The 144,179-nt window shown below is 31.9% G+C and overlaps 3 protein-coding genes and 1 long non-coding RNA gene across 5 annotated transcripts; all 4 read left to right on the plus strand.

Moving 5' to 3' along the window:
- Nucleotides 1-32,289: 32,289 nt before the first annotated feature.
- On the plus strand, nucleotides 32,290-80,027 carry LOC132737251 (peripheral plasma membrane protein CASK-like; the record flags this gene model as incomplete). The annotated part of the gene is made up of 13 exons (XM_060724507.1): nucleotides 32,290-32,403; nucleotides 35,287-35,364; nucleotides 54,441-54,632; nucleotides 56,526-56,690; nucleotides 60,955-61,044; nucleotides 61,805-61,873; nucleotides 65,146-65,244; nucleotides 66,425-66,572; nucleotides 67,421-67,561; nucleotides 68,882-68,962; nucleotides 69,519-69,721; nucleotides 72,769-72,870; nucleotides 75,234-80,027. Coding segments are annotated over 13 exons (1,659 nt in total), but the record flags the coding sequence as incomplete, so codon positions are not given.
- A 1,479-nt stretch (nucleotides 80,028-81,506) lies between these two features.
- On the plus strand, nucleotides 81,507-83,510 carry LOC132737248 (uncharacterized). Of its 2 annotated transcripts, none has more exons than XR_009626708.1 (2): nucleotides 81,507-82,389; nucleotides 82,514-83,510. It is a non-coding gene; the product is annotated as an uncharacterized LOC132737248 (long non-coding RNA). The 2 variants fall into 2 exon arrangements; XR_009626709.1 differs by having other exon boundaries at nucleotides 82,545-83,510.
- A 13,887-nt stretch (nucleotides 83,511-97,397) lies between these two features.
- Nucleotides 97,398-105,067, plus strand: LOC132737249 (peroxidasin homolog). The gene is made up of 9 exons (XM_060724506.1): nucleotides 97,398-97,476; nucleotides 98,682-99,008; nucleotides 99,740-100,051; nucleotides 100,555-100,827; nucleotides 101,046-101,333; nucleotides 101,767-102,069; nucleotides 102,386-102,568; nucleotides 102,728-102,761; nucleotides 103,344-105,067. Exons 1-9 carry the CDS (start codon nucleotides 97,434-97,436, stop codon nucleotides 103,495-103,497), a joined length of 1,917 nt encoding a protein of 638 aa, XP_060580489.1. The 5' UTR covers nucleotides 97,398-97,433; the 3' UTR covers nucleotides 103,498-105,067.
- Nucleotides 105,068-117,228: 12,161 nt separating this feature from the next.
- Nucleotides 117,229-130,639, plus strand: LOC132737247 (CD166 antigen-like; the record flags this gene model as incomplete). The annotated part of the gene is made up of 9 exons (XM_060724505.1): nucleotides 117,229-117,352; nucleotides 122,267-122,593; nucleotides 123,268-123,579; nucleotides 124,159-124,431; nucleotides 124,694-124,981; nucleotides 125,411-125,713; nucleotides 126,339-126,521; nucleotides 127,482-127,526; nucleotides 130,547-130,639. Coding segments are annotated over exons 1-9 (1,867 nt in total), but the record flags the coding sequence as incomplete, so codon positions are not given.
- Nucleotides 130,640-144,179: the final 13,540 nt, after the last annotated feature.

Consider the following 144,179-nt stretch of genomic DNA (forward strand, 5'->3'; position numbering starts at 1 on the left):
AAAATTCTATTCAAATACTCATATGGGAAAAGAAAATGGAACAAGCAAAAAGGCAACAATATGCCTGTAACAATATTAAAATAGTATAATATTAAATCCTGGGATTAAGTATGCAAAATGGGCAGTGATATTTTCTGACAATCAGTGTTTATGAAAGCATGCAGTTTTTATAGAAAGGTTCTTTCCAGTCTGACTAAAGTTTAGATCTGATTGTCTCCGTATTTTTTTAATTTTCATTGTAATTTGGATTTCCCAGGAAAGCTATTTTTAGCAATGAAATCAAACCGTCCTTTACAGATAGGAATAAGACAAAGTATCAAAATATCATTTTCTGTTTAGCATCGATATAAATAAACATATTGTGATTTTTGATAGAAAAAAAAATTGTTTGAAGTAATGTGAAATACACTGGAAATTAATGACTACATTTTTAATGGGCATTGTTGTTTTGCCAGTTTAATTACCTGCCGCCTATATGGACAACACCATGTTTGTCCTCGAAATTGTGAAAATGACCTACTCAGTAATGGTTTTTCCAGCCGTTTAAATTAGAAACCATTTGGGTTTTAAAATTGTGTAAGCTCATCGATAATTGGCTGTTTGAAAGGTTATGAGAAAGTGACAACCTATTGGTGGTCGTAAGATCCTAATGCGTAGTGTAATTAGGAGCTGATTTTAATCATATTGGAGCCCATTCTTACATTTGCATGCAATTTATGTGCAACTTTTTTGTTTTTCATAGTGAATTTATATTGCCTCCTATTTGTTAAAGAAATTTATAATTTGTTTGGTAGTTGGGTAAGAAAAGGGATGAAAAATCAGAAGAAACTCTTATAGCAGTTTGTCTCTTACCAGTACTCCTTTAAAAGGTTCTTATTATTCCAGTTCAAATAACATGATTTAAGTTTTCAAGCCTGTACATAATTGTTTCTTTCTTTGTATTTAGAAAAGTATACTTAATAATACTTAAGATATTTATCTAGAAATACAATTTAATCAGAGTTATGTGTTTATTAATTTTGAATTTTTGAAAAAATTTTATTTTAAAAACTTCCAGAACTTTCACTGAATTTATGTATCTTCAGCAACCTTTATTGCTTACAGTAAAAATTATTTTGTTTTGTATAATTTATTTCTTAAAATAAGGATTGTTTTTACCAAAACAGCAACATTCTTTTACATTATGACAAATAAGTAATACTATGTAATATTATGACATTTAATTACTACTAAAATATATCTTCTAAAGTTCTAAAGAGTTTCATTTAATTTTGTGTTAAGTATATTAATACACTTTTAAAATGTCAGTTTCTAAAAAATTGTAAATTTTGATTGGGGAACTAATTGTAAAATTCAAAAAGTGTTTTCCTGGTGCATAATTGTCAATTTTATTATGTTTCAATAGTGTCTATCATGCATTTATTGAACTTATATACATATTAGTTACTGGTACAAATGTTAAAAGAATAAAATGTTTCCTTAGATAAAATATTTCAGTTATTTTAAAGTGGGGTTTAGTATATTATAAGATTGAAATATATTTCATAAAATGAACACCTGATGCGATATTTTGACACAGCCACAAGTGATAAAATAACACCATTATAACATTAAATGAAATATAATTTGATCTACCAATTGCAAAATATTTATTTCATCTATTTTTAAAGGTTTATAGGCACTTTGATTTTTGTCTGTGTATCATCATAATATATATTACTTTATCACATTATGTTTATATTCAAAAAATAATTCTGTAGTATTTCATGAATTCTGTTTGATTTTTAACTTATGTGCAAATATTTAAGTGCTTAATTCTCATCATTATATCACATTATACTAATGACTAAGTGTATTTCTCACAATATGTCCATTTATTACATGCTTTTCAGTGGACAGTAAAATTATAAAATATAATTATCACAGTAGCCAGACTATATCTAAATGCGGATGAAAAGAATATAACTTAAATACATAGAAATACTGTCCGATTGCTAATACACACCATAATATGAGTAAAATGTGCTTGAATACGAAAAACACATAAATATCTAGTTATCTACACAGTCATATCATTTTAAAAATGTAACATTATTTCGTAAAAGTTTACAGGATTATTTCTTAACAAGAACTATGTGACATGATGATTTTATGACATCATTAATGAGAGCGCATGTCTTTATTTGGCAAAAGTCAGGAAAAAATATTAAAACCGATAAAAAGCATGGAATCAGGGGTGTGGAAATATGAAATTTTGCCACTTGCCCACGGACAAGTTTTCCAGAAATTTTTACTTGTCCGCAGCTTAATGTACTTGCCCATATAAAACTACAAAACATTGGCCATGTGTTAAAACAAAAGTTAATTGGAGGTAACAGTGTCCTTTCATATAGTAAGATGTGAACGGATTTGCTGAGTATAGACCAGACATCATTTCTGTAGTTTGAGGAAACAATCTACAACTTTTATAAATGATGTCCAAACAATTATCCTTTTGAAAATTTTTTAACCAAAACAACTTTACAATTTTTACCAAATGTGCATTTTTAAATTTACTTTACATAGTGGTTGCCTCCATATGGCCTGCATGTATCAAGGAGCCTGCTTTCCTACAAGAGTTCTTCCATGGGTTGGAATGATTGATATAAAAAAGTGTATTTCCTCATAGTTAACCAAGAATCATTACTTTACTTACTACAATAAATGTTCCCCATTGATAAGCGACAAAAATACAGTATTTTGTTTTTCCTACTGGCTCAGATTTTCACTTGTCCACGGACAAGTTCTATGGAAAAATCTACTTGTCCGCAGGCATAAAGTCCCGAGTCGGACAAGTCGGGCATGGGAATTCCACACCCCTGCGGAATAAATAGCAAATTTGTTTTTTATATGCAAGATCATATTATATTTGTAAAATTATAGTCACAAAACAATTTTTTTATAAATTGAATTAATGATATTATGATATATCTTTTAAATTTGCAAAATGTCTAATGTGTTAGTAAGTAATTTCTCAATAACATAAAGTATTTTTTACCAGTACCTATTTGAATAAATAATAATAAGAGGCTTAAAGCTTCATGCCTCCAAAATATTTCAATAAAACCAAACTTGGAACAAAAGTATTAAGATTTTAAGAAAAGTAAAAAGATGTAAGATAAAGGTATTAATTTCCATGATATATGCGATACATGGCCGATTTTGCAGTATTATTCAACCTTAGTTCTATTGCATTACTAACACAGGGCTATTTTAGCATATTTTGACCTATTTTTTGGTAATTTACATGGTTTGTAAGTGCTGTTTGCAATGTGAAAGTTATTTTCTTTTTTCACTTCACAATATTTTACTTTATAATACATTTTCAAATTTTTCATGAAAATCAGCATGAATCTGGAGGTGTGCTGCTTTAAAGGATTGTAAAATTCCTACAATGGAGGGTTAAAGCAGTCCTTTAATGTGCATCAACAAGGATGCATTCACAGCCCAAGCATGCATGCAATGCTTTCTAGCACAAAGTACCATATGTTCATCATTTCATTATTTTGTGTCATTGTAGTCAGTTTTTTTTACATGGGAATGTGTATAAAAACAAATGATATGACTAGAATGAAAATTATTATCCTATTCTTGTGTTTGATGAGATAATAAGTCAAGGTTGCCATCACTTGTACCTGCTATATATTTTAGTAGGGTATAAATTACTGATAATTATGCAAATATGTAACAATATCAAATTATACTATATAATATGGTCTTAAAACAGCCCCAAACCATAATATGCCTTCAAAAAATATTATTTAAGAAAATCAAATTTATTTTCAAAAATTAATCATATATTCTAACTTGATAGATAAAAGACATTCTTAACTTTCAAGTTATTGCAAAAGTAATCTATCTTAAGATAGAATAGTTTTGCACAAGATTTAGGAATCAAAGGGACATATTTATAGTGTTAAAGTATTCTAACTCAAGATAGAATAGTTTTGCACAATAAATATTCAGGAAAAAGTAGCTTTTCTAGTGCAATACTAGGCTATGTTAACATGTAGGCAATAAAATGCATATTTTACACTTTTCTTGAAAAAATGAACATGTACACAACTTATTTCTATTTTTTGATAAGATTGGTTGTAATTTTTTTTTCAAAAAATGAAATCACAATAAAATAACATATTTTTTCCATTTCCTGAAAACTTTTCAAAATACAAGTTAGAATAGTCTTGCGCCGAGCCCTCGAGTTGGTCAAATCCATTGTACAAAATTCAGCTGGTTAAATGACTGAGTTATAATCAAAAATACATTTTGTATAAAGTCACAAAATCATATAAATTGGCATTTGTGAACTGTTTAATTAAGACATAAAACTACAAGGCCTGGTTCTAAGTCTTGCAAAATAACATTGAGAATTTTAAAAAATTGTTCTGTGGGGAAATTTTTTAAAAAAAATGAAAGATTACATGACTGGTTAATGAATGAAAGAAATGCATACTCACACTGGTACTTGAGCACTGTTCTCAGTTTAAATTGGCTTTAATTGATAGAAGATTGCATGATTGCTTTAAAGATAATGATTATGATTGTGATTGGTCATTAGGAACAAAATCTTGGTAATGAGAGAGTCTAGTTATAAAGCATTTTTCTTGTGATGGCGTTTTGTGTGATTGTTTTGTGCATGAAAAATAAGCTTTGATAATATATAATTTTGTAGTTGAGAGACCTTCATTTGAGATTAAATCTACTCTAAATCTAGTCTTGTTCTGGTTAGTATATTGGTAATGCTTCTGTCATGGTATTATGCTTAAAGGAATGGTGATTAAGTTTTAACCCTGACCAAACCATTAACATTATATTGTTAAAAGTTAAAATGGCATAATTGAAATTTCTATGTATAGTGTTAATTGGAAAGGGAGTCCATCAAGTTCAATAAGAATAATGGACTACAGTTAATAACTTTCTGTAGAAGTATTGTATTATTGATAATAATTCATTTGTAATAAAAGAATGATATATATACATGTACTGGTTGCTTTATTGGTTTGTGGGATGAGAGGGGGGGGGGGGGGTGTAAAGACACTGATGCTTTTATATTTTGTTGTATCATCTAGTGGTGTAGGAAATATCAATACCTAATTCATCATTATAACCCAAGTTGTTCTTTATTGTACAGTAATTGATATAAATATGTTGGAAGTATATATCCAATTACCAGCTACTTATCTACTGTACTTAGCTAAAACGTTCAGAGGTTAATCAATTATTTATATACTATGTATTTTCATCTTGCCCCAGTGGAATTAGACATATAATGAAATAATATGTATGCTTAATGTATTTGAAGAATTTAATATAGATTATAGTTTTATTTGTTTATAGATTATCTGATGTAAAGCAACAGAATTATGTAATATTACCACATATATATTTTCTAGAATGTCTTTGATGGTTAATTTTAAACCTCAAGCTTCAGTGTTAGTTTTCCATACAAAGCAGCCTACACTTTTGATCAACCTAGTTATATATTGTGAAAAATAGACTTGGTCATCTTGTAAAAAATACTCATTTATTATATGAAAGCACACTGTTATCTTGTAAAAAATACTCATTTATTATATGAAAGCACACTGTTATCTTGTAAAAATTACTCATTTATTATATGAAAGCACACTGTTATCTTGTAAAAAATACTCATTTATTATATGAAAGCACACTGTTATCTTGTAAAAATTACTCATTTATTATATGAAAGCTAGCACACTGTTATCTTGTAAAAAATACTCGTTTATTATATGAAAGCACACTGTTATCTTGTAAAAATTACTCATTTATAAATGAAAGCTAGCACACTGTAAATATCTTGTAAAAATTACTCATTTATTATATGAAAGCACACTGTTATCTTGTAAAAATTACTCATTTATTGTATGAAAGCACACTGTTATCTTGTAAAAAATACTCATTTATTATATGAAAGCACACTGTTATCTTGTAAAAATTACTCATTTATTATATGAAAGCTTATTCAGCACACTGTTATCTTGTAAAAAATACTCATTTATTTTGTGAAAGTACACTGTTATCTTGTGAAAAATACTCTGTTTGCAAAAAAAAGAAAAACATGCTTTTTATTTGTTTGGGTCGTCAGACCAAACAAATAATGGTAGCGAAATTTCAGAGTCTAATGTTGCTAATTGCAAATGCCGAAAGTAGTCCAATTTTTTGGAGCGGTTACTTCCCTTTTGTATGTACACTAAAGCCGAAAAATTCAGGGGAGATCACTGCGTAAAGATGGTCAAAGACAGGCGCATCAATTTTCAAGCAAAGTAATTCCCGAATGGTCAAAGATTTCTAATATTGTTTTATTGTATTTTCTGATCGAAAATAACTAAATACAAAGCGGACATTCAATCTCTGACACAGAAGTTTACTACAAACCTAACAACAAGTAGTTCTCAAAACAGCTAAAAACTAGCGATTTAAAAGAAAGAAATATTTTATTTTGTTACAAGTATCCAACAAATTACAACGCATTTAAAGTTAAACAATAGCGTTGGCTTATAGAATTGTCATTAAATGCACAATCACAAATTACGCGGATGAATATGATTTTATCAATGAAAATACTATTTTTAGCCATGTTGATTACCGAATACTACACAAACCGAGTAGTTGAATATATAGATTCTACATGCCGGACCGTTTGGGCGAGAGGATTTTTGCTAAAATATCTACTTCAATTATAAACAACAGGTTTAGCCTAAACAAAATACCTCGAAATTAATAAGGATTACAAACCCGAAACTGCAATGGAAAGTTCCAAATTTAGAATGATTTGATATTATTCAGACACACTGTGTATAACTTTTCCGTGGTACAAGGGTAACGCGCTCGCCTCGTGAGTGAGAGGTCTCGAGTTCGTATCCAAGTCGAGAAAACTTTTTTTTTGTTAAATTCTTTTTTTTAAGTGTTTTTGTTAAGGAAGTAGCCATGATATACAAAGATAAAGTGTGGCTGTCGTAAAAAAAGGACATAAATGATTTTTTGATGCAACTGTAGTTATGCAGAATTACGGATGTATCAAACTCTGGTGCCTTACAAAAGGAATTATAATACATAAAAATAAACTTATACAGGAAAATGCATACAGATATACAGTACGATTGCAAAGATCAGAAAATACCACAGAACTTGCAGCCGTTTGATTCTTTATAAATATACATGCTTATAGTAAGCTCCAGGATTATTTACATCTGTGTTAAACAACAGTTTAAAGTCATTACAAGCCCTAATTTAGAATAATATGGTTTTCTTCAGGCCGTTCACATATAAATTCACCGTGGCTGAAGGGTTTTCGGGCTCGCTTAGGAAGCGAGAGGTCTGGAGTTCAAATCCCAGTAAAGGTTACTCATTTTTTTAAATTGTTAAAGTCAAATAAACATTAGATTGAATATCAGTGTTGCAATTAGTCTAATAGCCAATTTACTACAATTAAAAAGCTGGAAAGCATTGGTGGCACTAAACATGTAATCTCACAACCTGCACCTTTCTTACATTCTGAGACCCAAACAAATTCAGCGCCTTCTGTGCTTTGATTTTGTATTACAGTCACTGCAGGTAGGGAATCTTATACTTACAGTCACTACTGCAGTTATTGAAACTGTCATGTGGCATTAATTCCTGTCTAAAATATTACTTTAATTCCCAGTAGAGTATCACTGTATCATATTGTTCTGACAATAATGGCTTTTGCCAACTTTTTTTGTCACTATTTTATCATTTAAGTATTTACAAATCAAATGGGTGAATGATCATATCTCTAAACTTAGTACAGAACATGTCAAACTAGAATCTTGGTTAATAGAAATTAGAATAATAATTCAGAATTAAACACACAGTCTCTCACATATAACACAGTGACTTAAAACAAGACTATTACTGGCATTTGTTGTTCAGGGAGCTTGTAACTCAATTTGTTGTTGAATTCTACTGTATAAAATAACAATTAATTTTCAAATGTACAAACAAAATTGCTTGCAAATTTAGAAATTTAAATGTGTTTATAAAACAGTAACTCCAAATCATTTTAGTTACATTTATTTTAAGATACAGCTTTAAGCTTTCATGTAAATTGGGCTATTCATAGGATCCCTTAAACGCCCATAATGTTGCATACTTTAATATATAAGTTTCTTAAATGTTACTCATGGGCCTGGCAACTACTCCATGGCACCATCTTTTCCTTCTGTTGCTTTTTGACAGTTTATACAGTTTATAGGGATTAAGTATGGAAGTCAAAATACTACTTTGTTTACATTTTGCTATTTTTATTTGGCAATCAGCATTACTTCAGCATCTGTCATATTCTAAAACCATTGTTTAAAAGTTATAAAATTCATGTTTGCCCTTTCAAAAGAAGTGAAAATGTATTTGTATCTGAGGCATAATTTGCCTTTAATTTCAGAATTATTCGAGAACCACTCCTTGTTATGTAGGTATATACAGTATATCACTGTAATTTGAACACTGAAATTAAAATTTACCAGAAGTCTAGGATTTGAAATGACTGACATCTTGTAAATTACTCTCATTAATTTGAGGAAAATTCGTGAAAAATTGACTTTACCATTCATTAAAGGTAAATTCTGTGTGTGATTTTTTGTACCAAATGACTTGATTGGTATGAAGAGAAGGAATGTTTTGTTTTTGTTTAGGAGTAATTTAAATCGCTAGTTGTCAGCTGATTTGGTAGAAACAGTACATTTAGACATGTCTAATGATATCAATTTATAAACAACTTGTCCTTACATGATCAGGAGGTATTGTGTCAATTATTGTAGTTAAAGTCAGTTTGGCTCTTAGTCCAAGGTGTTGTGGGTTTACTCTAGTCAAAGGAGTTCTGGGTGGTCTCTGGACAAGGGTTTGTGGCTTGTCTCTGATCCAAGGGTTTATGGGTGGTCCCTAGACAAAGGTTGTGGCTTCCTAGGTGGTCCCTGAACGAGGTTTTGTGGCTTGTCTCTGATCCAAGGGTTTATGGGTGGTCCCTAGACAAGGGTTATGGCTTTCCTAGGTGCGTCCCTGGACCAAGTGTTTGTGGCTGTCTCTGATCCCAAAGGTTTATGGGTGGTCCCTAGACAAGGGTTGTGGCTTCCCAGGTGGTCCCTGGACAAGTGTTGTGGCTTGTCTCTGATCCAAAGGTTTATGGGTGGTCCCTAGACAAGGGTTATGGCTTCCTAGGTGGTCCCTGGACAAGTGTTTGTGGCTTGTCTCTGATCCAAAGGTTTATGGGTAGTCCCTAGACAAGGGTTGTGTCTTCCCAGGTGGTCCCTCGACAAGGGTTTGTGGAAATGTCTCTAATTCAAAGGTTTATGGGTGGTCCCTAGACAAGGGTTGTGGCTTCCCAGGTGGTCCCTGGACAAGTGTTTGTGGCTTGTCTCTGATCCAAAGGTTTATGGGTGGTCCCTAGACAAGGGTTGTGGCTTCCCAGGTGGTCCCTGGACAAGTGTTTGTGGCTTGTCTCTGATCCAAAGGTTTATGGGTGGTCCCTAGACAAGGGTTGTGGCTTCCCAGGTGGTCCCTGGACAAGGGTTTGTGGCTTGTCTCTAATCCAACATGTTTAAGTGTAAGAGAGAAATGACAATTTACCCCTCAAATATTACCCATTTTCTTTCAGGCTTGTCCAGGAATAACAACTTGCAAAAATTTACATACATTAAAGCTGAAAGATCAGTTAAATATTGAAACTTGGTTGATTATAGTCATGCTGTAATTATATTTGTGAAAAATACTGCAAAATCGATCATTAATTACATTTCACATGTAAATGATCTCTTGAATTGTGAATAAACTACTTTTATTTTTCCTATTATGTAAGTACATTTTTCACAAGGTTGATTTTCTTGAAATATTTTGGCTCATCTGGAGGCATGATCATTAATTGTTCCAGGAACTGAATTATTCTTGCACTGTCATTGTTATATCTGTTTTTGTATCCTGGACAAAAAACAAGTGTTGAATTTTGAAGACACTGTGTCTACATGTTCTGTCTTAATAATATTTGATGAGAACAAGTGTTAACTAATAGAAGTTCTCTGATGCTGTTTATTCTGTTTAAGACTCTATATAATGGCTAAACATTTCTCTTAAATAGCTTGAAGAACAATAAAGAGAACAATAGGATAGCCATTTAAGTATAGAAATTAAGCGAAAAAAGTAACTCTACAAGATTTTGTATATAAAATCAGACATAGCACAGTTTCATTCCCTGCAGCCTCATTACTCTCACTCTCAAGTCCAGATTTTTAAACTTAATTCCTAGTAAAACAACTCCATGGCCCAGTGGTTAAGGTTGTTGACTTCAAACCACTTGCCAACCAAAGTGTCTCCAGCCAGGTTACAGAATGTTGGTACTTAAATGCTGGTTTCTACCTGAAATAGTACAGAGGGGCACCTGAGGTCGTCGTTCACCAGTAAAGCTGGAAAGTCACCTTGTGACCTGTACTGTGTTGGTGCTTAGTTACCTAAAACCCAACCATAGAATTAAAAAAAAAAACTAACAAAAGAACTTTTCTGCTTTTCATGGTAAAAATTCTTTTTAAACATTGGTACTTATTTTTTCTCTCCTATAACTCTTTGAAATATGTAATATGATTTTGCTGACACAGGGATTATTTCTCTTGGGTATATTGTATTTTATCATAGTGAACTTACGGTGTTCAAAATGATGTAACATTAAACTTAAGGATAGTCAATATAAGTGTCCAGACTTTTTTCTGTAATCTACATTTAAAGACCTACCATGGCTTAATATTTTCATTTTCCATCTTTCTTTTTGTAATATTAATTTACAGTTATATCATGAATCATGATGTGCCATAAAATCTAATAATATTTTCCCTTTCCTGATTGGTAAATTAAAGCATATATTATTGGTAAATCAAAGCATGTTATTGGTAAATTAAAGCAATAATACTTCGTCATTGGGTAAATTAAAGCAAAATTATGTCATTGGACAATAATGTGTCAGTATTGGTCTTTAAAGATGAGATGTCAGATTTTCCTATAGACAGTTAAATCATTGTATATATTTCATCTTTTATATCCCTGTAATTGGTTTCTGGTGGTAGTTCATTGCTGGAAGTTTATCAAATGATTTCAGTATTGTCCACAGTAGTGAGGTGATCAGTATATTTATTGAAGGAATGAATGAAACTTGTTAGAATTCTCTATGGTGTAATGGTAGATATAAAGTTTGGTTACAGTAAATGCATGGCAAATATCAATATATCTAATCTATATCTGTATCAATGGCTATAGTTGTTGGCTTTAAAGCAACTAAATGTCTGATAATGAAACTTGTTACATTTAACATCTTAGCTGGAGTCAAATTATTGAATGATTTCCCAAGTTATATTAAACAATTAACAGAAGAATGAAATAAGTTTGTTGTTTTATGGAAAGCAATGTTAATGATTAAGCCATAATGCTGGAACCAAAATATAATTAGGGTTTGCCACCAGGTATAGAGCCAGTGCAGCCTGTACATATGTGTCCCGAACTTCAAATCACTCACCTCTCATAGTTGTAGGTTTGAAACCTGTTATATAGGGACTTTGTATTCTTGCATGCATGGAAGCTATATGGCTAGCTTAAGGAAGGTCTGTGGTTCTACACCTGCAATGCTAGATTGTGCCTGAAATAATGCACAAATTGGCTCCTGAGGTTTTCCTCCAACAATAAAGCTTGAAAGTCATCATAATGACCTTCATAGTGTCGGTGTGACTTAGATAAAATTCAAACAGACTGTCTGCAAAACTGAACATAAATCACAAGTAAAACAATATTGTCTTTTAAAACTTTACCACATAAAAGGATAACTAATTTACTTCAAACTGCTTTATATTTTTTTACATTTTGCAAATATGAGCCTACACTAGTGGCATCAGATAGATTAAATTGCAGTCACATCATGCAAGAGGTTCCTTCTCGGAGAAATGATATTATATATATTAATTCCAATGGGAACAAAGTTATTTGATCTTTTCAGACACTGATGGATTTAACAGACAATTTTTATCACTGTTTGATAGTTTAGGTATAGGTATATGATTGAAAGAGGGCATCGAATACAGCTAGATACAGCTAGATATTAGTCATATAGTCTGAATATTCTCATGATTCACTCACTGTTCTTTCATTATGGTGATTCTGACTTATTATTGTACAATAAATTTTTTATCATAGATTTTTATAGCATGATAAGTATTGTTGTATTATCACGCTTCCCCCCCCCCCCCCCCCCCCCCCAAAATCCCTTCCTCCAAAAAAGAATTTCAGGGAGCATAATTATGGTCGCCACTTTCAGCCCTTCCATAGTTCTCTCATGTTCCTGCCGGGTCTGTCATAGCAACTTCATTTATTGACTTATATTTTTTATGTTTAGCTGATAAATATATAGTCACATTACTGTAGCTATGCTAAATATCTTAAAAGGTCTTACGTCCATTTTTTTTCAATCTGGACAAAACCATTCATCGTTTTAGGGAAATACAAAATAAAAGCCAACAGTAAAGACTGTTATTTGATGGCATGATTTTGCCAGCTAATCTTGGTCGGCGCAGGTTGGTTGCCATTTAAGAGGCTTACTAGAGTCAATGACTGATAACCACTAGCAGTCTTTAAGTAGTGGTAAAAAACAGAATGGTCTTGTTGCTTTTGGCCATGAAAACAACAATTACATTACAATACTATATGAAGAATAGTACCAGTCAATTATAACAGAATGGTTCTTTGACAAATTAGCAGACGGTCGGAAAAGACATGTCATGAATAAACTTCTACTTTACTTACAACATAAGATAACCTATGTGACAGTATTCGTTTCCTGTTTAATCATTTAGTTTTACTAGTAATTCCTCTAAGTTATATAGAAAAGGACAGATTTCTACAGTTATATAGGGTAAGTGCCAGTCATTGTAAGAATGTACTTTTACAAAATTGTCATCTGTGTCAATTTCTGTATTGTGTTTAATTAAGAAGATAATGCAAATTTGGCTGTTAATATAAAAGGCTTGCTTTTGTTTATACAAATTTATTTTAGTTTGATTGTGTAGAAAGCTATATGCTTATTGAAACACTCTCGAATCTGTTCCTGGAACCAACCGGGGAGTACTAAGCAATGAGTGTGAAGTCTCTTGCTCAAGGAAACATTTTTACGGCTTGCCGCTGACAGGGTTTGAAACAACGCTGCAGTGAGTCAGCAATCCTTAGATTACTAAGTCTGACATATTAACCATTCGGCCATGCTGCCTGACTCAGCTTTCTTTGTTAAATTCATGAATTCAACATCGGTGTCATATTAAATATTTTATAATGACATTAATGCAACATTGGTTTAGGACAGTTTCTTTGCTTTTCAGCTATTTAAAACTGTATGAGACCTCAATTTCTTGCCTTTATTATATGAATAAAAACAACATTGAATAAGATCTCTGTTGTTTATACTTTAGTTGAAATCATAGCAACTTTTAATTTTCCGAGATCAAGTTATTAAAATTAGGCAAAGTTCCCCTATGGATATTATGTATTTCATTCTATTCAAACTCTCAAGCAATGCTAAACTAATTTATTTATTTTTATGCTTTTTATTTGGGTTAATTTATACTATGTGATTTGGTTTGTGTTATTTCTTTGACTTAATTTAAACTTTAATGCTGTTTTCTGGCTTTTTAAAGAGGGTTTAGAATAGATTATTCAATTTCATTTTGTAATTAGATTTTCTGGATAATTTACAGACTCCTGGGTATGCAGCGAAATGCTGCAACAAGAATATCAGATTTCTATGCCCTTATCTGTATGAATTGCAAATTTAAAATTCTAACCCTGCACGGTATAATTGGACATTTTATAAAGAAGAAAAAATATAAGATATAATTGTTTTGAGATGATTTATTGTATGTGTACATACAAATATTCGTTAAGCATAACATACTTTTTTAGAAATTTAATGTCACAGTGAAAAACTTGCATATGAATTATAAGTATGTAATATTTTCAATGATGATTCACCATTATAGTATAACTACATTTCATTTTTGTCACTTGGTTGTTGTATGAAAGGGGGGCAACCATGTCATATATTTGCTATCAACATTATGGTTGATGTATGAAAGGGGGGCAACCATGTCATATTATATTTGCTATTGACAAAGGGGGGCAACCATGTCAATTGTATGTGCTATCAACATTATGGTTGATGTATGAAAGGGGGACAACCATGTCATATTATATTTGCTATTGACAAAGGGGGGCAACCATGTCAATATATTTGCTATCAACATTATGGTTGATGTATGAAAGGGGGGCAACCATGTCATGTATTTGCTATTGACAAAGGGGGGCAACCATGTCAATTGTATGTGCTATCAAATTATGGTTGATGTATGAAAGGGAGGCAACCATGTCAATTGTATGTGCTATCAACATTATGGTTGATGTATGAAAGGGGGGCAACCATGTCAATTGTATGTGCTATCAACATTATGGTTGATGTATGAAAGGGGGGCAACCATGTCAATTGTATGTGCTATCAACATTATGGTTGAAGTATGAAAGGGGGGCAACCATGTCATAATTATTTGCTATTGACAAAGACAAAGGGGGGGGGGGCAAACCATGTCATCAACATTAATGGTTGATGTATGAATGAAAGGGGGGCAACCATGTCATATATTTGCTATTGACAAAGGGGGGGGCATTCATGTCATCAACATTATGGTTGATGTATGAAAGGGGGGCAACCATGTCAATTGTATGTGCTATCAACATTATGGTTGATGTATGAAAGGGGGGCAACCATGTCAATTGTATGTGCTATCAACATTATGGTTGATGTATGAAAGGGAGGCAACCATGTCAATTGTATGTGCTATCAACATTATGGTTGATGTATGAAAGGGAGGGCAAACCATGTCAATTGTATGTGCTATCAACATTATGGTTGATGTATGAAAGGGGGCAAACCAATGTCAATTGTATGTGCTATCAACATTATGGTTGATGTATGAAAGGGAGGGCAACCATGTCAATTGTATGTGCTATCAACATTATGGTTGATGTATGAAAGGGAGGCAACCATGTCAATTGTATGTGCTATCAACATTATGGTTGATGTATGAAAGGGGGGGGCAACCATGTCAATTGTATGTGCTAATCAACATTATGGTTGATGTATGAAAGGGAGGCAACCATGTCAATTGTATGTGCCTATCACATTATGGTTGATGTATGAAAGGGAGGCAACCATGTCAATTGTATGTGCTATCAACATTATGGTTGATGTATGAAAGGGGGGCAACCATGTCAATTGTATGTGCTATCAACATTACTGGTTGATGTATGAAAGGGGGACAACCATGTCAATTGTATGTGCTATCAACATTATGGTTGATGTATGAAAGGGGGACAACCATGTCATGTATTGTGTTATTGACAAAGGGGGGGTACCATATCAATTGTATGTGCTATCAACATTATGGTTGATGTATGAAAGGGGGGCAACCATGTCAATTGTATGTGCTATCAACGGATTATGGTTTGAAGTATGAAAGGGGGGCAAACCATGTCATATATTTGCTATTGACAAAGCAAAGGGGGGGGGGGGGGGCAACCATGTCATCAAACATTATGGTTGATGTATGAATGAAAGGGGGGGCAACCATGTCATATATTTGCTATCAACATTATGGTTGATGTATGAAAGGGGGACAACCATGTCATGTATTGTGTTATTGACAATGTACTTTTGATTTTATGATAAAGACAGACTTTTCCAATACAATTATGTTATATAAGTTTTGTTGAACATATAAGTTTTGTTGAACATAAATGCTATTTTGTACAACAGTTGTTTTTTCTGCCATTCCTGTCAGCACAAAGTGACACTGAGTTATTTATGACAATAGTTTACTTAAAACATCTACAGTAAATATTGAAGATTCAGTCATATCAAGACATTTTTATTCTTCACATTGTTAAAATATTTCTCGTCCATTCCTGACAATACAGGCTTTTATATTCATTCCTATTATAGCAATATTTTACATGTACTTGTATAATATAGAAAATTGATTTTGGGATTTTCTTTAAGATGCCATTGTATCATATAAATGTCAGTAATTCTTGTTTATAACTTTCAGTTGACAGCTATGGTGATTATTTCCATCTGTTTTTTTTTTTTTCAACACTAATAAAAGTGTGAATCCTAGTGTCATTATTATTAAAGTTTCTTAATTTCATAGGAAGTCATACTGATTATAATGGCCACCCCACCATTCTCCTGTATATGACAATAAATCATATCAATGCCCCGTATTAGAACAAAAAACAAAGTTATTAAGATTTGAAACACTGGGAAAGAAAGTGGAAAGAAATAATGAACCTTAAAGTTTTCTTAGATTTGAAGTTATAAGCATATTTTACAAAGATTATAAACTCTAAACTTGTAAACAGCATGTATGCTAGAAAACTCTGTGAAAAGATTGGCCAAAGATATTAATTATGCATATTGTGATACTTTAATTCTCCTAATGACAAATGAGAACAAGTTTTATTGCCGCAGAAATATAAAGAACAAGCTACTCGTATACACATTGCAAGAAGCCATATTCATCCTGATTGGTTATTGTGTCGCCTCTACGGAGTAGTGGCGACATATAGGGATCACTTCTCCGTCGTCCGTCTGTCTGTCTGTCCGTCCGTCCGTCACAAATCTTGTCCGGACTACTCCTCATAAACTACTGGTGCAATTTCATCCAAACTTTACAGGAATGATCAGTACCAAGTCTAGTTGTGCATATTGTCAGGATTTTCCGGTTCAATGATTTTTGTCAGAGTTATGGCCCTTTAATAATTTTTAATTTTAAAGTTTGTCCGGACTACTTCTCTTATACCACTAATGCAATTTCAATGAAACTTTACAGGATTGATCTGTAGCTCAAGTCCTTGCGCATATTGCACGGGTTTTCCGGTTGAATGATTTTTGGCCGAGTTATGGCCCTTTGATAAAAAGGTTTCTTTTTCTGTGTGTTGCCAGATACACAAAAGCCTGTCTGGACTACTCCTCATAAACTACTGGTGCAATTTCATCCAAACTTTACAGGAATGATTAGTACCAAGTCTAGTTGTGCATATTGTCAGCATTTTCAGGTTCAATGATTTCTGTTTGAGTTATGGCCCTTAATAATTTTTATTTTTAAAGTTTGTCCAGACTACTTCTCTTATACCACTAATGCAATTTCAATGAAACTTTACAGGATTGATCTGTAGCTCAAGTCCTTGCGCATATTGCACGGGTTTTCTGGTTGAATGATTTTTGGCCGAGTTATGGTCCTTTGATAAAAAGGTGTTTTTTTCTGTGTGTTGCCAGATACGCAAAAGCTTGTCCGGACTACTCCTCATAAACTACTGGTGCAATTTTATCCAAACTTTACAGGAATGATCAGTACAAAGTCTAGTTGTGCACTGTCCGTCTGTCTGTCTGTCAGTCACAAAATTTGTCCCAACATGAAATTGGCCATCATGAGGCGACACATGTGATTACTGATCGCTCTTGTTTACTAATACTAGCACTGCTGGGGCATCCATGACCAAGTGGTTACGGTCGTTGACTTTGAATAACATGCCCGTCACAGCTGTGGGATCAAAGCTTGACAGGGGCATTGGATTCTTTCATGTGAGAATCGAAGCTATCCAGCTAGCTTACAGAAAGCCGGTGGTTCTACTTAGATGCGCCCATTTGTGCCTGAAATAATCTACGGAGGGGCACTTAAGGTTTACCTCCACCAGTAAATCTAAAAAGTTGCCATATGGCCTTTATTGTGTTGGTGTGATGTAAACCCCCCTCCAAAAACAAAAAAATCTGAAAATCTTGTGCATCAGCTAGAGACAATATGGTAGTTATACTAAAATACAGGAAAAGATATCAATAAGAATAAAAGTAGATTATGATATTTGTATGTCTGGATTTGGCTATGTTCTTATGGAGCCATTGTTATATTAAGAAATAATCCCTATGGTTATCTTTTTCAATGCTAAAAGATCGTTTTGTAAAGGAAAGACAAAAAAGTTTCTCATTTAATGTAATAAAACCTTGAAGATGGTTATCTATAGGTCAGTCTTTTGTGCAGGATACTTTGTATTAAATTCTACCAAAAATGATTTGTGGTATTTCTGGGAGAAATCTATTTCAAAGCTAAAAATGTTTTGAAATAGGTCTTTTCAAGTCTTTTAGCAATAGCCATGTTTATGAAATTTAATATTAAATAATGGTGCTGATATTATTTAGGTAGACATATCTATATTATCGTGTCAAAAATTAATATAGAAGAATGGTTATTTTTGGCAAAATTGTGATATAAAGAAATTATCTAATAATTGAATTTTTAAAATATTGATTTAAGTCATGAGTTTTTATTATGACAGAAATTAAGTCATTTAGCAGAGCTAAATTTTAACCTTGACCTTTACTAAGATGACCTTTATGACCTTGATTTTTATTAAGATGACCTTGACCTTTACTAAGATATCCTTTATGACCTTGATTTTTATTAAGATGACCTGGACCTTTACTAAGATGCAAGCCTTAAAACAATATTTAAACATTAACTTGATTTCTATGTCTTGATGTCTATTTCATACTTCACCATAAAAGCTGTAAATTATAGCTATATATAAAATGACTGCCATAAAACCCACAAGACGAGAAAAGCAAGCAAACTTCATGTGTATGTCTAGCCAGCCCCAGTTGTGTAAACTTCTCAAACAAGACATTTAATGTAATGTTAATAGGGTATTGTTGAAGATGAAGTGTTGTATACAAACACTAACTATTGCCACGTATTAATTTGATTGTCTGCAGCCATTAATGTAATTGCAAAGCACTGATTTATAGGAATGTATTGATTTTACTTTACTTTAGAAAATGTCAGTGATTATTGTTTGTGCGGAGAAATCACAATAAATAATTGTAGGTTTGATTAACTCCATCAGAAGTTTATTTACACAGGAAACATAAGATTACTACCCTTGGTAAAATTTACCAAGAGTAACTGTATTTTCTTTATTATTCATGCTATAAAATTCAGTTGTTTTATTGAGCAAGACACTGTCTTATTATGAGTTATTGCCCTTGTTTTTTGGGGAAAAAAAGTTGAAATTTGTTTTTCATTAAACTAGAATACCCTAACACTGATCACTTTTATAAATTTATTACAAATACATGCATTTACAAACATACATTTTTAGTTTGCAAAATTATACAGTTTTTGTGCAAATATAAAAAAATCAAAAAAAAATCAGGGGCAATAACTCAAACGATGTAGGACAATAGAAAATTTTGTATTGTATTGATAGGAAAATTAAATTATATTATGTTGAGGTTTATAATTAATATATAATTGTTGAATTGATTTATTGTTAATTTACTGATTTGTAACTTTATTTCATAATTTTTGTTGTTGATTATTTTTGTTGTTGATTTAATGTTGCTTTGATGATTCATAGAATGCTGTTTTGTTTGTTTGAAAAAAAAAATTGACCTCAATCCATGATATATATTTTGCCAAAAAAAGGAGAAAATTATTCAAACATAGATTGATGCGTTGAGGGAATATGATCATAAATTTCATTTCAAGGGAAATCAAGATTGGCAGACGGTGCCATGTGTGGTAGTTAACATGTCTTGTTCCATTGAACATATATTGGCAGGAACATTCATTTTACCAGTCTAAAACATGTCTTTTCTCCATCCATGCCAGTCAAATACAAGGTCTATTTCCATTAAAAAATGCTGGCTCAATACAAAAAAAACAACTTCTAAAGGCAAATTTTTTATGTCTGAGGTTTGAAAATTATTGGGAGGTTGGATTTTATTGGAGATCAGTTTTTTATGGGAATGTACTCTAGGATTACGCAGTCATTTGAATTCAATTTATGGTTAAAATATCCATGCTTCAGACTTTGATTGTGGTCTGTAAATATTTAACAACTGTTTCTGTAACAGTAATCAAAGCTAGATGCCTGAGAGTAATTGTAGAATGATTAATTAAACATTTTACACTTTAGATGTGACAAAATTAGCTTTAGATGTGACAAAATTAGTAAGTTCAGAAATATAAAGTTGGCTTTGTTGATCAAAGTGAGATCAGCCTTCAATATTTTATCCTACATTTCTCAAGGGATTCCAACCAAAACTTTTTAGGATGATTGTCATCTGCAAGTTCACAGTCACATATTTTTGTTTGTCATCAAGTGCTTGGGCCTATAGAGTTGTTGTTCTAGTAATGTACATGAACACATTTGTCATCAAGTGCTTGGGCCAATATAGTTGTTGTTATCGTTATGTACATGGACACATTTCTCATCAAGTGCTTGGGCCAACACTTTGAGTTGTTGCTATCGTAATGTACATGAACACATTTGTCAACAAGTGCCTGTGCACATATTCTTGTTGTGGGGCATGTTTCTTGTTGTCATCAAGTGTCTGGGCACATATTCTTGTTGTCAGCAAGTGCTTGGGCACATATTCTTGTTCTCAGCAAGTGCCTAATGGCACATAATTATTCTTGTTGTCAGCAAGTACCTGGGAATATATTATTGTTGTCACCAAGTACCTGGGAACATATTCTTGTTGTCAGCAAGTGCTTGGGCACATATTCTTGTTGTCAGCAAGTGCTTGGGCACATATTCTTGTTGTCAGCAAGTGCTTGGACACATATTCTTGTTGTCAGCAAGTGCTTTGGCACATATTCTTGTTGTCAGCCAGTGTATAAAAAATGCACAAATTCTTGTTGTTAGCAAGTGCTTGGGCACATATTCTTGTTGTCAATAAGTGCTTGGACACATATTCTTGTTGTCAGCAAGTGCTTTGGCACATATTCTTGTTGTCAGCCAGTGTATAAAAAATGCACATATTTTTGTTGTTAGCAAGTGCTTGGACACATATTCTTGTTGTCAGCAAGTGCTTGGACACAAATTCTTGTTGTCAGCAAGTGCTTGGGCACATATTCTTGTTGTCAATAAGTGCTTGGACACATATTCTTGTTGTCAGCAAGTGCTTTGGCACATATTCTTGTTGTCAATAAGTGCTTGGACACAAATTCTTGTTGTCAGCAAGTGCTTGGGCACATATTCTTGTTGTCAATAAGTGCTTGGACACATATTCTTGTTGTCAGCAAGTGCTTTGGCACATATTCTTGTTGTCAGCCAGTGTATAAAAAATGCACATATTTTTGTTGTTAGCAAGTGCTTGGACACATATTCTTGTTGTCAGCAAGTGCTTGGACACATATTCTTGTTGTCAGCAAGTGCTTTGGCACATATTCTTGTTGTCAGCCAGTGTATAAAAAATGCACAAATTCTTGTTGTCAGCAAGTGCTTGGGCACATATTCTTGTTGTCAGCAAGTGCTTGGACACATATTCTTGTTGTCAGCAAGTGCTTTGGCACATATTCTTGTTGTCAGCCAGTGTATAAAAAATGCACATATTTTTGTTGTTAGCAAGTGCTTGGGCACATATTCTTGTTGTCAGCCAGTGTATAAAAAATGCACATATTTTTGTTGTTAGCAAGTGCTTTGGCACATATTCTTGTTGTCAGCCAGTGTATAAAAAATGCACATATTTTTGTTGTCAGCAAGTACCTTGAAACATAATTATTATTGTTGTCAGCAAGTGCATTGGCACATTTTCTTTTGATGAGTTGGAGTTGTATCTGTTAGAAAATAATGATTAGCAAACAAGTTATTTATGATCAACACTTCGAGATTTCTCACATTTCAGAAAAAGAAAACATAAAACTGCTGGTGGGTTTAATTAATTCTACTTAGTTGTTTGTTGAATTCTCAGAAAATCCAATGAAATTATTCATTTGATTCAACTTTATTAAAGGGAAGTAAATATTGTCAACTTTTAATGCATGTTGTGTTTCAGTAGTCTCCCTTTAAATATATAATATTTGATATAAAATTGAGATATGTTAATCAATATATGCTTGAAATCTCAGACTAAGACTCACCTAAACTTAAAGTATATGGAATTGGTTTTTGATAGAGGGTTAATTTTGTCTCCTAGCTAAATGCAGGATTTATAACATTTGATACCAGCAAGGGACTTGCCATTCTTTTATGTAAGGAAGCTATCAAGCTAGTTTTCAGAAGGATGGTGGTTCTACTCAGGTGCTGTCTTGTATCTAAAGTAATGCATGGAGAAACTTTTAATGCCTTGACCTCCTCTTGTAAAGCTGGAAAGACACTATAATTATGATAATGCACCTCAGGTGATCTTAAATCATTTTATGGACATCTAGATAGTGGACTTGCATTTATTGAAGATACAGTAAAAACCCGCTTTACGACCACCCCGTTTTCGAGACCAACCCGCTAATACGAACGATTTTTCAAAGACCCGATTTTTTTATTCTTTATTTTAATGGTCGCTAACCCCGATTTTGAGACCACCCCGTTATTCCGTAATACGACCAGTAAATTCAGTCCCATTTCGTAAATTCTGTACATTTGGAAACCCATAAATACGACCGCGGGCACTTTCTCACCTTGATATTGACATGCATGTATATTGCTGAAATCTTTTTGACAGGTAGTGTAAACAACAGTTGTCCTAGTTTTACGACATTTAACGACATCCAATTTACGGCAGAGGTCAAGGTTACTTTGTATCAAACCAGGAAATGAATACTCTTGTCGATAATTTCTTAATTTCACACCTTTAATGTCATAACTGGAGGATTAAAAGTACAAAATATTGAACAGAAAACTTTCAATAAGTTTTTTAGAGGTGTTGCTGCTATCATTATCTCTTTGAACAAACGTAAACATGATACGATTAGGTTTTTGAAGTTGTTATCGGCGATGAAAACTGTGAAAATAATTAAAGGTTAATTGGTCGATGTGCTTTGTAGTAAAATGGTGATTTAATTGAGTAAGTCATGTCATTCTTTTAACAAGAATGTAAAAGTATGTTTGTGTTTAAAGACATTCATAATACATTTTGAACCTCTAAAAAAGTTTAAAAAATTTATAATGTTAAAAAGTAAAAGAAAATAAATGAAAATAAAAAAATAATAGTGTATGCTTAATATCTTCTCATTTGAAATAGGTTAGCCCAGAATTAAACATGTGTACAGTACATGGTATCCCTTTATATATTGCCTGGTTTTCTGTTTGACCAAACTCATTAATGAGACCAACCCGCTATTAAGACCAGATTTGTAAAGTCCCTTCACTGGTCTCATTAGCGAGTTTTTACTGTACTGTATATCGATAAGCAAGCTCCTCAGATTGTAAGAATAAGATAAGTAATCTCCCTTCCAAAAAGATAGGTACTGATCTCCCAAAATGGATTTATTTCACTACAGTGTTGGAGCAGTACCTATAGACGCTTGCAGAAATCATCACGTTTTTGGGCAATTCTTACATTTTTCATTCATTATCCTACATAAATTGGTGTAAATAGATGAATTAGACGTTTAAAGTTCATTTCCTTGGGTGAAAAGGCGAGATTTTAGCAATTAATCATTCAAGCGCCTTTTTCGGTATGTACCGGAATACGATATTTTTTTACTCTCACTCAATATATATTTTATATTTTAATAAGTTAGCTCCCTTGTAAGAATAAGCTTTGTTAGCTCCCTTGCTAGAAGGTATGTAATTAATATGAGACTTGAAGGTTTCACTTCCCTTTCCATTTCTTGATTCTGTCATAATATAAATTTGTATTGATAGGTTGGCTCCCTTGTAAGAATAAGCTAGGTTAGAAGGTACTTAATAACCTCCCTTGTAAGAAGATAGGAATTTGTATTGATAGGTTAACTCCCTTGTAAGAAGGTAGGTAATTGTATTGCTAAGTTAACTCCCTTGTAAGAAGGTAGGTAATTGTATTGCTAAGTTAACTCCCTTGTAAGAAGGTAGGTAATTGTATTGCTAAGTTAACTCCCTTGTAAGAAGGTAGGTAATTGCATTGCTAAGTTAACTCCCTTGTAAGAAGGTAGGTAATTGTATTGCTAAGTTAACTCCCTTGTTAGAAGGTAGGTAATTGTATTGCTAAGTTAACTCCCTTGTAAGAAGGTAGGTAATTGTATTGCTAAGTTAACTCCCTTGTAAGAAGATAGGAATTTGTATTGCTAGGTTACCTCCCTTGTAAGAAGCTTCATTATTTATATTGATATATTTATATATTGGCTAGCTGATATCAGTTATTAGCACACAGACATAGTTTATTGATTTGAGAATCATCAGTCATGACAAGGCAACAGGAAGGAGACTTAGTGTCAAACTGTGTATAAAACATTGAATTTGTATGCAAATGAGACTTGAAGGTTTCTCTTCCCAGTTTCCAATTCTAGATTCTGTCATATTTTGGCAGTTCAGTTAAACCATTTCTATATAAAAATATGCTTATTTGTTACATGTCAGATTTTTACATAAGGAAATGAGATTTCTGGTATCATGGGTTGATATAATTTTTTAAGACAACAACAACAAATGTTGGGGAAAGGGTTTTGAATATAAGAATCCGAATTTAATAATATGTTACTTTAACCCTTAACCTGCTGATCAGACTTTGCCACCAGCATAGAGCCAGGCCAGACTTCACTTGGCAGCTCTGAATTTCTGTATTTAAATCCCACAACTGTTACCCATTGTGATATAATCTAAGTAAAATTACAATTGAACAAATTTGACAATGAGTTGAGCTGATTTTATATGAAGGTATATTGATAGATCTTATCTGATTGTAATCCACATAATAAGACAGGTTAGGGATATATGCATTGTAACCATCTAAATTTTGGGATTGATCCTTACCTGGATCAGCTTTACTTAGAATTGTCATTATATGAAAGCAGCACTTAATTAAGTAAGATTTTTTAAAATAGATGTTACCCGGAACTATCCACGAATGTGGGTTTTTTTCAAACAAACAAACTTCATGGTGCATTTCCCGTCTGTGTGCTTATTTTCGAAGCAGTAATTGTAAAAGTTAGTTTGTAGCTACGAAAGTTTGGAAAAACCCAAAATATTCTTTATTCGTGTCAGTAAGTCTATTGAATTATTCTTTACTGATTTGGTTCTGCTCTGTGTTAGTTTAAATAGCTACAATTTCATAAGGGATAAGATAAAGTAACCAACAGAGTATATTAAGTCGCAGATAAGATTTGATATTGCACAGACATTACGGATCTGGTGGCTTATGTTTACATGATTTGTGATATATCCTATTTTGGCAAATATTTCTGATTGTTTTGATTGAATGCCAGTAGTCTGATAAATCAGCTGATGTAAATATGGACATGTGTGGTGGTCTGGTCAAGAAAAAACAAACTTGTTCCATCTGTGATACAGCTCTGACTCAGATTTTTGACTTGCATAAAGCTGCAAGCCTCCAGTTGAGCACAAATATTTCAAGGAAATCTAACTTATGAAAAAAGTACTGAGATATTAAGGAGTGTAAAAAGACTTAAGATAAAATAATGATATTTATACCATGTGTGATTTATGATTTTTCAGTATTTTTCACCATATTTCTATTGTGTTACTAAAAAGTAATGCAGTATTGGCATTTTTGCATATTTTGACCTTGTTTGGGTAATTAATATAAGTTTTAAGTACTTTTGACAATTTTAAAATTATTTTTTTTTATTCACTTCTCAATATTTTACAAATTGATTTATTTACATGCTATTTTACAATGCTTTTATGATTTAAGCAAGTCTCAGGTCCATTCTTGATACTTTTATCAATGAAAATAAAAGATTTTATATAAATAAGATAGGACTGAGTCACAAAATCTGGTATTACTTTTCCCTAGGTATAAAGTATGATTTTATAGAAACAATGAGATAGGACTGAGTAACAAATATCTGGTATTACTTTGGCCTCAAGGTATAAAGTATGATTACTATAGACAATCAAATAGGACTGAGTAACAAATATCTGGTATTACTTTTGCCTAAGTATAAAGTATCATTTCTATAGACAATCAAATAGGACTGAGTAACAAATATCTGGTATTACTTTGGCCTAGGTATAAAGTATGATTTCTATAGACATGATCAAATAGGACTGAGTAACATATATCTGGTATTACTTTGGCCTAGGTATAAAGTATGATTTCAATAGACAATCAAATAGGACTGCGTAACAAAATATCTGGAATTACTTTGGCCTAGGTATAAAGTGTGATTTCTATAGACAATCAAATAGGACTGAGTAACAAAATATCTTGAATTACTTTTGCCAAGGTATAAAGTATGATTTCTATAGACAATCAAATAGGACTGAGTAACAAATATCTGGAATTACTTTGGCCTAGGTATAAAGTATGATTTTATAGAAACAATGAGATAGGACTGAGTAACAAATATCTTGTATTACTTTAGCCTAGGTATAAAGTATGATTTTATAGAAACAATAAGATCATAGGACTGAGTAACAAATATCTGGTATTACTTTGGCCTAGGTATAAAGTATGATTACTATAGACAATCAAATAGGACTGAGTAACAAATATCTGGTATTACTTTTGCCTAGGTATAAAGTATGATTTCTATAGACAATCAAATAGGACTGAGTTACAAATATCTGGTATTACTTTGCCTAGGTATAAAGTATCATTTCTATAGACAATCAAATAGGACTGAGTAACAAATATCTGGTATTACTTTGGCCAAGGTATAAAGTATGATTTATGTAGACAATCAAATAGGACTGAGTAACAAAATATCTGGAATTACTTTGGCCTAGGTATAAAGTATGATTTCTATGGACAATCAAATAGGACTGAGTAACAAAATATCTGGAATTACTTTGGCCTAGGTATAAAGTATGATTTCTATGGACAATCAAATAGGACTGAGTAACAAAATATCTGAAATTACTTTGGCCTAGGTATAAAGTATGATTTCTATGGACAATCAAATAGGACTGAGTAACAAAATATCTGGAATTACTTTGGCCAAGGTATAAAGACAATCAAGTAGGACACAAAATCTGGAATTAGTTTGGCCTACTTATAAAGTATGATTTTATAAAAATAATGAGATGGGACTGAGGAACAAATATCCTGGAATTCTTTGGCCTAGATATCAATAATGATTTCAGCAGATACAGACTATTTTTGGGGGGATGTTTACATGTGACACTCCAGTTAAGTCAAGGCATAATATAACAATAAATCTCTACTACAGTTTTCCCTGTTAACTTAATTCTTTCAGTAACTGAACCTTGGCAACACAGAAAAATTTCTTTCATTTACTCACATACTCTGTATGCATATGACATGATGTTAATGGCAAGGCAAAAAGACTTAAGTCAAGAGAAAAGTTCGCTAGAATAAAATATCATTCCGAGAATCAATATACTACGCTTAAATTAGCCCGAAGTTTTACGAAAAATGTGATTTTTTCCCCCTCATATCTTGTTGCTATTGCCTAGAAACTGGTGTTTTAGTGTTACATTACAAAACAATCATTAGATTTTTATTACAGAATAAAGGGAAGTTTTACAATTATTTTGCGATATTGCTTGGCAGAAATTTAGAAATTTGCTATTGGATGTTATGTCTGTTGATCATACATTTATATCAATATGGTTTACGATTAAGATTTACTGTGACGACGCACTTCTGCTGAGAAAATTGCTTAAAACATTTTTTAATCAAAGGAAACGTGTTTTCTGGATATAATTTTTTCATTTTGTTGGATGACTGGATTCACATGGGAACTGGAGTATACACAAAAGATATAAAGCAAATTGATTGGTTGATAATTCTTTTGGTGGAATTTATTCGCTACAAGGCATTTAGTGTTGAGTTGTTGTTGTTGTTGTGAAATAGAAAATAGGTCATTTTTAAATCAAAAATGAAATACAGACTACTATATCATTTCAGTGATATAAAGAAACTCTTCCTATGGGAGTTAGGAAAGATCTGCCTCCAGTTGTGAAGATTGTGTGATAAATGTTTATACGGAAACACTAAATGGCATAAACAGACTGATATTTTTTTAACAGGAGGTGAAAACATAGTTGTCTCCCTTGTGTTATGTAATGATAAAGGAAGAAAATGTTTATCTGTACCTTTTTGTCTTAGTATATTCCCTATAGGATGATAGTTAATAGCTAGTATGTAGCTTCTTAAGTAACCCAGCTTAAAATAAATACATGTATACATGTATTGTATTTGTTTAACCTCAGCTGCTGTTAACACTGTTTCTTGATATTAATTTAAAAAAGGATCAGAAATTTAACGTTGACTTATAAAATTAAATTCAACATTGAAAAATACTACACCAGTCATTGTGATTGCCTGAAAAAGAAAAAACAACAGTTTTTTAACAGTGTTACGGTTTTAAACATTTGAAAGATAATTGAGTCAAAAATGAAAAAAAAAAAGGGTTTGTATTTAAAAAATTGGGCACCCGTATGACCGGGAATTTTTTTGCGACTTTTTAAGAAATGTCCCCTTTAAAGGGAGAGTTTCCCATGTTAAAAAAGGGGAAATATGGAAATGGGTTTTTGGATTTACAATGTTTTTTTAATGGTTAAACATAAAGGTTGTGGTGGTAATGGAGAACGGTGCAGCCCATTCTTACCCCGGCCCGTAATGACGATCAATGCTACCCCCTCTGTCCCTTATTGTGGATTTTTAAAAATACAGGGGATGTTTTACACTAGAGTAAAATTTGGATTCTAAAAACAGCGGCCCGCATAAAAATGTGATAGTGTACTCGATACTCCCAAAGGGATAAAGGTTTTGGGGTTACCATAATACAATATGAGGTAATTTATGGGTTACATGATACTAAACTAGAGGTAATTTATGGGTTACATGATGCTAAACTTGAAGTAATTCATAGTGTACTCGATACTGCAAATGATGAAATTTGTGGGTTACATGATACTAAAACTGATGAGATGTGTGAGTTACATGATACTAAATATGAGGTAATTTATGGGTTAAATGATACTAAAAGTGAGGTATTTCACAGGATGCATGATACTAAAAATGATGAATTGTGTGGGTTACATGATACTACAAATGAGGTAATTTATGGGTTACAAGTTTCTAGTTTATATAAGACCTAAGCCTCTAAGGAAATATATGAACTCTAAGCCTCAAAGTGGTTTGTGAGCACTAAGCCTCTAGGTAAATTGTTAGCTATAAGCCTCTAAGGTTATCTATGAACTCTAGGTAAGCTGTACATGGCCTTTAAACCTCTATGTTATCTCTCAGACCCTAGGCTCTAGGTTATTTGTGGCCTCAATGATATCTGTGAGCTTTCAGCCTCTATGTTATATGTGAGCTCTAAGGATCTAGGTTATCTGTGACCTCTTAGCATCTTGGTTATCTGTGAGCTCTAGGCTATCTATGAGCTCCAACCTTCTAGGTTATTTGTGACATCTAAGCATCTTGGTTATCTGTGAGCTCTAGGCTATCTCTTCTAGGTTATCTGTGACCTCTAAGCATCTAGGTTATCTTTGAGCTATGAAGCCTCGATCTAAGATTAACTCAAAACCTGTAGGTTATTTGTGAGTGTTATGATACTATAAATAGTGAACTGACAATATGTAAGGTGTTAGTGCAATGCTTTGCTTTGATGTTCTGGCAGACATCTGTATTAGAAGCAAGTTTGTATTTCTTTATGGAAAATTTGCATATTGCTATAGAAACAAAGCTCTTACCATGAAAATAAATTATGATACCAATAATAGGATAAAGGGATGCTAATAATTGTGTTCTTCTAAATAGTCATTAGCATTCTCATAAAAATAGAGAATATTTTGTTGAGCTACAGAAATTGATCAGATTTAATGACAGGTCAATGACCAGTAGGGCAATTTTTTATTTGGCCAAAATCATAAATAGTTAAAAATTGCAACAAAGGCAATTTTATAGGCAAAACATGCTTAGAACAGGTGTTTCCACTGAACTTTTCTTGGCTTCTTGATACCATGTTGTCTCTAATTTGGAAGTGATCTAACATTATTTTGATTTGCAAATTTGAAAATAGTGTAGCTTTTTAACTGTTTGACAGCTGTTTTGAATTTTGATTAAAGATATAATCAGATCAATAACAAATTCAACAATCTTAACAAGTTTTGTCAGATCTTGAAGTTTTCACCATGATATTTTATATCATATCATTTATAACCTTAATAAATCAAGTCTGTATCTCATGCATCTGATTGGCTAAATTTGAAAAATTCGGATTTGAAATTAACTAATGGTATAGCTCCATTTCAAGACTGGTCTTAATGATTTGAAAATTGCTAATTTATTGATTCTTCAGTATGTTTAAGGAAGCAATTTTTTGTAATCTTTGTCAGGCAAATTTGATTGGGTGTAATCTAGATAAATTTTTTTAATGATATCTGGTCATAGAGGTTTCAGTCTTAGTTAATTCCTGTCAATTAACATCTTCTTCAGTTATATGGAAGTATCATGGCAGAGTTTTTTCTGTATTCCTTATACATGAAGAATTTACATATTTTTCTTACATTTTGATTTAGCTTGTAGCCACATACACAGTATTGTTATACTCCATTTATACTAGAGGCAGGAGAGCCTAAGCAGGGTTTGGGTTAAAGATTTTCTTGTTTTTAGTGAACAAATTGTTTATTGTATTTAAGTACAATGTATATAAATTGTTCACAATTTTCTAAACTACTAAGCTATCAGGGTACTTACACATTATCTCCCGTAAATAGTGAACAGTTCTAACTATTGACACATTACAATGCTTTAATAGTTTTGTGATAATCATCCTACACATTGCTGTGCTTGCAAAAACAAATTTCTTAGGAGTATGAACATCAATCGATCTGTAGATTTGATTTAAATTCATGTATATGTATTCTCAATTTCTGTTACATTTAGACAGAACATCAGTTCCAGTATTGACCTATATTGTATAAGAGAATGTCCTATATTGTATAAGAGAATGTAGCTATATTGTATAACAGAATGTAGCTGTATTTAAAGAGAGAATGTTAACTGACAGGAATCGTCATAGAGACTTGTAGGCCAGTCACTTGTTATAATAGAAAATCTATATTTCATCTTTACATATTGAATTCTTTCATGTTCCTATGACAGATTGTATGGCTTTCAAATAATTCTCCCGTCTGATATAAATGATATAAGAGAATATCACAAAATATTGGATTGTAATTGTTGTTTCCCTTATATTTAATAAACTTTGAGATGTATTTAAGTTGTTTCCCTTGTTTTGTATTATCAGAGGGAGTTGGATTGTTTCCTTGTATTTAATAAATGAGATGTTTTAAGTTGTTTCCCTTGTTTTGTGAGTCAGGGGGATTTTGTTTAAGTTGTTTCCCTTGTAGTGGGGTGTTGTATAAGTTGTTTCCATTGTAGTGGGGTGTTGTATAAGTTGTTTCCCTTGCAGTGGGGTGTTGTTTAAGTTGTTTCCCTTGTAGTGGGGTGTTGTATAAGTTGTTTCCCTTGTAGTGGGGTGTTGTATAAGTTGTTTCCCTTGCAGTGGGGTGTTGTATAAGTTGTTTCCCTTGTAGTGGGGTGTTGTATAAGTTGTTTCCCTTGCAGTGGGGTGTTGTATAAGTTGTTTCCCTTGTAGTGGGGTGTTGTATAAGTTGTTTCCCTTGTAGTGGGGTGTTGTATAAGTTGTTTCCCTTGTAGTCGGGTGTTGTATAAGTTGTTTCCTTTGTATTGTATTAAGAGAAGGATTTTGATCAATTGTATAAACATAGGAATATCATCACAGTTCTTTCTCTTGTATTGAATGAAGTAAAGGCATATAGTAAAAGTTGGTTCTCTTGTATTGAATAAAGTAGAGATCCTTTGTAAAAGTTTATTCCCTTGTATTGATAAAAGGAATTGTGTAAAAGGTTTTTTTCCCTTGCATTGCATAAATAAAGGGGTAATGTTAAAGTTCTTTCCCATGTAAAATAAACACAGGGATATTTTGAAGTTGTTTCTCTTGCATTGATTGTATCAAACAAAGTTCATGATGCAAGAAGTATTAGCCAGGAGAACATAAATAAATTAGTTACTCAAGTGATAGCCTGATTTAACTTCAAACCATTTTATATTGAAAGGATGTACATGGTAAGTTTTCCTTTTCAGCAAATGCTGGAGATTTGCCATGTTACCAATGGGTTGACCAGGAATATAAAGACACATACAATTCTATAATACTATTGACAAAACATTTTCTATATTTTGGTATATTATTTTATTTTCAGTTGTATGACAAGATAAATTCTCATCCAGTTGCTCCAACACGATCACCACCTGCTGATGCTGTCAATAAAGTTCTAGAGGTAAGATTTTCTGATGCTGTCAATAAAGTTCTAGAGGTAAGATTTGCTGATGCTGTCAATAAAGTTATTGAGGTAAGATTTGCTGATGCTGTCAATAAAGTTCTTGAGGTAAGATTTCAATAAAGTTAAGGTAAGATTTGCTAATGCTGTCAATAAAGTTCTGGAGATAAGATTTACTGATGCTGTCAATAAAGTACTAGAGGTACAATTTGCTGATGCTGTCAATAAAGTGCTAGAGGTAAGATTTTAATTTAAGATGACTGGGTTTTGAAAATACTGCAGTCAATCATATTGTAATCATATAGCAGTCACCATGCTCAGGATTTAGAGCAGTAAATTTAATGTTAAGACATATTGCTTACCTATAATACTTAGATATTGAATAGAATAGAATTTAGATTTGATATAAAATAAAGCTGCATTGTTGACCATTTGACTTTAAATCAAATCCAAAATTTTAAGTACATTGATATATTGCCTATGTAAAAACATGCTAATTGTAAAATCACCAATCTATGGTGTAAGATTTTTCTACAAAACATGATTACATCAGAAACCAATTAGTCAATGTAAGAAGATGTTTATGGAGACCAATGTTTGTAAAATGTTGGTAAATTATGGAGATGTTATGCAGTGTTATTTACCATATTAATATAATTTATGTATATCACTATATGCTAATATTGTCTGGAGGTTGTCACAGACAGCAGTTGTGTTAATGTTAACTTTACCACTTGTACTCCAAGTTATATTGATTCTGAAGGACCTTAACAAAATAATGTATCAAAATGGAATTGATTTGAAAGTCCAGTAACTGATTTAAGGTTAGGGGTCTGTAGCTTAGTTATTAAGATGGCCCTTAACCCAGAGATTTTAGCTTCAAGCCTTACTCAGTAACTAAGGTCACAACTCTGTTTCCTCATGTGACAGTGGTATGGGTTATTATACCCCCACCACATGATGTAGACGGGCTATACTGGAATCACTGTGTTGTCTCAGTCAGTCAATTTGTCAGTCTGTCCATGTTCATCATGTTTTCTGTCTTAATCCTATTCCCCTTTTAAAGGATTTTCTGGAAATGTTCACCTTGACAAGGTTAAATGTGCAGAACTCAATGTATTTATCTGCCGGCTCAAGGTTAAGGTCACCTTCAAAGATCAATTTGCAGACAATTTTGTATTAGCTATACAGGAGATTGAAGGATTTTCTTTAAATTTGGCTCAAATCTTAAGCTCAACAATGCATTGTGCAAAACCCATGCTGGCAGTGTGTAGGCTCAAGGTGAAGGTCACCCTTGATGGTCAAATTAAGCATTTTCTGTCAGCGCAGTAAATTTTATACTTTTCAAACAGAACTCAAAAATAATTTCTTTCAAAAATAATGATAAATTTCACTCCATGATATCCTTTATTATAGAAATCTTAAAAAACATCAGCTATATGTTTACATCAGGTATACGTCTATTCGCTGACGATTGTGTGTTATATCGGCCGATAAGTAACCAAAGTGACAACTTAGCTCTCCAGGAAGATCTTAGTAAACTTGAAAATTGGTCGGACATTTGGCAAATGGAATTCAATGTTAAAAAATGCGCCATTATGCAATTTTCATCTTCTCCACACAGAAAGAAATATGACTACAAAATGAAAGGCGAAAGCTTGGAAATAGTCAACCGGCATCCATATTTAGGGGTTGAATTCAGTGATAATTTGAAATTCAACGACCATATTAACAACATCACAAAAAAGGCAGCAAGTACACTTGGTTTTCTAAAGAGGAACTTAAGATACTGTCCTCCCAAAGTAAAAGAAAAGGCTTACATTAGCTTGGTCAGACCTAAACTGGAATACGCTTCTCCAATATGGAATCCTTTACAAAAGACTCAAGTTAAGCAGATAGAACAGATACAAAGAAACGCAGCAAGATGGGTATTGAATAGACCGTATAACCCACACAATCCTTCTAGTGTAACTGAACTAATAAAATAAATTACAATGGCCCAGTCTTCAACAACGTAGAGTTTGGGCAGATGTGACTCTCATGTATAAAGTAGTTAACTACTTAATAGCTGTACCAGTATCGTACCACCCCACTTTTGCCACCAGTTCGTTCAACCCGAAGAAGTCATAGTATGAAATTCATCCCAATCCAATCTAGAATCAACGTTTATCAACACTCATTTTTCCCAAGAACTGTTAATACCTGGAATATTATACCGGATTCTTGTGTTACTTCTGAGAGCCTGGAGGCGTTTAAATCTTCCATCCAGCTCGTTCCAGTCGTACCATCATATGTTTAAATGGTCAACATCTTGTAAAGTGTAAATACATGTTGGTCAAATGACCTTTTAAGGGTGTAGTGTGGAACATCAGTTTGTCAATGGGACAGTTGTGATACAATTGTGTAAAATAGTTTTAAAATTTATGTTGGAACACGCCACTCTACACCGATGTACAGTCTTCACCTCCTCGACGTCGATGTCTACTTCGTGGATTTTGTCGAGAAAACCCGTTGAAATTGAAATTGAAATATAGCCAATACAGTCAGTTTATCTTGATATCTGAAGTCTGGAAATGACCTGTAGACTATGTTCTTCCAGTTCTTCTTTTTTTATGAAAGAATGTTTGTATCCGTTTAGTTTACAGATTTCAGTTATCAAGTGAGATGTGACAGTGTTTCTATCACATTGTTATTGAGATAATGCTAAGAAGGACACTTGAAATCCTGTATTACAGACTTTAAGCTCCATATAACAGTTAAGGCGATGTGTGATTATGAATTAAACAAGATGAAAATATAAATTTAAGTTTGATTAAAACCTAATTTATATTAGGCTGGACAATTAATGATATTAAGATAGGAACTAAGGCTAAAAGTCACATATATATTTGCAGACATTTTGATAATTTCTATTTTCAGGTGTTAGGTTTAGTGGAGAGTCAGGATGGAACAGTTGTTCAAGAATTACATACACTTTTCAACAAGCCTCATTTCAAGGTGAGTAACTCTTGCTCTATCTGAAATTTTCTTCTTACAAAGTTGTCTTTCTTGCATTGATGTCATCTAAAAGTTCTATGCCATGTTGTGGTAGGCTGTGGTGATAACAGTGTTAAGTGAGATATCATTTGAATTAATCTATTGCAAGTTATTGTTACCATTGATCATAATAAAACACTTTATTATTTAAAATCAACTATCAACCTACAGTACTGGACACGCGAAACCCGCAAAAGTCGCGTTATGCCGCGAGTGTAGTCTATGTCGCGACGGGACACTTCGCGGTAAAACATCGCCGCGTGCAAGTTCGCCGAATTTCGTGGCGGGTCACGAAAAATCGCCGCGATGTATCGCCGTAATTTACGGCGAATCTTCAGCAATAATTGTATTAGAAAGTACAGTACTGGACACGCGAAACCCGCAAAAGTCGCGTTATGCCGCGAGTGTAGTCTATGTCGCGACGGGACACTTCGCGGTAAAACATCGCCGCGTGCAAGTTCGCCGAATTTCGTGACGGGTCACGAAAAAATCGCCGCGATGTATCGCCAAATTTACGGCGAATCTTCAGCAATAATTGTATTAGAAAGTACTACTTGGTCCATTCCCGTGATCTTTAATTTTGAAAACTTTAAAAAAATCTTGTAAACGTCTTGTATATTTATAAATATTTAGCATTTGAACATGTACAGCGTATACATTTTGTATATTAAAACAAAGCAATCAGGTGCTGGTGAAAATTAGTTAACAATAAAACGAGATTGAAATTACAAAAGGTAATTGGTACTACATCAAAGAACGCACGATAACAAATTGTCCAAATTGTGTAATCATTCCTTGACAAAAAGAAATGACAGTTTTTTTCTGATATATAAAAAAGAGGTGGAAGTCAATCGAGTGTCGGCATTTCTTTGATGATTCGGCAACAACTACAGGTGTGTAAACATCAAAGATTCACAGATTCTTCAGAAGAGCCGACCAGTCATTTGTCAGAGGTCATTTCGTGTGTAAATTTTGTATTTATTATTTAACAATGGAAACATTATATTCCTTTTATTTATGGATGCTTCTTTTTGCGCGAGTGTTTTTGTGTCTTTTAGCGCTATGGAATTTCAACAATCGGCGATAATTTTCGGTAACTAACAATTAAATATTTTAACATTTTTAAAACAGGGGTGCAAATATCCGCCATTCAGAAATTATAGGAGACAAATCTTGCGTGTGTTATTTTTTACAGACGTGTAATAAATTGAGTAATGATCACCCGAGAGAACGAAATGTCCCGGCGGTGATCCACTACATTTAGAAATGAACAAGTTAATGTCGTATCAATTATGTATCTTTTTTATGTAACTAAATATCTTTTTACACATATATATTATATTTAATATCTCTACTTTTTAAACTCAATATGTACCCCCCCCCCCCCAAAAAAATAGTTTTTACACGTGTACATGCACACTAGTTACCTGCAGATGGAGCCGCATACTTGTACTGCGTCGCATTTATACATTGCGGTCATGATTCCGCCATTCACGGAAAGTTTTTAACGGTGTTATTTGATTTCGCCGTGGTTATTTATATTTGCTGTTGGCATCAAAGATAAATAGAGAAAGGGCATTTTTAGCAAATTACAAGATTTTCTTGATACAACTTCATGTAGATCTACTAATTAATTTTCGTACTTGTACATGTATATCTGGTTTCAAGTTCACAGACTACACTTATAAATAGATCTACATTTATTATACAAATGAACATGTATTATTTCCCCGCGAATCGCGGCAAAATGTTCACGGCAAAATCGCCGCGAGTTGAATTCGCGGCGATGTCTCAAGTTGCCGCGAATTCGCTCGCGTTATAAAGCATGAGAGTTCGCCGCGAATACGCGAAATTGTGCGGGTTTCGCGTGTCCAGTACTTGTACTACTTGGTCCTTAATTCCCGTGGTCTTTATTTTGAAAACTTTAAAAAATCTTGTAAACGTCTTGTATATTTATAAATATTTAGCATTTGAACATGTACAGCGTATACATTTTGTATATTAAAAACAAATTCAATCAGGTGCTGGTGAAAATGAGGGTTAACAATAAAACGAGATTGAAATTACAAAAGGTAAAATTGGTACTTACATCAAAGGGAACCGCACGATAACAAATTGTCCAATTGTTATTTGATAATAATACAAATGTAATTAAAAATCCATATGTTTACTTTCGCCAACATATTCTATTTTTAGAACAATGCAAAGCTTAACATTTTAGCACCGATTCACAGGTGTAACTAATTTTATTACGTCTTATACGCTAATTATGATTGTTGAAAAATTTTAAAAGTTTTATCACTTAAATTGGACATTCTTTACCTTCAATTTTCACGAGTAAAAAAATGCCAGTGCGATGGATAGGTGATGAGTAGCAAGATGCCAAATCAGATTTTTTTTTATTCCCGCCAAATCAGCCAGGGCATTTGACCCAAAAAAATTTCCCTCGAAAAACAAAAATAAAATCGGGAGTTTAAATCACACATTTAATATGTAAGTAACGGAGTGATCATTCATTTAGGGCATTCTTGGGCTAAAAAATTAGGGTGTTACTATTTAAAGTATTTACATAAATACGACCAACCAGGGAAGGATATTTTCCTTACGTCACGCAGTACTGCATCGCGCCGGCAATTAAGTTTAATTAAACTAATAATAGCATTATCAAATTAAGGTGTGGAAAAAAAAAAAAAAAAAAAAAAAAAAAAAAAAAAAAAAAAAAAAAAAAAAAAAACGGTGGGAATTTAAAAATTTTTTTTCAAATTAATGAATATTTGTAAAGCATTTATATGGTCACTTAGTTTACCATGTGCTAAAATTTTAATGTGCTTTGGGGTACATGTTCGTTTGTTTATGACTGACGACACTGATTAAATACTAAGCCCATGCAATAAAAACATTTTCTGGGTAGAAGCTGGTCATAAAAATTGACCGAAAAAAATATCCTTTTCATATGCATTATTGTTTGATAGCAGACACAAGTATTTGCACAATATCTTCAAGATCATTAAAATGTAAATAAAAATATCACAATCCCAAAATGCACTTACGATTAATAATATGTCAATAATGTGACCAATCAATATCCAACATTTTTTTTACTTGAGCAATAATTAAACATGTGTAATCATTCCTTGACATAAAAAGAAATGACAGTTTTTTTCTGATATATAAAAAAGAGGTGAAAGTCAATCGAGTGTCAGGCATTTCTTTGATGATTCGGCAACAACTACAGCCTGTGTGTAACACATCAAAATTCACAGATTCTTCAGAAGAGCCGACCAGTCATTTGTCAGAGGTCATTTCGTGTGTAAATTTTTATTTATTATTTAACAATGGAAACATTTATATCCTTTTATTTATGGATGCTTCTTTTTGCGCGAGTGTTTTTGTGTCTTTTAGCGCTATGGAATTCAACAATCGGGCGATAATTTTCGTAACTAACAATTAAATATTTTAACATTTTTAAAACAGGGGTGCAAATATCCGCCATTCAGAAATTATAGCAGACAAATATGCGTGTGTTATTTTTTTACAAACGTGTAATAAATTGAGTAATGATCACCCGAGAGAACGAAATGTCCCCGGTGATCCACTACATTTAGAAATGAACAAGTTAATGTCGTAATCAATTATGTATTCTTTTTATGTAACTAAATATCTTTTTACACATATATTATATTTATATCTCTACTTTAAACTCAATATGTACCCCCCCCCCCCTAAAATAGTTTTACACGTGTACATGCACACTATTTACCTGCAGATGGAGCCGCATACTTGTACTGCGTCGCATTTATACACTGAGAGTCATGATTCCGCATTCACGGAAAGTTTTTAACAGGTGTTATTTGATTTTCGCCGTGGTTATTTATATTTGCTGTTGGCATCAAAGATAAATAGAGAAAGGGCATTTTAGCAAATTACAAGATTTTCTTGAATACAACTTCATGTAGATCTACTAATTAATTTTCGTACTTGTACATGTATATCTGGTTTTCAAGTTCACAGACTACACTTATAAATAGATCTACATTTATTATACAAATGAACATGTATTATTCCCCGCGAATCGCGCAAATGTTTCACGGGAAAAATCACCGCGATTGAATTCGCGGCGATTGTCTCAAGTTGCCGCGAATTCGCTCGCGTTATAAAGCATGAGAGTTCGCCGCGAATACGCGAATTGTGCGGGTTTCGCGTGTCCAGTACTGTACTTTGGAGTTTGTTATTTGTTTTGCATGGAATGTAGCCAGATCGTTTGAACTACCTTTTAAGCATGTGCTATATTCCATTAAAATTGTAAATCTGTAAAATATTTGGTTTATACAGAATTTATTTTAGTTCGATTGTGTAGGAAGCTATATCCTTATAGACACACTTTCGAATCCGTTCCTGGGACTAAACCAGTACTGAGCAATGAGTGTAAAGTTCTTGCTCAAGGAAACAACGACTTCCCCTACGGGGTTGAACCATGCGGCTAGCGATCATGAGATTACTAGTCGACGCGTAACCATTCGGCCATTGTTCGCCACATATGTAAAATATTTAAGCTAACTTAAACTGCAAAAGTGGTACCATATCATACATGTGACCTCTCCCACTTAGTGGTGAGACTCCCTTTCTGCAGCCATATTTTCAAAGATTTTTCTTAAAATAAGGCGGGGAATTCACAAATTAAAGAAATCTTCCTCTTTTTGATGTCAGAACTTCCTTCTTGTTTATTGCAATTCTAAAATCTCCCTTTTTGAGAAAATCTCCCACTAGACTCATGGAAAAGTTCACATGTTGCCATATTGTAATCACATTGTTAGGACTGTATAATATAAAAATGAGCTTTTCATATGCAAAAACTAAAGTGTGAATTAAAAAAATTTATATGGGAAAGTACCCAGTTATAAGGGAAAAACCCATTTCCGTTTTGAGTATTTCCCCACGGGTTTGTGCATGTCCCTTAAAATTTTAAAAATATTGAACCTTAGTTTAGCTACAGTTGAGTGGCTCACCCGACCATATTCAGTATGCCCAATTAAATCTTTTTGGCGTTACTTTTATTTTTATTTAAATTTCCTAGTATTTAAGAACTTTCCCAAAACATGGCTTGGGACGAGTCTTTTTAAAAAAGGGTTTAAAAGTTTATATCATGTGCTATGACCCCCTTATTAAATTTTAATTTAAAAGTTTTTGTTTTGAAATTTGAGAGCATTTGCTGAAATCATTTTTTATAAAAAAACTCGTAAATGTCATACAACTTATACATGTACTGAGGTTTGGAACATTAAAGTTTAAACCTTTCCCTGTTTTCCAACAAATCTGAAAATAAGCTGTTTTCCATGCAATGATGATAAATTCTTTCTTGTGCTCCAAAAAAACGTTAAAGATTTTTTTCTATAGAAAAATGATTTTTTTTTATATGGTTTACATACATTGAGCAATGTCAATATTTTTTTGCACACTGATTCTTTTTTCCTCGGCAATTGATTTATCCAATGGAAGATTCATTCTTTATGTAAAAACGTGCCCTGTTGTAGTAGTAAAAAAATATATATATATGTCTTGGAGCAGAATATTTGATAAGAGTTTGTGTTTAAATCAATACGCTTCAAGAGAGCTTCACGAGAGAGCGCTATGATCCGAGTATTCTGCTTCATCAAAACCGTTTTTCCCTCCAATTTGAAGATCAGGATGGCAGAAATGCTTGTTACAGACATCGGTAAAGTTAAAGACTGTTCCATGTTTATAGAGAATCAATAAGTTAGCAGTAAGATTGTCTATGATTAGTTTTAGAGAATAGTAGGAAATACTGTGTTATAGAGATTATTTAATGTGAACTGTTTATTCTGTTTAACTCATGACATCCTTGCAAATTTCTTAAACTATAGTTTTTAGTACGTTTTTTTAAACATTTTGTTTTTTTCAGGATTTAAAAAATTTTTGTGTTAAATAGCCTTAGCTCATTAGGGATCCCAAGGGTCCCTGGGTTCAAGCCTCTTGTGAGCGGTAAAATTCTCTGTGAAAATGTATCTTGGAATTGAATCTAAGGGTCAGTCACTTTTATTCATAAAATAAAATGGGTTAAGTAGTTGGTCACCTTTGGAAAAATTAGAAACTACTGTACTTGTTAGTTTTCCATGAAGGCCTGTTAGGCAGATCTACTGCCAAAATGACCAAAAACATTAGTTAAAATTGGTGTAAAAAACAGAAAAACAGCCATTGAACACTCTTGAATCTTGAAACCAAGTGCAACTTTAACTTGTAGATCTAGTTCAGGTACAGGATAGAAGTTTGGTAATTTAAAAGTTAATTTTGTCAAAAACTACATTCAAAGTTTTTTTGTTTTTTTTCGACAGCTCTTCTTGTAACTTTAAACTGTATGCTGTTTTTACTGGGACCCATTTTGGTTCCTGGTACCACAATGTTTTAATCCAGGATGATGAAGGTTTTACTTAAAAAACAACAACAGGAAACCGTCCGTTGTGCAGCAACAGTCCCGCATGTGTAGACTCAAAGGACAAACCACTAGACTGTCTACGTTATAATTGTTGACACTAATGCTATTCTTAAAATTAATATGCATGAAACAATTTCTTAATTGGTTATTTATTGCTCATTTGTTTGCTACAAAGTATTGTGATACAAAACTTAAAGATATGACAGTTAAAGAGAATTTGAAGTATTAAGTTACTTTTGTATGTGTCAGGTGAGCGACCCTGGTTCTGCTTGCTTAATATTTCTTTTACAGTGAAAGAATACTGTAAAATACAATCATTTTGCTTCCAGAAATCCCATTAGATTTGCTGAATTATCAGATAGTTTTCCCAATAGGGGGAACAACCTGACTGGGATCAATTCTTTATCATTACTGAGTAACAAGTGATCATTCTCTAACACAAGTTAACATGATGTCTGGGGGGAGTTTGAGACAGGCTTGAGACAGTCTCGATTATCCCATGTAGTAACCAGACCAAAAACTTTTCTGGCTTCTAGAAATGAAATTATATTCTTTGTATAGGAGCATGTTGCTTACTGGCTTTGAAATTGTTTATTTATATTATGCAATAATATTATATGGTGATAAAAGCAATAGACTCAAAGTGACATATTAGATCTTTAAAGGGGGTCAAATAGTTAAGGGGAAAGTTGGCTTAGTGGTTTAAGGTAGTTGACTTCAAACCACTTGCACCTAAAAGCTGTGGGTTTGAATTTGCCAGAGAGTTTGGATTCTTTCATGTGAGGAAGCTATTCAGCTAGCTTAAGAGACACCAGTGGTTCTACGAAGGTGCAAGTTTTCACCTGAAATATTGCATCCACCAGTAAAGCTAGAAAGTCGTCATATGACCTTTACTTTTGAACAATGTTTAAACCCTACCAAAATAAAAAAAAAATAGATCTTCAGTTTTAATACAAGAACAAAATTTTATAACAAATACCATTTTATTTAAATGTAAGGATTCAATGATTTTATGATTATAAGATATTTATGAATTATGCTGTTTCAGGATGTCAGAATTGACCAAAAGAAATGGTGAATTGTCCATACTAAATATAAACCTTCTGTTATTATGTGACTGATTGAATTTTTTTACCCTAATTATTATAAAAATGATTGATAAACTGCTGATTATTTTTGACCATTTGTCTTTTTTGAGTTTTCATAATATTTGCAAGCTGTAAATATCAGTAAACTAGGTGGCATGCCAGTATGTAAATTTTAGAAACAATTTCCTCGCTGATCTCTATGAACTCCTATGAAATTGTCATGGAAAGCGTTATAAAAGTTATTGCATGTATTAAATAGCTTAAGCAATTGATGTTAAGGATGGGAACATGCAGTCATCTTTAAAATCGATATATCTTACTGAAAAAAACAACAACAAAAAAAACATCTTATGAATGAGTTGTGTGCTGAACATGACGTCATAATCTGCTGTTATGAATGAAATTGTAAATTCTTACATGACTCAAAAGAAAAAAAATATCAGTTTTTTCAAATTTCTTTTTGTGCTATTATATTATGTTATAATGAATGCAAGAAAAAAAGTCAAACACTTGCTGACAACACATGACTGCATGGAAGTACTGGCTAGCCGGGGTCTTTACTACTGGCAAAGGTTTATCACTTTAAGTTCCAGCTCGGGGTTTAACTATCTACTGTCATACATACAACCAGTCCTCTTAAAACATATTCTTCAATTAAATACCAGTCTAGTGTGCTTATATACTGCGCTAACCACAGACTTGGGCTTGGCTCTGTACTGGTAGCAAAAGTTAATTTAATCGTTGACTTAGATAGTCTTAAATAAGCCCCCCTCTATATATCCTGTGTATTACAAGGACAGTATTATATCAATTAGGAAGTAGAGAAAATTTATGTTTTGGAATAGTTTATTTTTTGCATATTAAGCGACTAATTATTAAAGGATATGATATATTAAGTATTTGCTATATAGGAAATTAATTAAGATATGGGAAAAACAGGCAGGTGTTTGCAAAATATTCTACAAGTTATGTCCGTGTTATTGCCGTAAATTTCCTTCAAGGAAGTTCTGACAAAACTACTGGATTTTATACAGTTAAATAATTCTCAGCTATAATTTCTGGTATTTAGGTAGATGAGATTATAAATGAGCCACGTCACGAGAAAACCAACATAAAGCGTTTGCGACCAGCATGGATCCAGACCAGCCTGCGCATCCGCGCAGTCTGAGCAGGATCCATGCTGTTCGCTGTGAGTTTCTTCACTTGTAATAGAGTTGGTAAGCGAACAGCATGGATCCTGATCAGACTGCGCGGATGCGTAGACTGGTCTGGATCCATGCTGGTCGCAAAGGCTTTATGTTGGTTTTGTCGTGACGTGGCTCAAATGTTTTAATGCAAGGCCACTTACGGAGTCAGACTAATATAACTCTGTTTATGAGACTCGAGACTGACAAAACAGTGGAATGTTGGGGCATCCTATGGACATATTTCTAGTTTTTAAGCTGTATTTTTACATTATGTTAAATATCATTGGTGATTTAATTTGATGCAGTGCTTGATTTTTTATTGAATTTCAGCCAATGTTGCATACATTGAAATAAACAATGATTCCTGTAGCTACTGATTCATTTAATGAAATATTTCTTTTAGAACAGAAGCCATATATTAAACATAGCACAGAGAAAATTAATGAAGTATTTGAGAGATGTTATTTTTATTGACATGCAATCATAACTGCCTTGTTTTTGTGTTTATTCTGACCAAACATAGAACTCTATACAGCACTGAGCATGTTACATCGATTATAAACACAGTGTGATGTAGTTAATGCCATTATTATACCATCATTATACAATGCTAATAGTTGATTAATATAATAATTGATTTATACTTCATTATACAGGGAGGAAATAGTAAATATAATCATTGATTAACTGAGTCAGTGTGTTTGAGGTCACCTAGACTAGAAATGGCGCTTATGTGAGGTCATGTCAAGCTTGGTCGGGATATGAACCTGTCTGTGTATGGAAAGAGTTATGTACCTTTAATTTATAAATTAAGTCATCAGCATGACACTACTTGAGTAAATTATCAGTTTTTAAGTACTCCTTCTTTTGTACAAATTGTTCAAGTCCTTGAAGTAACTAGTTCGAGTCCTTGAATTAACAAGTCCTCTGATTAACAAGTTGTTCAAGTCCTTGAATTAACAAGTCCTCTGATTAACAAGTTGTTCAAGTCCTTGAATTAACAAGTCCTCAGATTAACAAGTTGTTCAAGTCCTTGAATTAACAAGTCCTCAGATTAACAAGTTAAGTTAAGTTTTTAAGTACTCCTTTCATGTACAAATTGTTCAAGTCCTTGAAGTAACTAGTTGGAGTAATTGAATTAACAAGTTGTTCAAGTCCTTGAATTAACAAGTCCTCAGATTAACAAGTTGTTCAAGTCCTTGAATTAACAAATTGTCCAAGTCCTTGAAGTAACAAGTTCAAGTAATTGAATTAACATTGTCAAGTTGTTCAATTCCTCAAATTAACAAGTTGTTCAATTGCAAGTCCTTGAATTAACAAGTTCAAGTCCTTGAATTAGAAAATTGTTCAAGTCCTTGAATTAACAAATCAACAAATTAACAAGTTGTTCAAGTCCTTGAAATAACAAGTTCTAGTCCTCAAGTTAACATGTTCAAGTCATTAAGTTAACAAGCTCAAGTTCTTAACTATAAGTTTACCATTCATTTACAAAAAATGTACACTTTTCCCTATGAAAAATGTTTTGGAAAGTTTAAAGTACATGTATAATTATATTGTGTATTTACAATGTAATAAAAGATATTTTGAAAACAATTTTGGCTGTTAAATGTTATAGATCAGACAGGACTCTAGAGACTGTTACACAATACAGAAGTATTGATGACCATGTTATGTTATATTATTTGTTGGCTATGTACAGGGAATTGTCTCAGTTATGTCTTACTTTATATAGATGACTGGGAATCATTCAGGTTTATAGACATTTATACACTTGTCCAATCAAGTTAGTTTCCTCTAGATATCATATCTTCTCTGTAATAGAGTTGTTCTGAGCGTATAAAATGATTTCTTATATTGCTTTAAAGAAGTTGACTGACTAAATGGAAGGGCCATAAAAATGTAGAAAACCAATCTCAACCTTCCGTAATAAATGGGACCGGACAAAATGATGTCATTTACGGAAATGCCATTACACATAATGAAAGACATTTTTCATGAGTTCCAGATCACCAACTCTTAACCAATAAAAGCTGGGCAACAGAAAAACTGTTTCCTTTTTTTTTCTCAGTTTCTTTGATATTTTTTTCATGATTGTAGTTTGCTTTTGAAGTTGTTTTTTTTTCTCCCTAGACATGTAATAGCTGACTATTGGACTATGTATTGAGGCAGATGTACATATAGTATTTGTTGAATAGGCTTCAATATTTGTTTGCAGATAAGATTGCTTATAGTTTATTGGTAAATTCTCATGACAGGAAATCGGCTCAATTTCGAGTAGATATTTTTTATAATTGGAGGGAATTAAGTATTTTTTCAGTGTAAGTAGTTTACTTCATGTTTTCTTTTCTTTTTTTCTGATAAAACCCCCGGTGTTAGGTTTTACATTATATTATAAAGAAGATAAATATCGTGTGTGAACAAGGAAGTTAAAATCAGTAATTTTTAGATTTGATCTTTTTTTAGTTTTGTAAATCATAGTAAAGGCTAAATTATTAGTAAGTTGCAAACAGGGGAAGTAGTAATGTTTTAATTTTTACAATGTTATCGATTGATCAGATCAGTGATTGATTGGAATTGGCTCTAGTAACAGGTATACATAAAATTCTGTATTAACTATATTATTGACAATCAATTTATTTGGCTGGCTTAAGTTACAAAAAATAATGTTTGAACATGTTAGATACAAAAATATATTTAAGCAAATTGATTAAGAAAAAATTTCTAATGGAAGTTAAAAATGTATATTATTCAGTCTCTGAATATTCTAATTACCTCCCTTTATTTATGTCAGAATAGAAAGGTATTTCAAGAGAGACATGTGATTTCACTTGAGTTTTAGAAGTTAAAACTTTTTTTTGAATGAATTTAACAGAATCTATCCCAGAAAAGCATTGCTAGAAAAGAAAATGAGAGTGAGATTCTGAAAAACTTATGCAAGAAAATTCTTTATAAAGGGAAGTAATTCAGTAAAATAGCATGCTCTTGGAAGTTGAGGAAAATATCTCATTTTTGTCAAATTTAAAACAATATCATAGCCTAAGATGTTGAATTAAGAGATGATTTCAGCTTATTTTAGACAGATAATAAATGCTAGATTATAATTAGCATTGTAAACAATAAAAATAAAGAAATATGGTTTAACATTTTATTTATATTGCTGTTAATTTTCTTTACTTCATAAAGAAAATGATTTACACAGTCCTGTAATGGTATATTTCCTAGACATACAGTATTATAATGATAATGGTTTAAAGCAACTGTTAATTCTGTCTGGAAAAATATCCTTCATTGATTGATGTGTAATACATAGAGAAACAAACTTGTTTTGTATTTTTTCTTGTTTTAAGGCTATATTTACAAATAAATACCTTGAGAATATCTTTGCTGCGCAATCACATTAAAACTTTGTTTAAACTGTTTTCTGCTAGTTTATGTTACATACTTATCCTGCTTTAAAGTTTGAAAATAATTATAATTGTTTATTTTAGAGGGGTTTGTATGAATAAGGGGTGCAACAATATGTATGTATGTAGTCTTTGTTTACTAGAGTTCGTGGCACATTAAGGCTCTTTTACTGAGAAGTATGGACCCCAGACATGTCACCAGTCATGCCATTCAAGGGTTAATTTTGAAGCACAAAGTGGTTTTTATTTACCTTCATGCAAGTTCCCAAAGCCATTAGCCAAAGATATTAATTTTGAGCCGAAAATAGGTCACTGTACAGAAGTCGAAAGAACCAAAATGTACAGTAACCTGAATCTTGTGCGCCCAAGTACCCTTTTTCGTTGCCTCTTTGTACTTTGTAGGACCACTGCCCTTTGCTTCAGTCAGGACATCTGCATCTGGTCTGCAGGTACAAGTTCTGGTCTCTATTTATTTTTCATCATGTGAAGCTCTTCAAGTCTTCTGCTGATGCTTTGTCTTTGTCAAATATTAGAAAATTAAAAACAGTTTCTGCATTTATAAGGTTGCAGTGCTTGAAATAGTTGAAGACTACGTGACTGAATGTATTGATGAAATATTAAAGAAAATACCAGGTACAAAGGTTCTGTAACCAGGTTGTCACCGAATTTCAGTACACTGGAATAATACTGGTGTACTGTGTTGTAACTGTTAAAAACTTAAAATACAAGAATGAAAACATCTTACAGTACAGGATCTAGACAACCTGTAAGCTGATGCTTGTTGCATGCCGGCTGTATTATAATTGTGAAAGGGACTCCACTGAGGTTTTTTAGACATGACAGGACGGGAAATATTTTTTTGAGATTATTACTCCATTTGATGTGGATCTATACTAATTACTTATGTGATCATTTGCTCGCTCCGTTTTTCCAGAATAATTATTATAATAGTTAAAACGCTTTTCACTCAAATTGGACTGAGAATAGCACAAACATATGATTTTCAATGTATTTCTTGTGTATTTCCTAGTTATATTTTATATTTATATTTCTGTTTAAAGTGCTCATGTTTATCGATGTGAAAATTAAAATGTTATGTTGTAGGCCTATAAACCTCAGTGGAGTTCCTTTAACATAAGTCATCACTTTAACAGGCGGGGCATAAAAAGTTATGATTTATATAACTAGGTAATGAGATCAATTCTGTAAACTGTGCATGAATCACAATGTTATTATCTGATATTAATTATTATTATATTTTTACGCCTCCATATTATTATATAGTTGAGAGTATAATTTTATTGTCTTTTTCATGGACTGTTTGACCATGCATTAAATGACCATTGATTGTTACTATATAATGGTCAACATTTTTATTGAATATTTAATACCTGTTTCGTGGTGGCAAGGGTAAACAAACTTAAACACACACACTCACAAGACATACTTCTAGACAAGAACTTTATTTTTACATATTGAATAATGACTTTCACATCTGTCAATTCACAAGGTACAAATATGTCACATTGAACTACCTTTGATGTCCACTCTGTTTAATGGAGACAAAAAAGTTATGTACGTTTTATTTGTCATGTTAGAATTTCCTGTTTATTTTACAGGCAGAAATATGATCTCCCCTCTTAATGTATTAGTGGCAGCATTAATGGCAAGTAAACATACTAGCTGATCATTTTTTGCTGTGACATTAAAAACACCCATTTATGTTACCATAGCAACGGAGAAAACATTCACTTAAATCCCATCAATAAAGCCATCAGTTGACTGTCATTTTGGAATGTTAAATAACTGAGAGCTATCTGTTTATGTAAGGATATAATTTCATATTGATTGATGGGGCATGATTATCATATCCTAGCTTGTCAGACTGCTGCTGCCACGTTATTACCCTCCAGAAAACAATGAACTTGTCCAATTTCCAGTATTTGGAACAGTCCAATATGGATTTATGGGGATATTAGGATAAAAATAGTCGGTCATATAGTCTGTGATGAGCACTGAGCCACACTTTGGATGCGTTTCAACGTACTTAAGTTATAGTAACTCGAGTTTGAATGTAACTTTTTGCATAAGCAGAACTTAGGTATTTATTTGCGTTTCACTCAACTTTCTTAGTTACGCATTTCATATGTTTGTTTGATTGGGTTTTACGTCACACCGACACAGTATAGGTCATATGGCGACGTTCCAGCTTTACTGGTGGAGGAAGACCTCAGGTGCCCTAATCTGTGCATTAATTCACGGGCACCTGAGTAGAACCACCGACGTTCCGTAAGCCAGCTGGATAGCTTCCTCACATGAAATAATCCAAAGTCCCTGCCAGGATTCGAACCCACAGCGGTCAGGGGTTGCGTATGTCAAAAGTAAAGTTACCCTCACTTATTGCTGGCGTAAATTGCACGTTCTGTTAGTGAAACAGTAATTTTACATGTTGCGTAAGTCCAAATTTACGTAAAAAGATATGCTAAACTTAAGGAATATAAGTGAAACGTTCGGCTGGGTCTGTTCTTGGGTGGTATAAAGACTGGTCACTTTTGGTTCCAGCAGAGTAAGAGTTGGTAATGAACTATTTTTGAATACTTTATTGTTACTCAAATATTGTATATAAGGAAGTAATTTACCATGATATTGTTACATAAATTGTTCCATTTCCCTGATGTTATGTATGGTAATAAGTATTTGATAGGTTTAGATTGAGATTGATATAATGTATGGAAGAAGTTATAAATTTCCTCATAGATCTAGATAGAAATACAAATGACAAGTGTATTAGAATGGAATATAATTATGGTATGTCATGGAAAGTTAAAGAAAACTCTCTGCACACTTCTTTAAATTTTCATTCTTTGTGAATTAATGTGAAAAATGCAATACTCCCTGAAACTACTTTAATTGTGTTTAAAACTTGATTAAATGCAAGTTGTATTTATGATAAGAAGTGAAAGTAAACATTTCTTTGCCTCAATAGTAAATGAAATTTTCATATTTACTATTAAAACTATGCTATGAGAACTGGCTTCTCTGGGCTGGATATTTAGCATAATTGATTGATGTGTCTTTTTCAAATTTTAAAAATTATAGGCTCTAGTCATAATGTAGCCATTTTAAATTTGAAAACAATATTCTGAAGAGAATTTTTGCCAAATATTTTCTGGCATGCAATTTCTTTTTGTCTCCCAAAAAACAAGATGTATATCTTATTTAATACAGTATTAATTGTTGCCAGACAGCCATTGACCAAATATTGCACATAAGAAGAAAAATGGCATGAAACTTATCCAAAATTTGATGTAAATTTTTCTCATTACCTATGTTGCCAAAATGAAAACATAAAAAATGTCTGCTACAGAATCTGCAATTTAATAAATATTTAGACAAATAAATGTTTTGAACCATTAACATTGAAATAGAGCATGGTTTGACATGTTGGCCTTACTCTTTACTTGTGACAAAGGGTTATTGAGTTGCGGCATGGCTGAGTTGTTAACGCGTCAGACTCATAATCTTAGGATTGCTGACTCTATGTGTTCAAACCTCGCAATGGAGTCATTAGCCGTTGTTTCTATGAGCAAGAAACTTTACACTCATTGCTTATAGTACTAGTTGGTTCCAGGAACAGATTTGAGAGTGTTTCAATAAGCTTATAGCTTTTAGCACAATTTAATTGAAATAAATTGGTAAAAACTAAAGGCTTATCATGTTTGGTTTCAGCTGGTGGAGGGATTTAATAATACAAACCCTGGTGCTGTAACTTTAAATTAATGCTTTCATGTTTAATTTATTTTCTGTCCAGCTTTTTTGTGCTCAAAATATAAAAAGTGAGCTACCATTTACTGCATAGGGCCTGACCAGATTTCCTGGATGTGGCAAAATCGGGATCAAGCAGGTAAAAGAATAATGGCAAAAAGAAAAAATCTAGATTTGCAATCAATTACATGAAAATCTATATGGTTTGTCCATATATATCAAGGGTCTACTGCAAAACTGCAATAACTTAGAGAAGGACTTACAACAGTTTTTGCGGTCAACCTTCCATATATCAATCTTTGAACAAGTGTGACACCATGTGATAAAAATGTTGGTCAGCTCAGTAATTGACCACTATGATACCTAATGTACAATTTTTTCTGTGATTTTCCTTGAAACACAGGATTATTTAAAGCCATGTGTTTCCTAGGGAGAAAAACCTCTTTCTTACCCTGTGATTGACATTTATGGATTTTGTGTAGAAGTAATGTTGTTTCTTTAATAAAATAAGAGGGGATATATGGTGTCTACTGTTCCGTGCTATGCTTGTAGATGGCTTTTTTGTTTATGGCGATACAGGCATAATAAGGAGAGCGGTGCTGGTGGGGGGGGGTCGTACATTATACACGTTTGGGAAGATAGACTGAAATATAAAATGTTTTAATATTGTTTCAGTATTTTCTGAAGATTTCTTTTTCTTTTTGGACAGAATATGTTAAAAAAAACTCTGATATGTTTTGACTGTGATGGAAGTTGACTAATTTTAATCTTTTATTATTTTGTGTGTTGTGTTTGCAAGTTTTATTTCAAGATCTCTTGAGGAATCTGTACAAGACTTTTGTCTGATTCAGTTTAATGAGACCCATTGAATTTCCTTGCAAGTTTTGATATGAGCTTATTCTGTCTATTTCTAGAAAATGCAACTTGTTGGTGTTCTTGTTGTAAGCTCTTTGTGCTTGGCAAGTGAGTTAAAGCCGAATTAATTTAGATTTATATCTCCTTATATACTAAATAGGAAAATAAATTTGAATTTATAAAATCTTCTTGTGAGAAACGACAAGATCTTAAGCCTGAATCATATGGTAATTTTGTAACATAATTTTTCCAAATTGGCCTCTGCAAAGCATAAAATACATGGACATGGGTTTCAAAAATTGCCCTGCTCTTTAGAACTTTTCTCCATTTCATCAGGTGAGCGATATAGATTCATTTGGAGTTCTTGGTTTGTTTGGGGGTTTTCTTTAATCTTTTTTTTTTCAACAATACAATTAAGGTGCAGCAACTTTGGATTAATTTCTTCTGGTTTTTGTTTAAACATTGTTATGATTTTCTTGCTGCAGCAATTGTGTACAAAGTTTCATTTCTCGAAAACTTGTCCATAATTTTGTCAAGTATCTATTTTCATTAATCACTTATGATTGAATTCTCGCAACAATTGAGCTGTGGTAATTATATTCTAGATGGATTATTGATGACCGTTGATTTGATTTTCGGGATTAATTTAAGAGAGAGAATAAATTTAATTGAAGTGTTTGCAATAGATTTTCTCGGCAGGTCTTTTTTTTCCATTGATTTTAGTATTTTAAAGAATGGAAAGAAGGAACGGGATTTAGTGAGAATTTTATTCATGAAAACTAATTGTTGATGTTTTTTCTGTGTTAGGGTAAGTGTCGTATTGTGAATATATACTTTATTTATGAAAAGGGAGGTAATTTTTTATTTATATAGATTTGGGAATTGTGTTTAATTGAAGAGTATAAGTGTGACAAGTTTAGTATTTGTGGACTTTATTTTTATTAGTAAACCTCAGGTAAACAATGATGTCTTGTGAACAATGCAGACTTTATTTTTATTAGTAAACCTCAGGTAAACAATGATGCCTTGTGCCAAACATTTATTTCTCAAAGGAGTTCTGTGATCATCTGACTAATTTTAACAGAATTATGGCCCATTATGTATTTTTATTTAGAAATGTAATATTTGCAGAAAACCATTTTTGTGCCCTTTGTGGCTCAGGGGTTGCCTTTAATGAATGAGGCATTCATCCCTCGTGATTATAGTAAGAGGCGACTTAAATGGGTTCAAATAACTGGAGTCTATGCATCTCTTAGCTCCAGCAGGTCACAGAGGTGGTTTTGATCTCTGGTGTTGCTTTGATATTTATGACACCCGAGGTTAGCCAAAATCATCTTTCCTGTTTCGGTGCTTCATGACCTAAATTGTGTTGGTGCGCCATAAAACCAAACAAATAGAAAAAAAAAAACGTTTAATTAATTGAAGTCCAAGTGAGATCTTTTTTTTTTTTTTTTTTCAAAATTAATTAACAATATTTTATATGGTATCTCTCTAGTATAATAATTCTTTTATATTTTGTATTTATTGGTGTGATGTGATATCAAGTAGGTTTCTCTAACAATTTGTCTCTATATATTGACAACTTTCAGGGATATATTTTCCCATTTAGTATATTATCAATTACATTAGAGCTGTAGTTAAGTTTGATATCCAATTTATTATTGTATTAGAAATATACAACATGGTCGATTGTGGATGTTTCTTTCATACAGCCTCACAGGATATTCCCTATGACATGTTGTACATTGTGAAAAGATGTCATAATTTTGGCTATCATTTGGTCATAATATAAATACATGAAATATGCATATAACATGTTATATTGAAATAGCATCCACAGTTAGAATATATAAAATCTATATGAAATTCAATGAAATTGATAGGTTGCCAAAATTGAGGAAAATTAAATTGATTGAATATGGTAATGGAGAGGCTGTACTGGTTTTTAGTCATTTTAACTCTGATTTGGTACAAATTTAAAGTGAATTGGTCTAGTAATGCAAGGTCTGTAATACAGTATATAATTATGTTGATAGTATTTTAAGTGTCAGGCATAACAAACAAACGAGGAAAGAATTATATATGGAGGCTGCTGGCAAGTGTTAGATACATGATACAATATTACATATACTTATACTGTATTTATATAGCAAATAATAAGAATAAAGTTTAGTGCAAGCCAAATCCTAAACACACGTTTTTTTAAAAAAAAATAAAAAATAATATTTTAAAAATTCTTTAAAAATGATATAAAAAATAACCAAATTTTTTGTGTGTGTATTTTCAGGCTTTACTACAAGCGCACGATGTTGTGGCCCATGAAGTGTACAGTGACGAGGCTGTGAGAGTCACGCCCACAGCTCCAGTCTCTCCGTTCCTTAATGGTAACGTTGAGCCGGACTCACCAGAAACGTCGGAAATGGAGAATGTCACTAGAGTTCGACTAGTGCAGTTCCAGAAAAATTCTGATGAGCCAATGGTTTGTTCTAAATATGTTCAGTTTTATTATGTTCATTATTTAAGGAGAAAAATTATTCATATATACACTGTAACCTCATTATAACGATCATGTTTATATACAAGGTCTCAAAACGGCATAATAATGAGGTTCTTATATATCATGCTCATGGCGAAATTACCACATTACCCCATCCACCCTTAATGTACTATCCTAACAGGTGACTTAGATTTTATTTCCTCAGATTCAACACCAATTTTGGTCATCATCATCAGTCTAAAAAGAACTAGTAATAATTGTTCATAATATCATAGTCTCTATATATTGATAAATTCTCTGTCAACATGAAGGTTGAACAAGCGGAAATATTCTAGTGTATGTTAAAGATAACTTTGGTATCAAATCATCATGTCAGGAGTTACTCCTTGTAGCTGATGGGTTGAGGCATAGAATTGCAGCCACCATTTATTCCTTCATGACCGTAAGAGGCGACAAAATGGGTTCAAATTTTATGCATCTCTTAGCTCCTGCAGATGAGGTGGTAACTGATTCTCAAAGTTAGTAACACCCAAAGTTAGCCAAAATCATCTTTTCTGTTTTGGCACCATATGACCTAAATTGTGTTGGTGTGCCGTAAAACCGAACAAACAGACATCATCTTAGGAGAGTTACATGCTTGTTTAATGTATAATTATATAAAAACACTTTGACAAACTGTTGCTTAATGATAAATTGCCTTAAATTATCCCATTAATTCAGCATGTTTAATGAATTCATTATAAAAAGATATTTAAATTTATACCCTGCAGTAGGCAATTATGCAGATGTTGTGCCTAGAAATGATATTAAAATATGAATTTACTTGGAAACATGTTTTGATAATTTGACAAAACTCTGAAACTTAAGACAGTTCTGATGAATTTGTAATTTTATTACCCTCGTACAGATCTGCAGAAAACTGCATAAATTTAGTTGTAGACATAGTTAGGAACATGGTATTTTGATTGTTTGGAGTTAAAATAAAAGAATTTAGAGAAAAGGTCAAGGTCAAATGAAGTCCTACTTCTTATAACATAGATGCATGTATCTTGTTATCTTGGCTGTAATATTATACAAATTGAAGTTTCAAATTATACTGTCATTATAATCTAAATTGATTCTGTCTATTTAGACATTTCAAATGTTTTAAGTTTTTTCTTTGACATCAATGAATTTTTAGATTGTGATAGCTACTAATTGTAGCAAATTCAAAAATAATTTTCATTCATGAACAATGAAAATATATATAGGACATGGGCAAATCCAGGAAAAAATCTTTTCTAAATTTTTCTTGAGTAGAAAGTTCCAAATTAAAATTTTAAATTGTTTACATAAATATAGCACTCCAAGATAATGAATGGTACATTATCAATATGGCAGTTGAAAAATAATTGACAAGTATAGATCATTAAATTGTAACAAATTTTGGGAAAAAAAATATTGAATTGTTGTTGTTATAATGGATATACTATTATATAAGGATATTCAAGTTTTTTCTATAAATATAGAATCTATTTTTGTCGAGTGGTATGAAAATAAATATTAGTAGCCACAAGTGAAATATGATAATTTTCATACCACAAGATGAAAATAAATCCTGTATAAATAGAAAAAACTTGAATTTTCTGTTTATTATATACATTTTTCTCTTTTTTGACATCACAATTTGAAAGACTTTCCCTTAAATTTTGTATATTGGCTGAATTTAGCAGAAAGTAGTCCGGCAAGACACCAGTGAAAATATGGAAAATATGTTTCACTGCAGTGAAAAATAATTTTTTTTACAGTGAAAATACGGAAAATGAAAATACGCATTTTATTTCATCAATATTTCTCAATATATAATAAACTGAGATATTTGGTTGATTTATTTAGGGTATAACATTGAAGATAAATGATGAAGGTCGATGTTTGGTAGCTAGAATAATGCACGGTGGTATGATACATCGTCAAGGTACGTTACACGTCGGTGACGAGATTAGAGAGATCAACGGTAACAGCGTTCTCAATCAAAGTGTCGAAAGTCTCCAAAAAATGTTGGTAAGTATTTCATTAACAAGAGTATGACTGTCTTCAAATAAAAAAAATGATTATATATTTAAGGTGTTTGCCTACTAAGTTGTTTGCAAATTATGGTGTTTGCATATCTATGATTTACCGTAATATGAATTTCTACAAAATTTATCAAATGATTTTAAATTGTTACTCAAAACTGTTAATAATATAAATCTGGATGCTTTTTCATCTCAAAGAATCATTTGAAACGTTTGGTTCTTTTCATAACTGAACAAACTAAGTTTTGGAGCATATAATGGACAAGTCCGACTTCCTGTCTGTTTCATGGTTTGCTCTAGAAATAGATGACAAATTTTTAAAGGTTTTGTACATTTGTGTTAAAATTAAATCAAATCAAGACCATTATCAGCTTAAGCTTCAGATAACTTATTATTGGCAGAGTTATTGCCCCTGTTCAGTTTTTAATATACCTAAAATAGTTAACAGACGAAAACACCAAAATAAATGACTGATAATGTTAAAAATATTAGTCATTGATTGAACATTAAAAAATACTGTTTGGCAACAATTAAATAATTTTAACAGAGTTATTTCCCCTACACATATTAGTTTTTTGAGCATAAATAAAAATTCTGAAGTTTTCAAATGAAATCTCCTAAAAAAGTGACAGGTTAAAACATTTTGAAATTTTATTATAAAAAAAATTGCCTTCTCCTTTGTAAAACTCTTAACAGTCTGATTCAGGAATTTCTTCATGTCGAAGAAAAACCAGTCTAATGCAAATAATTTGAATGAAATCATTAAAGCTATTTCATCTTAAACTTTTTTTGCAGTCAGCCAGGTTTTTTTGGAATTGGTTCATCTGCATAATGGACCGAAAGGATAAAATTTTATGAGTCATTCCTATGCAAATCTAAATTAATAAGTAGATATACAGTAGAAATTTGTCTCTGAAGTATTCAAATATTACCTTATATTGCATGCCAGACTGTGTTTAAATTTGATCGGAATGAAGGCTCTGTGTGGAATAATAACATAGAACCATTCCATGTGTGTGATCTAAATAGACATCCACATAACAATCATTTGGGTATAATAAAATAAACATATATTTTATGGTATGTTTTCCTGAACACATGCAATCTTTACTTACTTTTTTTCTGCTTTTGAATGTGGTTTTATTATGAGAAAGTCTTGAGAAAAAGCAATTTATCACAATATCAATGATCGAAAATTCCACAGGTCTGCTTGTATTTTCTTGAAAAATCAACAGTCGGACAAGTAGTATGAAGGTAGTCTGTTGGTCCTAAAAGTCGAGTGGAGTATTTGACAGAGTAGAACACTGCTGGAATGAACATTATTTAATACTTACATGAGTTATGAAGGAAAACCAATATTCAAACCAATATTATGGGGTTATATAAAATGTAAACTATTTAAACTGATGGGCGCAATTGACTCATGCTGCCATAATCACTTTACACTGTGTCAATTTTACACTTTTATCAGTGTCTATTCTAGGAATTGAAAAATAGGGGTGATTTTCCCCCCTCTATTTCAAAAAAGGGGGCGATTTTCAAAATCAAAGGGTGCCAATATAAACTGCCAATGTTAAATCGTCTGCATTAAGTTTACACTGAGGCGTTCAACCAATGAAATAATTAAAAGATAATATTTATTTAAGGCAGCAGAAGTTGTCCCCCCTTAATTTTTAAACGAAAACAAATTATTACAGAACTGCCGCGATTGATTATAAAGGGATTGGCAATACAAATAATCGAACTATCTTTCACGTCTAGATCGTAGCCAAGCTAGGAATTGCCTCATTTTTCTTGATTATTTACTACACTAAAATGGCGCCCAACTGTCAGACCTAGCACACTAGTTCCGGTCGATACGGAACATTCCGTTAATTTCCGTCAACTCACGTAACCAGTACCATACGGTACTAAATTATTATAATTAGCTTACAGTTACCTCCCTTCGGTTTTCCGTGTAAATGTAAACAAAACAACCAAATATAATGCGGGATGGAAGTTTTACGGTTTTATTACTTTTTTTTATAGATGCGCGATTTTCACGCACATCATTTTGAATTGTGCGCGATCTGTGAAATACTAGCGTGAATCGCGCAATTGCGTGTCCTAGAATAGACACTGCTTTTATACCCCTAAATATCAACTTGATTTCTAGGCTCATAAAAAACATTAATTCCAACAGTCTTAAAGTTACAAGCATCCAACCAATTTATAAGTATATTCATTATTCATTTAATAAGTTACGACTTTTACAAACGCCTTTGACTGGCACAGTTAATCTTGAAAATCAAGAATGAAATACAGGACATGTTGTGTTACATGCAGGACAAGAAAATTTAGCAGTCACTTGTCCTGCAGGACCAATTCCTCTGGGGAAAAAAAATGTGATACCAGAGAATACTTTCATAGTGTTTATTTTTTGGTAAAGCCAAATGACCAATATCCAAATACTTAAAAGCAAAGGTAGATTATACAGACTTTTTGATAACTTGATATAGAGGATATTTGTTTAGTGGCAGTGTAAGATCGGAATATATTTCACCGAGTGAGCACCAAAAGGTATATTTCACGAGTGGCGCAGCCACGAGTGAAATATGAACTTTTGGTGTTCACAAGGTGAAATATATTTCAATCTTACACTAAACTAAACAAATTTTCTTTTAATTATATGCAAAGAAACGTTTTAAAAAGACATTTAACCTAATACTGAATGAAAAGCGCGCCAAATAATAATATAATGTGACGTCATTTACGACGTCACGTCATTAAGTTGGTTCCCAGTACTGTGCACGCTGGTATTTCACTGAAATAACGTAAGGGGCTTAAATTCAAAACAGTGAAATTATCAAAGTGGTAATTTCACTGTTTCAAACAGTGAGATTACCATTTTTATATCACTGATATTTTTCTATAAACCACCGAAAAGCATGTAATAAATGTATGTAAACTTGTATTGATGATCATCTTGGCTTTATCGGGGTTGTATTTAACTGACTGGCAAAAATCGTGTATGCAATAAAAAGATTGCTTCCATTGTGAAGTAGCTTTCAAGATATTTTTAATGAAACATTGATTAAAATTTTGTTTAAATGCTGGGAGTATTTCTAGTTGCTATTGATACATCCTAGAAAGAAGGAGATTTCTTTAAGTTTGGAAAGTGATTGATTTAAATGCTGTTTTGCTGAAATATTGGCATTCATGCACAAGAATTATTATCCTAAAATGCTACTGGAAGATTAGATGGAATATTACTGGAAGGTTTGATGGAAAATTACATGTAATAGGAGATAAAGAGAATAATTTTAAAAGAATTGGCTTTCATAGTTCAATTCAATACCTTAGTGCAATAACTGGTTAACTCGTATTAAATTTAGAATGATTTAACCCATTACTGCACTAAGGTGACAAATTATTGTTGTGGTAATTATTATCAAGGCTCATGACTGAGAGACATTTGTTTAACATGTGTATTTATCTTGTGCAATTTTATATGATTGTAAATAGTCAATTTCCTATGATTGAAAATGATCACTTCCCTGCTAAACAAGCAAAGCCCAACCTTTAACCTCCTAAATTTATGTAATGGATTTGCCCAATATTAAAGTTGGAACAGTCCATTTATAGAGGGATTTTGTTTATAAGGAATTTCATCAATACAAAATACAAAAAGTATAGAGCCTAGAGTGCATGATGTGCATACTGGCCAAACTTTTTATTAGTGGCAAAACTAATATCCTTTAGTTATGGGCACAAAATCCTGGTACATGTAATTGTTTTTAATAGTTGATTAATTTTGAAGGAAATATCACTATCTTAAGTGTTCCATCTTTTATTCTTGCATGCATGTATACATTTAAAGCGAAAAAATGCAATAACTGATACAATCCTGCAAGTGTGTGCTGTTCTTTAACATAATATGTGTGACTCGGGGCGCCATGTAAAAAAGCTTACTGCTATTATTGACCCAGTAGTTTCATTATCAACTCTGAATTACTGAAAGATATTTTTATGCAAGATTTTAATGCACCTTATGTTCATTCATAAATATTATACATCAATAAAGGGTTAACACACATTTTTTTCAAGCAATAACATCTGCAGAAGCCCTCAGACTTATGCCCTTAGGGCTCAGGCTTTAAATGCATACTCATGCTTCTGATGATGTAAATGCATGAAAAAAATGTGTGTTAACCCTTTATTGATGTATAATATTTATGAATGAACACAAATAATGACCTGGTTATTTGTAGAGAGTACAGGGAACTATAAGTTTCAAGGTGATACCGAGCGCACATGGCCTGGTTTCTCGGGAACGATACGAGAATAACAACCATAAAGAGGTGGGTAATATGTTTACACTGACCAATACAAGTCAGTGGTGTTGATGATGATTTTGATGATTATATTATTATTATTATGCTTACAAAATCATGATGTTGAAACATACCCCTAAACCCCGCCCACCATTAAAATGAATCCCGCCTACCATGATAATGAGCCCAGCCCACGATTAAAGTGAAGGTAAGAAATCACAGATGGAATGAATTAATTTTAAAAAAGTAGTATTCTTTTTTTTGTCAAAATTAAAAAAAAATTGGCTTGCCGCCTTCTTAAAGGGAGATGAATAAAGTAGTTTCAACATCATAATTTTGGTCATAATATTGTCAGTCTAAAAATTGTTACACTTCATCGTTATGGTAATATAATAAAACTGTGGGGGAAAAAATGGATTTATTTTCTTAGATGGATTTTTGAAAAAACAAAAAAAAACAGCGAAATAATATGTTTAGGGAAAGTGAAGCTGCTTTAAGGAAAGGACTTGAAGTGTAACATTTATTTGACTATTTCACCTTTTATATCTATACTGCCAGCAAGAGTAGGTTTGTTTAAAAAGGCTATTTTATTTCTTTACTAAACAAATACTTAAATTATAAGTCAATTATTTATCAAATAGTTTTTGACTTTTAAGACTTGAAAAATTTGAAATAGCTAGAATAATAGTGCATACATACTTCTGTTGGGCAGTATAGGTGGAAAAAAAATGTTTTGAAAATCACCGTTCTATGTTTAGAATATTGTATATACACAAATTGATTACAGAGATCCGCTAATGGAAATGTATGCTTGAAGATAGTCCCTAGTTATCAGGGTCCAGTCCCACATTGTGAGGTAAACAAAAAATAGCAGACCCATTGTGTCTTAACCCCACCCACTGTAGTCAGACTGACCTTGAACTTGCAGCAGACGGCATGCTTGTAATGCATGCTGGTATACATGTAAATTAACCTTTAACCTGCTGAATTTGTGTAATGGATTGATCCTGCTTTGAATTTGGAACAGTTCATTTACAATTTAAGGGATTTCAATATCAAAATACAAAAAATTGAGCTTCCAGCAGTATAGAGCTTTAGTCAGACTTCACTAATGTGTAGGGCTAGACTACACTGATATGTAGGTCAGACTATACTATTGGTAGGGTCAGACTACTCTATTGTGTAGGTCAGACTACACTAATGTGTTAGGTCAGACTATACTATTGGTAGGGTCAGACTACACTAATATGTAGAATGGGGAAGACTCTAGACTAATCACATGGTTTCAGCAGGATAAGGGTTTTTATATTAAGCATTTAATGATAAATGGTAAAAACTGAAATGGTTGCATGATTGTTGGAAAATATTTTTATAAACTTCATTCCATTACAAAATAGTAATTTTTGAGTTGAATATTTCTAATTATTTGAATTAATTTTTTTCCATTATTTATGTTGGTAATTTGCATTAACAAAGTTTAATTTTAAGTACTGTGCCATTTTCTGCGCCAAAGCTTTCTATAAACTGATTGTCTCTTACTTCTGTTGGTATATGGACTTAATTTTGTAAAATAATGTTCTTCAATCTGCTATTGATTAAAAGCTTGTCAGTAGTAATAGCTCACTGCTCAATTAATTCTAAAAATGTAGAAACTATACTTATTTTGACATTTTTGAAAGGATATCGTTTGTTTTGTTTTGACCATTATTTATTAGTTTAATGATTTATTATTATGACTTTATGTTATTGTGTGCATTATCATCTACCATAAAATGCCAGAAATAAGTTAAGCATTACCTGGGCATGTATGTGTCTATCTGGCAAATTCTTCTACAGTAAAAATTTTTCAACTGTAAGTGGAAATGATTTGATATTATTAAAAAGTGGAATTGTTAAATGGTTTGTGTATAATTGAATTAGATCTGTCAATCTTTGCCAATTTGATAAGTAAATCTACTATAACCAGAGTTATTGCCCCTTATATGCTTAAAGCCGGCCTAATGCTTCCCTTTGTTTGTAAGAGAGCTATTTTGGTACACACATTTAATAACATGGTTACAATCTTTATCTTTAAATAATCTAAGGGAAACTACTTAACTACTTATGTATACTGTCATCTAAGGGAAACTACTCTGCCTGATGTATATTGTCATCTAAGGGAAATTACTCTGCCTAGTAGCAGTTTTTCTGTTGGGATATGATAGTTCATTGTTAAGTTGATTTGTTTACAATTTTGATAGATAAATTTTGTATAATATAATATAATCAAATTTATATTAAATCGTTTTGTTTTTGGATGTTATTATGTGTATAAATTTTATTTATTTTCAATGTGTTATTATTATTGTGTGTATTATGCTTGGAAGTTCATTTTGTTTTAGTATCTTGATATTAAAATTAGAATGTTGATTGATTATTTGGGTTCTCTTAAGCTGTTATATGATATTTAATAAAAGATAAATACTCACTTGGTTACACACATGACAGGACTTTCCAGAATTACTACCCTTGTCTGTCAGTTTATGCTGAACATGGTGATAATTTAGACTTCAGTCATCTATTAAATGAGAACAGTACAATAATTTCACTTTTTTTCTGGCACAGATAAAAACATGTGATGATTATTATTTATAATGTTAGATAAACAACCAACAATTAATTTGCATAAGGCCCTATTCAATTTAAAAAAAAGATAAGTTTCATTAATGTTAGAACTGTTTCTTCTTGTTTGTGAAAGAGGGCAAACATTTGCCCTAGACGTTCATTACTAAATATTACAATATTTAAGTCCATATTGGTTACAATTAAATGAGTCAGGTGATTTAATTTATAAAAAAAAAAGTCCAAGATGATTTTGACCTAATTTTAACTTTAAGCTTTATGTATAGTAGGGATTAAACGATGATCGAGTATAATCGAAAATTGATCGTTTATAGAACCGATCAGCGATGATCGATTACAAAGTTTAATAATCGATTATCGGTAATTCATTTTCTTGCCGTTACTTAAGTCAGACTCACTGTATTATAACAACACTAAATTAAAGCCAGTTTTGGTTGAAACAATAATTTTTATTCAATTGAATATGAAAGTACATGTATACTGGTGACCATGGAGTTAATAGTTGACTGTGAGGCATGCTAGTTTAAAGGTATACTATGCTCAAATTTGACATTAGAGAATATTGAAATTGCTACACAGTCTATTTGTAAATATAAAAATGTTTTGACTTCACACAAAGAAGATATGTTATGTATAAAATTATTCTACACACTAAAGGTGGTTGCAATATCAATATATAGTGTCATTATAAAAAAAAATGGCAGTTTTGTTAAGAAAGGACCAACTTAACTTGTTCCCATACATAGTTTGTTCATTGCTTTTTGGAAGTGAGACATAATAATTTCATAGATTTTAACGAATTTATTTGATAAAAATATTTTACTCAAGGATGAGCATAGTATATCTTTATTAATAAACTAATTTATTTCAGTTGATAAAGTGGTGGTTACATGGAAATGGAATTCTTATAAATATTAAAGCATGATATGAACATTGTACATATTTACTTTGTTATAGTAAATGTTTCGATTATATAATCGATGATTGATCGAAAAGGGTGGTTCGATTATTTTCGATGATCGATTATGAGTTTTGTCCGATTATGAAACCCTAATGTATAGACAGCATGGTTTGGTTTTAATCCTAAGAACTTGATGAGTAACAGCATGTCATGGAACATGTTATGCCAACACAATCTAATTAAAGGCACTGAAACAAAAACATCTTTTTATCCTCATTACTGACAGAATAAATAGAAGGTTCTGTCTTGATTATCATGTATGTATACTGTAACAGCACCTTGTAACTATTTATATAATGCACATCATTTTGTATGATTTAAATGTAAACAATTATCATAAATTCCTCAGTATGAATCACTTCATTTTATTATATGTTACTCAAGATTAGTTGATTTATATAAGAGTCCAATTATTCTTTTTTCTTTTCAACCACATATGGTTATATATTTGTATAAAACAAGTTCTAGCAGTGTGAAACTTTAGCCTCAAAATATATATAAGTGTATATATACATAATGTTCATTGCTCTGTCCATCTGTTTCAGATCTTTGTTCGCGCCTTATTTGACTATGATCCACAAGAGGATGACCTAATACCATGTTCACAAGCTGGTATACCGTTCCAAATGGGTGACGTTCTCAGGGTATATACTATTTTACTATCTTTATTATTGCACTAGTCGTAACCATACATCTAAAATAATAACATATTGAAATTATTGTATTTGTGAAAATCACACCTTACATGGGATTTAAACCTGTTACCACCAGCTTGCAAGGAAGAAAACAACAATACTATAGTCCACCAAGCCAAAGAATGAATTTCCTTGATGCAGTTGTCAGAAATTGTTTATCTAGGAAATGAGGTGTACTAGTATATAACACCTAGTATAATTATATTTATTTAAGCCTGATTGTGGTAAAAATGTTATTTGTAGCACTTTCAAGTGTGCTTCCTTGAACTTCTCAAGCTGTTCATGATGAAACACGAAGGTGACTCGAGTATGTCTTGAACCAATTATTCCTGGGTTTAGAGGAAGAATTCATAAACAAGAACATAATTAATACCTTGCTGGTACTTGATTGTATTTGACAACTTGGTGGTTCTCTTTAGGACCCTTGTAACACCCCCTCATAACACCAAAATTTGTTACAATGGTCAGAATTTACATCCACTTATCATTTACAGGTTTGAGTTAGAATCCTGCAAGGGACTTTGGATTCTTTCATGTGAATAATCTTTCTAGCTAGCTAATTGAACATTTGTGGTTCTACTCAGGTGCTTGATTGTGCCTGAAATAATTTACAGGGGGACGCCCAAGTTCTTTCTCCACCAGTAAAGCTTGGAAAGTCACCATATGGTCATAAGAATTTTACAGTCTTGATGCAACATAAAACCCTACCAAAAAAATGACAGAGCAGAAAGTGTTAGTGTTTTGATTCCTGTCCTCACACTCATGTCCTCACACTCCTGTCCTCAGTGTGACATTTAAGATTATTTGAATCAATAAGCTATAAACACTACTACATATACTTTTTCTTCTGAACACCCATGGGATAGAAAATCTGTGCATTTGTTCTATTGTGAATATATCCTGAAGCATTAAACAAAATTAATGCTCATATTTTTTTGTTGGGAGAAGACAAATCATTAAAATTCATTTGAATTACCAGTATGATGAAGATTTAATTCAATATTTGGAAGGATTTTAGGTGATCACAACTTAATTGTTAATAATACTGCAGTATCTACAATTTACACACATTTACATTCTATGTTATAGTAGTGACTAGTTATAATTTTATGATATTATATACATGTAGGTAATAAGTAAAGAAGATTCAAGTTGGTGGCAGGCGAGGAAAGTTGATGCCTTACCTAGTGAGCCAGCAGGATTGATCCCCTCACCAGAGTTACAGGAGTGGCGGGCCACAACAACGGCACAGGAGCGAGCCAAACAAGAACATTCTGGTAGGGTTAGGCTGTATTTTTTTTTACCTTACTGACATATGTTCTCCAGTTTTTGCCCGATAATTTGTATTTTCTGCTTATTTCCTTACTGACTTATTTTCAGGAGTTTTCGTATTCTAATAACATGCCAAGTTTAAAGAAATTCTATTGAACTGTTTAAATTTTGCCTATTATTATGTCTATATGAAAACTCCCGAAAACGCCTTTAAATTTTCTATTTATTGTCTAATTAACTTGCTGTAAAATAAATTGATATATTATCTATCTACAGTATAAAGTCTATAATTATCTATCTACAGTATAAAGTCTATAATTATCTATCTACAGTATAAAGTCTATAATTATCTATCTACAGTATAAAGTCTATATTAATTATTCTTTAATGGTTAATAAAACGTTGTTTTCCTTTTATTAGGCAATCAACATTTAAAATATATTGATTATAGGGGATTGTGGCTGTACTTTACTTTGTGGATATAAAATGTTTGTCAACTTTATGTGAGAACAAGGTAGATGTGACATGAAATGATTGTAAGCTATATCTAACTTCCATGGCTGAGTGGTAAAGGTTGCACTTCTGTTGGTTTAAATCCCTCAGGGGACTTGAACCTTTCTAGTTGGGAAACTATCTTAGTAACCTTGAATAAGTAGGATTCTGTTTGCTTGGGACTAGAACAATTTATTGAGGGACAGGACAGCAGAGGTTTATTTACCATTAGCTAAGCTGGAAAGTCAACATACCACCTGAACACCTAACAAAATTTTATAGAAAAGAATATAAAATAATTATGTTTTAAACCAAAGCTGACAATAAGATTTATGATTGAGGTTTTATCCTCTAATTACAGTGCACTGTTCATGGTTTGGGAAGAAGAAGAAAGATAAATATTTAGCAAAACACAACGCCATATTTGACCAACTGGAAATCAACACATACGAGGAAGTGGTGCGACTTCCAGCATTTGTTAGAAAAACTTTAGTCTTACTAGGTAAGTTAAGAAGTTTCAAATTTTAAGTTACGGGAGGTATTGAAAGGACTTACAATCTTTGGACCTCAGTTGATGCGCATTGAGATAGTTGGTTTTTACTCTGGTATTTACTCGTTTTCCTCAAGAGACTTAGAATGATTTTATGTGAGGAAGCTATCCAGCTAGCTTATGATGGAAAGTTGCTGGTTCTACTTGGGTTCCTATTGTTGCCTGAAATTATTCACAGAGGGGCACCTGAGTCACCGACAATTTGACTTGGAAAGTTGGCATAATACTTCTACCGTATTTGGGTGATGTAAAACCAAAGATGTGGAGCAACAACCTTTGGGACTCAAAGATTTTGCTTTCTGCTGAGACGTATTGCTCTTCAGAGGTTGAATTTTTTGTGAAGATGTTGTAAAGAGATGATTGCACTACAGAAGGCAGTCCTTCAGAGTTTTTCTTTAGTATTTAAGGCAATTTCTTCCCTTTATCCTACAGTTGTAAGGTTAAGTGTTATTTTGTTATATTATTTCAGGGGCTCATGTTGTTGTGTTATATTATTTCAGGTGCTCATGGTGTTGTGTTGTATTATTTCAGGTGCTCATGTTGTTGTGTTATATTATTTCAGGTGCTCATTGTGTTGTGTTATATTATTTCAGGTGCTCATGTTGTTGTGTTGTATTATTTCAGGTGCTCATGGTGTTGTGTTGTATAATTTCAGATGCTCATGGTGTTGTGTTATATTATTTCAGGTGCTCATGTTGTTGTGTTGTATTATTTCAGGTGGTCATGGTGTTGTGTTGTATTATTTCAGGTGCTCATGGTGTTGTGTTGTATTATTTCAGGTGATCATGTTGTTGTGTTGTATTATTTCAGGTGCCCATGGGTGTTGTGTTGTATTATTTCAGGTGATCATGGTGTTGTGTTGTATTATTTCAGGTGCTCATGGTGTTGTGTTATATTATTTTCAGGTGCTCATGATGTTGTGTTGTATTATTCCAGGTGATCATGGTGTTGTGTTGTATTATTTCAGGTGCTCATGTTGTTGTGTTGTATTATTTCAGGTGATCATGATGTTGTGTTGTATTATTTCAGATGCTCATGGTGTTGTGTTGTATTATTTCAGGTGCTCATGGTGTTGTGTTGTATTATTTCAGGTGCTCATGGTGTTGTGTTGTATTATTTCAGGTGCTCATGGTGTTGTGTTGTATTATTTCAGGTGCTCATGTTGTTGTGTTGTATTATTTCAGGTGCTCATGGTGTTGTGTTATATTATTTCAGGTGCTCATGGTGTTGTGTTATTTCAGGTGCTCATGGTGTTGTGTTGTATTATTTCAGGTGCTCATGGTGTTGGTAGAAGACACATTAAAAACACATTAATCACGACACATCCTGACAGATATGCATACCCCATTCCACGTATGTACCTTTCTTACACATCATTAATGTGAAAACAGTTTTCCTTAATTACTTGGTAAATCTGAAATTGTGACTTTAATTTGTACTTAAAAAGTACAGTTTTAAGCCTTGTTCTTCCCTGACAGTTCAATTTACAGTAGAGGTCTAATTTGCTAATTGATTTTGACATAGTGACCTAATTCACGTTGTCACCCATTGGTTAGGTTTAAATCTGTCTCTTTCACTGGGAAACTATCCAGGCAGTGGGTCTGTCTAGGTATCCTCTTGCACCTAAAAGAGTAGAAGTTCAGATGTTCTAATTATTAATAAAATACAAAGTCACTTGACCTCAAGTTGTACTATACCAAAGCAAAGAAGAAAACATTTGTAGATTAATTTCATCAACACATTGGAATCACATTCATTTTGTATTTACTTCTTTAAATATCTTTTTAAAATTTCTCTTATTACTACTTGATTATATGCTGTACATTATGATTGAACACTTTTATCATAAGTTATATATAAATGATAATACTGTTGTAATAATTTATTAGCATATATATGATATTTTTAGATACGACCCGTCCACCAAAGCCTACTGAGGAAGATGGAAAGAATTATTATTTTGTGACGCATGAAAAGATGATGGAAGACATATCATCGAATAAATATTTAGAGTATGGCACTCACGAGGACGCCATGTACGGCACAAAACTAGAAACTATAAAACAGATTCATACTCTCAGTCTAATGGCAATATTAGATGTTGAGCCACAGGTACACCCAATTAATGTCTTGTTACTGTAAAATCATTGGTATTCATTGGGAACTAATTTTCATGGTTTTCATGAATAGGTAGATCCACAAATTTAAGACCCAACGAAATTTTCTGTTTGTCTGCTGTAAGATTATTTTGCATCGCATTTTTTACGTTTTACCTTTCGGAAAAGTAAACAATCCACAACTTTAAGAACCCATAAAAATGTTCTTTGTGACAAAACCACGAAATTTCATACCCACAAAATTAAGCTCATTAACATTATGTAGCTTAAGGAGTGTACGGATTAATGTGTCCTATTTGGCTGAGCATTTGCTATGGTATTTGACCTGTAATGTTTATGTTCTTGTAGTGAGAACAATTAGTTTAATAGTTCTTTAAGGTTTTTTAAAAAAAAATACAATTCAACTTTAAATGAGTAATGAATATCTGAGCTTTAAACAGGTATACATAGTTGCTTTTGAAGATTAAAAGTTCTACTTTTACTTATATGTCTAAAATAGAGGTCAGATACATTACAATACCTATGTGTGCACATTACAATAGCTTTAACTTCAATGGAAGCATAAGTTCAATGAAAACACAAATATTTTTTATAAAATCAATTGTTTTTAAGTTGTTTTCTAAATAGTCTACTTTAACTGTTATTATATATTTGGTATAAATAAATGTGTTTTCTTTCAGGCTCTAAAAATCTTACGGACACGAGAGTTTTGTCCGTTTGTAGTGTTTATTGCAGCACCGACTATACGACCCACACAGGAGGTAATGTTACCAGGATAGCTGCGCTGATCATATTGACCCCCGCCCCTCTATGTCTCCCCATCTTACAACCCTCATGAATACTGTACTGTGATGTACTGTTGATGTACTGTCTATGGCTGATGTAGTGATATGGCTGTATAGAAAATTTATTTTTATTTTATTAACTAACTAGTTTTATATTTTTTCTTTTCAGCATTGTACATTAATAATTAATTTGTCATAAAATTCTCAAGATACATTGAAGACCAGAAATTCACATTTACACCTTCAATTTAAAAAGATTAACAACTTGTTTTATTGGCAGGAGGATAATGTCTGTGAAAAAATTCTTGTTTTTACATGATTGTGAATTTTGGCCATACTGTCTACTGTGTTTGTGTATCCACCACAGATACATGTGGAGAAGATGTCAGGTCACTGTCATCAGATCAATTGAATACTGGTTCACAATCCAGATTCCTGTCACCTATCAAAAATTTGTGCTGAATTCAAAATAGCACCTGTCCCCTATCAAAAATTTGTGCTGAATTCAAAACAGCACCTGTCCCCTATCAAAAATTTGTGCTGAATTCGAAACAGCGCCTGTCCGCTATAAAAAAAATTGTGCTGAATTCAAAACAGTGCCTGTCCCCTATCAAAAACTTGTGCTGAATTCAAAACAGCGCCTGTTGCATTCAAAAATTTGTGCTGAATTCAAAACAATCTCAAGAGTTTAAGCAAAAAATCATGACAGTTTTGTTAATGACACTATATTGGTGAAAAACCAAGCATGCAGCATAATCTCAATTTTGTCGTTTTGGGCGTACTTTAGGGATTCAGTTTTTCTTTATTTTTTGATAGAAAATAGGAGATTTTACCAAGAAATAAAAAAGGAAAAACATTTGGATGGCAATTTATAGTATTAAAATCAAATTATACTAACAGCATGTTTTTATTATTATGTATTATTACATGTTTATATAGGAGGCTTGGATGCTCAAATTTACAACTTGCTGACAATCATTTCTTTTATAACATAATAAGGAAGTGGCAGCATGGCTGAGGGGTTAAAGGGTAATTTAATGATCACTAGTAGCAAGTCATTGTTTATTTGAGGAAGAAATTTTATACTCATGGCTCAGTACTTGTTTTTTTCCAGAAATGGATTCTATTGTGTCTATAAGCTTATAGCTTCCCACACAGTTGAACTAAAACTAACAATATGTCTATTTGAAGTAAGTTTGTTGCAAAAGAGATATTTAAACCTCCAAACCTCTATAGTACAGTCAAACTTACAAGAAATAGTCAAATGAAGGAATTGAAAATAAAGGTGGTTGCTTAATGCAGGTTATAATACAATGCATACAGTCAAAGAAAAGCAGCATTTTAAAAAAAAACAAAAAAAATGAGAGTACAAGTTAATCAGCCTCTTCATATTTATTAAATGCATAATTTATTAAGTGCATAATTTATTAAGTGTGTATTTTATTAAGTGCTGCATTATTTATTAAGTGCATAATTTATTAAGTCCGTAATTTATTAAGTCCATCATTTATAAATGACATCCTAAGTTTGATTGTATTTAAATTGACAATGACAATATATTTGTAGATTAATTGCATGAATTTATTTTCGTTTCCAGGTAACGTCTTGTATGCTGATGACATTTTATTTTTTATGTTTTTATTTTTATTTATGGTCCAGTCTAATATGATATAAATATATATAACTTTTATTTATGTGTTACAAGTTACTAATGCTCTCCTCAGGTTTGACAATTATTCATGTCCGTTCCTTTATGTTTTGATCGTACACTCCTCATGTTCTTGTGGAGAAGTTGGCTGGTACTTGTGGAGGGTTAGTTTAAGTACTGTTGAAGAATGAAAGCATAAAATTGGATATTTGCACTGAAGTCAGAATTTCATTTATTAGTCTTCTGTCCATTTCTGCAGAAAGATCATATATTTCAGACTGATTGATCAAATTGTACTCTTGACAAAAATGCATATTTTCTTGATGAAAAAAAAAACATTTTGCAAAAGACAATTCATGCCTATGACTATTTCCTTTCTATGTTTGCGTGATCAGTTTCCATATTTGGCTTGGACATTGGTTGATGTTGGCCAATCAAATTTATAAACTATTAGACTGGACCTGTGTAACTAACAACCCTTATTCTTTTTTATTTATTTTGCAGAGATATGAATCGCTTTTTTATCTTTTTATTTTCCTAGCCTACTATATATTAAGATAACTGCATGTTTTTGTAAGTGTAGCGTATTTTTTTGTGTGTCATTTACAGGCCCTAAAAGTGTTACGTTCAGCAGAGTATGCTCCCTTTGTTGTATTTATAGCCGCACCTAGTGCCCTGGATCTACAGTTAGCTAAAACTGCCGGCATTGATGTAAGTTATCTACTGCAAAATCATTATTATTCGTCGGGAACTAATTTTCGTAGTTCATATGGATAGGTCAATCCATGAATTTAAGAGCCAGTGAAATATTGTTTCATCTGCTGTAAGATTATTTTGCATCACATTATTTACATTTTACCTTTTGGAAAAATAAACAGTCCACAAATTTAAGTACCCATGAAAATGTTCTTTGTGACAAAACCAGGAAATTTCATCAACTTCTTTGAGCTGGTTTAATTTATTCTATAAACTTCTAGAAGAGAAAATGATAAATGCCTTTGCCACAAGTATATAGAGACAGACCATACAGCAGTCTGACAAGACTCTATGCTGTTTAGCTGTTAATTATCAGTTTTCATATTCATTTACATATTGTGAAGCATCCAAAAGGTCAAGTAGACTGGCCTAAACTTTTTTCAAGAAAGTGAAAAAATTATTATCTGCAATTTCTAATTATCCTCTATACATATTTATTATACAAAATCTTGTTCCAAAACACACCTGGCAATTCATAGCAAATCAAATTTTCCTCTGGGTGCATGCACCTTAGAAGCAGGGCTACACATAAATTTATACCAAGCTACATGTGTGCCTATGACATGACTGTATATCCTATTATTTATATTGGACAGTGCAAAAAGTTAGAGCTGGTTAAGTCTATTTAAGAAATTCAGAAGGTTAGTGGTTAAATGAATTGGCAGATTACTTCTTGCTCTGACGAACCATGGGATAAAGAAAAGTTTAACTGATGTTAGCTTATTTTCCATTTTGAAAGTGAACAATATTTAATGATGATTAATGAAGTTATACCAGAAATAACATAATTAGGTTTTGGAAGGTTTGATTGTTTTACTTAGTTTCCCACAAGTGCCTGATACTAATACAAAGGGACACCAGTGGACCATACTAAATCAGAAATGCTAAAAAGTACCAATGTGTAAATGACATTTGAAAACTATGGGAGGGAGTTTTATGATTGAAATGATTTGTAAAAATTGATAGTAGCATGCTCAATATCTATAGAATTAATGATAATATGCAAATTTATGAAAACTGAATGAGAAGTCTAAGAATTCACCTTGCACTGTGAAATTGTATGATGAAAAATTCTGAGAAAGTTATTATCATAATAAAGACTATGTTTTTTTGTTGATACCCCTTCTGATTAATACAGATTAAAGTGCATGAACATGTTAACAGTTATTTTCTGTATTCTTGTCAAATGTTAACAGAATATTAAAATTTAAGCATTTTAAAATGTATAATTGATAATTCTCAGCCTAGAAATCATGGATTATGATAACTGAGCTTGTTATTTAGAAAAAAGGTATCAATTTTGAGTACATTGTTGTAGAATAATGCATTGTTCAGGTTCAAATTCACAGGAATATAATCACAAAGGACGATAGACTTGAGTGATTAACTACAAAGCATTTGAATGATAGCCATGCATTGTATCATAGTTTGGGGACCTTTTTGTTGAAAATGTGTCAGAGTTAAATCGTATACATATACATGCACGGTGCGTTAACTGGAGTGCAGGTATTAGTTACCCGCACTGCAGAGCATGCCCATTGATTGGTTCATTTTGTCTGGGGTTTTCATATTGTGACGACGGGGAAAGGAAAAGCGATAGAAATATCATATTCAGATGCTCGTTCATTAGTTCCTTTTTCCTGGGGTTTCATATTGTAACATCAGGGAAGGTGCTTTTATTTATGACTATGATACAAAAGAGAAAGAACATCAAAACACTCGGCAATCTGATTAATACTCGGGGGCTATGCCCCCTCGTACAAATCAGATAGCCTTGTATTTCGATGCTCTTTCTATTACTTATTTTACTACAATGCAAGAAAAATTGATATCTTTACCATTTGAACATGCTAATAAAAAAAATGTTGAACTACATTGAGCATAGAAATAATTTTTTCCTGACGTTATTTGGTTTATTGACGTCATATGACATGTAAGCATTCCTTTTAAGTGCTGTGCATATATCATTTAAAAATACACTTGATTGCCGTATCTGTTTTATGAGGGAATAATGTGAAACCTGTTAAAAATGTTCATTAACCATATTCCCCATAATGGGACATATTAATCAATTTGAAGTCTCAAATAAATATAGTTTAATGCTTGTGACCTTGAATGTGAAAACAATTTCTTAATATCTGATGTATTATTTGATTAATAGAGGAAGAAAAACATGGCTTTTGTTCTAGGGATGGTAATTTCTGTTTAATTTTCATAAGTAAAATTGATATTTTAATTAAAAAATTTTATGTCAGCTACTATAAAAATTCTTTATTATTTTTCATTGTGTAGTAAATAATAAGATATTTCTTTTTCAGGATGGTAGTTTAGAGCGACTTGCCAAAGAAAGTGAACTTTTAGAAAAAGCCTACGGACATTACTTTGATTTTAAGATAGTTAACAATGATATCTCGGAAACAATTTTACAGTTAGAAGATGCCATTGACAATGTTTGTTCAACACCACAATGGGTGCCTGTTAGCTGGGTGTACTGAGTTTACCGTATAAGTGTAAACTATCATATTTATTCTAATCAGTGCCCCTGTTATATAAATTTAACTGCCGTTTTGATTGCATTGAAAAGTAGTATTGTACTGAATGATTCAGTGTAATTTACATTTAGAAAAAATTGATGAAATATTTACAGCGATTTAGTTTAGAAATTTGGCATTATCATTTATGTTTTTGTTTTTTAAACTTCACAGTTTTGAATATATTTACTGTTATTTCAGTGCTATTTCTTCCTATTGATTATTCAAGATTTAAAAATCGGAGATGAAATTGTTTTCAACCTAAATGAGAAAATTAAGCAAAAAGATGGGTGCTTATTAGAATATATGTGTAAAATCAGCTTGTTTTTAGGAATTTATTAAATTTGTTAAAGGAAATGGTGATGGTAGCTGTTTTCTGTGAAAATTGTCTTCCAATGTGTTGTTTTAAGCTTATTAGAAGAATCAAAAGAAGAAAAAAAAAGAAACAGAGCTTTTGTTGGACAAAGGGAAAGAACTCATATAATGGGAATTTTTAAAGTCATCAAAGGGAGAGTAATGTTGTATAAAGAATCAGTATGGTCGCAAGAGTTACTGTTATTGTTTTTGCTGATGGAAATTTATTCTTCCTTTAATAAGGCTGCAAGAAAGATTTGTTTGTAAATCATGGAAAAATATTGCAAACGGAAACATGACTGTTTGTATGATTTACTTCAAATTGTAAAATATTTGGCAAACATTGAAATAAATAATGTTTTTTATCTTAATAGTTAATAACTAAATGTAATAATATGCAGTTAATTGAAATGTTTTTTTTTTCTATGAGAGTTTTGTCTTGAATGATCATGATTAATTTGTAAACAGGAAGTTGTTTTAAGCAGCTGATAACATTCTGTGATTATTGTATAGATTTAAACGTAATTTCTGTAAATCATTATGTTACATTGTTTACGTCTTACCTTTTTTGTCCGCATTTATGATGATGATCCATTATCTTAGACTGTCCATCATGGTTTTGACTGTCCATCACATGTTTCAATGGATCATTATTTGACTGACATCAAGGTTAATGGGTCATTGTTACCAAATATTCCATTCATTTGCAAGATTTACTATTCAAAAAAAGGATTCTTAAGAGCAAAACAATATTCTGTCAGATCATTGTACTATTTGTTACAGGATTATGAAAGATTTGTTGCCAAAGATTGTGTCATACTTGTACTTGAGTTTATATATTTCACAGAATATTTGTTTGGACATGGAATCAGCAGATTTGCCCAGTTCTGATTCAGTGCTATAAGCTAAATTCTCGGCTTCTTTTAACCCCGGCATCTTTACTTGCCATCCTCTGGTCATAAATTAGGACATAGTGTTACCCTAGAGTCATTTTTTAGGACATCCAGAATGTAATTTAGTAATTAATGTAATTACATATAATGAGCTGTGTTAATTTAGAAAAAAAATGAAACAAGTTTTCAAATTTCACCATTTTCATGGTAAAATGTTGAATTCTGCTTAAGCATTTGCTATCGGGCATGGTACCATCCATGTACAGGCTCAATCAAACTGAATGTGCAACATTTTCAATTTTGTCAATTTGGGTGTTCTTTAGGGATTCCATTTTTCTACTTATTAGTATGTGGTATAATCATTATGAAAATGGTTTAACATTGACAGAGTACCAGTCTGTACATAAAACAGAGATAGAATGGTTCACTACTTTGTTTTTTATTTCTTTCTTTTCTTTTCTTTATTAAAGTTTGGGAAACATGTTAATTTGTTACACAACATTATTGTTAATTGCACCATTATAATTGAACAAGAGAGTTGTGATTTTGTTAGTAATTTTATGTTGATTCCAAAACACAAGTTATCTTTTCTTGTATTAACAATTTGTTAAATCATGGTTTGATTATATTAGTGTTCATCACATGAAAAGGGGTTTATGGAAACTGCTTACAGCAATCTTTTGGAATTCATGTCTTCTATTTCTATATTTTTGCCACAGTTAGGTTCCAGTATTTTTTACATGAGATCAAAAATTGAATATGATAGTATGACCAGATATTTAATTCATTATTCATGGCAAAGTTACAGAGCTTTTTAAACCAATGCTTAAGTCTGTTTGTTTTTTTTAATGTTTTTTCTTTAGAAATTAGATTAATTTATCAGTAATGGTGATAAGTTGGTTATTTAATTTAAGTTAGTCATTTCTGTCCAATGAATATTTCAGTAAAATCTACATGAGAAATATTTCAGTCATTACTTAGGTATTAATATTTCAGCGTGTGTTAAGACATGTAATTATATTCATGGCTATAAATTGTTTAAAGTTTAACTACAGCCGTGTTAAGAATATGTCAATTATAATTTGAACATATGGGTAACTTATCATTACAGCCCACGTCCTTTTTGAAAATAATTATTCATCCAACCAATCGGTCAACTTTTTTCATGATTTTTGACAATTTTCCATTAAAAAATCAGAGGTGCGGTAGTATTTTTCCTTTAAAAAAACTTCTACCCGTCTTATAAGAGGGTCTTACCAGAAAGTGCTGTTTTTGAGTCAAAATAAGGACCTAGTCTTATAATAGGTCCGACATATAGGTGAGTGAACACAGTATATGAAACAGACTGTCATGTTTATCAGCCTTATAAAGGTTAGGGTATGTGTGTGTTGTGTGTGCTGTGTTTTGGAATCCAGTGTACGATTTGTGTTCACAGATTATGCTTTTCGGAACAATATATATTATAAAAATATTTATATATAGATATTTCAGATATTTTGCTTCCAAAAATAAAACTTGCTTTTATTTTTATTTTATGTATACTGAGTTTTGACTATTTTATAATGTATATTCAAAGATTTTGGGACATATTCTTGAAAATTTTAAGTTTATTATGTATATTTATGAAGAAAAGACGGAGGTTGTGCAAATAATTGTTCATACGTTTTATTTTTAAAAAGTGGAAATTGGGGATTATGCTTTGTTAAAATCTGACAGGATAAAAAATAATCTTGAATGATGTCCTGCTATTTTGTTGGCTGATCTCTTATAATGAAGTTGTTTTTATTAGATAGAATATTATTTTGTTTTATTCTGGATGTGTATATTGTTACATTACAAAAAAACTATGATAATATATCACCAGTATATCTTTTTTGTTTTCTTTTTTTTTGTATTTTTAAGAAATAGCCTAAGAAAAAGATATATGCTTTATAAAGTTATATATTATACATGTTACAATAGGGGGAGAAAGAATGAATAGATGCCTTTACAATTTACATCATTTGAGGCGGCTATCTGTCTAGTTGAAGGAAGCTTGTTCGTACCTGAAATATTGTACAGAGGGGCACTCTAGCAATTGTCATATAATTTTTACAATGTATGCATAACTTAATAAGATGTAAAGGTAAAATTTATATAATTTATAATAAAAACTTAGAACAAATAAAAGTGTAAAGAAAATTAAGTAAAAAGTTATTACCATCACTGAACCATTTGCTTTTAAAATTTCAGTAAATTCATAGTTGGTTTTAATACTTCAGTAAACTCATATATTACTTTGACCTCACTGCAGTATAATATATTTTATGCTTTTTGATAAAACACATAAAATATCCAATCATAAAATTAATATTTACAAGTTTATTTTTGTATTTACCAGCTTTGTGTTGAGATAAGCAATATTAATTTATACCAAAGTATTAGATTTATTTAAGTACAAGAGTGAATTTAGGTTAAGTTAGAATGTTTTCATTACTAACTGTAGAAATGTTGATGCATTTATTATGAAAGTGGCATAACTCCAGATAAGTTAAAATATATCTTAAAAAAATAGAGAAAAAAAAAACTGAAGAAAAAATTTATTCACAGCTTTATAAACATACACAATGTTTGTGAAACTTTAATTATATTTTTACCACCAACATTTTATCCCGTTTATTGACATATTTAATTCTGCATACTTGAACAAATTTATGTTAAATCTGTGCTTGGCAAGTGTCTTAGGCTCGTTTAAATCAATTTATTTGTACACTTAACAATAATTTCACCTCTGAACATTTTTTTAAAAGTTTTTTCATAAAAAGTTTACATAAATCTGGAGTTGAGCTGCTTAAGGTGATCTTTTGATCTCTTGTATACAAGACACAAATTAAATAATCCCATTTTATATATTAATTGAAAATAAATTGATTGACCTGTGTTAATTGATATTAATTATTTTTTCTAATTGAATGTATAATTGTTTGAAAATCTTATATAATGTTTTTTATTACAACACTTTGTTAAGTTTATTGTTTCTCACAAGGATATATTTGATAAATTTGTTGAATTTAAAAAATTGAAATGAAAACTTGTTACAGTACAAATGCAGTTGAAGTGATATTTTTTTCATGGATGCTTGGCGATAGGTGGCATTATGGCATTATATAACATTTATAGTTCAAATCTCACAGAATATTTCAACAGTTTAATATCACACTAAAGTTATTTCACTTCACATAAACATATTTTAATGCCAAGATAACTTCTTTAAGAAACTCTGTACTTACGTGATGTACATCATTGTTTGCATCTATTTTTGTTTAACTGTAAGCAGAAGTTTGTTTGTTTTTTTTTAAAAGAAAGATTTTTTTTTTCAAAGTGCTGTGTTAGGCTAGAAATAATGTTTGGACATTGTTGTTACTTTGATTTTTAGCTCGACTATTCGAAGAATATGAGAGCTATTGTAGTCGCCCCGGCGTCGGCGTCCGCGTCGGCGTCTGCGTTGGTTAAAGTTTTTTGTAAAGTCAAATATCTCAATTATTACTTGAGATATTCAATTGAAACTTACAATACTTATTTATAGTAACAAGGTACATCAGATTCACAAGTTGGATAACTCTGCCTACAATATTGACATAATTATGCCCCTTTTTTACTTAGAAATTTTGGTTAAAGGTTTTTATAAAGACAAATATCTCGATTATGCTTGAGATATTCAATTGAAACTTACAATACTTATTTATAGTAACAAGGTTCATCAGATTGACAAGTTGGATAACTCTGCCTACAAAATTGAAAGAATTATGCCCCTTTGGAACTTAGAAATTTTGGTTAAAGTTTTTTTGTAAAGTCAAATATCTCAATTATTGCTTGAGATATTCAATTGAAATTTAAAATACTTTTTTTATAGTAACAATGTACATCAGTTTGCAAAATTGTCCATAACTCTGCTGCAATTTTGTTAGAATTATTTGCCCCTTTGAAACTTAGAAATTTTTGGTTAAAGGTTACAGGTCTTCAAAAAATATTTACTTCAAACTTTACACATGCACTTAGGGTCATAATTGGAGGGTCATAATTGTATGTCACTAACCAAGTTCCATAACTCTATCTTGCATTAAGGCTGGTTCATATCCCCTTTTCTACTTAGTCCTTTTCTACTTAGTCTCTTGGTTAATGTTCACATGCAAGTTTTACATATCTCAATAACTATTAAAGATATTTATTTATAATTTCACATATGCATTTAGGGTCATAATTGTAGGTCACTGACAAAGATCCATTATTCTATCTTTGCATTTAGGCTATTTTTTCTTCCCTTTTTCAACTTAGAAAAATTCATGGTAAAGTTTTGCTTGTAAAAGCTGTTATCTCAATAACTACTGAAGGGTTTGTGCCTTTTTTTGGGGACAATTTTATGCACTTCAATAATAATAAAAGCAGTGATTTACTTTTATAAAAAATCTTAATAAAACAAGCCTTTGTACCTTTTCTGTCAAATTTATGTATTCATAAGGTAATTAGTATTATTTTACTCAATAAAACACCCTTTTTGACATTACCTTCCGAATAGTCAAGCCAATACTGTATAATTAGACTCTCTCTAAGGCCAGTATTACATGAATTTATAAAAAAAAAATAGCCCTTTGTGAACTTAAAAAATTTAACATTATCAAGGCTCTTTTACTATCAAGCACTTAGAATAGTCGAGCGTGCTGTCCTACTGACAGCTCTTGTTTTGTTTACAAATTTATTGCTTCATGTGGATTTAAAGTAGATTATAGAAAGTAGGTTACTAACAAAATCAAATATGTATATATCTACTAAATATTAAGTCTGATTTTTTATCTTTGGGTTCATAAACTGATCTTTGGCTTCATTTGAATAATTGTTGATCATTAAGCATCCATCTCACTGTGTACGAGTATAAAATGTTTAAATACTAAGTTACTAGTGCTCCTGAGCCAAAGAAAAACATATTTGTATAAGCATCTCTATATGATTTTATAGATTTAGGTAGATTTAAAGTGGCACGCCTCCAGATGAGGCAAACTATTTCAAGAAAATCAAACTTTAGGAAAATGTACCGAGATTTTATGTACGAATAATGACCAGTTTTGCAGTGTTTTTTTTCACCATATTTATACTTCGTAACTTACACAGTAACGGCTATTTTTACATATTTTTGACCTCTTACTAGGTTGTATGTGTAAATTTTTTTTTGTTCACTTCTCAATATTTTACTTATTAATACATTTTCAAAATATTCATGAAAATAAGTAAGAATATGGAGGCGTGCTGCTTTAAATTCTAATGATTCTGAACAAAAGAATGAATGCATACTGACAAATGGCGAACTTAAATACTGCCAAGTTATTTGCGTGTTTGGACTTATTTAATTTTGGTCTTCATATATTACACAAGTAGATAACAATTTTTTTATCTCACTAATTTCAATTCCGACAATCAAAGATTGTTGAAAAAAGAAATATTGCTAAGAGAGTAGATTTGATTCAAGTGTGTTGCATTTTTTTTTTTTGGCAAAACTTGAATTATTATTTCACTTTGATAGCTAAATGTATTTACAAAATTGGAGACCCTAAATATATTGATGTAGATTGTTATATCTTGGAATATAGAATTTTATATGTATAATTGTGTATAACTAACATACATTTGTTTGTTTAACTGTGTGATAGTGAAGTTTTTCTATGGTATATCCTGTTTTTATAACAGTATTTGCTGGTTTATCCTGTTTTATAACAGTATATGTAAGTATATCCTGTTTTATAACAGTATATGTAAGTATATCCTGTTTTTATAACAGTATATATATAGGTATATCCTGTTTTTATAACAGTATATGTAGGTATATCCTGTTTTTATAACAGTATATGTAAGTATATCCTGTTTTTTTTAACAGTATATATAGGTATATCCTGTTTTTATAGCAGTATATATAGGGAAAGTAAGCCAAATTATGTTAGTAAAATAAAAATACATATTTTGCCTTGATGAACAAAAAAATACTTGTTCCTTTCCATGAAAATGTTAGTTTTGCAATAAGGGAGAAAAATGTGGCATTATTTTAAAATTCATTTCATTTATAAAAAATCAATAACCATGTAGTTTTATGTAATTATTTTATAGTTAGCATTGACCTTAGATTTATTTTGAAACATGATATTTCCCCTTGGGAAAGAAATATGAATCTACTGCCTAAAACAGAGTAATCTTGTTTGTAATCATACATTTCTATAGAAACCAATAGATTTGGATCAATTTTTATATCATTGTATAATAACTTGTTTTTTTTGGTTTTTATATGCATTGAAGAATTGTTTACATAAACCCCTAACCTGCTGGTACCGGAAGTGGTTGTCCATGACAACCAATTTAGAACGAGGCAAGCTTGCACTTCCATGTAGTCTGACCAGGCTCTATACTGTGTGGGGCTTACTTTCTTAAAAATTTCATGTCGATTTTCCAAACAATGATAATTGATACTTCTAAAATGGAAGCTGGACAAGGCCATTTAAGATATTCAGCAATTTAAGTGTTAAACAAATTTTAACTAATTTTAACAAATGTAACAGGAGAACAAGACATTATGATTAATTGTTGCTCTTGTTACATAGAGACATAGGGACTTATTAAGTCTGTTTATGCAAATGTTAGCATATATTTGGTATGAGTGGTTTTTACAGACATTTGTTTTGTTACTTTATTTGTACACTGTAGCCTCTAGCAAATTACTCTGCTACATGTATACAGGACCAAGATTATATTGATTTCTCTCGTATTAAATCAATAAAATATGTAATGAAATATGGAATATATCGTTTGTTTTTTATTTCTATATATTTCCAATTTTTTGATGAAGGAGATGAATCATTGTGCATTTGCTTCAATTAAGGCCATACTTCTCACATGTTTCTTTTAATACTAGAATAAATTCATCTTTGTATGGAATCGGAAACGCGAAAGTTTTTGAAAATTATAATTATTCGTAGGTTAAGGTCTTTTGTTTACTTCGGAATTTAAACTTCATGCTAAAATCAAATCCTTATGGTGTCAGTAACTGTGCAGTCAAAACTAGTGATACGTTGACAGCTGCAGATAAAGGGTGTTAATCAAAGTCCCCTTTATGTTTGTCAGGACTTATCTGTGCTTTACCAGTGTAATAGAAAGTTCCGCTCCACTTTTACAACATATAAAGGCTTCAAAGAACGAGGAGAAAAAAATGGTATAAAAATAGCCTGCTTCCCCTCGTAGGACGTGGTTCTCGATCCAAGTTTGGTTTATATTCTCGTATTGTCATTTAACTAGTTCTGCACCCATTCTGTTTCATTACAGAACGTCATGATGATGACTTGTCGCATGATGACAATTTTCTAAATATAGTCGGAGAGGCGTCCGTAGCCGCTGGCCGTACAAGCGTCTTCATACTTTTTTCAAGTTTCCAGCTAACTTCTACTAATATGCCCGTTTGTGCACTAGCACTTGAGTTCTTCAATTACCGCTAATGTGTTGGTGCAAAACTAGGAGTAACTTTTGGGTTAATAAGCACTTGTATAGTTGAATAAGAACAAGAGGTGAATGTATATAACTTCGGACTCCTTATCAGGAAGGCAGCACCTTACTTCCTAAATGCACGCTTATTACTTTACTGGCTACAACACATGTGTATGTACGTTAAAATGATTTAGATCTACAGCGTAAACAATAATACAGCTACCGTAGACACACTTCTTTGCTTATTGTCTTGTTCCAGCTTTTTAATATCCTAGTTGACAGCATTAGGACCGTCAAACCCGTAAATATTTTATGAACTATTATTACACCTAAAACAAAATACATTCTTGTAGAGTCTTTGTGTTATAAACGTTATTTCAACTTTGACTGTTTTGTCTCGTTTGAAAAACGAATATTGAATAGATTAATTAAGCCAATATTATTGCTTAGACTAATTGTTTATTTGTAGTTCAACACTGACTGAACTTTGTTTGGATTGATATTTTGAGAAGAGCTAGTTTATAGTACACTTCTACCTCTTTTCTTCTGTTCTGGCAATTTCATACAAAGATAAAACACTGGCACCGAAAAAGCCAATTTCTACTGCAAACTTCATATGCAAGCCCTTTGACCCGATTTACATTCTAGTGCTTTTATTTCTCAAATTCCTTTGCACAACAATGCGTTTTATTTTAAACTATGAAAGACAGCATATTAAAAGATGCGCGATGTGTTAAATATTTAATCTTCAGATATGAAAAACTGTCAGATGCTGTGAAGTATACATGTACATAATAAACGAAAAAATTATAAAATTTAAAATAAGAACGTTATAGATAGAAACAGTCTCTCCTATTTTAAATCATAGTCCGAGACATTGAACACTTTTGCTCCCTTGATTGGTCGAACATCGGAGAATAAAAACACTGCAATGATATACCGACTGCAATGATATACCGACTGCATTGCAAAGATATACCAATCAAATGAAATGTTAGTACACAACCTGAATTGTTTAGCGTTCTGTGCAAATCGTGCACATGCAGATTTTCAACTGCTCATAAAAATACTTTTTATTAATTGGTTTATCTTGCTTTCCTGTTTTTTCTAGCTGTTGTTGATGTTTTCGTTGATTAAGCAACATTGGCAACATTTGATTTCCTGAAATTACAACATATCTGTTCACATTATTTTTGTAGTTAAAATATCCCTTTATAGAAACACCATAATCTCTCGATGCTCCAGAGATTGATGTATTCGACATGCTGTTGAATCATTGTGCCCCTGTGTCAGCTACTTTTCTTCACTGATTCATATTTATTACACTGACTTTTGATATCTTTATCACACTCTAAATATAATTATAGAATAATCGTAAATCCGTTTTTTCCCAAAGTTTAGCCCTTTGGTTAAATTTTGTTATTTTGGATAAAGGTATAATTGTGAAAACGTTTTTTTAAAAGAAAATTCTTTTTTTTACTTGTAGAAAATACAGTGAAAAGACCAAAACACTGTACTTTTTTTTTGCGAGTTTTATACAATTCAAGTACCCTGTATTGTGATTTAAGCACGTGTTGGTTCGTTATTTCAAAACACGCGTTGCTTTTGCCCAAATGCACCCTTTCTTTTTAGCTTACGTAGTTTGGGGTTGGTAAAAATATCACTCCCCGTCACGGCAAGTAACCCCCATTGAAATTTTCCAGACCACCCGTTTAGCCCACCCCCAAACATCACTGGACAAAACTGTCAAGCAGTTTACCAGTACAGTTAAAATTTACTTTTGCAAGAAAAATTTATAACCCTTTTGTAACCCTTCCAGAGCAGAAAGGTTTTCCCGTGCGAATGACCCCATTTCAAAATAAAGCCCCCAATGAAAGTGGCCTGTACTATCCGGGAATCGAACCTGGATCGCCCGATTAATTCCTGATTCTTTATGTACTGTTTTTAAGATTTTTTTCTTAATAAATACTTAGTACCTCGTCGATTAACCATCTTGAGTAGATGTTTTACCAAAATTATAAGTTAAAATGAAACAGACGAATATTCATATCAAATAGAAAGTAAGGTAAAATGTCCTCGAATGAATTTGTTTGACAGTAAATTAGTTTAAAGTAAAACGTTGTCGTGTTTGTGTAGGTGTAATGAGGTTTTGTTAAGATAAAACTGTTCCTATTACGGTAAATTTTATTGACGTTTAAATGGAATTTGAAAATGTCGTAATGACACCGAGCAAATAGCTATTTGGAGACCGTTTTCATTGTTGTTCCTATCAAATTATGTCGGGAGAACTGAAATAATTTTTTTCATATTGTAAAGTTTGAAACATTTTTCCTATCAAGTTATGTTGGGAAAACTGAAATATTTTCTTTTTTTCTTTTTTTGTTTATTGTAAAGTTTGAAACATAATTTTAATAAAAAAAATAAAAAAATAAAAATAATATCTTGTCCAAAAAATGCATGTATTTAATAATTATATACTTATAAATGAAATATTGATGAAATAAAATGCTTATTTTCATTTTCCTTATTTTCACCATAAAAATTATTTTTCGCTGCAGTGAAAGATATTTTCCGTATTTTCACTGGTGTCTTGCCTGACTATTTTCATCTCAGTTCAGCCAGTACACAAAATGTAAGGGAAAATCTATCAAATTGTGATGTGAAAAGGAGATAAAAATGCATATACATGTAATAAAAAGAAATTTCAACCTTTTACTACAAATGCAGGATTTATATTCATCTTTGTGGTATGAAAATCGTCTACCGCCGCTCGTGAAATATTTATTTTCATACCACTCAATGAAAATAAATATTGTATTTATAGAAAAAAAACTATTCTCTATATATTTGAGTCCTTTAGGAAGACAGACATAATTATACAATGTATTACGGACAATCAAATGCAACACAACCTAAATTGGAATAACAATTATCTTGAAATCCTAAAAAGAGAAGAAAAAAACATTTATTTCCAGAATAGAAGGACCTGCTAGCAATAAAACATGACACAATTGTATGGATAAGTTGTTCATGGCAGAGATATATTTAGTGAAACTCGATCTGTCTCTGTAGAATTAAAGAAGACGATACATTTATAGGAACCATAACAGTGAATATGTTTAAAAGAATAAATATTAATGTCAGCTAAAAGAGTTGTTAAGTAACATAGAACAACGTGTCATAAACGCACCCACAATAATTAATTTAAATTCTGAAATATGAACACACCTGGGGAACCCTAAAAAACCGGCTTATTGTAGTGATGCCAATTTAATTATCTTTAAATCACGAACATGTTAGGATTAAAACACAACTGAACAGGTCTTAAGTTAAGAAAATGCCTTTAGAGCACAAAATATAGTTAAAAAGACATGGATTACAGCCTTGGGATGTTTAATGTCACTGTTCCTGATGATGTTGTCGTAGACACAAGTCTTCTAAACTTAGTAACGGTGTCTCTATGTATTTACAAAGCAATTGTTAAGATATACACGTACAGAAAACTTTTTATGAGAAAAGGTTGAATGATATGTTTTCTGACACTTAAGTAAAGATAGATTTAAGAATTGAGTTATTTTATACCATTTATAAATGATGACAATCGTTTAAAGAAGCAACTGTAGGAAGACAAAACCTCTTTTGTCATTGTTCTATTGTTAAGTTTTGAATAACATAATTGCTTAGGAATTTTGGTTCGTATTCCTTATGGATACTTATGTATAGATTATTATTTATTAAAATGAAATTGGTCAAGAAAGGCGGAGCCGTTTGACTAATTTAATGTGGTAAATGCTTACTAATGAATGCTAACCAATTTAGTGCTTGAAAAAATGTGTATGCCTTGAGTGTCCTGAGAAAATATTTATGGTAAACATACCTTACTGAATTATATAGACTAGAAATGTGTTGTGGTTAAGGCGAAAAACACGTTGCTGAATAGACGATTTATTTACTATGTATATTAATTTTTTCAACTCATTGCCAAGTTATTTTAGTTTTAGATACATAATCATATTCAAAAAGTAGTACATCAATGGCCAAGACTTTATATATCACTTTGAAATAAATAAAACAGTCTTGCCGTACGGCATTTATCAAAATTAATTTACACCTTTGACTGTGAATAAACAACAACAACAACAGCAACAACAGTGCATAAAAATGGGGAAAAACAAACAAAACCAGTCAATTAAAGCAAATTATATTTGTATGCCCTGTAATAATGTTGATATCTTTAACTTTGTTTTCTTCCTCATTCTCGGGGATAAAATTCAATTTTCAATATAATTTGATAACGTCTCTGTTTATGTTAGTAATTTTATATCAAGTTTCTAGAAAAACAAATAAAGAACAATTTTGACCACTATTTATAGTACTATTCAACATTGTTGTTAAAACAGGGCGTTAAATGAGAACGTATGATATGCATCACAACGTGAATTTTGAGAGACATTTATATATGCAACAACAATTTGATATTAGAATAACAGCAATGCAGTCATTTGCAAACTAATCAAATAAAACAACATATTTTAAACTGTTTATGATTCAAATTCTTTAAGATGCTTTTTCTACTTGATAAGTACAAAACACAGAATGATATGGCAGTGAAAATCACATTAGAGTTTGTGTCACTAATGAAAAATATTTATATATTTAAATATCTGTTGACCTGTTCAGAGGCGTAAAAGCATTGCTACCTTGCGACAATCAACATAAGACTTTTTTTATTCGTCAACAGTTTTATAATAATTTGTATTGTATATTTAGATAAAAATAACTTGGTAAATAACATTTTCGTACCAAAATATACAATGTATTTCGTGCATTAAATGCATATTTTTGTGATATGATTGCTCATAAGCATGTTATACATGAAATACAATGTGCATGCGTTTTCATTTAATTAAGCTACATGCAATAAAATGAAAAATGTTCTCTTCTAGTTATGAATCTAATATACGAGTACAAGTAGTGAGTGGTCAAGATTTTAAAGTGAATAGTCATTACTTTTATTACAATTATGCTGGACGGAAGTTCCACATATCTTAAGTAATTTCCTTTGACTTAAGTAACAGTACAATATTTTGCATTATGAGGCAAGCAGGCATGAAGATTTTCAAAATATATCTAATAATCAAAACTACCTTAATTGGTGAATATCATTTTTGTTCCTTTTCATAATTGCTATTTTAGATACCATTACGTAACTTAAATTCTTTTCAAAAGAATGGCCATATCTTTGTCTGAACTTGATTAAATTGTCAGAGACTTCTCTTTTTGGAAATAACAAAATTTCCTTTTTTAACCCTTCAGATTGATTGATATATATGACATGTAATTAATTTATTATGCTTCCTTTTGCTTGATTTTTTTGTCTTATTCATAATTATTGCGCTGGAAGGCTATGTTGTTATCTTTTTATCATTAGTCACTTTCATCAAAAAGGTTTAATTATAATATTATGTGATAATTAATGTCATTCATTTGGGAACTACAGAATCACTTGCAGTATGTTCAGAGAGAGTTACAAGCTCGTTGTGACCATACTGCTTTTGTAAAGAAATAAGTGTTAGCTAAATTAGATAATAAGTAAGGAAGAAAAAGGGAACATAAAATATAAATTGATACAGGAAATGCAATATAAATTCATAACTTTATGTTGTCTAAGGCTGTGACATAATCATTCATGTCTTCTGAATCTTCGATATCCACTAAATCTTAGATACCTGCTTTTTTCAAGTGATTTCATGGGATTGTTTGAAAATATATTACACTTTGAAAGTAAAAAGTAAAACATAAGTAGTCAAATGCAAATTCTTAAAATTTCCTTTAAATATACCAACGTTTCTTCTAAACAGCCTCTTTCTTTGAACGTAAGAAATTTGTCTGGTTTGAAAGGCTTTGGAATATTTTGTAGCAATTAGGCCAAATATTTGTCCTATTTAATAACGATTCCTAGGCGAGACTGACTCACATATGATCAAACATTGCTACTCACATATGATCAAACATTGCTTATTGTTAGACAAATAGTGCTTAAAAATGAGAGTAAAGGTCAACTAGCGAGAGCGATATTCACGCAGCTACACAAAATACATGTATTCATATTGCATTATTCTATATGTCATTAAATTTGGTCTGTGAGAATCACTTGCAATCACAGCAAATTAATAAAAACGTGTGATGTCTTTAATAAAATATATGAAAACAATTCAGAAAAGTTGCAGAAACGCTACACAAAGAAATATTCAACAAACAATATTAAACAAAGCAGGGTGTTTTTGACACCAAAAGAAAGTAACGACAGTGTTTCTTTAAGGTCAAAGTGCTAAGAATAACCTACTCAGCTACTCATCATTTGGGCATGCGTTCGAATAATTTTATCTTATATGATATCCAGGTTTGTGTAAGACCCTTTGTGTACTGGTTTGTCATCAAGAGCAGTTGTTATAATATTGCGATGCGAAAATCAAAAGTTTGAACACAGGATATAATGAATATTGCAGATGCATTAAAAGCACCCCGGTTCACATTCCCTTCTATTCGTAGGCTAAAAGTGCTAGAGAAACTAATCTGACTTTTATGACTTAGTTTACGACTGTTTGCTTTTGTCCTTTACCTACCTAATTTGATTTTGCTAAATAATCTTAAAGCTTGTTTTTGCAAATTCTATACGTTAGATGTCTTACCAACTATTCATCAAAAAGTTTTGGTTTTATGAAACCAGTCATTCCCATGCTACGTGATAAGTTCGAATAAGTTTGACTGACGCAAAATTAGTACAAAGTAAAAGATTGTTGTGTTTGTGTGGGTGTTTTGCTTTCTCTTGAAGGGTATTTTAATTGACGTTAAAATGGAAATTGAAAATGTCGTTGGCACTGAGCATATGAATTATTAAGACTTTTTTCGGTCTTTGAAGTTTATCACATTTTTAACGACATTGTGCCTAATTAGATGCTTTGAAATACATGTATGTCATTGTAAAGTTAAAACGAGTATTTTAAAATGATATATCACAAAATATCTTGTTCAAAATATAGAAAAGATTGTAAAACGTCCAATCGAAAAGGTTAATATAGGTTCACGCATTCAAAGTTTACTGATTTTTTATGAGAGTTGGTCATTTTTACATAGATGTTTTTAAAGATTTTAAAGAAATGGACCAAAATGAAGAGCTGTCTTATTACATGTGATTAAGATGATACAAGATATGTTACAAAATATTTTCATGAAAAAAAAAATAATAAAAAAATAGAACCAACTGTGTTCGATAAACTCCTCCTTCTCAATTGATATCGGACATTGAGGATAATGGTCATAACTCTCACCAATATGTGATTATAAGCCGGTCAAGCACAAGAAAATTTATGGCAATTACAGGTTATTTGTCCAGGAAAGTCGGTGGCATGGACCACAGCCGCTTAGATATGATAAAAACCGTGTTTCAATCGACGTTAAAATCATAAAAACAAACAAGTATCATAAACGGAATATGGTCATAAAAAATGTAAAACGATATATTTGTTTACGATTTAATTAAAAGATGCAGCTATTTCCCAAACTATTTCAAAGAAGAGACGCTCATATACAAGACAACAACAAATATTGTGAAATCCTTAGAGGCAGAATCAGCTTCCAGAATAGATACACTTGCATACGATATATAAGGACAGCATTTTAGCACTGTTTGAAAAGCTATATTTAGTGCAATCCGATCTGCAGAATTAAAGGAGACGATACTTTTATAGGAACTATCACAGTAAACGTGTTTTAAAGAATTAATATCAGTGTCTGGCTAAAACAAGTTAAAGTATCATGACCAATATTTCCTCCTAACAGCCAAAATTACTTAAATGATGTAATGTGAACATGCCTGGGAAACCCTAAAAATAAAGTGTTACTTGCAGTGTTGCCAATCTTTAAGATCACAAACGTGTTTGAATTAAATCAAAATTGAACACACATCTTATTTTAAGAAGATACCTTGGCCCAGCACTTAATATGTTTAAGCATATTGAGATGAAATATATCACTGTTCTTAGTGATGTTAGTGTAGACACACAAACGTCTTGTACACGTGGTAACAGTGTCTTAATGTATTACAAAGCAACAAAATACTACCTATGAAAAATTAGAATCTTGTAATTCGAACACATGTTTCGGAAGGAAATTCTGAATAAGTTTACCAGTGGTATAATGTCTCTTAATATTCCAATGATGATATTTGATTTGATTATCTTAAAATCTGAAATGCATTTGAAATCATTTTTCTCTGACATATATGATGTTAAGAACTGATGTGCATTTGCAAGGTGTCTGTTAACATGTGCGATCAAAATGAATTAATACTGCTTAGAGTTTCGGGTCGAATGAAATGACTTATGGAAAAAATAGGGTTAAGAGGTCAGTTATTAGTTTCTGCGAATGCGATCAAATCACTAGATTCTAATTAAAATAAACAACTTTTTGTAATAATAATTTTGAATATGGTCACCATTTTGTTATCAAATAATCTCATATTATACAACCTATTGATTCCTAATGATTGTTTTTGATTGATAAAAAATATAATTTGCTGAAGTTTCGTTTTGATGATCATATATAAGAAATAATAAACCATTCTATATATACGAGGGACGGTCAGAAAATATCCGGACTTTTCATGCTCCTCTCTTTCCACGTGCAGCTATATACACACATTATATATTGGTGAACACTACATTCATTCGCCAATAACGTGGTCAGTTTATTTTCAATGATAGTTGTGTATACACAGTATTTTGCCCTCTGATATATGATAGGTGTTTCGTCTATCATGGACTCTTTGTAAGAGGAACAACGCTCTGTAATAAAGTTGCTGGTTGCAGAAGGTGAAAAGCCCTGCCACATCTTTCAGAGGCTTAAAAAAGATTTTCTGATAAATGTGTATCAACCTTTCAACCTTTTCAGAATAAATTATTTGACCTGACCTGTCTGACCTTAATCTAGTTGTCAGGGACTTCCTTCTGTGGAAAATATCATACTTTCAATTTTTCCAATTCCGTTTGGTTAATATATTCATTATTTTTGTTTTTTTTAGCTTCTTTGTTCTTTTTCATCAACATTGCACAAAAAGTCAGGGTGTTTATAACATGTCACAAAACTGATATTTATTTACCGTATACTGTTTCAATGCACTTTATTTTTTATCTGACAGCTATTATAACCAATGCGGTCTTATTATCTATCTATTATCGCATGGCTGTGAGCTTTTCCTTTGTTCTTTCTAACCCATTATACTCAGTACACTTCAATGAGCATTTCAAAACTGTATTGATATATAACAGTACAGTTTTTTCATTGATTCATATAGGAAAAAAACTCGACTGTTATATATCGGTCGAGTTTTTTTCGTACCTTGTATATATCAATACAGTTTTTTCATAGAGGCTCCAATGGGGCAGTGGTAACGACCATTCCCAGTAGCAAAAAAAACATAAAATAATAAAAAAATGAAATCAATAAAATCAAATAAATATATAAATACAATGAAAAATATAAACAAAGATAATTAATGAAATGAAAAAAGCCCTTTAATCTTAAATCAATCTTGGTAACAGTATACAATCCGCCTCTTATATTGGATGTCTTTTATATATTTTTTGCGGCAGCGGAAACAACTTGAAAAACTGCCTTATGATAAATAACTATAATGTAGCTAACGATTAATTTATTTATTTGTTTCTATACAAAAAAGAAAACATTATGCCATTGTGATAAAACAGTTATAGTATATGAAACTCGTTAGTTACGGGGGTATAACACTGGCTGGAGCGACATCTCGGGATGTTTCTGCAAAAAAAAATTGTCTCGGCCTGACGGCCTCGCCATTTTTTAGCAGAAACACCCCTTGATGTCGCCCCATCCAGTGATATACCCTCGTAACTAACTCGTTTCATATACTATAACTATTACTTATAGTAATTTATTTATTTATTGATACAGTATCACATGCGGTATTTTCCATGGTAGTAGGAAGCTCTTCGTGACCACACTCCTTTGTAAAAAATGAATGTTTACAATTTTAAATTGAGGATGCTAAAGTGAAGAGCATAAAATAAAAATAGTTTCATACAGATAGGCCAAAATAAATGAATAAATAACATAATGTTATCTAAGAATTTCTGGCCATTAAATCTTAGATATTTAACTCGAGGGAATTCACAAGGTTAAAAAAGTGTGCTTATCTTTACTATATCAACTGCATTGAAATAATTGAAGGCATGGATCTTAGCCCAAAGATTAATCATGATGGTTACAAATGGTTGTCGAAAAAAAAAATCATATTTTACTTGATGTTAGATAATTCGCGTAAAAAGCAACAAAAAAGCAATGTTAACGCACATTATCAATGTCTTGCTGAGTAGGATGACGCCCAGTGTGGCAGCGATCATAAATAGGGAAATAACTAAATTGCTTTTTAGTACTGTTTTATCTTCATTAAATGACTTTTTTTTAGATTTGGGTCCAATAGATTTGAGAAAAAACCTGTTTATTATCATTATTCTTATAAAAAAGAAGTAGACTTTGCAATGCTTACACAACTGTAGCCTTGAGCTCAAAGAACGCACCTGCCTGAGATACCTTCTAGGTTTCGATAATGTGTTTAAGTACACAAGACGCCCGAATATTTATAAAATAACTTAATTAAATCATTTTTATACGAGAAAATAAACTGATTAGAGGCTCAAATTAAGATTTATTTTGGTCATAATTAAGTTTTATTGCATTGGTCTATCTTACCCATTTGTTTGAATTGATATTAGGCTATTGAAAAGTACATTCAAATGGTCTGATATTTTCATAGACTATGAGGATTCGGACGCATAAATGCTTACGAATCTTTAAAAGAATTTTCTATTTCACATTTTGTCATTACATTTGGGCTGTTTGAATCATTTTGTAAAGACAGCAAGTAATAACACGTAAAGCGTTTAATATCCATGTTTTTAACATATTAGTATATATGATAGACGTGAAATGATTCAAATTAAGATAAGACGTTTACAAAAAATTATCAATTTATGTTTTGAAACTTTTTATTTTAACAAACATTTACAAAGCCCGACAGTTAACACTCGACTGTTTCTCTACCGTTCGACTAGTCGTCGAGTTTGCTGGATTCAAGAATCATCCAAAGTGAACTACAAGATAAGGTCGTCGTTTTGGTTTCTGCATTACTATCATGCATACAGTTTACAACTACAACTGATTATTTGAATAAGATTTTTGACTTCTTGCAAAATTTACAGGTAAGAACTGAATATAAGTAGAATTTTCATTTGTCATTTTAAAATTACAAACTGAAATCTGGGAATCTCATTGGCCATTCTAAAATAATTAAAATGATATAAAGGATCTGTTTGGAATGGTTTACGGGTCTAAATTTTAAATTAATCTGAAGGTGTCCGGAAACGAAACTTCTATTCAAGTATCTCAGACTTTTCTTTAGTTCTTTCAATTTCTAGTTTTTCCAGATATTTAAGTTCTGTTTAAGCAGGGTTCCTCCCACATATAATAATTTTACACACACATATATAATATTGCTTTTAAAATTTCATTATTGTGTTATAATTTTGTCGAAAATAAGGAGTCCGACAATAACGTTGACGAACCCGTATACTTATGTGCATGAAAATATCGGAAAGCACGCACACGCGCACGCACGCACGCACACACACACGCAAACCGAATCCATCAGTTATTTATTTAAAATAAGTGATTGGTAAAAGTGTAAAATTTTAATATTTATTTGCATACTCTTTTTAATATATGATTCAGAAATTTCCGATAGTCAACATATTTCAAAATTCAAAGCTAGATTATGGGGAACTGTACTTTTTGTTCGTAGTCGGAATGTCGCTTCTAAGTCGTAGACTGGAGATATTGCCCATACATTACATATTACATTACGTAAACTCATAGTACAAGTTGAACTAACCCTACTTAAGGTCCAGCATAACTTTTCGCAATCACAACTTTGAATTTGCACAAGTAATTACAGTAAACAGCGTAATGACGTCATTCTATGTATGCCACGCTTTTTTCATTAAGGCACCAGAATATCGTCATTTTAAATTAACATGGGTTGGTTTAAAAGAATTACTAACCGATTGTCGGTGTAAACACAATACAATCCAGTCTGATATGTATGTTAAAGTTGATGAAAAATGAACTATTATTTTGTTTTTTGGTGATAGGATGAAACATTTGTTTTTAAAAGTTTTATGTCTTTTGTTTAATTTCTTTTTATTCCTTAGCGACAGTAAAGGGCGAAAGTCGGATGCGGAACTTAGCTCTGCTTGATAAAATAGCGTCTGCGATCTCCCTTATTTTGCGTTGATTGATCTGTTGAACAAATGAGTTTTCACTAAATGATTTAAAAAAAATCGAAATAAATACTTGCTTTTTGCGTACTTGTTTTAAACATTGTTTAATGTAAAGAACGTTCCTTAGCGACAGTAAAGGGCGAAAGTCGGATGCGGAACTTAGCTCTGCTTGATAAAATAGCGTCTGCGATCTCCCTTATTTTGCGTTGATTGATCTGTTGAACAAATGAGTTTTCACTAAATGATTTAAAAAAAATCGAAATAAATACTTGCTTTTTGCGTACTTGTTTTAAACATTGTTTAATGTAAAGAACGTTCTTCACCTCTTAAACGGTAGAGCGTTTATAATTTTTTTCACATGATTTAGACGTTATGAATTTTAAAATAACTTTGACACTGAATTACATGAAGTATGTTCTTTTCTTTAAAAGTTAACCATTAACTCATCCACAAACTCATGGCTATTTATATTTACAAAATGTAAGTTAAGATTGACCTATATAACAAGGAAGTAATCGATACATAAGTAGTGCAGGATGTTTATGTATATTGTAAAGGTCTAACTGCAGATTTTAAACCATGTTCAACCTAAATCAGCGAAATGCTAAAACAATATATTATTTATTGAATACACAAAGAAGCAAACTTTTGTTGACGGTGGAATGAATCATGAAAGATTTCCAAATTATAATAAACAGATTATTACTCAAATCAGCAAGGTTCGGACAATAAAGCAATTGATAGGCTAATCTTTAGATGTTTATTTAATTTAAGGTAGTTAACTTATTCAAATTAATACTTTAAATACACATGTGATATAATATTTAAACTTCCTAGTCACATTTAAGCAGTAAAGTTAAACGGAAGGTGAAATGAATATCAGTATTTTTGTTATATTAGCTGTGATTATAGCAGGTTTGTCTTTTGTTTTATTGTGTTATTTGATGATATTTTCGATAACATAGAATACAGTTAAAAGTGTACATACTATTTCTAACAAGTGAAAGTGAAAAGTATTGTACTATTGTTGCAAAACATATATAAATGAAACCAATAGAATCATTATAAAATATTTGAATTAAATTGATGTGCATATTGATATTTGAAAAATGCAATACCTTGGTTAAGGATTCAGTAAATAATAAAATATACAACTAATATATAAAATATAATGTATAATAAAGTTACCTTTATCAATTTACTACTCGTACCTGAAAACGAAGCCAGTCTGAAACGCCTTTGTTAATGCAAAACAATTATTGGACGCAGCAAGGTCCACAATAAAAGAAAACTTTCATAATCTTCCACACGTCTTTTAAAAGTTAAAATAAGCAAATTTTGCACGTACTCTACACTTCATGCAAAATATTCCGTCAAAACGACAACATCGTCATTAATCTGACCTCAACCCTTCTCCTCATTCTACCAGAAAGGCGTCTAATGCGAGGTTAATTTTCCATTCTTGGTGCAGAGCTTGTTCCAGTTGTTGCACGTTGACTACAGGTGATTTGTACCATTTCTCAAATGAAATAAAATTTCAGGGGTGGTCATGTCCAATTTGGGGCAAAATGCCGGGTGTGAGAAGAAGGGTTGAGGCTATCATCCGGGCACGTGGTGGTTACACATGTTATAAACATTTTGGCTGTATAATATAATTCCGCAACATTTTCCAAACATATCAACAAGTAAACGCTCCAGCACCATACTTATAAACACTAACATTTTTGGTACAAAAACAACACATTTGCTTACAGTATGCTTCAATAATTTGATCAAGAATAAACTAAACTTATAAATTTACTAGTTTATGATAACTTAATTGGTATTGCTACTTATCAAATTACTATTTCTTAGCTCAATTAAGTCGTCATCTCATGGCAGTGTATTCAATCACAACGTATGTTAATTTTCCGGGGTGTGCTTAACTTATTTCCAGGTGTACATATGTTAGATTCAATTTTTCATTTTTTGTCAGAATCCTTTAAATATTTGATGTGTTCAATAATAGGTTATCTTTTGTAAAAATAAAGTGTATTAAAATGAATTGATAAATTACATACATGTATAACTGAATTTAGGAAATTATTTTTTGTATATAACTTTAACTTTTATTGTTTCAGTCAAAGCATGGCCATGTGTATCACCAATCAGAAAAGTATTCAGTCGTGTCAACACCGATGCTGTTCTTCAATTCACTGCTGACCTTACAAATCTGAAATCACCAAGAATGTTTGAGGTTAGCTTTTTTGACGGTAGGGCTAAGGCTAGAATAACATACATTTCAGACAGAAGTTTCATAACTGATGTATTACCAGGTCTTAACATAACTGGTGATACAGATGGTAATGTAGTTGTTACACTACCTTATATCCAACAAAATGATACAGGCGTTTATATATTGACAACTGCAGGAATTCCTTCAAAATGCAACTGTTTATACATGTTAGGTAAGTACATGATAACAGGTATTTTTGAAATACATTTTTTTCTACAGTTAAAAAACTCAACACGAAAACAAACATGAAATATATACATCAACGTCAGATAATACGAAATGTGACAGAATTGGATGTAATTTAGACAAAAAACTTTTTACTTTTCAAATGTGTATGGAAGTGCAGTTAGCAGATTTTCTTTCATAATATAGAAATACAATTTCTCTATATTGTCTCTGATAAATGCGAACATCCGTTTTGAATAAACTAAATACAGAACTTATTAATTAAAAGCCAAGTTCGTAACAGATAGACGATACGAGATAATAATCAGCCTATGAGCGATTTCCTGACACAGTTGCCAGAAGGTGTACTATTATGTATAAAAGTAGGTATGTACTCAAAGATAATACACACATTCTTCTGCAAGTCATCATTTATGGTGACGGAAAGACGTATTTTCAATTCACAAACATTTTAAGACACCAGGCAATCCGGACAAAGTCTTTCAGCTTATGAACATTTTAGTTCACAACTAGAAACTTCAAATGCGTGTATATCAGAAAAGATCCCGGCTTCGCTGAGATACGTAATCGCGAGCACCCGCCCGTTTAAAAGCAAAAAACAAAAAAAACAACAACGCTTTAGACCTCAGAGCCAAAGAATAGAATCTCAGATACAGTTGTCAGAGGTTGTAATAATAGTTTTGAAAAACTGTTTTATTAAAACTATATGAATTGCAGGTATCCCCAGGAAGCCAACAGTGACAGTGAATAAAACGCCATCTGTAGGAGAAAGTGCAATATTAACATGTAGTAGCACATCAACTACCACACCCAGCAACCACAGCCTCAGTCTGAAATACTCATGGAGAGTAAACAACATAGATAACCCGACTGGTACGAAATACTCATATACGACTAGTAAGGATAAACTAACTGTATCAAACATTTTGAAGGAGGATGCAAATAAACAGTTAACATGTTCAGCTACAGAAGATGTCACTGATGGATACACATCAAGCAGCAGTGAAATATTCTCATTTGACGTGAAGTGTAAGTTAATTTTCTCACTAATTTGTCAATCAAACCGAACCTGCAACATTTTCAATTTTGCCGTGTAGGGCTTTTGTTAGAGATTTCGTTTTCTCTATTTTAAACATCTAAGAATAGAACCGTCATTATATTTGCGAATAAGTATCTGGACTTCATTTAGTCTGTACATGAGGAATAATGATAAAGTAGCACCAAATTGAGCGGTACTCAATTCTCAACACTTAAAAGTGCTGCACTCAAGTATGTCGAAAGACCAGAAAAAATATATATCAACACTAAAGTGAAGTACGGGGCAACTTTTTATGGCCGCCACACATCACTTGACACCTGTTGCTGTTGTGATGTATAAATATCTGGACAAAAGATTAATGGCTTTTTTAAAACAAAAATGATGTTTTTATATTTCCATAAATTGTTCAACCTTTTTACATACTTGTATATGAAATATTTATTAAGACTTACAATAACTAAATGGTCTTTCCTTTAATATTTCATAAAATCAGATGGTCCAGATTTGGTCAGTGTCAACGTAACATCACCATATGTTTTAACTGAAGGAGAGATAATGTCAATAGAATGTACAGCGGACTGTTATCCTGGGTGTACCTATACATGGATTAATGTTACAAGTGGTAAAGTAATCAATTCTAACGATGATACATTATATATCGAATCAGTCGACAAGTATATGATAGGAGATTACCAATGCAAAGCTAAAAACACCGACTCCTCGTATTCCAAATCTGCTGATGTTATTGTCAGTGTCAATATAAAAGGTACGAGTAATATTCTGAGTTACTTTACTCTTTCATTTGGATAATAATCAATGTTTTTAATTATTATTTTTTTTTAAAGAATTGCCTTGTGCAAGACAATATCTTGTCTTATTATATTTCTAAACTTGCTTTGTTAAATTTAAATGCTAAAATCAAGAGAATAATAATACTTCCAACAACTAGATTACAAATGAGTAGTAAAAATCTATTTCTTCCAGAACGAACACTGGTGAAGTTGTTTTATGTTGGCAACAACGTTAGTCAGTCAATGATGATCGTCAAGGAGCATACTGTTGATATCAGATTAACATGTGAAGTCAGTGGGGACCCTGCTTTGAATGTTACAATTATGTTTAATGACAAAATTTTAAAAGAACAAGACAATACAAATTCTTTGACATATATCATCAAGACAGCGTCTTGCTTTGATAGCGGCGAATATAAATGTGAAGCAAGAAATCAGAAACAAGAAATCTCACACAGATACGTATCACTGTTTGTCAGATGTAAATATTTCTCTTACTAATTAATGAGTAAAGGATAAACTTATTTAATACATTGTAATGGTAGGAAAATAAATGTAAAGATGTAATGATTTTAAAATGCTTACCTTTATTCAGTAAAATATGTGGTAAGATAATGTATCTGAAAGATCAACAGCTGCACTTGAACATAAGTTTGTGTAATTTTTTTATGGTTTAACTCAACACATAAACTCAAAGCAAAATTATATAAAAAAAGGAAACACATTTAATAACTTACAGTAAATTTACAACAAAAATGTTTTAACGAAATAGGAATTTTTAAAACACTTGTCATAATAGTTTCAATTTTGCCGGTTTTGGTGTTCGTTAGGGATTATTTTTTCCCTCTATTTAAGAATATTTTGTAATAAAATTAGCTACAATTATATTTTATTATCCTATGTTTGTTTTAAAGGTTCACCACGCTCACTTCGGAAAACCCAAGAGAATATCACAAGTTTACTAGGTACACCTGTTACATTGACATTCGTAGCGCTAGCATATCCTGAGCCAGGTCCGAATGGATTTACTTGGTTCAAAGAGATAGGATCAAGGTGGACTCAAGTTTTAAGCAATGAAGACTATAAAATTTCTTCGTCCGGTTTAGAAAGCAATCTTACAATTTTAAGCGTTTCCAAAGCTGATTTTGGGCAATACCGTGTGTCTGTTGAGAACAGCATTGGTTCTTATAACCAATATATTTTCCTTGTAAGACAAGGTAAGTGTTTGAAATAGTGTATGAATTAATAAGTTTTATACATACATTTGTTTTGTATAACATTATTTGATATTTGTTATATTTAGAAAAGTTTTGTTAGAAATATGTTTAATATTCTATGTTATATTTTGGTTTTTATATCAGACAAATATTGTAGTATTCCTTTTATACATTGGTTCCTCAGAAATGTCACTCATGTATCAATATCACAAACATGATTCGTTTATATTTTTTTTCAAATTTATTAAACGGCTGTAAACAATGAATGTTATCTTTTATCCAAAGTTGAATAATCGTTTTGTTTTTAACTTTTAAGATTTACATAATATTAGTTCGGGAGTCAGCCAAGAAGAATGTGATTGTGGTAGTATAGTGGCGATTGCTATAGTCTGTGGAGTCCTCACTGTTATTGTAACAACTTATGCTGTATCAATTACAATTTTATGGAAACGAAATGTCTCAATCAATAAGAAAAGAAGAACAACAGTTACTAAGAAAGGTGCGCATGTTCATAATCTTTTACATTACACATTAATAGTAACATGCTTGGAAGGAATATTTTATGCATTATAATATATTTACAATGATTACATTTTTATTATCCTTTTCTTGTACAGTGTAAGATTATATAAAATGGTATGATTATCTTGTGTTTCAGACAAAGACAGTGTGGTCGGCTCAACTCAACAACAGTACGTATACACGTTATATGGATGTAATGTATCGATATCCTTATAAATAAACAATCGCATTACTTCTAGAAAAAACACTTCCTTAATTTAAATCGTAAATGATAAAATTCTGTATTTCGTAATAATGTCCACCTCTTGACAAATATTTGATTACAATGTATACAGAACTGACATCAATGAATGTAATGCTTTAATTTCAATTTTAATAATACTGTACGTTTGTAACGTCGTTTTTCATAGGATAATATTATCAATATAAATGACAGCAGTCGATATATAAAGTAATTTTAATTTGTTCTCTAATAAAGAATGTTTGCGTATTATAAAACGTTATAAAGATTCTTCACATGTTATATTGCCTATATAAACGGTTATTTGTAATATAATTCAAGTCGTTATATACTAGTATTCAAACAACCGTTTATATTGGGGCATATAACATGTTAAAATTCTTTATAATTAATGATTGAATCTAGCATTGACGTTAAAGTAACTCAGAACCTTTAAGGTACGTTTATGGCATATGTATGGAATAATTGATGGGAAAAGTATTTAAAAGCATATTTTACTTTCTTTCTCTAGACACTATGACAGTGTGGCGTATACAACAAACGACCAGGACATACAAGGACATGTTTTGGGTACAGACGACTCAAGCAAGACACAATATACAGATCTGGATGACTTTTCTCGTGAAAAGAGAGACAATTTGTATGACGCAATTAAAAAAGATTAAAATACAAACAAGATGAATGTTTCATTTTCTCATGCATAAATAGAGATGATGTTTAAATGACACTCTGATTCTTTTGGAATGAGACAGCTATTTATATTGTTGTTTTAAGATGTGAACAAACTGGAAATTAAATTTGTTTTAGGAAATCTTAGGGTACAATTCGATACCTCATATATGTAATCATTTGTATTTGATTATCATTTGCTAAAACCATTCACTGGTAATGACCATCCTTGACACGTAATCTTATAACTATAGGCTAAAGCGTTTATTTATTGTAATTTGCCGAAAAATCTTAAAGTGGTAAAGACCATATAATCTTATGACCATACCACAAGTATTATAATTTGAAAATCTGTTTAGATTATATTTTATAATTCAATACTCAGTTTGATAAAATTCCTTAAGCAACTGAGAACATTATCAAGCAAACGTCTAGCTGACATTTGTTTATGTACAATGTATACAGAACTATGAAATAAGTAATTAGTAAAGGATGGATTGGGGCGTCCGTGGCCGAGTGGTTAAGGTCTTTGACTTAAAACCACTTGCCCCTCTCCGCTGTGGGCTCGAATCCCGACAGGGAATTTAGATTCTTTCATGTGAGGAAGATATCCAGCTAGCTTACGGAACGTCGGTGGTTCTACTCAGGTTCACTATCATGCCTGAAAAAACGCAAGGAAGGGATCCTGAGGTTTTCCTCCACCAGTAAAGCTGGAACGTCGTCAAATGACCTAGACTGTGTCGGTGTGACGTAAAACGCAATCAAACAAACAAAATGTTGGTTTTCCACGACCAAGTATCTTTCTTAAAGATGCTTCTTGTTAGCAGTTTATGGCAACCTTTGTTTGCTTTAATTTCGAAGGACCACAGGTGTGTTCATATTAATCTTGTAGTAAAACAGTCTTTATCGCAACATTACCTTTTTAATTTCATTAGCTATATAGATTGATATATATTACATGTTGTTGAATCACTGTGCCCCTGTTAAAGTTACTTTTCTTTCTCAATTATGGCACTGGATTTTGATGTATACATGTATATCTCGTTTGAATGATCGTTTATCTTATTTAGTCCTAGAATCTCATTACAAACATGTATGCGACACTGTAGGTGAAATGTATTATTCTCATTTCTTATACATCACTTTCAGATACAGAGTGGTTTATACTTGAAATGGCCATATTAAACATATGATAAAACATATTTTTCATGTTATAATATAACGAATTTTTAGATATCACTCGATACTCAAATAAATTAAAGATTTGTTTTCAAAATATATAGGTTTTGAACGCCGCCATTCCTTGCTGATCTTGTTTATCATATTACATCAGTTCATCAATGTTTGGGTGATCAACAAACATTATTGAACATAGCAATTTTGAAGAGAGTGACAACATTATTGGTTTTAGGTCATTGAGCTTAGCATAAACTACTCATCTACAAATCATTTTGGTATGCGTTCAAATAAGGTTATCTTACATGATATCTCACTATGTGTCAGACCTTTATGTACTTTTGTCATTAGGAGCTTTTGTACAAAATTGCAATCAAAAATCAAAGTTTGCACTTGAGAAATAATGAATAGTGTAGATGTAGTAAATTATCCTTGTAAACATTCTTTTCTATTCTTAGACTAAAAGTGCAAGAGAAACTCAATTGATTTTTTATGACTTTGTTTACGACTGTTTTCCTTTGTCCTTTACCTACCTAAATGTCTTCGAATCAATTTGATTGATGCAAAATTAGTACAAAAAAGATTGTCGTATTTGTATTTGTGTAGTTTTCTGTTGAGGAGTATTTTAATTGATGTTAAAAATGGAAATTGAAAATGTTGTTGATCCTGAGCATATGAATTATTAAGATTTTTATCTAGGATGTTTATCACATTTTGTAACAACAACGAGCCTTATTAGATGCTTTGAAATACATGTATGTCATTGTTATGTTATAACAGGTATTTTAAAATAATATATTACAAAATATCTTGTTAATTGTAAAACGTCTAATCGAAACATTCGATATAGTTACGCTTATTCAGATTTTACTGATTTCACATGTGATTTTCGGAGTTGATCATAAATCGAAAAGAATTGTTTAACAACTATTAGATGTTTTTAAAGAGATATTACATTTGACAACAAAAAGTAGGAGATTATTTAAAATGATAAAAACTGTACAAATAATGTTACATTTAAAACAAAATAAAAAAGATATATATGTAGCTACAATTTTGCTGAATAAAAAATAAATTTAATAATAAGACACATAGTACAAGGTGAATTGTAATAAAACCTATCCATCTATCTTAGATGTCCGCCTAATCCAATAAGGAGAGCATCGGATTTGTACTCAAGGGGTCGCTTGGTCAATGCTTTGGTGAGTTTAATGGTCATTACCTCTCACCAATCATTCAGGAGTCATATGTGATTATTAGCCGGTCACATACAATGAAATTTATGGTAATTATTGATTAGTTATCAAGAAAAATTGGTTACATGGACCGATCGCCTAGATATGATAAAATGTGTAACAATCGGCGTTAAAACTAAATGAAGAAACAAGTATCTTAGATGTCATAAAATCCTAGCATGATAAACATAATTTTCGTCGGTTCTAAAAATACAAGCATTACAGTCCATTAAAAGATTAACGCAGGTAAACATAGGAAAACTTGAAGTGATTAACCAAATAATTACTAATGAATTTATACACATTATATTTTACGAGATGTTTTCTTCGTTTGACTCTATAACTCGATACATAAAACCTTTTCAGCTAGTGGGTTCGAAACCTGGTTTTAACTCTTTCATTTTTTTTGTAATATTTACTGCTGAGATTAAAATAAATATATGATTACGCATATGAACTTAAAGATATTGTATTTCTGTCTCTCCTAAAATTTTAAAATATTTATACATTAATGATAAGAAAAAAAAGGAAAATATATAGGGGGATAAATGAGATTAAGATACTTTAGATAAAAAGTTCAATGACAGATAATCGATTAAAATAATAAACGCATTTTGATAATGTAGGTTCGTATATAAATAATACTGGAGTACCCCTCAGCTTTCTTGAAGCCCATTAGCCTTTTGCCATGAAGAAGGTTCTTTCAGAGGTTAGTGCTCTACCGATTAAGCTATTGCGCCATTTCATCCTCACTTTTACAATTATCTGTTAAAAGCACAATCAGGACGTGCAACAATGCATTTACCTATATAGTATTAAAATGGACTGTTCCGTACTATAAATAAATATGAAGACATTTCTGTTGATCGTGATCGGATTATAGTGTCATAAAGAATGTTAATTTGATTTATTTTTTCAAAATATAATCACAATATTCAGCTATTTTGCTGGCTATTCCAACCCTTTACATGACCACCTTAATATTTAATAACAATTATTGTAAAACCTTGAGAAACAAAATAAATATCAGTTTCCAGAACAAATACACTTGCATACAATATATTATTATGGCAGCATGTTTTTACTGTTTTTGAAAAGCTATATTAAGTGGAATCCAATCTGTCTCAGCAGAATTAAAGGAGACGATACATATAGGAACCAATTAAGGTAAACGTGCTTAAAAGAATAAATATAATGAAAGGTTAAAAAGAGTTAAGAATCAAGAACAATTTTTCCTTCTCAACGCGAAAATATTTTAAGTATTGTAGTGTGAACATGCCCGGGGAACCTTAAAAAATGCGTCACTTGCAGTGTTACCAATTTGATTTATCTTTAAGATCACAAACAAGTTTGAATTAATACAAAATTAAACATACCTTATTTTAAGAATATGCCTTAGGAGCACTTAATATGTTTAAGCATAAATTACGGCCTTGAGATGAAATGTTTTATTGTTCTTAGTGATGCTAGTGTAGAAACACATATGCTTTTAAACTAGGTAACGGTGTCTTAATGTATTAAAATGCAACACATTACTACCTATGTAAATTGGTTAATGACAATAAGTATAAGCAGTTAGAATGTTGTAATTCGAACACGTGTTATGAAATAATTTATGAAAGGAAATCCTGAATAAGTTTACCAGGGGCGTCCGTGGCCGAGTGGTTAAGGTCGTTGACTTCAAACCACTTGCCCCTCTGGGCCTCATCGCTTTGGGTTCGAATCCCGACAGGGACTTTTGATTCTTTCATGTGAGGAAGCTATCCAGCTTGCTAACGGAACTTCAGTGTTTCTACTCAGGTGCCCGTTCGTGCCGGAAATAATGCACGAAATGGCACCTGATGTCTTCTCCACAAGTAAAGCTTGAATGTCGCCATATGACCTATATTGTATCGATGTGACGTCAAACCTTAACAAACAAACAAACAAACAATTCAAGCAAAGAAATAATAAGTTTACCAGTGGTATAATGTCTCTATATATTCCAATGATTATATTTGAATTGATTATCTTAAAATCCGAATTGCATAGGGTTTAAAAATTTTTTCCTCTGACATATATGATTAAAAATGTTAAGAACCAATGTGCATTTGCAAGGTGTCTGTAAACATGTGCGATCAATTTGAATAAATACTTCTCCGGGTCGTATTAATTCACTTTTCGAAACAAATAAGGTTATTAGTTTCCGCGAATACGATCAAATCACTAAATTCTACTAAAAATATAAAACTTTTTTGAAATAATAATTTTAAATATGTTCACCATTTCTTTATCATATAATCTCATATTAAAAGTTGGATATTGTACGCTGCAACTTCACTGTTAAGAAGCATTTATGTAAAACAAAGAATGATACTATAAAAATAAAATGCAAACATAACAAATAAAACAATAACAAAACAATAAAAACGAATAAATAGTAGTTTTCTTTTTTGCATTGTATAGTTATGTATTCACATTTTGATGCGTTTATAAAATAAAAGGTTAAATGCACACTTCCGGTGATTATATATATAAACAAACATGCAGTTAGTGGTCTTAATTTAAGTTTTTCTTGCAAAGACGTCTGCTGAATGTTACTTTACCCTCTCTGAATATCTGAAATTATTCACAAGATAACGGTATATTGCATTATGAATGAAACCACTGTGAAGATTTTTAAAAGGTTTCTCATAATCAAATATATAGTAATTGGTGAATCATTTTTCAGGATAAATTATTTTCTAAAGAATGACCACATCTCTCTTTCTGACCTAAATTTTGTTGTCATGGACTTCCCACTTTATAAAAACAACATTTTTTTCAATTTTCCCATTTCCGTTGGATAAATATATTCGGCATGCCATTTATTTGTTATTAGCTTCAAAAAGACCCTGATATACCAAAGAATGTTTAGACATTATTCATTATTCAGATCTATATTTGACTAAATAAAGTAAAACATACCAAAACATTTTATATCTATTCATCTTTGTTGGGTGATCAACAAACATTACTGAACATAGCAACTTGTTTGATTTTTGTTGTCACCCAAAGAAAGTAACGACAGTGTTTCTTTAACGTCAATGTGCTAAGAATAAACTACTCAACATCTCATCATTTGGGTAGGCGTTCGAATAATTTTATCTTACAAGATATGGGTTGGTGTAAGACCCTTTGGGTACTGGTTTGTCATCAAGAGCAGACGTTATAATATTTTAATGCAAAGTTTACACATAAAAAAATGAATAGTACAGATGCAGTAAAAGTACTCTTGTGCACATTCCTTAAAAGTGCTAGAGAAAGTATTTTGTTTTTTTATGATTTTGTTTACGACTGTTTTCCTTTGTCCTTTACCTACCTAATTTGATTTTGTTAAATAATCTTAAAGCTTGTTGATTCAACTACTAGACATTAGTTATCTTATCAACCATTCATAAAAAAATGTGTGGTTTTATGAAACCAATCATTTCCATGGTACGTGAAAAGTTAAAAAAAAGTCCACGAATAAATTTGATTGACGCAAAATTAGTACAAAGTAAAATAATTTAGTGTTTGTGTGGGAGTGTAATGAACTTTTTGCTTTCTCTTGAGATAATTTCTTAATTGACGTTTAAATGGAAATTGAAAATGTCGTTGACCCTGAGCATATGAATTATTAAGATTTTTTCAGTCTTGGATGTTTATTACATTTTGTAACAACAACGTGCCTAATAAGATGCTTTGAAATACATGTACATGTATGTCATTGTAAAGTTAAAACAGGTATTTTAAAATAATATGTTACAAAAAATCTTGTTCAAAATATAGAAAAAAATTGTAAAACGTTCAATCGAAATCTTCAATTTAGCTACACTCATTCAAATTTTACTGATTTTCACTTGTAGAGAGTTGGTCATAAATCGAAAAATGTACTTTTAAAGATTTTAATAAAATGTTACATTTTTACAGACTATGAAGAACTGTCTAATTACATGTGAAGAAATGTTACAAGTAATGTTACAAAATATTTTATGAAAAAAATAAAAAATAGAACCAACTGTGTTCGATAAACTCCTCCTTCTCAATTGATGTCGGACATTGAGTATAATGGTCATAACTTCTCACCAATATGTGATTATTAGCCGGTCAAGCACAAGTAAATTTACAGGTTATTTGTCCAGGAAGGTCGGTGGCATGGACCATGGCCGCTTAGATATGATAAAAAACTGTGTTTCAATCGACGTTAAAATCATAAAAACAAACAAGTATCATAAACGGAACATGGTCATAAAAATGTAAAACGATATATTTGTTTACGATTTAATTAAAAGATGCAGCTATTTCCCGGACTATTTCAAAGAAGAGACGCTCATATACAAGACAACAACAAATATTGTAAAATCCTTAGAGGCAGAATCAGCTTCCAGAATAGATACACTTGCATACGATCTATTAGGACAGCATTTTAGCGCTGTTTGAAATGCTATATTTAGTTTAATCCGATCTGTCTCTGCAGAATTAAAGGAGACGATACTTTTATAGGAACCATCACAGTAAACGTGTTTTAAAGAATTAATATCAGTGTCTGGCTAAAACAAGTTAAAGTATCATGACCAATATTTCCTCCTAAACGCCAAAATTACTTAAATGATGTAATGTGAACATGCCTGGGGAACCCTAAAAATAAAGCGTTACTTGCAGTTTTGCCAATCTTTAAGATCACAAACGTGTTTGAATTAAATCAAAATTGAACACATCTTATTTTAAGAAGATACCTTGGTCCAGCACTTAATATGTTTAAGCATAAATTACGGCCTTGAGATTAAATATATCACTGTTCTTAGTGATGTTAGTGTAGACACACAAACGTCTTGTACACGTGGTAACAGTGTCTTAATGTATTACAAAGCAACAAAATACTACCTATGAAAATTGGTTAATGACAAATAAGTATACAAGAAAAGCATTGATGCAAAGCATCAAAGGGCGTCCAAGCAAGAAATGCAGAAAGTGAAGATGAACTTGTAGACATATGATGACAAGATATTCTTATAAACTTATAAACTTTTCAATGGTTAATTGGTTTTTACCAGAATGAACGGACGAAAGACATTGTTCATTATGAACTTTGATTGGCATGCTAGAGATTAGAATATTTTTATATTATTTCTTAATGATCGTGATTATTAACAGCAACGGATATACATGTATACAATAATTTATAATCCATATGTGTAACACATGATCAACACCACAATTGTGTAATTGTCCCTTATTATGTTATCGCTATTAGCAAAGACCCCCTTTAATGGTATCTGTTCACACTTAGTAAAAATATGACACTAGTTATATTACCATGTTGATCATGTTGAGCATAATTGTTTTATAATACAATAATTGTAATATCTATTTTAATATACTTTTTTTACATATTTTATGAATATTGTTTTCTTTTTCTTTTTTGTGTTTAATGTGCTATTTTAATACTGAGTTTTTACGTTTACTACTCTTTTTTTATTAAAATTGTAAAATAAATTTTAAGAATTCAATTGTCATATTGACCGACGATTATAAGTCAAAACTTAACTGGAAAAAGTCAGTAAATTATGGTTAATCTTTCAATATATAATATTGTTTATTCTTAAACCATGTACATGTACATTTGTATTTTTCTTTATCATTTTTTAAATTATCAATCAATTGAATAATTCATAAAATTTAATTTGTAACTTTGAATAATTCCTCGGCATCTTTACTAAACACGAATAACAAATTAAATGAATTGTTTCAAAGTTGATAGTGTCATATTAATACCATAAAAATGTACCTTTTTCTCAATTATTGTACATATTTATTGTTTTTATCTCATATAGATAAAATGAAACATGCTATTGTTGTTGTTGTTTGGGTTTTTTTTTTCGAATTGTATGTTTATGTATAATAATAATCAATAAGTTTGAGAGTTGATCTATGTTTATTAATTATTGTAACCAAACTAAGTGACAAACAGTCATTTTGGAAAAAAAAGCTTATTTATCTGTAAAATATTTGTTCTGTTCTGTAACGAAAAACCGAGAGAGACCGGACAATAAACGTGTGATACTATTCGCCGGTCACTAGTAAATCCCGGTCAAAATAGACCGGGAGAGACCGGGAATTAGAGATAGGAGTACATCCCTCTATAAATAGATTTTCGGAATGTTTAGGTCATCAACTCGTCATTCTATTTTAACATACCCTAATAACCCACTGTGTACTACAAAATGATAAATAAAAAACCCGAAGAGACGGAAAAGGTTATTTCATTTGAAAATGTTTGCATTGCGAAATTCTCCAGTTCGCTATTCATTGTACATATCGCGACATTTCATTTTTAATTAATAATAATCAAGCACCCTCATACCGATCGGAATGATCGGCTTTTATTATGACCGACTAAAAGGCTCGAGAAGTTGCTGTCGCCCTTTTTCATTCCGTAAGCGCGCGCGGACGCCAATAAGCAGTTAGAATCTTGTAATTCGAACACATGTTACGGAAGGAAATTCTGAATAAGTTTACCAGTGGTATAATGTCTCTTATTATTCCAATGATGATATTTGATTTGATTATCTTAAAATCTGAAATGCATTTGAAATCATTTTTCTCTGACATATATGATGTTAAGAACTGAATGTACATTTGCAAGGTGTCTGTTAACATGTGCGATCAAAATGAATTATTACTGCTAAGAATTTCGGGTCGAATGAACTGACTTATGGAAAAAATAGGGTTAAGAGGTCAGTTATTAGTTTCTGCTAATGCGATCAAATCACTAGATTCTAATTAAAATAATACAACTTTTTAAATAAAAATTTTGAATATGATCACCATTTTGTTATCAAATAATCTCATATTATACAACCTATTGATTCTTAATGATTGTTTTTGATTGATCAAAAATATAAATTGCTGAAGTTTCGTTTTGATGATCATATATAAGAAATAATAAACCATTCTATATACATGTATACGAGGGACGGTCAGAAAATATCCGGACTTTTCATGCTCCTCTCTTTCCACGTGCAGCTATATACACACATTATATATTGGTGAAAACTACATTCATTCGCCAATAACGTGGTCAGTTTATTTTCAATGATAGTTGTGTATACACAGTATTTTACCTTTTGATATATGATAGGTGTTTCGTCTATTATGGACTCTTTGTAAGAGGAACAACGCTCTGTAATAAAGTTTCTGGTTGCAGAAGGTGAAAAGCCCTGCCACATCTTTCAGAGGCTTAAAATTTTTTTTCTGATAAATGTGTATCACGTTCAACCTTCTACAACTGAGTTTCTCAGTTTCGTGAAGGCAGAACAAGTTTTTGTGACAGGCCTAGGACTGGGCGGCCAGATGAGGCGGTGACCCCAACAATAGCAGCAAATGTTAAAGCTTTTGTCAACAAAAATCGTCGAGTAACTTTGGAGGAGGTAGCCAACAAGTTTAGCATCGGTAAGGCATCGGCACACAAGATTTTACACGAACACCTAGGCATGAGCAAGGTAAGTGCCAGGTGGGTGCCTAGACAGCTGTCCGCAGATCAAAAGGCAACCAGAGTAACCAATGCATAAGAACATTAAAGTCGTTTTAATCGTGAAGGAGATAAGTTTTTGAACCGCATTATCACTGGAGATGAGATGTGGGTTCATTTTTCCGAACCTGAGACAAAAGCTCAGTCAAAGCAGTGGAAACGAGCTGGTTCCCCACCACCTCCTAAAATGTTTAAGCTTGCTCCTTCGGCTGGCAAAGTCATGCTTGTTGCCTTTTGGGAAAATATCATACTTTCAATTTTTCCAATTCCGTTTGGTTAATATATTCATGCCATTTACTTTTTGAGCTTCTGTGCTACACTTTGTTCTTTTTCATCAACATTGCACAACAGAAACTGATATTTATTTACCGTATATCAGTTTTATTGCCCTTTTTAACATGGAAGCTTTATGAACCAATGCGGTCTTATTATCTATTGTAGTTATATTATATATTGTAGTTATTCATTTATTTATTGATATAGTATCACTTGCGGTATTTTCCGAGGTAGTAGAAAGCTCTACGTGACCACACTCCTTTGTAAAAAATGAATGTTAACAATTTTAAATTGAGGATGCTAAAGGGAAGAGTATAAAATAAAAATAATTTCATACAGATAGGCCAAAATAAATGAATAAATAACATAATGTTATCTAAATCTAAGAATTTCTGGCCATTAAATCTTAGATATATAACTCGAGGGAATTCACAAGGTTAAAAAAGTGTGCTTATCTTTACTATATCAACTGCATTGAAATAATCGAAGACATGGACCTTAGTCCAAAGGATAATCATGATGGTTACAAATGGTTGTCGAAAAAAATATCATATTTTAGACGAATATTTATCAAATAATTTAATAAAATCATTTTTTCACGAGAAAATAAACTGATTAGAGCCGCAAAGTAAGTTTTATTATGGTCATAATTAAGTTTTATTGCATCGGTCGTCTTACCCTTTTGCTTGAATTGATATTAGTGTAGTGGTGGGGTTTTCAACAAGAAACACTTGGAAACGTTTATAGATTTATTCTATAAAGAATAAAACCTGTAACAAGTAAAATAAGTATGAGACATCACAATACAAATAAATATTTTACAAGACAAATACATTTCACAAAATACATAATACAGAATATTACACAACAATTCAAATTACAATAAAAACAATTTCACAAATAAATATATACAAATATACATACCAGGCTTGTAATAGAAGAAATCTAATTGAATTATAGAAATCAGAATCAAGTATTTCTATAAAGAAATTACTGAAAGTTAAATATATTTTAAAGTTGTTTTCACTTCGAAAGCGAGACAAGGAGTGGTCTGAGTTACTAAGAAATGTTATATTCCAGAACCAAATCATCTAAAAATAACTTGCATACCAAAACCAATCATCCATCACTCAACTTGCAAAACCAGTTCAATCACCCATACAAAAGGAACAAAGACAAACATGAACACATAACACCACAATAGATTTGGTTTGGCCTTTAAGGGAAATTACTACCGTATTTATTATAAATTGAGAACTTAGCTTAATTTAACCTTATCTACATTAGGCTAGTGAAAAGTACATTCAAATGGTCTGATATTTTCATAGAATATTAAAATTTGGACGCATCAATTCTAACGTAATTTAAAAGAAATTTCTATTTCACATTAAGTCATTACATTTGGACTGTTAGAATCCGTTTAAAAGACAGCAAATAAAAACGCGTTTGATATTTATGTTTTTTGTATGAATATATGTAAATGCTAGACGTGAAAATGATTCAAATTAAGATGCAAACTTTAAAAGAAAATTACCCATTTATATTTTGAAACTTTTTTTATCTTAACAAAATATTTACAAACAAAGACCGACAGTCAGCAATCGACTGTTTCACTGACGTTCGACTAGCCATCGAGTTTGCTGGGGTCAAGAACCACCCGAAGTGAACTACAAAACAAATGACGACCAAAAGAAAAGGTCGTCTTGTTGCGTTCTGCATTTAAAATTTATACAGTGCAGTTTACAACTGCTAATCTAAATGACATTAATTGCCTATTTTTCGGTCGAAGGGCGTTTAAAATCAGATTGAATTCCTGTAAAATTTCCAGGGAAGAAATAAATATAAGTAGAATTTTCATTGGTCATTTTAAAATTTCAAACTGAAACATTTGAATCTCATTGGCCATTCTAAAATAATCAAAATAATATAGAGGATCTCTTTGAAACGGTTTACGCATCTAAATTTTAATTAATCTGAAGAAGTCCATAAACGAAATTTCTATTTGAGTGTTCCAGATTTTTCTTTAGTTCTTTCATTTTTAAGTTTAATTTTATTATATATTTAAATTCTGTTTAAGCAGGTTTCCTCCCACATGTTATTCTATATACATATATATTATATTGCTTTTAAAATCTCATTATTGTGTTTTAATTGTGTCGAAAATAACAAGGCCAACAATAACGTTGACGAACCCGTATACTCATGCGCATGAAAATATCGAAAAACACGCACACGCGCACACATATGCGCAAACCGAATACATCCGGTTATCTCTCGGTTATTTATTTTTAAAATAAGTGATTGATAAAAATTTTAAAATTTTAATATATGTTTGCATATTTTATTTTTGAAATATGATTCAGAACCTTCTGATAGTCAAAATATTTCAACATCCAAAGCTAGATTATGGGGTACAGTACTTTTTGTTCGAAGTCGGAATGCCGCTTCTGCGTCGCAGACGAAAGATATTGCCAATATATTACATATTACATTATATTATAATTAACTCTTAGTACAGTTTGTTGGACTAACACCACTTAAGGTCCAGCATAACTTTTCGCAATCACAAATTTGAATTTTCACAAGTTATTACAGTAAGCAGCGTTATGACGTCATTCTATGTATGTCACGCTCTTTTCATTTGGGCACCAGAATAACGTCATTTTAAACTAACATGGGTTGGGTTTCAAGAATAACTAACCGATTGTCGGTGTAAACACAATACAATCCATTCTGATATGTTAGTTAAAGTTGTTGAATAATTAATATTTTTTTTTGATACTAGTAATAGGATGAAACATTTGTCTTTTAAAGTTTAATTTCTTTTAATTCCTTAACGACTGTAGAGTGCAAAAGTCGGCTCTGTGTGTGCACTAAATGAGATAAAAAATAATTGAAATGAATACTCGCATTTAAAGGTTTTCATGACGCTAGTATTATATATTGGACAGCGAACTGCATAATTTTTTAAACATTGTTTAATGTAAAGAATGTTCTTCACCTCTCAATTACAAAAGGTTGTCGTCGATAGAGAGCGTTTGTAATATTTTTCATATGATTTAGACGTTATGAATTTTAAAATAACTTTGACACTGAATTACATCAAATATGTTTTTTTCTTTAAAAGTTAACCATTAACTCATCCACAAAACCTATGACCATTTATATTTACAAAATGTAAGTTAAGATTGACCTATATAACAAGGAAGTAATCGATACTGAAGTAGAGCAGGATGTTTATGTCTATTGTAAATGCATAACTGAAGGTTTTAAACCATATTCGACATAAAACATTGAAATGCAAATTAATACATGTATTATTTAATAAATAGACAAATAAGCAAACTATTGTTGCCGGTGGAATGAAACAAGAAAGATTTCTAAATTATAATAAACAATATATTACTCAAATCAGCAAGGTTTGAACAATAAAGCAATTGATAGGCTAATCTTTAGATGTTTATATTAATGTCAGGTAGTTAACTTATTCAAACTAGTATTTGTTTAACATTTAAATACACATATGCACTTAGATATAATATTCAAACTTCCTTGTCAAATTTAAGCAGTAAATATAAACGGAAGGTGAAATGAATATCAGTATTTTTGTTATATTTGCTGTGATTATAGCAGGTATGTCTTTTGTTGTATTGCGTAATTTGATGATATTTCCGATAACATAGAATACAGTTAAAAGTGTGCATACTATTTCTAACAAGTGAATACTATTTTATTACATGCTTTTCGGTGGTTTATAGAAATATATCAGTGACATAAAACTGGTAATTTCACTGTTTGAAACAGTGAAATTACCACTTTGATAATTTCACTGTTTTGAATTTGAGCCCCTTTTGTTGTTTCAGTGAAATACCAGCGTGCACAGTACTGGGTACCAACTTGATGACGTGACGTCGTAAATGACGTCACGTTGTATTATTATTTGGCGCGCTTTTCATTCAGTATTAGGTTTAATGTCTTTTTAAAACGTTTCTTTGCATATGATAAAAAGAAAATTTGCGCCACTCGTGAAATATTCCCTTTGGTGCTCACTCGGTGAAATATATTCCGATCTTACACTGAACTAAACAAATTTCCTCTATGTTATATTGTTGCAAAAATATAAGAGTATAAATAAAACCTATAGAATCATTATAAAATATTTGAATCAAATTAATGTGCATTTTGAAAAATGCAATACAGTGATTAAGGACTAATCAAATAATGTAATATATAGATATCCATTTATATAATAACGTTACCTTTATCAATAAACTATTGTACCTGAAAACTAAGCCTGTATTGTTAATGCAAAATAATTATTGGATGCAGCAAGGTCCACAATGAAAGTTACCCTCAGCGTTCTTAAGTACCAGTGTTGTTATGTAATAGTTCTAATTAAATGTTTGGTATGTTGTTAATGTTAATCGAATGGGTAATGTTCAGCAAAAATTAAATTAAATGAGAAAATTAATCTCCCAGTAATTTCAGCATGTTACGTTAATTGTCTACAGAGAAAAACTACATTGAATACTACACTAACAAGTAGTAACCCCACTTCTACCCCCTAAACAATGAATAATTAAAAAATATACAAAAATAAACATAGTAAAATGTTTGTGTTCCTCTTGAATTGCATACAGATACGTGTCAGCTTCTTGGTATGAAAATAGCAAAATTGAGTTGACTAAAACTGCATATTTATTAAAACGATGTTGCAACATTTTAATTTGCCAGTAATTCGAGTGTTTCTATCTTTTATCATTGTTAACTTAGCTATAATATATTATGACAAACAGATCACTTTCAAAATGTTGTCTAATTCTCATAACTGGAGATATTAAGTATATTTACAATGATCATATCTGATCGTAGAATTTCTAGATTTGAAAAATTAAGAACAGCTAGAATCTATTTATTTAAGTTTGCAAATTTAATTTGGACAGTAATGCATTTTTATCGCGTCTTGAATCAACAAACATCCTCTCGTCGATATAATTGATACATTATTGTTATACAATGTCGTCCGTTCTTCCGCTGTCCAGAAGAAAAAATCTGGAAACAAAGTGATCCCTCGGAAGCGTTAATCACAACAAAATTACAAGAGAATTGCAGACTCGGTTTGATTGAGTCTGTACATGAGGGGTAATGAATATGTGCAACATCCCTCACTTCCCCTAACACCGGCTTGAGCGATACTCAATTCTCAACACTTAATAGTGCTGGCAAAAATGATCTTGAAGGACCAGAAAAATATAGCAACACTGAGGTAAAGTACGGGGCAACTTTTTACAGTTGCTACACAGTACTTGATACCTGCTGTTGTATAAAAATCTGGAAACAAAGTGATCCCTCGGAATCATTAATCACAACAAAATTACAAGAAGATCGTGGAAGATTTTATTTGGATATTTATGCATTCATTAATTAACTTTGTCAGATTGTGTGTCTTAAAACATCTAAGTAGATGTAAAGAAATGGATACCTTGTATTGTAATCAATGTCAACACTCTTGATACCACATTTAATCGAAACTATCTGATAAACCTGTCATAACATAAGGATTTTAAGAGTATGATTGTATATGAGTTGTCTTTTGTCACAAGTCGTAGGTATACTAGTTGCATCTATCTCCGCGTTAAATCCGGTTCCGCGTCATTTTCATTTTTCGTTATTTTCACTTGAAAACAAACGTGACTCGCTGTGACAGATAAATTTGCCAAATACTGCAGAATGAACCGCCTTCTGGTATGTTATATGTTAAAATGTTAAAGATTAGTACAAGATAACGATGATGTAAACAAAAATACAAATGTTTTAAAGCAGCACGCCTCCAGATTCATCCTAATTTTCATGAAAATTTTGAAAATGTATCTAACAGTATAGTATTGTGAAATAAACAAAGATAGTTATTGAAAAATTGCACTTATAATCCACGTGAATTACCAAAAAGAGGTCAAAATATGCAAAATAACCCCTACTGCGTTAGTAACGCAGTAGAAATATGGTGATAAATACTGCAGAAAAGTCATTAATTGCACATAAAATATGAATTATCGCTTGAATCTTTAATCTTTTTACTTTTCTTAAAATTTTAGTACAGTTTTTCGAAGTTTTATTTTCTTGAAATATTTTGGCTCATCTGGGGGCATGTAGCTTTAAATTCATTTACCATGAAATATGTTATTGAATTTGCGTGCCATCTGCTGTCAAAATTTGTTGACATTAGTTTTAAAAACCTCCACCATACCAAAGTCAGTAAAGGTTACGAAACACTTTTTATTTTTCTTCCACAGGGTACTGGTGTTCATGGTACAAGTGGCAGGAAACATTATGATAGAGGAAATTTGAAATTGACATACGAAGCTACTTTTTCTGGCATGTCTGTCTACAGGGCTTGTCGTGTGTATGGTGTGCCAGAATCTACATTAAGGGCCGCACTAGAGACATTTTGTCTTTTGATTGTAAAGTAGGGCCAGAAACTTTATTCACAGATATTGAGGAGACTAAGCTTGCTCACCACATCAAACATCTGACCAATGTGGGTTATGGGAATACCATGACAAATATTAGGTTCCTTGCACCAGACTATGCACGTTCTTTGGGCAAGGATATAAAATCTAAGGATTCTCTGAGTACTTTATGGTTAATGCCTTTGTTAAACGCCACAAAACCTTGAAATTTCTAGAGCAAAAGGGGCTTCACAAGAAAGGATAGAAAACTACTTTCGTGAACTACAAGAAATTCTTACTGAAAATGACCTCCTTGATAAGCCTGAACGTATATATATATATATATATATATATATATATATATATATATATATATATATATATATATATATATATATATATATATATATATATATATATATATATATATATATAACTTTGATGAAACTAGTATAAACACACAACACAATCCACCAAAAATTGTCTGTGAGAAAGAATACAAGCCCCAGTCAGTAACATCACCTAGGCAACTTTGTTTCTCCGTAATATATTTTTCCAGGTAAGAAATGGAATCTCGAGTCCATCCAAGATGCACGTCGTGGATCTTTTCTCATACTTCAAATGCAGAAGACAAACCTCCAACTTTACATTTGTATGATGGGCATAAGCCTCATCTATTCATTAACTCTGACAGAGTGGGCAAAGAAATCAAATGTGCTATTGTTTGTGTTACCACCATACACTAGCCATCTCACGCAACCATTAGATGTTGGTGTATTTGGGCCTTTTAAGACATATTATTATTCTGAATGCAAGCAGTACGTTCAAAAGAACCCAGGAGCTTACATTACCAAATGTAAAATTGCCAAGTTGACTGGAAAGTCCTACCTAAAGGCATTTTTCCCATTAAATTTCACTGCTGCATTAATAAAAATCAGGTATTTTTCCTTTTGATTATACATGAATATCTGTAAAGGATACTGCACCATCATCTATATATCCAGTTGACAAAGCTGTACAGTCATCTAGTTCTGATGCGTGTGAAAATGTTCCATGCCAACAGGAGGCTTCACATGAAGATCCCAAGTCTCAGAACTCACAATCTCATGAACATGAGTCTACTTCCTTTGAGAGCAAAGAAGTACATATGTGAAAGTAAAGAACAGAGACCAAAGAGACAATTTGTTCCTCCCTATGTATGTGGCAATTTGTTAAATAGTACAATTACAGCCATTCTTGAAAATAAAGTCAAATTAAATACAAGCAAGTCAGCCACCAAATTGTTTAAACAACCAAGACATCTTTACAAAACAAAGTAAAGCCAAAACTCCAAATCACCTGTGAATCATGCAAAGCCAAGCACATCTGGTATATCTTAATATATGGTTCCCAGCTGATTTAAAAGTATGCAAAAGTATTGTTTTTGTAAAGTGGGGAAAGTGTGATTACTGTCCTCTTTGGGTGCATTTGAAATTTTGCAGTGAAGTGAAAGTGCTCAGGAGGGAAACTGTCTTTAAATGCCCCCATTGTGCAAAAGAAGAGTAATAAAAACAAAAAAATAACAGGAGTGTATGGATGTTTGTGTAAATGAACAAGTTATTGTTGGTATTTCATAGAACTTTGTTACAAATGTGTGGTGGCTGAACTTGTTTAACATTTTCAATGGTTTGTGTTTTAAAACAGTATGGTATAGACTTTTATACCGCCGAACCAGATTTTCTTCCCCTCAGTAATGGTGGCTGTCACGTGACTTGAATAATGCCGATAATAATAAAAAACAGTAAACATTTGATGTATATTCTTTATGCTGCTCCTTTAATGAATTATTGGTGAATGTATTGAACAAAAAAGAAAACAAAGTTAAGTGACTTTTATATTATATTTATTTGTTATTACGCTAAGTACCGCGGAAATAGATGCAAACAGGGTACACCTTGTAAAATTCAAAAGCTAATATATATCTTAAATTCAATTTTTCTATTTTGTCAGAATTTTGTTAACGTGATTGATTAAAGAATGTGTTTAAAATCAATTTATTAAGTTAAAAGAAATTAGGAAATTATTTTCTGTATATAAATAAAAAAAAATATTGTTTCAGTCAAAGCATGGCCATGTGTATCACCAATCAGAAAAGTATTCAGTCGTGTCAACACCGATACTCTTCTTCAATTCTCTGCTGACCTTACAAATTTGATTGCACCAAGAGTGTTTGACGTCAAGTTTTTTGACGGTAGTTTTAAGGCTAGAATAACATACTATCCAGACAGGAGTCCTACAACTGATGTATTACCAGGTCTCGGTACAGCTGTTGATAGAGATGGTGATGTAGTTCTTTTACTACCTAATATCCAACATAATGATACAGGCGTTTATATATTGACAACTGCAGGAATTTCTTCAAAATGCAACTGTTTATACATGTTAGGTAGGTATGAGATATAAGATGTTTCTGAAAAATTTTTTTATAGTTAAAAACTCAACATAAAACAAACTTAAAATATATACATAAACGTCAGATAATACAATATATAACTTAATTTGATATAATTAAGACAAAAACCTTTTTATTTTCTAAAATATGTATGATAGTGCAGGTAGCAGATTCTTTTAAAACACACAGAAATACAGTTTCTTTTATTGTCTTTGAAAATCGCGGGCATTGTTTATGAATAAACTAAATAAATCTTAATTATTTAAAAGCTATGTTCGTATTAGATAGACGATTTGAATTCACAATAATCAACTTATGAGCAGAAACATAATCAATTATCTGACACAGCTGCTAGGGTTACTTATAAGCATAAAGGTAGGTATGTACTGAAACATAACACACATCCTCTTATACAAGTAACCATTTATAATGACCAAACACGTTTTTCAATTCACAATAAAATTCCGGACGAGCTGTTAACTCATGACCATTTTAAGTTCATAACACATCAGAAAAGATCCCCGCGTTGCTTATACGAAATCACCTGCATCTGCCCTTTTATAAGTGGACTTAACAACGCTCTAGGCCTCTGAGCAAAAGTATATATTCACTGACACACTAGTCAGAGATTGTGATAATAGTTTTAGAAAACTAAATATGAATTGCAGGTATCCCCAGAAAGCCAACAGTGACAGTGAATAAAACACCATCTGTAGGAGAAAGTGCAATTTTAACATGTAGTAGCACATCAACTACTATACCCAGCAACCACAGCCTCAGTTTGAAATACTCATGGAGAGTTAACAACATAGAGAATCCGGCTGGTACGAAATACTCATACACGACAAGTAAGGATAAACTAACTGTATCAAACATTTTGAAGGAAGATGCAAATATACAGTTTACATGTTCAGCTACAGAAGATGTTACTGATGGATACACATCAAACAGCAGTGAACTATTTTCATTTGACGTGCATTGTAAGTTTTAAACAGTAATTCGTCATTCAAACCGAGCCCGCAACATTTTCAATTTTGCCGTATAGGGCTTTCTTTAGGGATTCTGTTTTTCTCTATTTTCAACATCTAAGAATAGACCAGTCATCATACATGAAAGTAAATATCTTGAAAACATTATCCCTCGCAAGCATTAAAAACAGCAAAATTACATGAAAATTTCAGACTCGGTTTGATTGAGTCTGTACATGAGGGGTAATTAAAAAGTGCAACATTCTTCATCCCCCGGTAGCACCAAATTGAGCAGTACTCAATTCTCAAACTTAAAAGTTCTGGACTCAATAATCTCGAAAGACGAGAAAAATATAACAACACTGAAGTGAAGTACGGGGCAACTTTTTACGGCTGCCACACATCACTTGACACCTGCTGGTGTGAAGTATAAATATCTGGAAAATAGATTAATGGCTTTTTTTTTCAAACAAAAAAGATGTCTTTATATTTACATATATCTTTCATCCCTTTATATATACTTGTATATGAGATATCAATTAAGACTTACAATAACTAAATGGTCTTTTCTTAAATATTTCATAAAACCAGATGGTCCGGATTTGGTCAGTGTTAACGTAACATCACCATATGTTTTGACTGAAGGGGAGAAAATGTCAATAGAATGTACAGTTGACTGTAATCCTAGGTGTACCTATACATGGACAAATGTTACAAGTGGCGAAGTAATCAATTCTAAAAATGATAAATTATATATCGAATCAGTTGATAAATATATGATAGGAGATTACCAATGCAAAGCTGAAAACACCGACTCCTCGTATTCCAAATCTGCTGATGCTATTGTCAGTGTCAATATAAAAGGTTACTATTCAGAGTTTCTTTTCTCTTTGAAAAATAATAATATGTTATAATCAATATTATATTTTTGAAAGAATTGCTATCTACAAGACAACATCCTGTCTTATTATATTTCCAAATTTGCCTTGTTAAATTTAAATGCTAAAATCAAGAGAAGAATAATATTTGCAACAAAGCCATGACCATAATACATGCTTAACTAGATTACATTGTTTAAGCATTATAATTAATGAAGGAAATTTACTTAATCAAACAAATCTTTCAGAACGAACACAGGTGAAATTGTTTTATGTTGGCAACAACGTTAGTCAGTCAATGATGACCATCCAGGAGAATAATGTTGATATCAGATTTACATGTGAAGTCAGTGGGGACCCTGCTGTGAATATCAAAGTGATATTTAATGACGAGATTTTAAAAGAACAAGCCAATACAAATTCTTTGATATATACCATCGACACAGCGTCTTGCCTTAATAGTGGCGAATATAAATGTGAAACAAGAAATCAGAAAAAAGAAATCTCACACAGATACGTATCACTGTTTGTCAGATGTAAATATTTCTCTTACTAATAAATAATAAAGGAAAAACTTATTTAATACATTGTAATGGTGGGAAAACAAATGTAAAGATGTAATGATTATAAAATGCAAATATAAAATATAAAAGATCAACAGCTGCAGTTGAACATTAGTTTGCGTCAAGTTCATGTGAAAATAAATATAGTTCATTATATTTTTTTTTATGGTTTAACTCAACACATAAACTCAAAGCAAAATTATATAAAAAAGGAAACACATTTAATAACTTACATTTAGTAAAATTTACAAGAAAAATGTTTTAATCGGAATGGGAATTTTAAAAACTCGCTAATTTGCCGCTTTTGGCGTTCGTTAGGGATTATTTTTTCCCTCTATTTAAGAATATTTTTTAATAATATTAGCTATATTTTTATTCTATTATCCTATGTTTGTTTCTAAGGTTCACCACGCCCACTTCGTAAGACCGAAGAGAATATCACAAGTTTACTAGGTACACCTGTTAAATTGACATTCGTTGCGCTAGCATATCCTGAGCCAGGTCCGGATGGATTTACTTGGTTCAAAGAGATAGGATCAAGATGGACTCAAGTTTTAAGCAATGAAGATTATAAACTTTCTTCGTCCGGTCTAGAAAGCAATCTTACAATTATAAGCGTTTCAAAAATTGATTATGGGCAATACCGTGTGTCTGTCGAGAACAGCATTGGTTCTTATAACCAATATATCTTCCTTGTGAGACAAGGTAAGTGTTTGAAATTGTGTATGAATTATTAATTTTTATACATACATTTGTTTTGTATAACATCATTTGATATTTGTTAGAATTAGAAAAGTTTTGTTAAAAATGTGTTGAAGTGACATTATGCCCAGCCAAGGGTATAAATGAGTGAACAAGTGAATGTTGAAATAAGTTTTCATTTTGCCATAATTCCTTTTAATATAAAAAATTATTTCACGTTAACAATAAACAACGCATGGATTCAAATGAAATCTTCGTAAATATCCATTAGAATTTACCTATAACATTCATTTCATAAAAGGCGTGGGGGCAGTCTTTTTATATTTTAGGTTGATTTTAATTTTATCCTATACATTTTTCAATTTGAAAGGTTAGTCAATCACCATTTTAACAGTCAATCTCTTGAAATAATTAGTCAGTTCAGCTCAACTTGACTATGAAAATATAAGCATAATGCCACTTTATTATTCTACGTTGTCTTTTGTTTTTCTTTATTAAAGACAGATATTGTAGTTATCGTTTTATACATTGTTTTCCTCAAACATGTCAGAATTTTTTTTAATTTATTAAAAGGTCGTTAACAATGTAATCTTTAAGTTAAATAATCGTTTTGTTTTTAACTTTTTAGATTTACATAATATTAGTTCGGAAGTCAGCCAAGAAGAATGTAATTGTGGTAGTATACTGGCAATTGCTATAGTCTGCGGAGTCCTCACTGTAATTGTAACAACTTATGCTGCATCAATTACAATTTTATGGAGAAGAAATGTCTCAATCAATAAGAAAAGAAGAACAACAGTTACTAAGAATGGTGCACATGTTCATAATCTTTTACATTACACATTAATAGTAGTGTTATGCGCTAAATTATAGGTTCTACTGAAGGTGGATTGAATCTCAACACAATGTTCTGTTTTATATTTTAATGTTTCTTTTTTAGTGGATTACCACAAATAATATATAACATATACACAGGTTATCCTGATGTTAATAAATTGATATTAAAAACAGTAACAATTATTTCTAGTGGAAAGCCACAATACGTTATCACTTGGAAATCCAAAATCTAACTTACCCTAAATTTTCTACATGTATCTTTACAATATTTCTAAAATTGATTTCGTTTTAAACTGAACAATAGAATTTTAACATTTTTGTGTCTTAAATAACAAAATGACCAATCAGGTTTCAATACAAAATAATGTAACATAGCAACATAGAATTTACAACAACAATCATCACCTGGATATTTTATCAGTCATAAGGTTTAACAACATGATAAGTACAGACAGCTTTATTGACCTTATCACCTATATATTATAAAACTTTTAGCACAGTTGATTGGACAAAGAGGAGAAGCCGCATTTTAATCTTCCAGTTACATAATTTTAAATTTGATATCTGTTATTGAAACATATACTATTTGCAACTTAACATATTTGAAATTTCACAAATTTTGTTTTGAAAATATGACCTTTTAGAAAATGATCATATATATAAATATTTGTGTTTAAAAGAAAATCATCATGCATATTTATTCATTTGTTTTTTTTTTTGTAAATGAAATTTATCATTTTTCGGCACAACAGTAGCATGCTTGGAAGGAATATTCTATGCATTATAATATATTTACAATGATTACATTTTTATTATCCTTTTCTTGTACATTGTAAGATTATATAAAAATGGTATGCTTATCTTGTGTTACAGGCAAAAAGAACAATAACACGTAATATGAACTTTCTGATAGTTTGGTTTATTTTAATTTCAGACAAAGACAGTGTGGTCGGCTCAACTCAACAACAAATAGTATCACGTAATATAGATTTAAATTGGGTTTTTTCAAAAAAATTCCCCCCCCCATAAAAAAAAAATCGCAAATTCCTTTTTAGAAAAAAAATGCCCCTTTTTTAAAAAACGTAAAGATAAAAAATTTTTTATTTTGTTATAAACCGGGCCCCGACAAAAGTTGATTACGAATTTTAACTGAACTGACACATGAATTAATGCTTTTAAAATTTTTTAAATTTTTTTAAAAAAAAACTTACGTTTTAACTGTTTTCATATATAAAATTAAACAATTATAATTTTCACATCATATATTAAAGTAAATTTTAATTTGTTTTTCTAAAAAAAAAATTTTCAAGGATTTATTAAAAATGTTAAAGAAGATTCTTGAAAATGTTTATTTTTTGCCCTTTTATAAAACATTATTTCTAATAATTTCCCAATTCTTATATCATTTTTAACATTTTAAAAATTTCTTTTTTAATATAATTCTAATCTAAAATTCTTATTTTTTAAAATTTCAAATCCCTTTTTTAGTTTATTGCTAAATTTTAATTAAATTTTTAAATTTATTTAAAGCTTTTTTTTTATTTTTTTCTCTAACACTTTTGCCCAAGTGGCGTAACAAAAACAAACGACCAAAGGCATACAAACAATTTTTGGGACAACGAACCCCAAGGGAAAACACAAATATTTCAGATCTGGATTTACTTTTTTTTGTAAAAAAGACCCAAATTTGTTTAAAAACCCCAATTTTAAAAAAAGATTTTGGAAAAACAAACAAGATAATTTTTTTTATTCTCTCATGCTTTAAAAAAAGATTTTAAAAACACCAAATTCCCGATGATTTTCGAATAGACTTTTTCTTTTAATATTGTTTTTAAAATTTTAACAAAAAGGGGAAAATTTTATTTCCCTTTTTTGGGAAATTTTTTAATACTGAAATATTCGATTATCTCTTCATATAATTAATTCATTTATTTTTGGTTATTCATTTGCTTAAAACCATCCACTGGTAATGCCCATCCTTGACACGTTATCTTATAATTATATAGTTCTTAATTTGCCGTTATAAATCTTAAAGTTGGTAAATACCATAATTATTTTATGACCATTTATCGACAAGTATTTAATTGAAAATCTGTTTCAGATTATGTTAGAATAATTCAATTTACTAGTATTACTGTTTATGACTTATTGATTCTTTCATGTGAGGAAGCTATCCATTCTAGCGTTACAGATGTCGGTGGTTCTACTTCAGGTTGCCCTTTCATGCTTTTGTATTAAAAAAAAATCAATTTTTAGGGCACCTGAGGTTCTTCCTCCACCAGTAAAGCTGTAACGTCGCCAAATGACCTACATTTCTGTTTTTTTTTTTTTTTGTGTGACGGAAAAAACCCAACAAACGAAAAAAAAAATTCCCAACCAAAATGTTTGTTTACTTTTACCAAGTACTTTTTTTAAATACTTTTTGCATTTAATTTTTGCTTAATTTCCCAATACCACATGGTGTCTAATTCTTTATAAAAACATCCCCTTTCCCAAACTAATTTTTTAATTTTATTAAAAAATTTTGGAAATTATTATTATTAAAGTTTTTGAATCGTTTTTCCCCCGGTTTTAAATTTTTCATTTCATTTCTTTAAATTTTGGCCCCTGAAATTTTTATGTATAAAATTTTATATCAAACTTTAATGATTTGTTTATCTGATTTTTCTAGAAAACTCATTACAAAACATAATTAATGCGGCAAAATTTTAGGGAAATGTTTTTATTTCCCTTTTTGACACACTTTCAGATACAGAGTGGTTATACTTTAAATAATCATATTAAATATAATAATAAAACATATTTTCTTTGTTATAATATAACGAATTTTTAGATATCACTCGATACTCAAATAAATTAAAGATTTTTTTTTCAAAATATATAGGTTTACATCAGTTCATCAATGTTTGGGTGATCAAACAAACATTATTGAACAAAGCAAATTTGAAGTGAGTGACAACAGTATTTGGTTTTTTAAGTCATTGAGCTTCGAATAAACTAGTCAACTACACCATCATTTTGGTATGCGTTTCAAATAATGTTATATTACATGATATCCAACTATGTGTAAGACCTTTGTTACTTTTGTCATTAGGAGCATTTGTTCAAAATTGCAATCCAAAAACCAAAGTTTGCACCTAAGAAATAATGAATAGTGCAGATGTAGTAAAAGTATCCTTGTAAATTATTCTTTTCTATTCTTAGGCTAAAAATGCAAGAGAAAACTAATTTTGATTTTAAATGACTTTGTTTACGACTGTTTTCCTTTGTCCTTTACCTACCTAAATGTCTTCGAAAATCAATTTTGATTGACGCAAAACTAGTACAAAGAGAATTTGTCTTGTTTGTGTGGGTGAAATGATAATCTTTTGTTTTCTGTTTAGTATTTTGTATGGAAGTCAAAGTAACACTTTTTCTTTACAGTTTGCTACCTTAATGAAAAAATATTTAACATTCAGTCCTTTTTTCTTCAGGTGATAAGTATCTCATCTATAACCTTAATCAGTTCTTGACAACTTTATAAAGCACAAAATATCCCTTTCTATGGAATAAGAAAATTATTTATTTCTGAAGCATAAGGTACCTTTAATTGCTCACTTGAAAAATACTATATTACCCAAATCTGGAATCAAAGTGATCACTCGGGAAGCATTAAATCACAAAAATTACATGTAAATTGCCAGACTCGTTTTGATTGAGTTTCCGTACATGAGGATCATGAATAAGTGCAATAATACCCTCACGCACCCTAGCATCGGTTTGAGAGGTATTCAAGAGCCGGTTTCCAATTCTCAACACTTAATAAGTGTTGGTAATCAATGATCCGAAGGACCAGAAAATATAACAACACTAGGTGAAGTACGAAGCAACTTTATACAGCTACCACACAACACTTGACACCTCGTTGTTGTGATGTATGAAAAATACAAAATAGCCGCAATTTCCTCTGTTCTTTATAGACGAAAAAGTTTCAAAAAAACCGATATAACGTTTTTGTAGGCATGCAAATCAGTGACAAAAAAGTGGGCTGGTATCTGATGAATAACACCATCAAAATACAATGGGATGATAAATGGCAGTTATGTGTAACAGGTATGTAAATAAGATGATTGTTTTATTTGTTCTTTGTCAGTGTTAAAAGAGATATGTCTTTGTTTAGCCTATAAAGTCCTTAAACAACAGCGCAAATCCCGTTATCTTTCCATTATTGAACATGAAAATATGTACATTTAGTACATAAAGACGTTATTATCGCTTCATATTGTAATTTCATTCCAACAACTTGAAAAATGATATGTTTGTTTTGAAATACAGTTACGCTATCTAACTGCATAACTTTAATTATAAAGCTTCATTGAGGTTTCAGACAGTGCCATTAATGGTATCTATTTCACAAGTAAATGGTTATTTACTCACAGGAGACTTTGAGAACTGGAAATTGCTTTTTTTCCACTATATAAAGGAAGGTTGTTTTCTATCAAATTACATGGAAACAAAACAGCCCGAAATTCCTTTACAAGCAAACCCAAATTTACCTAATGTAAATGGTGATGTATTGATCTATAGAAAAAACAGTTTACAGTTCGTCTAAAATGATATCATTTTAATTTAAAACAATATTAAACAATATAACAATATTTTTGAAAGTTAAGCTCCTTAAAAACAATAAAATCAAGTGATAGTTATAGAATAGTTTAAGCGGTTCAATTTTAAAATGAGGCTTAGTCACTGCTACCCTACAATAGTCTTAAGAAATATTAAAACAAAATAGTTAAAAAATGGAAACTAACGTCAATAAACACTGCAGAATCTAGTATGTTGCCGAATCGGCCTCGATGAGCCACCTCGCCAACTATAATGATAAATGCAAGCTAACATCTACAACTTTAGCAAAAAATCAACAAATGAATGTGACAAAAAGTGTAATTTAAGGGACATTCGCCTGTGTGTTCACACTGACGTATGAATCCTGGTAGAGCATACACAACTGAAGTCAAAAAATAAGGGGAAGGGGGGGACCCTAGGGGGTGAAGACGCATATAAGGAAAATTATTTAATATTAAACCAGCCGGTTTCGCCCCTCTCGGGGAGCGCTTTTGGGGGTCCCTACCCTTATTGTCCGGGGGCTTGTCCCTTTTCCTTTAAACCCGGTTTCCTTTGGGACTTTAAAGCTGCATTTAGTAAAAACCCAAAGCCCCTAGTTTATGGGTTCATTAATTTGACTACTCTGGGCTGTTTAAAAAAACTTGCAAAATTGCATACATTTTTTGTGACACCCAAAATTTCAACTTTAGAAGATTTTTTTTTTTTTTTCGGTGAAAAGCTACAAATTTTTAAAGTTAAATGAAAAATGTCTCACTACAACATCCCGGAAAAAATTTTTTAAAATCTTTGGAAAAAAACACTTAAAAAAATTCTAAAAAAAGACTGAAACGTCATTTCCAATTTCCATTTTTATCTTCAGAAGATAATCTCTGGCAAATTAACATCACACCCACACAAAACACCTAAGAAAGTCCTTCACTTTAAACTTAATTAATTGTAACACTACTTCAATGGAAATACTTAATCTCATTTCCCGCTTATCTAGGAAAGTATGTTTTCTCAAGAATTTGACAATTTTCATGAATAATTGGATAAAACATCTCATGCCTAGTTCTGTCAAATATAAAACCATTGGTTTTACGTAACCGTAACTTGTAGTAGAATAATTTACTTCAGAATAATATAAATATGTATTGAAAGAATTTAAAGCGCGTTTCACGAGTAAAGAAAAGTTGTAAATGCATATTGAAATAATGAAGATATAAAGAATATAAAATAATGCAAATCGCTTTGAGTCGATATCATTTTCAATTTTTGCCCTTAACGTCAAAATCAAAATATATTATTTAGAAATAGAGTAAAGTTTTCGCTTAAATTAAATCTAATACACCCACAAAAACAAAGACAACATGTATTACTTTAAAAGAATTTGTGACAAACAAATTCATTCGCGAGTTCATTTTTTTTTTTTTCTTTTCACTTGCAATGGACACGTCTGGTGTCACAAAAACGATTGAGCCTAAATGAATTAAATTACATTAAGAAGTTATTTGAAAGAATTTTAATGTTTAGAAATCAGTTTTCATTTAGATAAAATGGTTTTTTTTTTTCATTTCTATTCGTTGTGATAAAGTAAAAGTTAAAATAATTTTTCTGACATTAAAATATAAAAATCCTAAGGAATTTTGCACTGCACTGTTATGTCGACAGTCCAAATGCATTTGTTCTTTTGCATTTAGTCTAAACTTAGTATATTAATATGAAACAACAGCTGCTCATGTTATGTTTTAACTGGGACACAAAAAAAGACTTCAATCGTAAAAATTTTCACTCTTTATTCTAAAAAAAAATTAAAAACGTATTAAATATAGCAACAAATAAATTTTCATGTTTCTGCAAGTGATGATAAAATTCAGAAATAAACTTCATTGGTTCATTGGTTCTTGTTGCTGGGCCATTATGGGGGTTGGCGTTCATTGAACGCCGGGCCTTTCCTTTTTGATTCTTTTTGTTATGTTTTCAATCTTTATTTTTCACTTATAACACCGCATTATGAGCCCCTTACAATTCGATTTGCCAGAAAATATGCGCTGTATAGTTGAAATAGACGTTATTCTTTAATTTGTATTCAAGGTGAGATAAAACACCGAAGAACAAACCGAGCCCAATAAAAAGCGATGAAACCTAAGATAAACAGTGGACTAGAATAATCAATTTACAATGTCCCAAATATATCATCAAAAGACAATAAAAGAGATTTGGGTGTTTTTCCAAAAAAAAGGGAAAATTTAAAATTCAAGTTAAAAAAGTAGCATTTTTTAATGGGGGTGATTTTAAAAAAAACCCAAAGGGTTTTTAAAGGAAAGGTAATTTCACAACAACCAAAAAAGGAAAAAAAACAGAAATATCAAAAAATTTGCCTTTTACCCCATAAAAGGGTAGTTGGAAAAAAGGGGCCCTTTTCATTGAAAAAACTTCCTGGGTTTCCCCGCTTTAAAAATGCTATGAAACTATGAAAAAAGCTTTAAAAACTGATTAACTTTGGGACAAATGTTTTTTCTGGAAAATAAACCTCTGTAACAGCATGGTTTAATTGGGAAAAATTTCCCGTTAACCATGCCCAAAGGGGGGGCGTTCCCAAAATTTTACTATTTTGCATTTTTTTTTCCCCCATCAAAAAGTGATTTCAAATCTGTTGCAAAATTTCGGGTTTAATTGGGGTGAGAGTAAAAGGGTTGTCAAAGTCAAGTTACCCGAGATCGACCTGAGGCCATTAAGCAGAAATGCCAAAAATTCTTGCCGACTAGGGGGGGAGGACTGTCGCCGCCCTTCAAACCCCCATGAACATTTTGAATGGGGCGGCGCCCAAAAAATGTCACGTTTTTTAAACAACATTTACACATAACGAAAAACATGTGTTTTGGGGCCTTAAATCAGGTGCATATGTCAACTGTTTGAGTGGCCTCAAAAAAAGGGGGGGGTAGAAAAGCCGGGTAATACGTCTATAGCGAAAAAAGGTTAAAAAATGTAAGGCAAAAAACTAGGTTTCCTGCTTTAAGCATGTGCCGCTTACACGCTTATTTTGGTCGAAAAAATTGTTGTTGTGTGACATTTTTATTTTTAATTATGTAAAAATATAGCTAAAAGAACGTCGATTGCAGAGAAGCAACATAACCTAATTGTTGGGAAAACATTTTAAATTTCTCAGTGGACTTCAGATGGCAGAAAAGGGGCCTAAAGGGATCTGAATGTTTGGAGGAACAGGATTCTGTATTTTAAGCTTTAAAGGTGTATGTTTAAAATTTGTTAAAGTTCCAAAAGCTAAGAAGAGTATTGATTTGGTTAAAGCTTAGTCGGTGTTTGTTTTGTTTTACCACACATCCGACACAGTATAGGTCATTATTGCGCACGTCCAGCTTTACTGGTGGAGCAAGACCTCAAGGTGCCCTTCCGGTCATTATTGTTCAGGCACGAAACGGGCACCTGAGTAGAACCACCGACGTTCCGTAAGCTAGCTGGATAGCTTCCTCACATGAAAGAATCCAAAGTCCCTGTCGGGATTTTCGAACCCACAAGGCGGTGGGCAAGTGGTGCTTTAATGTTGATTTTACTTATTTGTATTTATTGTATCGGTATTGTATTACTAACCGAAACATGAAAAATCTATTTTAAGAGTTACAATGTTAAGTTCATCTATCATGGCATGTCCTTAACATTTCTTTGTTCTTTGAAAACAAAATCTAATGAGCTTGAGCTGTGCAAAAGAAAGAATTGAGAAATGTTAAATTTAAATAAATGGTAGTTCTGTATTGTAAAGTACTCGACTTATTAAGTTTTATTTTACAACATTTTGTGACATCTGATTAAGACGCCCAATTCTATTATATATGGCTGGTACAAAAATATTTACGTTATACTAGCTGTTTTAAATATCAGTTTTAAGCAAAGTTATAATGGTGGTTAACTATAACATTAGAGTGCTGAGAATAACATATTAAAAGTAAATAATGGTTCATATATATAGTTGTTCTTAGCAGTTAGTTGATAATTTCCTAACGTTAAACTTGAATTTAATTAATCGTACCGAGATAACTTTATTACAGTGTATTATCAAAGCTGAACGTTTGTTATAATTGTCAAAACGGTGATTAATTGTTATATAAGTAAAGGCATAATGACGAAAATCACAACCAGATCCGTTACTATAAATCATTCAAAACAAATAAGACATGTATATATTTTCAACGCGATATTCTTAGACTAACGACAATGCTTGGTACTGAAATATTCAAACAAGACACGCGTTCATTTGTGGCTTTATTATATTGCAAGGACGATGTATTTGCTGTGAAATCGACTCGAAATGTAAATTTTGCCTTAATATTAAATGGTATGGAAAGAAAGCGCTAAAGAAATACATTTAGTACACAAATGAACTGTTATTAATTTATTTATCTCAATCTATCAAATTAAATATTGGTAAAAACTTAGATTTTAGACTCTCTTGCGAAAAATGCTATTAACAGTGTATATGAAAAAAACCTTAATCAATTTGAAAATAGTGATCTTTATATTTTAAAATGGGAAGAAACGCTTAAGTATTGTTAAACATAGAGGATATTGAATCGAGTGTAAGTTCAATACTGAATTTATTGCACGGAGTTGAATAAAAATATATATATTGCGAGGCCTCTGGCGAGCATTGAATTATTGTTATTCAATCGTAGGCTGCACTAAATCAGTAGTGAACTTACATCGAATTTAATATTGCTATTTTATCACATACCGCAAAATATGAAGACGCGGTGTTTAAAGAGAGTAAATATAGAGTCATTTTTCATTTGACGCGCCCTATAGTATATAACTAACATTTAGGCGCGTCATTACACAGTTTGTATAACGTAATCGACGTCACGCTAAATATCATGCAGGCGTGCAATACCATAGTTACGGAGTCCGCAAAATCGGACAGCGGGTGTGTGATAAAATATGTTAATGCATTAATGTTCGTTAGTGTTCTTCTCTAGAATTAAAAGTCGTAAATGAGAGCGGATATTATAACTGTCCATGTGTGAGTAAATAATCCCTGCGGCAAAGTTTGCTCGTCGAACAGCTTCAGATAACTTGTCATTTAATCATCTCAAATAATTATCATCGAGTATTCACTATATAAGTCGATTCATCTGTCTCATATCGCGTTTTTTAAATAGCTGTTTTTTTTAGATATATAAACGACACGACTTTAAGTGCAAGATGTATAACACGAAAAGAAAATAAATTAGTCATGCTAAGAAAGTTAAATCACGGCATCCCGGACTATACGTTACATCAAACTTAAATATATGTGTAATGAGAAATCTGGTATTCCTAGAATAAGGACAGTTCCTTGCAACATTTACATGAAAGAACTGAACATACCGTTATGATTATATGAAAAGAAGTAATCAGTAATTATTAACCACCTACATATCTCTCCAATGACTTAAATGTGCACTGACATTTGAATTTTAACAAAGTAGGTCAAAGATAGAGGGACACTTTGATAACCAGTAACATTTCAAAAACAACCCTAGATATTTGTAACCCGTCGAACCAGTTGCTGTCCGGACGTTGCCGGTCGAATGTAATTAACAAAAATACTAATATAAGAATTGTATCATGGAAGGTTTTGACGTATTGTATTTAAGTATAGGAAAACCAGTCGGATATTAAATGAATTATACAGAACAACCAAAAAATATATAACCCCTCCGCACGAAAAAAGGAAAAGTAACTAAGTAAATAATAGTATGGTGAGAAGTTAGCAGTGAACATGAGCTAAGCAAAAAGCATTTCAATTTATATAGGGAAGTCAATGATCTGCTGTAATGCAGCCTGTTTTGGCATCTACAGGCGCATTCCTTAAATAGAGGTGTGAATCAAGGAATGCTCTGCTGCATATACCAGGCGTCTTAGCAAATATGAGCAGGAGCATTGCCTGAGCTTGAGTGACATAAAATGATCTGCTGAAAATCGCCTCATGCTGTGCGTAGCTAGTTCTAGCAGGTGCAGTTACTAAAGGAATAGTTTAAAAATGCTCTGCTCGGACATGCCAGGCTGGCTAAGGCAATCTAGCAGCATTACTTAAAATATGTGGTAAAAATGCTGCTTGTCGGAATGCTAAGCTGGCTAGGCACATCAGCAGGGCATTCCTAAATATGTTAAAATGCCGTTTTATGTCGTTACCGTATCTTTCTGTGAGCTGCTTGTCGTAGCCGCTTTGTGTTTTCAGTTGATGTCTTTTGTTTTTTGCTGTTGGTCTTCACGTGGGTCATCGCGAGGTGCGGCCCTCGTGGTCCTGTGTTGTGTGTCGGCGATTTGCTGGTGTTCGGCGCGCCCATATCCTTCATTTTTCGGAACATGCCGATGCCCAAGCACTAGATTCCCACCAAAAGCTTTTACACTATAAATCTTAGTAATTGCCCTGCTAGATTGCCGTAGCAGGCCACTAGCTAATTCCAGGCAGGGGCATTTCTTACACTATATTAGGAATGCTCTGAAAGTAGATTGCCTAGCAACTCAGTCCTTAGCGGGGATATCTGCAGCAGTAGCATATTTTACACTATATTTTAGTAGATGTCTGCTAGATTTGCTAGCCTGTTTCTAGCTGAGAGGTCATTACGCAGGCAGTGATCTACGGGAGCAATTTTTAAACCACATAATTAATAGATAGAATGTCGCAATGGAGATCGAAGTGAAACAGATCCTGTAGGACGGACCATGCATGAGAAGAAAGGAAGGAGAAGATAAAGATCTGGAAGGAGGGAACAGTTAAGCTGGCTAGGCAATCTAGCAGGGCATTACTAACACCAATAAATAGTGTACAGCAAAATGCTCTGGTGGAATGCTATTATTTAAGCTGGCTAGGCAATCTAGCAGGGCATTCCTAAATATAGTGTAAAAACATGTTATGGTGGAATGCTCTGCTGGCTCCGGTAATGCTAGCAGGGCATTCCTAAATATAGTGAAAAATGTTCTGGTGGAATGCTCTGCTGGCTAGGTAATCTAGCAGGGCATTCCTACATAAAGTGTAAAATTGCTCTGCTGCAAAACTCAGCTGGCTAGGCAATCAAGCAGAGCATTACTGAATATAGTGTAAAAAATGCTCTGCTGGAATGCTAAGCTTGCTAGGCAACCTAGCAGAACATTCTGAAAAGTTGAAAAATGCTGTGTTGGATAAGCAATCTTGAGGTGCATTCCGAATCATAGTATTAATAAGCTCTGCTGAAATTCTCAGATGGCAGACTGATTCTGAGTTCCATGATTTATTGTTGCCAACGTTTTATTGACCTTTTAGACTTCTAGGCACTTCTGAGGCACTCGCAGACTTTCTGGAATTTTTGGTGCCAATGGAAATAATGATATTTTTGACTTCTAAGGACCTTTAAGAGAGTATTTCATTGTCCTGCAACTTGTTGATGGACACTCGCAGACTTTCAGGAATTTTGGTGCCAATGTTGATATTGACAATTAAGACTTCTAGGGACCCTTAAGAGTCCATTTTGTTGTCTGCGACTGATTCTCGGACACTCGCAGACTTTCAGGAATGGTTGGTGCCAATGGAAATAATCATATTTTTGACTTCTAGGGACCTTTAAGAGTCCATTTCATTGGCCTGCAGCGTATTGTTGGACACTCGCAGACTTTCAGACCCGCCAGAGTCCATTTTTATGGTCTGCGACTGATTCTGGGACATCCACAGACTTTCAGGAATTTTTGATGCCAATGGAGATAATGACATTTCTGACTTCTAGGGAACCGCCAGAGTACATTTCTTGGGTCTTCGACTGATTCTTTGAGACTCGCAGACTTTCAGGATGTTTAGTGCCATTGCAGATCATGACATTTTTTACTTTTAAGGACCCCTTAGTCATAAGCAGAGCATTTTTACTCTAAAATGTCATTATCTGCATTAGCACCAAAAATTCCTGAAAGTCTGCAAGTGCCCAATTATCAGTCGCAGACCAACGAAATAGGCTCTGGATTGTCAAAAATGTTAAAATTGTAATTATATCTATTGGTACCAAAAATTCCTGAAAGTCTGTGACTGTCCAAGAATAAGTCGCCGACCAAAAAATTGGACCCTTGATGGTCCCTAGAAGTAAAAAATGTCATTATCTGCCTTGACATCAAAAATTCCTGTGAGTGCCTCAGAATCAGTCGCAGACTAAAAAAATGGATTCAGGAAGGTCCCAATAAGTCAGAAATATCATTTTCTGCATTGACACCAAAATTCCTGAAAGTCTGCGAGTGACTCAGAATCAGTCGCAAACCAACAAAAGAGACTCAAGAGGGTCCTTTTGATGTAGAAATGTCATTATCGCCATTGGCACCGAAAATTTCTGAAAGTCTGCGAGTGTTCCAGAAACATTCGCAGACCAACGAAATGGACTCTGGATGGTCCTAAAAATTCACAAATGTCATTATCTGCATTAACACCAAAAATTCCTGAAAGTCTGCAATCGTCCCAGAATCAGTCGGAGACCAAAGAAATAGACACTTGAAGTCAAAAATGTCATTATCTGCATTGGCACTAAATATTTCAGAGTGCCAAATAATCAGTTGCAGACCAACGAAATTTATACTTTATTTAAGAATGCCCTGCTAGTTTGCCTAGACAGCTCAGCATTCCAGAAGAACATTCTTACACTAATTTTCAGAATGCTTTGCTGAATTGCCTAGCCAGCTGAGCATTTTTAACACTATATTTAGGAATGCCCTGCTAGATTGCTTAGCCAGCTGGGCATACCAGCAGAGCATTTTTACACTAATTTTCAGAATGCTTTGCTGGATTGCCTAGCCAGCTGAGCATTTTTAACACTATATTTAGGAATGCCCTGCTAGATTGCTTAGCCAGCTGAGCATACCAGTAGAGCATTTTTACACTATATTTTGGAATGCCCCGCTAGATTGCTTAGCCAGCTGAGCATACCAGCAGAGCATTTTTACACTATATTTAGGAATGCTCTGCTGGATTGCCTTGCCAGCTGAGCATTTTTTACACTATATTTAGTAATGCCCTGCTAGATTACCTAGCCAGCTGAGCATACCAGCAGGTCATGTTTACACTATATTTTGGAATGCCCCGCTTGATTGCTTAGCTAGCAGAGCATAACAGTAGAGCATTTTACATTATATTTTGGAATGTCATTATCTGCATTAGCACCAAAAATTCCTGAAAGTCTGCAAGTGCCCAATTATCAATCGCAGACCAACGAAATAGGCTCTGGATGGTCAAAAATATCAAAATTGTAATTATATCTATTGGTACCAAAAATTCCTGAAAGTCTGTGACTGTCCAAGAATAAGTCGCTGACCAAAAAATTGGACCCTTGATGGTCCCTAGAAGTAAAAAATGTCATTATCTGCCTTGACATCAAAAATTCCTGTGAGTGCCTCAGAATCAGTCGCAGACTAAAAAAATGGATTCAGGAAGGTCCCAATAAGTCAGAAATATCATTTTCTGCATTGACACCAACATTCCTGAAAGTCTGCGAGTGACTCAGAATCAGTCGCAAACCAACAAAAGAGACTCAAGAGGGTCCTTTTGATGTAAACATGTCATTATCGCCATTGACACCGAGAATTTCTGAAAGTCTGCGAGTGTTCCAGAAACATTCGCAGACCAACTAAATGGACTCTGGATGGTCCTAAAAATTCACAAATGTCATTATCTGCATTAACACCAAAAATTCCTGAAAGTCTGCGATCGTCCCAGAATCAGTCGGAGACCAAAGAAATAGACACTTGAAGTCAAAAATGTCATTATCTGCATTGGCACTAAATATTTCAGAGTGCCAAATAATCAGTTGCAGACCAACGAAATGTATACTTTATTTAAGAATGCCCTGCTAGTTTGCCTAGACAGCTCAGCATTCCAGAAGAACATTTTTACACTAATTTTCAGAATGCTTTGCTGGATTGCCTAGCCAGCTGAGCATTTTAACACTATATTTAGGAATGCCCTGCTAGATTGCTTAGCCAGCTGAGCATACCAGCAGAGCATTTTTCGCACTATATTTTGGAATGCCCCGCTAGATTGCTTAGCCAGCTGAGCTTACCAGCAGAGCATTTTTACACTATATTTAGGAATGCTCTGCTGGATTGCCTTGCCAGCTGAGCATTTTTACACTATATTTAGTAATGCCCTGCTAGATTACCTAGCCAGCTGAGCATACCAGCAGGTCATGTTTACACTATATTTTGGAATGCCCCGCTTGATTGCTTAGCTAGCTGAGCATAACAACAGAGCATTTTACATTATATTTTGGAATGCCCCGTTAGATTGCTTAGCCAGCTGTGTATAACAGCAGAGCATTTTTACACTATATTTTGGAATGCCCCGCTAGATTGCTTAGCCAGCTGTGTATAACAGCAGAGCATTTTTACACTATATTTAGGAATGCCCTGCTAGATTGCCTAGCCAGCTGAGCATAACAGCAGAGCATTTTTACACTATATTTTGGAATGCTCCGCTAGATTCCTTAGCCAGCTGAGCATAACAGCAGAGCTTTTTACACTATATTTTGGAATGCTCCGCTAGATTGCTTAGCCAGCTGAGTATAACAGCAGAGTATTTTTTACACTATATTTAGGAATGCCCTGCCAGATTGCCTAGCCAGCTCAGCATTCCGGAAGAACATTTTATACACTATATTTTGGAATGCCCCGCTTGATTGCTTAGCCAGCTGAGCATAACAGCAGAGCATTTTTTGCACTATATTTTCGAATGCCCTGCTAGATTGCTTCGCCAGCTGAGCATACCAGCAGAGCATTTTTACGCTATATTTTGGAACGCCCCGCTAGATTGCCTAGCCAGCTGAGCATACCAGCAGAGCATTTTTACACTATATTTAGGAATTGCCTGCTAGATTGCTTAGCCAGCTGAGCATACCAGCAAAGCATTTCGACACTTTATTTTGGAATGCTCTGCTAGATTGCTTACCCAGCTGAGCATAACAGCAGATCATTGATTTCCCTATATAAATCGCAATGCCTTTTTGCTTAGCTCACTGTTAACTGTTAACTTCTCACATACAAATAATCAACCCAAAAACGAAAGACGTTTTTAGTGATATATTTCATGGTCAACTTTGACGTCGTGTGTACAAAAATTAGATAGGCTGAAACTATTGGAATAAAATCAACGGAATCTAATATGGTCAACTTTCTGCATGCCAATTTTCAAGACGCTATCCGAAATTTCGCAGTGTCGTGTTCTACCTTAAGCAGAAAAATGCGCCTTGCGTTATCATTGATATTTCGTGCGCCATACGTTATCATTTTCGGAAAATGCAGCGGTTATTGTAGCCAGAATGGGCATGGATGCTTAGATGACGACATATTACAACTTTTTAAAGTCATTGGTTTCATTTAATATACATATATGTAAAAGAAACGGTGAATTTGAGAGAAGAAGCCGTACGTTAATTATCACGATCAAACCGGTGGAAAATTCTCTCGCTTCGAATCTGGTGATGCTTATTTCAGATGAAGTACGGGACAAAACATCATGAAATAAAATTCTGTGATGCTCGGAAAATTGTGGAGATGGGTATTTTATGCACCTTTAAACTAGAACATTACGAATTTCAGAGATAAAAGGAATAACTTACTTTAAGGCTGTATCCGCCATCTTGTTTGTTTGCGTGATTCTGACTCTACCCCGTGTATTTTGCTACCATTAAAACTACTAAAGATTTGGTAGAATCAATTAATCCTAAGCATCACAATCAATTATAAGATTACCTCAGGTAAACTGAAATTTTAAATAAATAAAAATAAATTTAATTTATTAATTAAATAGATATTCATTCACAAGCATTACCACGTGTTCATACATATACCTGCTTTAAAAAACTATTTTTAGAAAGAATGGAAATATTTTACATTTCTGTATTTACTATTTTGAAATTTACTGTCCGGAAAAACGCCAAATTATTATTTTTGGACCAACAATGTAATATTAACCTAAAGACAAATTTTTGAAGCCGTGTTCATGACAAAAACCAACATAGTTGGTTTTGCGACCCAGCCATTGGATCCAGACCAGCCTTGCGCATCCGCGGTAGTCTGATCAGGGATCCATGTATGTTCGCTTACCAAAACCCTATAACAAGTAGAAAACTGATAATGAACCATTTTGTTGGTTTTGTCGTGACGCTCATTTATGCCTCAGAAACCTTTTCTTTAACTTCTTTAGAAAGGGCAAGCGTGAATTTTATAATGTTTAAATAACTGTTTTGGAAAATTTTTAGATGCTTGTTACCTGAAACAAAGCAGCAATAAATGTGAAATAATTTGTCATAAAAGTAGCAAATTGTAAACAAATTGTATTTTGACTTAAATACAAAAAAGCTAAACCACTGTGCCCCCCCCCCCCCCCCCAAAAAAAAAAAAAGAAAGGAACAGAAGAAAAAGATGGTTCAGGTATTTGTCCAATGGGTATCTTTTTGAATACTAAAGATGTACATCAATATAAAAAGTTTTTGAAAAATAAAAGTAAAACTATTTCTGTGGCATATTGGGCCTTTAAGAAGCCTGTCTGCAATATTTCGTAAACATTTGGGAATTTTGTTGTAAATCATAATAAGTAGTGTACATGTGATTATATTCTCAATCGTGCACTGGTATTTTGGATTTTTTTCCATGGGAATTTTACGATGGTGATTTTCTTTGATTTAAGTTGATAATAAATTCTGATTAATGTTATTACTTCCTAGGTCTGATCAACCTACACGTATTTATATAGAAATCATATTTAAAATCACTTCAACTTTACACTATACTGCTGACGGATTAGTTTTAAGGAAAAATAAAGTAAAAATTTAAAGAATTAAAGATGATGGGTAATTAGAAATTTTTAAAAATTTTAAGGAATTAAAAATTTTCCCCTTTTTTAAAAATGCTATGTTCAAAATCTATTAGCCATATTTTTGAAAACCTAAAGCAAATCCTGTTTTACGTATCTCCGGGGGACCAAATAAAAATGAAAACAAATTTAAAAAAATTTTAAAATTTCATGTGCAAATTTTAAAGATAAACCTAC

Source organism: Ruditapes philippinarum, unplaced genomic scaffold (assembly GCF_026571515.1).
Source record: "Ruditapes philippinarum isolate M1 unplaced genomic scaffold, ASM2657151v2 ctg2072_1_1_1_1, whole genome shotgun sequence".
NCBI lineage: Eukaryota > Metazoa > Mollusca > Bivalvia > Venerida > Veneridae > Ruditapes > Ruditapes philippinarum.

Coding starts and splice junctions, on each gene's coding strand:
- LOC132737249 (XM_060724506.1), top strand. CDS start 97,434: ATGAATATCAGTATTTTTGTTATATTAGCTGTGATTATAGCAG. Junction 97,477..98,681: donor ATTAGCTGTGATTATAGCAG/GTTTGTCTTTTG, acceptor TTATTGTTTCAG/TCAAAGCATGGCCATGTGTA. Junction 100,828..101,045: donor TGTCAGTGTCAATATAAAAG/GTACGAGTAATA, acceptor TATTTCTTCCAG/AACGAACACTGGTGAAGTTG.